The sequence below is a fragment of the Amborella trichopoda genome, chromosome 2, assembly GCF_054954075.1.
Source record: "Amborella trichopoda isolate Santa Cruz 75 chromosome 2, AtrichopodaSantaCruz75HAP2 v2.0, whole genome shotgun sequence".
Lineage (NCBI taxonomy): Eukaryota > Viridiplantae > Streptophyta > Magnoliopsida > Amborellales > Amborellaceae > Amborella > Amborella trichopoda.
In genome coordinates, this window is record NC_142337.1 from 57,708,613 (window position 1) to 57,830,508 (window position 121,896).

Genomic DNA, 121,896 nt, shown 5'->3' on the forward strand with positions numbered 1-121,896 from the left:
ATATATATATATATATATATATATATATATATATATATATATATATATATATTTCAAATAAAATAAAATGATCAAAATACCCCTGAAAGTGTCAAGGGGTATTTTGGTCATTATATTTTATCAAAAAATATTTTTTTATAGGTGCGTCATTATATTTTATCAAAAAATATTTTTAATATTTTTTCGACCCAATGAGAAGATGAACGTACCAAATTTCATATTCATACAATTGGTATATAAAAAAACTAAAAATAAAAGACTTTAAGACGTCAGATCTAAGATCAAACGGTGAATGACTCTCTTGATCAAAATTGGACGGCTGGATGGTAGGGAAAACATAGATCTTCTATGTTATAGGCGAAGTATAGAAACCTTTCCCAAAAAGTAAAACTAGGGAATCACTTGATCAGGCCTGAGTAGAAAAAAAGGATTCTCTGTCTATCTCCCTCCCTTCCCCTCTTTTTCCTTACTAACCCGATCTCTCTCCCTCTCTCTAAATTTCTTATATCTTTATTTCTTGTTTCTCCTCCACGTTCATGGAAATCACTATCTACTCTCATCTTGCTCTAGATATTTCCTTCCCTCTCTAACTCTACCATGTTTTCCTCTTCAGAGATTTCAAAGAATTCTTATGTCTTTGTTGGTTTTTAGTTGTTTGGGTATAATTTGATTTACCCTAACTATGCTTTAATATATTTTTGAGAAAACAACACTCTGTAACATGTTCTTGTTTGTTTACTTGGGTTACACATGATAGATAATGCATTAGGACTAAAGTGTCAAACTTGCATAAATTTGAGTTGATGCTTAGACACACTCATAAAGTACTGAGGATGACATCTAATATATGACCTTCTAGTTTGAATATAGTTCTCAAATGAGTATTATCTTGATTGGCCTATTACGAGACTCCAATAAATTTGCACCTATCATGAAACTCTTCGGTGACCCACATACCACTAATGCTCATGTGGATATGAAAAAAAATAAAAAACTAACTCCTATTCTTATATTCACACTTTTCAACGCATAAATCATCTATCATCAAAATTTATTATTGACAAAATACCCCAGATTGTTACTCGCATCTTCTAAAGCCTAGAGGTCTGAAGATTTGTGAGCTTATTCCGAAAGATTGCAAACATTATACCTGTCAAAAGGATAAACTTTTCATCCAAATCACTCCTGATATGAGACACTACATCTTTATAGAATGACGTGCAAGACCACGTGTCATCATCACAATCAGACACGAAGACTACTACATGCACTACATCGCAATTGCTGGACACGATTAAGAGCTACTAGTCGAAGTGTTTGATAACCATAAATAGCTTTAGCAAATGCAAAAAGACAAGGAAGAGAGATAGATCTATGGATAATATGCACACCAAGGTATTTGTGTGTATATCATTGTATATTTGTATGAACAAATTCATACGAGTAGGTATATCAGCAAGACTTGCTTACTAGTTCTTTCTTCTGCATTTCTTTCTCTCTCCGACGACTTCATTTGTGATTGATTAAACATAGGTATTTCACATCTCTGTTATATAATGCCATAAATGTAATTAACAAGGCGTCTATGGATACTTTGGACACGATTGAGAGCCACTAGTCAAAGTGTTTGATAACCATAAATAGCTTTAGCAAAGACAATAAGACAAGGAAGATAGATAGATCTAGGGATAACATGCACACCAAGGTATTTGTGTGTATATCATTGTATATTTGTATGAACAAATTCATACGAGTAGGTATAGCGGTAAGACTTACTTGCTAGTTCTTCCTTCTGCATTTCTTTCTCCCTCCGACAAATTCATTTGTGATTGATTAAATAAAGGTATTTCACATATCCATTATATAAGACCATGAATGTAATTAATAAGGCGTCTATAGATACTTTGGAACTGTCAATCCCCATAACCAAAATAAAACTTTGTTGACATATATAACTTGCTATAGTGATTTTTTGGAGTTCTTTTGAGTTTGTTTTGTGTACTTTTCACATTTCAACTTAAAATTATCCCAACACTAATATCTTTTTGTCTCTCCTCGTTTCAAAAGTCGCTTTAAATTTTCAGCTCTATTCATGTCCTTCTCTCTCTTCTATGTTTTCTTTTTTGAATATTCCCTGCATTTAATACCTTCAGGCTACAATGTATCTTCCAGCATCCAGATGTTATCTAGCAAAAACCCATTTTACAAGAAATATTTTTCGCAAAAGATATATTTCATAGGAAATAGTTTTTTTGCAAACAAATTTTTTTTTCCAAAGATCCAACCAAATGCTTAGATTTTATAGCGTTTATTTATTTTTAGATAATTCAATGAGTAAAAGTTCCCTGCCCATGACAGAAATGAAACTCAAGATGTAATGCTGTTATACCGCGCCATCCTGACCACTTTGCATTAGCCCTTTCCTAGGAGAGGGTTAGAAGTAGCAACTATTAGTCGTTTGGTCTTGGGCAGTATTATGAGGTAGCTGTCCACGTTGAACTAAGCCGATGAATGGTTGGCGCTAATCATGTATAACTCATTTGAAAGAGAGCACTGGTTCACATCATGATAGAAGGGCACAGCAAGGCGTGCCAAAAACTTTTATGGCTAAAATTGGGGTTTAGCTAGCACAATTAGTATGGGACGTTTTTAGTTCCATTCTCACTTACACCACCCCACTAACATTTTCAAAAGGCTAATTTCTGAACTATTTAAAAAAATGGGTAGGGGTATGTCTTCCCTACTGAATTGCCATAAAAAAATTTCTTAAAATTTTAGTTACATATACTAATGCGAAGTTATAGCCTCCTAGAATAATACATTTGGTCTAAACCCTCAAAACCTATATTATTAAAATCACTTCGCTTCGGCCAAAGCCTTCGAATTTTAAGCATAAGCCGAAGTGAAGAGAAGTGTGGTGATGCCACTTCGGATAGATTCGGACCGCTTCGGCTTGCTTTGGTTTGCTTTAGGTCTGCTTTGACCGAAGCTTCGAACTGCTTCGGTCATAAAATAAATATCTATATAAAAGTTTTTTAAAAAAAATAATTTTTTTTATTTTAAATTTTTTCATTATTTTATATATTATATATACAAATATCTAATTTATTTATGTTAAATTTTTAAAAAATCTGAAGTCTTCCCCCAAATTGGCCGAAGTTACAAATTGCTTCATTTTTCTCACTAAACCGAAGAAGACTTCGAAGCGAATCTGACAACATTGCTCAAAACTCTCATAAGACTAGTTTTTTGTTCTTGTAATCTTACTTTTATTTCAGTTAGACCAAGTATAGTAGCCAAGCTCGAATTATGGTTGATAGACCCTCTTAATTATGGTAGCGATTTGGTCTAGGGCTCTCAATGGGTCAAGTACGGGTTGGATCCGGCTGGACCTGGACCCATACCTGAATAATATTCAGGTCTAGGTTTTAAACCCGTACCCAACTCATCAGGTCCAAAAGTTGGACCCATACCTATACTCGTCGGGTCTCAAGTCTATCCCATCGAGTCCCGAGCATAATCGAATCCATTGCCACATTCACTATGAGCCTCTTCTTTTTTTTCTCTTACTCCTTTTTTACTATCATATACCCATATTATTAGCAACAAGGTCATAATCACCCGCCATTAGATTTCAAGTCATTTGATTTGTCATTTAATAACTAAAGATGGCTACAAGTTCTTATTGTATATGATCTTTAATACACCTAGACAAATAAGGCTTGAAGTATTTTGATTCAAGGCTTGAAGTATTTTGATTCAAGGCTTGAAGTATTTTATCTTCAACAGATACGGAAACAGACTGAGTCTGGTTAAGTCCAACCGAACCTGAATCTATACCTGAATAGTATTCAGATCTAGATTTTGGATTCGAACCGACCCATCAGGTCCAAATGTTGGAACCATACCCGGACTCATATCGGATATACCCAGCGGGTCCCCGGTCGGGTAAATCGCCAATTTCATATTAAAGTCGACGAGCTCTTTCAATTCTTCGAGACAGTACCCGATTATTTCGTCATGTCTTAGGCATATCTTGTGTAACTATGCAGTACCCGATTATTTCCTCATGTCCCCGGAAAAGCATGATGTACGTTCAAAAGAAAATGCAGAGAAGCATGACACGGGCTTGCTCTTATAATCATAGTTACCGAGACAATTAGACCAGTGGGACGACGGTGTTTTCTCTTGTAAAAATTGGGTTTAGCAAAAAAACTAGTCAAAATTATTGTTTAATCAGTTTTTTCGATCTGACTACTCAATTTCGATAAGTACGACCGGCCGAACCGACCAAACAAAATTAGGTAACAGTTTTTTTTAGTGTATTACATATGTTTAAAATATTATTCATGTTTTCTTTATTTTTAAAAAATAATCAACCAATTGGACGACAGTTGGATGGGTTTTGATTAGATGAGTACCCTCATTGGTTTAGTGACCACTCAACAAGGTACAAAGTCGAGACACCCACCTAAAATTACAAACCATCACCACTGTCCATTGAGAAAGGATGGCTCATGCCCCACCTGCATAGCATGGGTGTGGTTTCTATAAGGTTGCAACCTTAAACAATTCAATTAAGATGCACCTCTAAATTTTATCATAATATATAATTTTTGTCTAAAAATTTCTTAAGATTATCTAAAAATATTTTTTTATATCTAATTATAAAATTATAAACTTAAAAAATAGTTAAAATCAAGTAGATCTATATAAACATATGAAAATATTGAAAATGGATGGTTTAGATAAAATGTTGCGAGATGCACTATTTCAGGGACTCAAAATCTATTTTTTTTTTCATATTCATACATCTCAATGTTCAGATGATCGATTAGAGGGTTTTTCAACATTAAAAAAATACTTTTCGATAGATTTTTTATCTGCATCTGTAATTCTACATTTTAAAGTTGCATCATTATATAAACTTTTTCCTAGCATAAAAAGGTTGTATATGTTATGCTTTCCACTTTTAGTAAATAAACGTATAATTTTTATTGAAGGAAAAAAAAATTAAAAAAATAAATAAATAAATATATAAAAAAATAAAAATAAATAAATAAATAAATTAATAAATAAATATATATATATATATATAGCTGGGATTAGCCCACTGGCTCATATGAACATATGAGCCCAACAGCCCAGATTGAATCTAGGCCGATCTAACAATCATGACCTCATTTTATATTTTAATTTTAATTTCCTTTTCTACAAATCCAAATCACTTGAAAATTTAGGCGTGTATTCTTTTTATCAAGGTGCACCTAATAAAAATATTTTAAAAATAATTCGTAATAAATAAAATGACTAAAATACCCCCAAAGCTTTTTAGGGGTATTTTGGTCAATTTATCTAGTGTAAATTATTTTTTTGATATTTTTTTAAATTATTATATTTTTGAAAAACACACACCTAAAATTTCAAGTTATTTAGATTTGTTGAAAAAAAATTAAAATTAAAATACGAAATAAGATCGTGATCGTCAAATCAGTCCATAGTCAATTTGGCCGATTAGGCTCATATGAACTCATATATTCATACGAGCTAGTGGGCTAATCTCAGCATTTTTCTATATATATAAAGTTTTGTTAGGCTACCACTTGGTAGTGTAGACCCTTAAAGTGCTCAACATTTTTTGACACTAAAATACATTTGAATTGTAATACAAATTGTTTCAAATAGGGGCCTATTTTATCATTTAGAAGGGCAGAATGGATATTTTTATAAGAAAATAGAGACATTCTATTTGTAGTTAAAAACAATTAATGCATCTTGTAGGTGATGTCATTGTCCACTATTATTAATAAATGCTTTTATTTTTATTATAAATTTCTAGTTTACCCTTGACTAATTACTTAAAATACCCCTAAACAAAAAGTTACTATACTATAAGATAAAGGTATCTAAATGTCTAAAGATGTTGAGCACTTTAAAGGTATACACCGCAAGTGTAGCCTAACAAAACCCATATATATATATAGGGTGCAGTTGGTATACGGATGCATCCGTAGCTGTAGAGGTAAGGTGCACCTTCAAATTTTATCATGGTATATAATTTTCATATAAAATGTTCTTAGGATTATCTTAAAATCTATTTTTATATCTAATTATAAAATTTTAAATTTCAAAAATGGTTAAAATCAAGGAGATCTAGAACGATATGAAAATCCTGTAAATGGACGGTGCAGATAATATGTTATAACATACACTATTTCTGAGATTTAAAATCTTTTTATTTTTTATAGTCATAGCTCTCGATGTCTAGATAATCAATCACAAGGTTTTTCAACATTAAAAAAACCTTTTTTGATAGATTTTTGAGGTGCATCCGTAGCTCTACAAATAAGGTTGCAACCTTATATAAATTTTTCGCATATTGAATATTGACCGTTGGGCTCATATGTTCATATGAGCTAGTGGGCTAATCCCAGCTTTCACACACACACACACACACAGAAATTACTTTGGAAAAAATTTAGATAAGGACGCAACCTTATAATGTAGAACTACGGATGTACCTAAAAAAATCTATCGGAAAAGGTTTTTTAATTATTGAAAAACCCTGTGATTGATCATCTCAACATCGAGATGTATGACCATGACAAATAAAAAGATTTTAAGTCTAAAAAATAGTGCATTTTACAACATATTATCTACACCGTCCATTTTCAAGATTTTCATATGTTTATAGATATACTTGATTTTAACCCTTTTTAAATTTAAAATTTTATAATTAGATATAAAAATAGATTTTGAGATAATCCTAAGAACATTTTACATCAAAATTATATACCATCATAAAATTTGAAGATGCATCTTACCTCTACAGCTACATATGCATCTGTATACCAACTGCACCCATTTACTTTTCGCACAAGGTCACAATCACTATTGTCCATAAGATTTTTAAGTCAATAATTGTAAGTGTGACATTGACTTTTATAATAGTTGTCATTGACTACTATCATATTTTAATTTTAAGTGAGGCAGCTGTAAATGTGTACTAAACTCAAAACTTGAAAAAAAAAAAAAAAAAATCTAACTTCGTGACACAACCCATGCTATCTAATTTGAATTCTAATACCTATCTTAATATACAATTCCAATAAGTAATGGGCACATTGCGAGTTAAATGATGTGCAAAACTGGAACGAAGTGGAGGATATGGCGACTTTAATGATGGGACACTAACATTACCACCATGGCTAATACACTCACGTGGTAAATGACGACCAAGTCAGAATAATCAACAATGAGATTTAAGGAGGGTTGGGGGACACACGTGTGTGTACGCAAGTGAACGAGATGAGACAGGTGTCAAAAAACTCGGCGAGCCAAATCTGATCTAGGGATCATAAAAAATATTCAATGAATTTATAAAAAAAAAGCAAAAAAATAAGAAATTTATTTCTACTGTATTTTTTTATGTTTTCTATTGTTTTGGAAAATATTAGAAAGTAGTTTGACATGAATACTTATTTTTATATTATTTTTTTTTGAATTATTTTTAAAATACCCTCGTCACAAATTGATTTTTTTAAAATCTTTTTTTTAGTACTTTTTAAACCTCATTTAGATATGTCTAGTTTAGTTTTGTTTTAAATATATCCTTCCTTTTTTCTTTTTTTTTTGGATTTTTTATATTTTATAAATTTTTTTAACAATTTTTGCCTTGACGATACTCGAGCCAAACTCAGCCGAGTAACTCAGGCTCAGCGTACGTTACCTAGGGTCGTAGTTTTGCAATTGGATGAGAAAAGCAAAAAATAAATGCAGCAAAGGATCAAGGAATTTCAAAGCTACGCAAAACTAGTAACTACCATACCAAAACGAGCGAGAACAAATATATTTTCTACAAATAAGAGAATGGAGTAGGTTACAATTAAAGGGTTTTGTTTCTTAATCTTCTTGATACCCTTACTTCACATTCTTGTGAACTTTTAGCCTAGGGTATTTTAAATAATTTACTAAGGGTCAAGTAAAATATTTGATAAAAAAAGATTTATTAACTATGTTGATGAATGACATCACTCCTATGGGATATGACATCATCCACTTATTTTTTAAAAAATAATTAGAATTCAAGTAATTTTTTATAAATATATATATATATATGCTACCCCTTTTAATAACAAAAATGCCCTTGCTCCAAAAATTTGATATTAAAATAAAAAAGTAATGCGTGTTTTATAAATATTTAGTAGGTTAAGTGAATACTGTGTAGCCTAACAAAACCAAAAATTAAGACATCCAGGGCATTTACATAATCATCGGGCTGACTCATAACCGCCGGAAGCACATCAAGACCTTGTGGAACTTGTTCATCAGGAACAGCGCGATTTAAATCAAAGAAAGAAATTTTTTTTTGCCATAAAACTCTCAATTCATCATTCTCAATCTTTCTTCCTGTTTTATCCGCCAAAAAACACATAAAAATGTTAGTGTTTGAGCCCTTTTTCTCCGTATGCAATCATCTTTCCAATCAAAAACCAAAATAGAAGAGATTGGGAGTCCGCAGCTTGGAAGTTTATTTAAATTGTAATAGCAAATTTTCTCTTTCCATTCACCAATCTCGTCAAATTTGTTGTAATATGTTCTTATGACACTGATCTATAAAAGCCCCAACAAAATTATTCAAACAAGTCCAAAATTCTCTAAGATCAATTTTAGGTTTTATTTTCTGCAAATTCTTCAGTTCTCATGTGTTTTTTTATCCCTTTTATCTCATGAAAACACGATTTTAGTCTCATATTAGATGAAATCCATCGGGAAACATTCAGTATTTTTTTATTTTAAGCTCGATTTTTTATTCTGACTCAAATCTATATTTTTAAATTGAAGCTGTTTTTTGAAAGATTTGTTTTTTGATTTCTCAATTTCTTGTTTTTCAGTTTATTTCTTTTTTCTAGTCATTTACCCATCACCCGAAAATTTTATGTTTTTTCTCTCTTTTCTTTTTTAACACCTAGATCGTCGATTTGAATTTGAAATAGTGGGTGACAAAGTTCAACCCACCAATCTAATGTTTTAATTATTGGTATAGAGCCTATAAGCCATAATGACCAAATGCCATATTCTTTTTGGATCATACCATTTTTTTTAAGAATGGATATTTATGGTCATGTACCCCTAATTTTCCTTTATTTAAAAAATCTCCCCAAATTGTTGTATATTATGTTGACACAATTTTTTCAATTGTGTTTATTTGTTTAAAAAATTTCCTCATTTTAGACCTTTATTATCTGAAGTTATATGTGAAAACTTCAGATCTTGAAGATCCAAAGCAAATTTGTTTAAATTATGACTGCGGACCTTCAAATCCGAAGTCATCTCTTGGCTTTTAGCATTTAAGGTCCGAACCCATGAGTTATATTAGCCTTTGCTTCCAACCTTCATGGTCTGAAATCAATGACCTTAAAACATTTGAAGTACGTTCTAGTAGCTTGGCGAAGACTCTTTTTCTTTTTTGAAAAAAAATATGAAAAGAGGGTGACCTCGTCGAATATCAATAAAGAGTAATGATCCTATATGACCTTCCCTACCTTTATGAGTAGGATCCTAAAGGGTCACCATTAACGTTGGCACAGAACTTTAAAAAAATTATCATATTGATGTGAAACTTAACTTGTTTAGAGATTTATACTAACTTTAATGGTGATCCTGTAAGGTTCCTACATACATGGGTGGGAGAGGGTCCTATAGAATCATTTATCATCAATAAAAGGGTCAAAAGATAACATATTATACTTGACGGTATGGTTTTAAGTTTCTATATCATTCAGCTATCCTCAAGGGGATGAGTGCTATTTCTAAGGTGCACCTCTGAATTTTATCGAAAGATGCACTTTTGGTGTTCGGAATCTTTCATGACTTAAAAATTTGTGCTTAACCCTGATTATGAAATTCAAAATTTGAAAAATAGTGCAAATCAAATAGATCTATAAACACTTGAAAATCTTGAAAATATATAATCCACATCACTTGTTATAGGATGCATTATTTTTAAGACTTGAATATTTTTTCTTCTTTATGTCCATACATCTCGATGTTGAGATGATTAATTGGATGGTTTTTTAAAATCAGAATAATCTTTTCTATTGGATTTTAGAGTTGCACCTTACTTCTATAGTATAAGGTAGCAATTTTATATAAACTTTTTCCTTTCTAAAAAAGGATAAAGTTTCTATAGGGCCTGAAAATAAAATAAAGCCTCACCTCAAATCCTCATCCGGAAAGCACTTTCAGCATCGAAAATCTTCATGATGGTTCAAAAATTAACTTCCAACACTAGCAATAAAATTTGAAACTTAAAAAATGGTTTAGATCTTACGGATTTGTAAACACTTATTTTTAGAGTGAAATGGATGGTCTTGGATGATTTGTTGGAATATACATTATTTTTGGAATTTGAAATCCTAATTTTTTTGCACAACCATAATGTTTAAGCTGAGATGATCGATTTAAAGGTTTTTCAACACTTGAGCAGCAATTTTTGATGAGTAATGAGGTGAAGCTTTACTTATTTTGATAGGGCCGCAGCCCTATCAAACTATTTTCCTTCTAAAAATACCCTTCATTGTTATGAGAAAAGAACAGAAAAAAGTTACCATAAGGTAAAATATAATTTTGGCTTTCTATTGCTAAATAACTTGGGCTAAAATGGTCGCTTTGCTTAGACAAGTAGATCGAAAGAGAAAAGAAAAGGCCATCTTGGCCCTCAAAGTTCAGTATTAGAAATACAAGTGTATTTTTAAAGAAAGGGACATTGTATCATGTCTCTGAAATGGAACAACTAGGGGTAAAAAACATAAATTTGCTCAAGCGAAATTATTACACCCATTGTTAAGGTTTAGGAACTCTAAAAATGTATTCCACCTTCCTAATGCTGAACTATTGGGGGTAATTTGATCATTTGGCGCTAATGCCTTGTGAATGCCAAATAAAAGTATAGGTGTGGTTTGCATAAAGTTGCAACCTTAAATAATTAAAGTAAGGCATACCTTTAAATTTTATCATAAGATGCAATTTTTATCTCTAATTATAAAATTTTAGATTTCAAAAATGACTCAAATCAAATAGATCTACAAGTGCATAAAAATTGTAAAAATAGACGGTCTAGATAATGTGTTGCTAGATGTACTATTTTTGGGACTTGAAATCTTTTTCCTTTCTCATGTCTATACATCTATTTCCATGTATCTGGACATCAAAATGATCAATTGGATGGTTTTCCAACATCAAAATAACATTGTCCAAGAGATTTTTAAGATGCACATTGATTCTACAATATAAGGTGTCAACCTTGTATATACTTTTTAACAAAACTATCCATGAATGTTCTGCATTTCAAATACCAACGAAGGGCAATTTGAGAATGTTTTTTACCTTTTGTTTTTTTTTTTTTGAGAATTTACATTATTGATTTAGAAGCATAAAAGCATATACTCAAGTATAATTTGTTATCTTTTTACCCTTTCAGTAATATTGAAAAAGGTATCAACCTCTTCTTCCTTTTTTATTTTTTTGAAATCCTTGGTTCAGACGCCCATACTTGTTTTCCCTAAAGATAATAAGTCAGCTTCCGAAGCCAAGAGACAACTCAAAACTTGAAGGTCCAAAGTCATTAATTAAAAAGATTTACTTTAAATCTTCAAATATAATGTTATGAAATAATTTATGACTTCAAATCTTGAAAGCCCAAAGTATGAATAATTAAAATCCAAAAAAAAAAAATATTTCAAGAGAGTTTTGAACAACGGAAATGTAGGACGTGAGCATAAATTTCGCTTTTCGATAACTACATTGCACATTCTAACCCTGTAATACAAAATAGAAAAAGATTGAGCGGTTTTTATTTAAAAATTTAAAAGATTGAGCGGTTTTTATTTAAAAATTTAAAGATTGAGAGGTTTTTATTTAAAAATTTAAAAGATTGAGCGGTTTTTATTTAAAATTTTTTACTTCGGATATTAAGTATCAGGATCAGAAGTCATCACATGAGCTATAAATTTAAAGGTTCAAGGTCTGAAGTTGGGCATTTTAGATAAAAAGCGATATGAACCTAACATACAATGTTTTAGAGGGATTTTTGTTTTTTGGGTGAACTAGAGGAATTTTTTAATATCCTAAATTGATGAAGACACAAGCATAAATATCCCATTTGAAAAATCCAACTAAATTGCTCATCCTGACCATGCCAAACAAAATTAACAAAGATTCAGCAGTCTGGAAGTCAAATCATCAACGCATGGTCAGGCACAAAACAAATGTAGGGGAACTTTGATTTCAGGTCATCTTTAATCATTGCAAGATCAAATTCATAAAGAAATAAATGAACAATTTGACTAAAAATGCTTGAAACCATCCCCCTCAGGCAAAAGATCTAGGGTTTTGAAAGCTTCGGGTTCACAAGGTGAATCAAAAGTGTTCTGAAAATTATCATATGGAAGAGTCCACCTTTTATTGGGTACCAGCCAATTTGTTGGCGGTGGACTGCCAGACCACCTGATACACACCCATACAAAAGTCACAAGTTAACAGACCCATCCCATACACAAGCATGCTGGTATTTCCGTGGATGGCCAGATATAGATCAGAGGCACTATGGGAATTATGCAGAAATATATAAATAATTGATCGTACCATCTGCATGCGTATGTATAGATGCATTATACACAGATTATTTACTCAAACATATGATGACATATGGACATGGTTACCAAAATTCAACATTCATAAAAAAAAATATATAAGATATCTCGTGGAGTCTTAACTTGTTCATAATCAGAAACTATCAAGCGCTAAAGACTGCAAACATCAGGACCTTTGCTCTTTCAGCCTCAGGTACAACTTATCAATCTCTTCCTGCAAAAGAAAACATGAATCTGTTACTTGGGTAGTGAGTAGGAAGGCAAAGTAAAACCACATCTCATTGAATCATCAAGGAAATTAAAGATGATGGAGAGGAGTAAGACCCACCATTGGCGCCACACCCTGTTCTTGGGGTCCCCGCTCATCACCACCATCCATCATTCCATTAGAAATGATTACCCAACTAATTTTAGTTTATGTCCAATGCGTTCTAATATAGTAGACTTTCCCATAAGTATAGAAAAGCAACAAACTACCAGCATGTCATACGTCTTCATCATACTAGAACATATTTAATTCACTCTTAAGAGGGACAAGCATATAGACAAAAACAGTCCTCACTTGTATTAATAACCATCTAATGGGAAATGGTACCATGTACACAGGGTGATCCACTGCCAGTTTTGTCAAGGACAGTGGACACCAAGCAACTGTAGTTCCCAATGATAGACAGTCGTCAGAGTGCAGTTATAATCTCCAGTGTCCATTGTTAGGAAGGGGACGGAGGCATATGGTATAGTAGACACCAAACATGGTTGGTTAATGACACACTTTCTTACACCACACCAAAGTCCAAAGTTCAAAATCAATCAGACCCTCCAACCATTTAATAACATAAAATGATGCAAAAGAGACAGTAGATAACTTCCCAATGCTGCGATTTTGAGAGAAAGTATGTGGCCATTCCTTGGAGTCTTGATAACTTTTTGCCTAAATTTGAGTATCAAAAGATAATGTTGAAAGTATAGTCCACATAAGTAAGCCAACACGGGGGAAGGGTGCTAACCAAATATGTGTACAAAAAACTTTTGCTTATTGGGAGGTCAGGCCAATCATAACTTTGGATCCCTTCTTTTGGCAACTTGTTTTTATTTTTCTCAAAAGATTTATCACCACCAGAGACTAAAAACAAGCAAAACAAAATTCTGAACCACCAACTATGCACAATAAAGCAAGGGAATCTGGTAAGCCAGATTTCTAATGATATTAGATGTTTATCGCAGCATACCAAAGGATGCCACAAATGATTTCAAAAGCTAGGTAACCCGCAAAGTAGACGAGTTCATGCATACATGCATGTATTTATTTCTTAGAGTGCTTTGTAGATATGAACAAATTTAAGCATAGACTAAGTTAGGCAAGGGAAAAAGCAGACTAGTTCATACACACAAATGTGTTTATTTCTTATTAGTTTGTTCATATGCATGTAGGAATCTAAGTGTAGACTTGTTTCTTGTTCATATCTATAGACAGATTTATATCTTCATTTTATATGCGAGAAGTCTTGGCTCAGAAAAGTTTTAAAACATAGCTTCCTTCTCAACACACACACACAGAAGTTTACTTTGTAGTGTTTCAGAAATTGGCCCCTTTTCTTCTTCAGTGTAGGTGTCACCAGGTCCCTTTCTATATCAAATGGCAGAGGATCCAAGAAGACCGCCTTGATAAACTCAAATTTTCTCAGCTGAAAAAGCAGAAACAAGTATTTTGAGAACATTTACAATGCGTATAGGAGGAATCTTTACAGGGCATCATACAAAGAAATTTGTCACAGAGTAACATAAACATAAAAAAGAAGAGCAAGAAAAAAAAATGCATAAAGACAAACTTCAAGAAGGAAAATCACAAATCACACCTAAAGGGAATACTGAAAAAATCCGAACAGAAAAACTAATGCAAGAATGGGGGAAAACATCTTTTCCCTCAGCTTACAAAGGAGGAACTCTTAAGGCACCAGAATGCAAACCATCAATATGCTTGTTATATTCGAAAGGAAATAGAAAAGCACACTACCCAATGTACTATTATTTACTCATAAGTCATAATTCATCACGATCATCACTATCTAAGGAAATTAGACAAACGATAGGAAAAGCGGGACACACCAGGACCGGACATGTACCATTGGTGGGTCCCTCTCTTTTCGTATCCTAGTGAATCATTTTATTGGACGCAAATGGCCTCAAAGGATACTTGAGTAAACCATGATCCATTGGACCAGGGGACAGTTTCCCGAAGAAAAATCCTAAGATCCTAGTGTAAATCAAGGGAGTCTGTGACTTCAGAATGATTTAGCACTGAAATCAATGGGAAGCAAATAGAAATTCACAAAAGTAAAGAAGCCAATCTAACCAATTCACACACACAGCTTGCACATTGTGGAAAGTTACCTTGTTCTTCTCAGCAAGTGATCTAAGCTCAAGGAGAATATGATTTTGCAGTTGCTGAAGTGCACACAGCTCAGTTACGGACCCCTTTTGTCCATTGAGAGATGCCCATTTTTCAGCACTTTCTTTATGTGGTACAACTACTGCAACCAACATGGACTCGAAGCTATTTCCATAAACCCAAATCTACAGAAAAATAAAAAACAAAGGTGCATAGAAACTCAAAAAATAAATAACTAAAAATAAAAATTTAAAATTAAAATTTATGAGGGATAAGGTAGAAAAATACCCACATCTTCAATAATAGGTGCAGAGCAGTAGGTTTTCTCCAGATATTCAACTGCAATATACTCCCCTTGAGAAAGTTTGAATATATTTTTCTTCCTATCAATAATCTTCAAAATACCACTTGGCTGCAACTCCCCTATATCTCCTGGATGAACCAAATGAATCAGAGACGGACAAAATGGATCAATGAAATATATCTAAAATATGCATGAGTGTTTGTGTAGATTGATAGATGGATAGGCATGAAATTTTCAGTGTATAAGACACTTTTCCAGCATAAAAGGCACTTGCAAGACGTAGAATTCTCTCCAGAGAGAACCAACTAGAAGAGACATTGTTACAAAAATTATTGAACCTTTACCAAGAAAGCCATATAAGATTAAATAAAATCTAATACACAATCAAATCAATCTCTACATTCCCAAAATAAACCAATAAGATTATATGCTTCTAGGGGAAAAAATTGTACACTTAATCTCTTGGCTAAAATCCTGGACAAGGTAATTTTAGGACCGCAAATTTTGGGAATTTAAACCACTCAATCTACTACCATCATCATCATCTGAGCCTTATCCCAACTATTTGGGGCTAGCTACACAAATCATGTTTCATCATTCCACTCTATCAAGGGTCATACCCTCAGTCAGACCATAGGTCACCATATCTCTTCACACTACTTCCATCCATATCCTTTCGGACTTTCCCTTGCCTTTGTAGAGCCTTCCACTTGAACCAAATCACCCCCCCAACCAGTGTTCTAGGTTGACGTTGCACATAGTCAGACCATCTAAATCTATTTTCCCTCATTTTATCGCCTATTGGGACTATCCCTAAGTTCCTTCCGAGGTATTCATTCTGAATTTTATCCTTTCTTCTTTTGCCACTCATCCATCTCAATATCCTCACCTCAGCTGCACTCGTTCTACAGAGTATGAATATGTTATTTCTTGCAGCAAAACATTCTATCCCTTAAAGTATGGCCACCATATAGAACTTCCCCTTCAGTTTTATTGGTATGAGACGATCACATAATTCACATCTCCACTTCGTCCACCCAGCTGTAATTCTATATGCGACGTCTTCCTCGATCTCTCCATTCTCATTGATTCTTGACCCAAGATATCGAAAATAATCTTTTTTAAGTTCTTCTTGGCCATAGATCTTAACTAATTGTTCATTTTTACTACTATTATTACTAAGCTTGCATTCCGTATATTCTATCTTAGCCCAACTAATTTTAAAGCCTTTAGATTCTAGAGCGTCCTACAAAGTTCTAACTTTGCATTGACACCGTCTCTAGTCTCGTCAATCAAAGCTATGTCACCCGTAAACTACTCAATCTACCCACTAACCTAAATAAATAATAACTTGAAAAACGATTCAATACACACTCTAGAAGTGCCCCAAAGAAATCACATCATAGGATTAAACACAAACCATCCAATCGTTGGATGGTTAGATCTAGGTCTCCAAGAACTCAACAATTTCGTAATTTATAGTCATCTACTGATTCTAAAGTGGATCTCAAATTTTCAGAGGATCCTCCTTAATAGTTCTTTTGACCAAGGGAGCAAGCGTACAATATGCTCCTATTGGAACATACTATACAGCCATAAATAAATTCAAAACAAAGTTTTTTTTCAAGGCAATAAATCATACTAAGATACTGTTTTCATCAAGTGCTAACCAGATGTAGTTTGAAAGGTCAACAACCTAGTTATCGACAGTCTGGATTCTGGACTACCTGTATGGAACCAACCATCTCTGATGGCTTCTCTTGTAAGATCAGGATTTTTGTGGTATCCCGAAAAGAGTGTCTTCCCTCTAACACAAATCTCTCCACGTGCAGTTTCACCTAGAGGATAATACCCCATCTCAGGAACTTCCTCAAGACGTAGCTCAGTATAGACAGAGGGAACTCCCACAGTCCCCATCATGCTCATCTCGTCAGGGAAACAATGCGCCGATAATCCACATGTTTCAGTCAATCCTGAAAACAATTAGCTACGATAGTCACTCCAGAAATTTATTCACAAAGATGCAATCAGGATGGCAAATGGAAGAATATAGAAGTCCACAGAACTTTAAGTAGTTCCTAAAAGATACAATCAGGATCGTAAATGCAGAAATATATAAGTGCACAAAACTTTAAGTAGTTCCTTAAGGTGCAGAATCACATATCTCTCTTTCTCTCATATGCATGTGATTACCACAATGACAGGAACCCAGCATACACATGCAACTCACCCACACACACACGCGCGCGCACGCACATGAAGAGATTTACTAATGAGGCTGTATGACAAGGTATCTGATGAAGAGTAAAAAGGAATGGAAAAGTACAATAGATGCCTAAAGCTTTTTATGTTGTTTCCAATAAAGATAATCAAACACATTCCAATTCTCCCCTCTCCCAAGCAGCAAACAAATCTCATCCCCACACCCTCCCTGCCTAGGCAGGCAGTGGGAAATTTCTGGCATTCCAAAATCTTTCTTTCTAATGGTTGTTTCCACTTGTAAAATGACCAAATATCCATAACCTTCTAGAATACCAAACATCATCCCTAAGACATATATATGACAAACATCTTTCTGGTGCGCCTTCTATATTTCATTTTTAAAAACTGCTCCCCAAAATTTTTAGGGCTTTGATTTACAATTTTGTTCCCAGCTTTTATGTAGTGTATGTGCCGTTAAAATTTTTGTAAGCTAATTCACATTTATTTGCTTTTGGCAGAATTGTGGAATAGGAATCGTGTAGCCCACTCAAAATAGTTGGGATAAGATTTAGATGTTTATGATGATTCACATTTATTTGCTTTTGAATGGAGACATTTGTGTCTATATTAGGGATCAGCATTGAGCCTATACCTCTTGGTCTTAGTTATGGACGACTAAACTAAGCACCTACAAGATGAGGTATTGTGGTGTATGTTGTTCGCAGACGACATAGTTTTGATCGATAAGACCCGAAATGACGTTAACACAAAGTTAGAACTTTGAACGGATGCTCTAGAATCGAAAAGTTTTAAAATTAGCCAGAATAAGACAGGGTATATGAAATAAAAATTTAGTAATAATAGGAGTAGAGACGAGGAAGTTGTTTAGATTCACGGCCAAGAAATACCAGAAAGGCATTTTCGATATCTTGGATAAAAAATCCAAGAAACTTGAGAGATTGAGGAAGATGTCACACATAGAATTAAAGATGGGTAGATGAAATGAAAATGTGCAATTGGAGTTTTATGTAATCACCACATACCAATTAACCTTAAAGGCAAGTTCTATAGAACAATTGTAAGACCAGCTTTGCTTTATGGGGCAGAATGTTAGGCGTCAAGAAACAATATAGCCATAAAATAAGTGTAGCTGAAGAGGATATTGAAATGGATGAGTGGCAAGACAAGAAGGGCTAGAATTCAAAATAAATTCATTCAGAAGAATTTAGGTGTGACACCAATTGACGATAAAATAAGAGAAAGTAGACTTAGGTGAGTTGGCCATGTACAGCACAAACCCAATATAACAACTATTAGAAGGTGTTAGTTAGTTCAAGTGGAAGGCTCAAAAAGGGAAAAGGGTAGGCCCAAAAGGACATGGTTGGAAGTAGTGAGAAAAAATATAGGGATTTATGATGCCACTGAGGGTATGCCCTTAATAGAGCAGAATGACGAACCAAGATTCGTGTAGCCGACTCCAATTAGTTGGAAAAAGCCTCTGAGGATGATGGGTACATATGTGTATTCACAATCTCACACCAACAGTAGCACATGATGGCACCAAATTCAATCCAAAAAAGCTCAATTTTACCATAGCCTTGGAGCACAAAAGCACAACTCGCAACTCTTAAGAACTCCTCCACTTCTGTACTCAAAGGAGCACTTCCTGATGTTATCAAGCGAACACGACCTCCTAACCTTGCCTTGACCTATGACAGGAGCACAAAAAAAGAACAAGGTAACTCCAGAAACAGTCGACAGATATAACCATTACAAAGCACATAAGAAGCGCTCCAAGTCTGTCAATAAAACTGTAAAGAAAAACCTTTCTGAATGCAATCAAGTCTGCGAAGGGTGATGCTTCACTATGTTTATACCCTGATTTCATCCATCCAAGTTTGCTGCCACCCAATGAAGAGATACAATGTCAAAACCACCCTCTGCTCATAGAAAAATAAGAAACAGAAAACTGTAATAGAATGCATTTGCTCACTGTTTATAGAGCAAATTAAAGATCTTCTTCCTGAGTGGACCAACTTCTTCTATTGCCTTTGTTGCACCTGAAGTAAGAAGCCAAGAAAATTTTAGGACATCAACTAATCAGCTAATCTTAAAACTTGACGAGTAGGACATCAGAAGATATAAACAGCAGGGACATGGACTAGTACTTTCATATACTCTTTCAAACACCCTAGGAACACCAGTGAAGTAGGTCGGCTTCAACTCCATAAGATCATCCTTCAACGCTTCAATATCCTTCACAAGAAAGCAGAAGGTTACCATTATCTCAAGAGAGTGTTCCCAAGGTCTATAGGAATAGGATGTAAGCAATATGAGAAGTTGAAAATTTGGGGGTAAAATGGAAATATTCAGGATCTCTCTCTCTCTCTCTCTCTCTCTCTCTCTCTCTGATGATGATGATTAACAATAAATAAGACATAGGTGTACATACAAGTACACCTAAGGTGCATATAAACAAGACACAAAACAGTGGTTAATCCTCATTGATGTGAATCAATTTGAGGGCTAAATAACGAGTCCTAGCTATAGCTCCCACATCCTCAAAGCATGTCAAGTGAAAATAGAACTCCATCAAAGCATGTCAAGAATATTTTAAAAAATAAGCTATGCTCCACTGAAACAGTGTGTCCCAGCAAGCCTGCCTAATGGCATCAAGTGAGTGTTATACCACAAGCAGAGTAATGCAGAATGATCGACACTCTCATCCCTCTAGGGATCCCCAGGCATCAATTTTCTGAAGTATCACTTCACCCAGTGGGTCCCAAAAATGTTACTGACATACCCCTCAAATGGTTCCCGGTAGCACCACGATACCCCTTATGGTCCCACACTCCCACAAGAGCTACAATCTAAGTTGAGCTTTAGATGGCCTTAGCAGAGCTGGGCCCATCGAGCAATTATCGTGCTTGAGATTACACCCTCTTACATCAATCCCAGGTCGAAATTGTGCACCTAAACCTAAAAATTTTTGGAGCACAGAACCCAAGATACCACAGCATTTCAAACTCTCTCTAACTAGCACATGAATAAGTCTGAGAATAAACTATTACTACTCTCCTTCAAATACCCAAGAATGTATCCAGGGAATACATATTCCAGGCCCTTATTAGTGCTGACAGAGGAGAGCAACAACATAACAGTGCAGCCACTGAGGACTGCAATCACCCACAACATATCAAGTAGTGCTCCAACAAAACATAAGATGGATCTAAGGGGTGATGAAGGAGAATATACTTCGAGGACTCCTTAGCGACATAGGAGGCATATATTAGGAATTTGAATCCATGGTGCTGCAAGTGATCAATAATGAAGACCTCACCTAGTGCCCCAACAATCTAAGGAAGAACTTAAAGGGAGACCTAAACATCAAAAGTATTGAGGGATTGGCACGTTGAAAAGCGCTGCACCCCACATTAGAAGGATTTAATATAAAGAATGCCAACGCTATTATTCCTTTTCATATTATCATATCAATCCCTGAACAAGATAGAAATGGCCTCCAAAAAAAATACAAAAGAGTGAGCTTAATCCTACAACCTCATTGTCCTTTAGGCGTCTTCTAAACTCTAAAATAAGAGAGCCGCATATTGCCCCTTATCTCTCAAACTAGTCATGGAAGATGCCCCTAGATTAAAGATAGATACCCTCAGAAAACATGACAGAGAAAAATTAACACCATACCAAACATCTCACCATAGTTGCACGACTCCCCTCCTCCTGCCTACAGTCAAACCCCTTACACAACTATCAAGGTTATAGATACCACAACACCCTTCACACTCCTGACACCCTAGAATACCAACCAAGCTCTCTCAATTCCCATCGAGCCTGCTACTATTGTGCTTGTTCTAAATGATATGGGCCATGCCTCTTTTTTCTTCTGGGTCATAACTATAGGCCACATTCTACTTCTAGCTGGAACATACATTGAATGTCAATTTTCAAGCAGCACTGTGTTATCTCTTCTAAAGCACTTTTTTATGAGAAATCTTCTCAATCATATGACCCCTGCACCTCCCAATTCTTTAGGTTTGCAAACCTCTAAACATTTAAGTCATCAATCACCATTACCCTGGCAAAACCTTTTGAGGTTTCTCAATTTTTGAGCCACCAAAGCCAGAATCAGAGACATTTAATGAACTAGAATCTTGCTATGGTTACATCAATGAGGGCCACTCTCCAATGGAACAAGAGGAACAGGCTCTTTGATGGACCTAACTTCTTGGCTGCTTCAATAGTACTTCATAATCACTAGGTCTTATAGGTTCTTGTTAAAATTTCTCATGCACATTTCCCAACCCAAGCACTTGGGAGTGGCTCCATCTACATGAGCCTTGACAACAGCTCATATATCTAGCTTTGGGTCCATGCCGATACAAAGTTACATTGCATGGATACGGGCACTTTCCCAATGTCAAACTAGGTATGGGGCGACAGATTCCTCATGCCATGAAGAACAAGATTCAGTGACACAACTATATTATATAGAGACAAAAATTCAACATTATTCCTTATATTCCATCTCATCTAAATAGACAGGAAAAATCAAGAATGCCTTAGTAAGCTGAATTCGCACATATTCTCAAATTCATGTGTCTCTGCTCAAAGCAAAAAAGGAAGATCAAACCTCTAAAATGATGGAGTCAACGGTTAGAGAAGAGGAAGAATCATGAAGAACATGCCTTGATATGTGCGCAAATGCTGAAACAAGAGCAGGTGGGCACCTAGTCTAGCCACCTAGGCTCCCGCCCAGGAACAAGGGACCACTCTTCCCCAAACAAAAAGGACAAAAGGAGTTTTTAAGACAGGGCTTTAGGCCTTAGGGAGTTTTTAGAGCAATATTTGATCCACTAGGAGTCATTGTCAAAAAGACAATAATTAATTGAGTATCAATGTGAATCAGAATCACCTAATCAACAAACCTGAAAAATACATAAGATTAAAGTATTAGCTACTAACATAAGAAAAAAAATTAAATTTTTTATATTTTAAATGAAGATATAAAAAACATGCAGCTACATTAAAAAAGAAACTTTACAATGAGATGTAAAGACATGCATATAATCATATAACATAATATGAAACAACATGAAACAAAAAAAATAAAATAAAAATAAATAAATAAATAAATATAAATATATATATATATATATATATATATATATATATATATATATATATATATATATATATATATATATATATATATAAGAAAAAAAATTAATTTTTTTATGTTTTAAATGAAGATATAAAAAAAATGCAGCTACATTAAAAAAGAAACTTTACAATGAGATGTAAAGATATGCATATAATCATATAACATAATATGAAACAACATGAAACAAAAAAAATAAAATAAAAATAAATAAATAAATAAATATATATATATATATATATATAACAAAAATAACATAATATTAAACAATAAGTATATGATATCAATCTAAAAATAATAATCATACATAACTTCACATAAGAATTAAGATATAACACAATTATTAATTTATCAAAAAAAGTAAAACAAAAATAATAAAATATTAAAAGATGACACATTGTGCAAAAAAAGAAATCAGTTATTCATAAAAGAAATCGATATAGGCTCAATTTCATCGTCCAAATGAGGAAAAATTCAATTAATCACAAAAAGATTAAATCTTTCAACTACAAATATGTAAATATATCATAAAAAAAAAAGAGTAAAAGAAAAAAAAAATGATTCACAGCATAATCTGTTACAGAAAAAATAATCAAAACCCTAATTCAAATATGAGAATGCTCTAAAATATCAAAATCAAAACGATGTTGGCCTAAACTTCGTCTATTGGGTCGCAAAAGTCCTCAAAATTGACCACTAGAAGCTCCAAAAACTACCACGAACTATTATCTTTGATTTCGAAAGAAATCGAAAATATCAAAATTTATCGATCTTCCAATAATCACAGGTTCGAGGTTTTTAGGGAGTTTTTATCTCTCTAGAAGCCATGGATTAGGTAGTGGAGTTTAGGGGGGGAATTACCAAATCGACCTTAGCCGAGGGCATTTTTCCGCCCTCGGCAAGTTTTGTCAAGGCGACGCCTAGGCGGGTGCCTAGACGCAAGTCACCTAGGTGCCCCACCCAGATGCCACCTAGGAGCTTTCGCCACTCATCCGATTAGGCGGCCAAGTTATATAGTGTCCGACACGAGTACAGCACCCAAACAAAAGAATCAATGTAACACAGATAAAAGACTCATACACAAGTGGTCCCGACACCTCAAAGGACTTTTCTAAGCATCTTGCCACCTCTTCAATATCTAGTCAAAAGGATCTAACTTAGGTTTAAATATGTCGCATGGAGAGCGGATGATCCGAAGAAAACACAGTAGCGCTGATCATCTCAAAGTCTACTGGCCCTTCTTGGTGCCATTTAACCCTAGATTAGAACATCAACTAAATTTCTTTTGAAGAGTGATCTTGTGATAGTTCCTCTAAAGCTTCTTTTCACAGGGCCGATGTGAATCAGACAAAGTTCCTCCATCATGTCTAGTGTTGAAATATCCTAAAAGGCATGTCTTTCCTCTATTCTAAGCAGCCCAAGATGTTTCTATTCTACTCTTTCAACTTTCTCTTCATGGTTTGCAATAGGAATACTGAAGGACCTTGTTCCACAGATTAACACTACCAAACTAGCTTCCTCAGGGAAAGACTGCATGGACACACACAAATGCAAGCACACATGCATGAATGCGTACACAAAGAGTTGCTGGTGCTTCTTCACAACTGAGCATCATCAATTGTTGAAAGAGAGTGATTACGGATTTAAGGTATTAGGCAGGCTGATAATCTCGCAAAAGATTGATATTTCGGAAGTATCATAGTCGTTTTGAACAGTTTCAAAAGCCCGATACTGACTCCAACAGTGTTTTCTGAGTATGAATTTGTAACATCTTCCACAATCAATACCTAAAATCCAGAGAGAGAGAGAGAGCAAAGATGGTGGAAAGATTCAAGTTGCTTACCCCTTGCCAGAAGCCAACAGATGCACCTTTATGGAAAAAGTATTCCTCCATCATGCGGTCAAGGATGTGAGCAAGTGGAAGGAAAGATAAATATACATCATCTACAGTCATCTGTTTGCACAACCAACCGAATGCATGCCAATTGTGTCATACAAACGACAAAGTATGTGAAGGAGACAAATTCAAAAAGGAAAGATAAATATCCATCATCTACAGTCATCTGTTTGCACAACCAACTGAATGCATGCCAATTGTGTCATACAAACGACAAAGTATGTGAAGGAAGGCAAATTCAAAAAATTTCCAATATTCAATCGAGCAACATAAATAAAAATCCCAAGAAACTAACCTTATCTTCAAACTGCTCCATGAAAATGTCAAGTCCAGCTATATACATCACAAGACTCTCATGAGTCAAAACAACACCTTTTGGTTCTCCACTTGTTCCGCTTGTGTACATTAGAGTGCATACATCAAGAGGCCTCGGAGGTGAAAGTTCAGTTGGATGTTCTTTACCCTGAAAATTGCAAGACATCACTCTCACTGATGAACTATGGTACCCCTGACCTTCATGAGAACAAAAAGCTACCGTATGTTCTCCATAAAGCTGATTGCATCATGGTAAAGAAGAAACATCAGCAAAAGCTCTTCTTCAGGCACGTCACAAAATTGACCAGTGGAACCCAACGAGAGTGGATTCATGCAATGCTCTTCAGTCATATATGAATTGCATATGCATGTGTGTGAATTATGAAGGAATATTTATCTTTACACGTGTCAAGGTTCGAAGAAAGGACTTCTGGAACCACCCCAGGAGTGGACCGTTTGGAACCACCCCAGGAGTGGACCGTTTGCATTTCATATTGGTACTCGGCTACATATTTGGGATATAGGCGTTGATCCAAAAACATGGGAAAAAGGACATAAAGGGAAAAAAGGGGAAAGAAGACCAACATATTGAAAAACTTTTCAGAAAAATAGCAAAAATCACATGAATATTTCAAAGAGAAATTTATGCCCATGCCCACCCCCCTCCCCCCTCAAAATCCGTTATTATAGAAATCCACACATTTTTGTATTTTACACTCATACCCCCATTTCATCCATTTTTTTTTTTTCCCAAAATGCCCTCACTTCGGACCTTGAATGTTTGAAGTGGTAACAAATACTTGACTTTGGATCCTTGAGATCCAAAGTCAAGTTAAAAGTCTTAACCTCGGATCTTCAAGAGTGGAAGTCAAATCTTAGAAGTCCCGAGTTTGGATCGTCAAGGTCCAAAGTCAAGATCCAAAGTCAGCTTCAGAGTTTAGACCTTGAAGGTCCAAAATCAGAGTAGAAAAACTCCTGATGACTTTGATCCGAAATCGTGCTTTATGGGACTTCGGAATGAAGACATCTAACTGAGACTGAAAGGAAAGTTCTATAGGATGGCTGTAAGACCACCCATGTTTTATGAGACGAAATATTGGACGATTAAGTAACAACATATCCATAAGACGAGCGCAACTGAGATGAAATTGTTGAGATGGATGAGTAGCAATACAAGAAATGATAGAATTCGAAACGAATACATACTAGGGAACATAAGAGTGGTTTCAATAAGCGATAAGGGGAGGCAAAGTAGATTAGGTGGGCTAGCCATATGTGGCATAGGCCTAATACAGCACCAGTTAGGAGGTGCGATTTGGTTCAAGTGAAAGGCTCTAAAAGAGCAAGAGGAATTCCTAAAAAGACATGAAAAGAAGTAGTAGAAAAGATATGGTAACTTTTGGACTTAATAAATGTATGGCCCTTGATAGAGAAGAATGGAGAAACTTAATTGATGTAGCCGACCCCAAATATTTGGATAAGGCTTGGAAGAAGACGATGATGACTTTGATCCGAAGTTGTCATTTAAGATCTTTAAGGTTCAAAGTGGGGGCATTTTGGGAAACTAAAGAAGGATAAAAAGTAAATGGATAGTAAAAAAAAAATTTAATGGGAGCGGGGGCCTCTAAGAAGGGATTTTTTTGGGGGGGCTGGTGGGGGGTGTGGGTTGGGGTTGGTTAAATCTAGATTTTTTTTTAATTAACAATTAAAAGTCAATATCAGGGCTGATGCGGCAATAATTGTTTTTTTTTTTTAGTGTAAGGATTGTTTTATTGCCTAATCTACTAACCTATTATCTTTAAAAATCATGATTAGTGGGTGCCTTAGTAATAATATGCAGCCACTATTTTCATGTAACAGCCACACTTTTTGGCCCTGATGTGTGTGTGCAAGGGCATGTGTGCATGTTTTATACCTACTCGATATTTCTAGGGCCCATAATGCTCTTATTCATTCATTGGTACAACACAATTTTTCTCACAAGCATCTCATGTAATTTGCATGTAATTTGCATCGGTCGAGTTGAAACCACCAAAGGTACAATAAATCATAGGGAAAAAGATATATAAGCCCTTCAGATAATTATAATCCCAAATAAACCGGCAGGTCTATGAAAAGTCTATGAACTCCCTTCAAGTTAAAAGAAAAGAACGTTTGACTGCCTCCATAACTTTTTCATAGACCAAATAGCAATATTTATTTTTTTTTTTTTTTTCTTATCACCTAGACACCCAAACACTAGAAAAGCTCGCTTTCTCACCCCTCAAAATAGGTAAACATAACATCCCATATTCCGTTTGGATGATGGGGTCATTAGAAAGAAAAAGGATAAATATTATAATTTGGAAAATGAAAAGTTAGGAAGCAGTTAAATGTCGTTTTCTTTTAACTTTGAGGGGGTCCTTTTAATAGATCTAAGGGGTTATTTGGGATTGCAATTACAAAAAGGGAGTTATACATCGTTTTCCCTAAACAATATGCTATACCAGCTTGGGACATGACCCTTTTTTCAAGTTGCATTGATTATTATTCCAGTTTGCTTAGGTTCACAACTAACACAATTATTTTCGTGAGTTTGCTATGCAAGGAAGATGGTAATATTATTCCTCATCAAAAAAAATTGTTTTAAGGGAAATTTACCAAAATTCAAGCAGGGAATTAACTAATTAACATTTTAACCTTCTTTTTTTATTTTATTCCAAAAGGCACATACTTACTTTTAGAAATTCCATCAACAAACACTAATAATCAGTTGGAATTATAGGAGGGGCATTTTCCAATCTTGCCTCTCCTTCCAAAGTTAAAGCACTTGATAGTCAAAGATCTAATTGATTATGTCTTTATAATAAACAAATTTAAATGCAGGCCATTTTTTTATAATTTGACAAAAATAAAAAATAAAAAACACTAATATGCTCCGACAAGAGAAGGAAAAGCCATAGGTCCGTGCAACAAGTGGTTTTCTTGGGAATTAACTTTAGGAGGGGCAGAAAAGGAAAGTGCCTCTCTTAACTCATGATTATAGACCTTAGATGGAATTTCTCAAATTGAATATCGGCCTTTTAAAAAATTAAATAATGAACAGCATGTCAAGTAATTCATGTCTTGAGTGTATTTCGACAATTTCCCTTGTGTACATAACAGATCTAACCAAATAATTATACAAAGAAAAAAACATTGTACTCTTTTTATTTATTTGCACCAAATCAAATAAATTGCCTTATGAACTATAATTTAAACATAATATTTAAGTGATGTGACATCAAGAACTACAAAACTATTTACATTCTAAGTTTTTTATTTGACAGTACCAAATGGGTTTGCTAATTCCAGTCTATAAACTGGCATCAAACGTCAATGAATCAAAATTGCAGGTTTGGAAACCCACATTAGTCTATTCTGCGAATCAAATGTGGGAGTTCCACTAGAGGGGTTAGTTAGGTTCATATAATTTTCTGGACCCTTTCAAACTGAACCAAAACTCAGCTAGCTACAAACCAGTTGATTGTTCAGTGCACTAGAGTGTAAATTAGGTGGTCTACTGCTCTGAGCAATGTAAGAGTTGCTTACACAAATCAGTCATTTCCAAATTATTTTAGTCTGTTGAGAAGAAGAAGTGATATTTTCAACATGTTCACTGTGAGCTAATTCAGTATAGCAATCTAGAACAAAAGCTAAAATTCAATAGCCTAATATATAGTGGGTGTGCACATAGAGAATCAAACCATTTGAAGAAACTCATCCCAGGAATATGCTGCAATTTCATAGCTGGCCGCATTTTGTCTTTGCTGCTTTGTCAGGGTTGTAAAGCAAACTAGCACTGCAACCACAGAAAATCAACTCTCAGAGATGAGAACCAACAGCTATAAGCATTTCAAGATGGCAAAATGAATTTCTAGTATGCAATTAGCCAATGACTTACACTTTAGCCTTCTAGAATACTTTTTGTCATGTTTTAAAATCTGCATAGAGGATTAAGCTCATTTTCAGGATTGATCTGGCATCAACGGCACAAATTACAGGAACAATTCTTTAGAGCTCAGGCACCAATTTGTCACAAGAGGTCAACAGATCAATGCTTACTTCCGTTAGTTTCTTATCCTGAATAAAAACATAATCAATCTCCGCATGTTCAACGATGAAATCCACAGCATCTGGTCCTGTTCAAATGGCATATCGTACTGAGAGTTACAACAGGATTCATTGAAAACAATCAAAAGAATAACATAGGATTGATTGGAAGCAATCAAATAAACAATTTAGCAGAAGTGTTTTGAAGCATAAATGAATTGAGAAAATGATACCGCCAAAGTGCATAATACCAATAGATTTTCCAGAAACAAACAGTGACACATGATACGGAAAAGTTAAGGGCAGGAAATCACCAAGTGTATCATAAAGTGGGACACAAATGAAACTGTGGCCACTGCAAGCCTGCAAAAGCATCATTTCATCAGCATATTAATGCTGAACAGAAATTATTATATAATCCAATGGACTATAAAAAAAAACCATGGTCTATCAAGTCATCACCGGTCATTGCAATAATATGACCCAATGGTATGTTGCACACTCTCCATATCATTGGGCATCATATAAATGGACACTGATGACCCGTCGGACTGTGGTTTTGCGTAGTCGATTGGACTAAAAGAGTCATTTGGTAAGAAAAACTGATAAAGCATACGGTACCGCCATGGCTACTATCCACTGTGGGCAGTTCACTCCATATATTCCAACACAGGAACCCTGTCACAAAAGCAAAACTAGCATTGGGCTATCAATTATGTGCTATATATATATATATATATATATATGAAAAACTCTTTGTAAAGCCTATAGGGGCGAAAGTGTACAATAATTTCACCCCCGAACGGTTCTCATAGAGCCATTGCATTTCAAGGCGAAGACCCTTTGACCACCACAGACCTGTTATATCCATGACAGCATCGCACCAACCCTTTGACCGTGGGTGCAGTGCCACATCCCCGCTGTCCACCAAAAATGGACAGCAGCGAGCCTATAGGCGAAAAATCACTATACAATTTTGTCTATAAGCATTGTAAAGTGCTTTCCACTATATATATATATATAAGAAAAAACTAACAATAATTGTGCAGCTGTAATGAATAGTAATATAGGTGGAATCCCAACCGTCAAATCTTCATCATGTGGTTCAAAATGCATATCACTATATGAATTTTAATATTTTTTCTAGAAATTGGATCATAATGAAATTTTAGACGTGTATACTAAAATAGGGTGCATAATTACAAAATATATAAGAAATACCCCTAAAAAATGATGGGGGTAATTTGGTCATTTTAAATTATTGAAAATAATATTTTTATATTTTTATATGGTGCGCAATAGTGTAAGGTATATATATATATATGGGAAGCCATTATGCAATTATGGGTGAAAATGAGCAGTATTTTCACCCATAGGCTCGGCGCCGTCTGATTTTTTTGGATGGCGTGGATTAAAAGACCGCAACAGACATAGCATGTCCCTGGTGGTATTTTTTTACGCAAAAAATACGGAAAACCGTCACAGCTTTCGTAGATTCATGAAGGTTTTTATGGCAAAACCGCAAAGGACATTGCATAACCGTGGTAATATTTTTTCACGCAAAAAAACACGGGAAACGCCATGGCTCTCGTAGATCTGTGGCAGTTTTTAGGGCAAAACCGCAAAGGACATAGCATATCTGTGGAGGGGCAAAGCACTATTCAATTTTGCCTATAGACGTTTTTAAGAGTTTTCCATATATATATATATATGAGTAATGATCCTATAGGACCCTCCCCCACCCATGTATGTAGGACCCCAAAGGTTCACCATTAAAGTTGGTACAGATGTCTACAAAAATTATCAAATGGGTGTGAGACTTCACTTTTCTATTGATTCGTGTCAAATTTAATGGTGATCCTTTGGGGTCCTACCCACATGGATGGAGGAGGGTCCTATAAGATCATTTCTCATATATATATATATATATATATATATGGAAGATACTACTGTTAACCCAAGGACTAACAGAAAGATATGAGCCTAACGGCCCAGATTGAATCTGGGCCGATCTGATGGTCACGACTTCATTTCGTGTTTGAATTTTATTTTATTTTTTCTATTAATCCAAATCACTTGAAATTTTAGGTATGTGTTCTTCTCATCAATTCATACTCAATAAAAATATAAAAAAAATAATCCGTGAAAAATAAATTGACCAAAATACCCCTGAAACTTTACAGGGGTATTTTAGTCATTTTATTTCATATAAAATATTTTTTGAAGATTCATCTATTTTTTATGAACACAGGCTTAAAATTTCAAGTGATTTGTATTTGTAGAAAAAAAATTAAAATTCAAACACTATTGGGTATCCGTGATCGTCAGATCGGCCCAAATTCAATCTGGGCCGTTGGGTTCATATCTTCTTGTTAGCCTTTGGGCTAACAGAAATATATATATATATATATATATATATATATATATATATATATATATATATATATATATATATATATATATATATATATATATATATATATATATATATATTGCAGCATAAATATAAACATTAGAATAGGCCCCTTGCCTACCGGTCTGGCACCACTTGCCCACAAGGCAGCACCAACAAGCAGAACCTCGTCATAGATTTCTTTGTAGGTTTTCCAAATATATTTCCCTGCCTGTAAACCATATAACAATCCTCAAATTTTAAGTAAAAGACAATTTTATGTTTTGAATTTCCAAATAAACAATATCAAACCACTCAACTCAAATTTTCATTTTTCATCTCAAATTCCAGTACCAGAAAAATGAAATATTGAAATGAATCACCTTTCCACCATGAAATTCACGCCATCCAAGCATCTTATTTGAAGGATACTTCTCAACCGAGGACCTTCATCCCAAATTCCAGCCAAGAAACATATCAACACCTCTCTATGAATAATAGAAAGAAAAAAGACAAATAAAAGCCTTCATATTCCATCTATTCCATTTTGCAAGACCCTTCATCAAGTCTCATGCTTGGAGTTCTGAAGACAAACCCCAATCATTTCCCTTCTTTAATGCATCACCTACTCTCTTCCTCTTTTTTAACACCAAGAAATGAAGCACATGCTTACTCTCGCCCCATTGTAATTCGAATGCATTTAACAAATAGCAACAATTTAATTCAGGCTCCAAAATGAAAACCAAAAAGGCACATTTACAACTTTTAACACATTACTTTGTTCTTTTTCATTGGGTTTATGCATGAAGTGAGAAAACAGGGGAGAAGGCATCGTTTTGCCCTCCCTGTATACAACAAGAATGCAAAAGAATCTATCAACTCTTGAAACACACATCATCACTAACAAATGGATCAATTCTTCTTCCCAATGCATAAGTATGAAACAAAATGTCAAAATGTGACCAACTCCCTTACATAAGAACAGTCTCAAACAGTACTCTCAATGTCATTCGAAATTGGAAATAAATTATAACAAAAACCAATGAAGTCCTCCACATTTTTTTACACATTATTGCTGATATTAATTCAAAGAACAATACAATCTCAAACAAGAAGACCCACTCTTTTCTCCCTTAAAAAAGAACATTACTCAATTTTCAAACATATCTTGCTCAAACTAACTTACATGGAAAAAAAAAAAAACACAATTTCCAAAAAAAAAAATACAATCTATAGATAGAACCCAATTTCCTCATTATAATCTACTCTTACTACTAAGCATAAATTGAACACCTCAATGTTCTTCACCCATTAGTATGTCATGATAGGCAAAAATAACAATGTACTCTCACCTGAAAACATCCCAAGAGGTGTTCATATCAGGAATAGGTGGTGGAAACCCATCCTTTGATAATAAATTTCGGTAAACTGGACCAACAGCTGGCTTCCCATCCTTCCCCTCCTTCCCATCCTCCACAATAACAGCAAATTCCTTCATTATCTCCCTCTTCAGACCCTATAAAGAGCCCACAAAAACCATAGGCCACAGAAAACAGAAACCCTGAAAACATAGAGAGAGAAACAATAAAAACCTCGGCATAAAACGCAGGACAAGAGCACACCAGAGGAAATCTTCCATGAAGTAACACAAATAAAGAGGAACTCGAGAGAGAGAAAAAACACTAACCATGAAAACCACCGAGCCCAAGCCCTCCAGAAAGTGAAAAGACAGGAAGAAAGAATACCGTGAAACCTGAACAAACCCCAACACAAATGAGAAAAGCATGAACCACCATTAAAGCTGCTTAAAAGTTGCAGAACAATCAACAAATAAGTAGAGAGAGAGAGAGAGAGAGAGAGAGAGAGGAAAAAAAAGTGTCCTTACAATCCAAAATCCAAAGTTTGAGCTTAGAAGCGAAGAAGCCCAAGAAGCAGGGAGATTTATAGGCAAATACCATCAGCATTTCCACGGATTCCATCTAATGCGCAGAGAAAGGTAGAGAAGAGCAGTCAATTTTGGTAGTTGCAGCAGGCACACTGAGGAATTGAATGATTTTGCCTGATATGACCAGAAAATAGCCGTTAAAGCGAAACGGTCTCCTCCCCATCACCCGCGCTTTTTTCTCATCGCGCGGACATAAAACAGTAGGCGTGAAGAAATGCTGAGCTAAATGACGGAAACTACCCTCACTTCCAATCAAGTCTTGCACAGTTTCGAAATGGCAAAGTTCTCTCCTGGCCGTATCAACCTCTTCGACCGAAGCACATAATTGTTTGCTTTTTTTTAAAAAATACAACGTGCTTCGTTATGATTAGGAATCTTAGGCCCAAGTACAAAATTATTATTTTTATTAGTTTTTATTTTTAATTTATATATATTTTATTTTTTATATATTTTTTATTTATATTATATTTTAAAAAAAATTGATGTTTTTCTCCGAGCTGAAGCACCATATTGTTTTGTTTTTTCCACCAAATCGGATAAAGCTCCAAAGCATATCCGACAATATTGAACTTTACACTACCAAAGTGAGGTGCACTTTAAAAATCTATAAAAAAGAAAATTTTAATACTAAAAAACTTTTCAATTGATCATCTCAATCTCAAAATAAATTAATATTCGGGAAAAAAAAAAAAGAAGTAACTATAAGTATTAAAAAGAATGCATTTTATAACAAAGTATATGAACCATGCATTTTTTAGATTTTCAAGTATTTGTAAATTTGCTCAATTCACGTTATTTTTAAAGCTTTAAATTTCATGATTTAGGGTTTTCCGGGCCATTGCAAGAGTTTTCGACACCAAATCTGAATCTTCATGCAAAATCTGGAGATACCTATACTCTTATTGGTTTGAGTGAGCACCTTATTTACTTTTTGAAAGGGAAAATTGAAAACATCACTTTTCAAAGGTGGTATGAACACCTTATTTACTTCTATCCAGAAAAATAAAAATTAAATAAGAAAAAAAAAAGTAGGCACTAAAGACTGCACCTTTTAAGCAAGGGTGTAGTTGGCATACGGATGCATCCGTAGCTGTAGAGGTAAGGTGTACCTTCAAATTTTATCATGGTATATAATTTTAATGTAAGATGTTTTTAGGATTAACTCAAAATATGTTTTATATCTAATTATAAAATTTTAAATTTCAAAAATGGCTAAAATCAAGTATATCTATAAACATATGACAATCTTGAAAACGGACGGTGTAGATAATATGTTGTAAAATGCATTATTTCTGAGACTTGAAATCTTTGTATTTTTCATGATCATACATCTCGATATCGAGATGATCAATCAAAAGGTTTTTCAACATTAAAACTACCTTTTTCGATAGATTTTTTAGGTATCTGTAGTTCTACATTATAAAGTTGCATCCTTCTATAAACTTTAGAACCTATGTTCTGATGGGCTAGAACCTAGAATGAAACACACTTGGGGTTGAAGGTTTTGATCTCCCTTCTATTCTTACTGTGCTCCCAATATGGCTACGCAGCTTTGAACTTTTCCTGTAATGCCTTTTACGTCCTTTTTGGAGTCTCTCCCGCTTTGATGGCTTCTAGGGGGGACCAAAAAGGAAAAAAAAATGCCAAGTTTGTTTGGACTTCTTTTGGCCATATTTCAATAGTTCGAACTCTTGGGTTTGATTGGTTAGCCGTTGACATCAAGTAATATTACATCTCGAGTTCGATTCCTACCATTGAACAATCAACCTTCGCCACTAGTATCCATTCCATAGCTAAAGGAGCAAGAACACCCAAGTGCATTCCTACCATTGAACAATCAACCTTCGTCACTAGTATCCATTCACCTTCGTCACTAGTATCCATTACAAAGGTAAAGGAGCAGGAACACACTAATGCTGCACTTTATTAGTGAAATTTTTGGATGGTGGATGGGAATTTTTCACTATATTAGTGAAATTTGTGGATGGTGGATGGGAATATTTGGGGGGTGATAGTCACTGGCCTGGCTACAAACTATGGCCCAAAAGCTTGGCTAGGGCAAGTGTCAGTTCGGTTAGACCCAGCCCATCCCCCTCTTTTTTTTTTTTCTTTTTTCTTTTTTCTTATTTTTTTGCCCGACCTAGACCCGAACCGTTGCCACCCATGCGTTTTGTTCACCTCATACTAAATAAAGTATTATACTTTCCATATGTAAGATATAGAGTTTGTGGGAGTCACAGAATCACAAATCACTGTCGCATGTCTTCTACTTTGCACTAATTATTCGTACCCTTTTGGTTCTTCGATCGTGACTGATAACCAAGTGCCCACCAACTTGTAGAGAACACTATTATTATGATAAAGATGGTGCAAGACCAGGTGAGAGAGGGGGCCTCCTGAGAGGAGAGAGTAGGAGCTTCGCATGCAACCATCGTAGCAACACCGTCATTCCACCACCACCCAGAGCGAATCATGTTCGGGAGGAAGGCCAGCCTTCATCTACTGTAGTGGTTGTGTCATATCAAATCAGAGATGCGACTGTGCAGCGACAATTGATCCACACCAGTATCACCCAGACTGAATTATGTGCGGTAGCAAGGCCACAGTGGTGCGAACTGTGGCCGCATGGGCGGTTGGATGCACGCACGAGGTGCACCTGCATGCATAGGTCGAACAAGTTGGTGGACCTAAAAGATGAATTAATGAAGGAGATACATTGACAATGAGAGGTAGTTGGTTTCACGATAATTTATTGTGCTCTGCAAGGTATTCATATCAGGGGTTGCATTTTCTTTTAAAATATCTTTCAAATTCCCAAATTATTTTACAAGATTATTCAGGCTATGAAATTATCCCAGTACTATTGTAGTGCTGCTTTTTAAGTCTTCTGTAGGTACCTACCTTAGAACATGTTTTAAAGATGGGAAACGTTTATATAGAGCCTAGGATCTAAACAATCGAATTAGAGCCTGCTTCAAAATTTTCAATAGAAGATGTTTTTTTGATACCCAAATATCATCAAATTGATCATCTCGACATCAAGATGCATGGACATGAAAAAAAAATGGATTTCAAGTTTTGGAAATAGTACATCTTGGAACGCATTTTTGAACCATCAATTTTCAAGACTTTTAAGTTCTCGTAGATCTGCTTGATATATACTATTTTTTAAGCTTTAAATTTTATAATTAAAGATGAAAATATATTTTAAGGCTATCACAAAAATTTTCAGTATGGAAACCATATTTCTCGATACTATTTAAAGGTGAGCCCCAATTTGATTGTTTAGAGCCTCAGCTCTATACAAACCGTACCCTTTAAACATTACTATGTTTATTCGGGGCTCGAACCTATACATTCATGGATATTCGAGGGATTTAACCCAGTTCGAGCCAAATGATAACAATACTCCTAATTGTTTAGGCTTTTTTTTGAAGTAAATAAATAAACTAAACTCAGTGTTGAGGCTTAGCAACGCAAAGCTAGCAAACGATGATAATACTTTTGGTTGTTCATGGTCATCAACAGTGTTTAAAAAAACGTCGAGTCGAACCGGAATCGCCTTGTTCGACTCCGAAATCGCCCTGTTCGGATCGAATCGACGAAAAAAACGGGAATCGTTTGGTTCTAGAGAGAACTAGACGATTCTGTACAGTGACTCGCCGATTCACTGTACGGAATCGGCGAGTCCGTACAGTGAATCGGAGAGTCCCGTACGGTTTTTTTTTTTTTTTTTTTTTTTTGTTTGTTTGTTTGTAATCCATGATAGATTTTTTTGTAATACTTGATCGATTTTTTTGTAATCCATGATCGAATTGTTTTTTTTTTTTTGTAATCCATGATCGAATTTTTTGTTTTTTTTTTTTTTTGTAACCCATGATAGAATTTTTTGTAATCCATGATCGAATTTTTTGTAATCCATGATCGAAATGTTTGTTTTTTTTTCTTGTAATCCATGATCGAATTTTTTGTTTTTTTTTTTTTTTTTGTAACCCATGATAGAATTTTTTGTAATCCATGATCGAATGTTTTGTAATACATGATCGAAATGTTTGGTTTTTTTTTGTAATCCATGATCGAAATGTTTGTTTTTTTTTTTTGTAATCCATGATCGAATTTTTTGTTTTTTGCTTATTTTGTAACCCATGATAGAGTTTTTTGTAATCCATGATTGAATTTTTTGTAATCCATGATTGAATTGTTTTTTTCTTTTTTTGTAATCCACGATTGAATTTTTTATTTTTTTTTGTTTGTTTTTTTTTGTAATCCATGATCGAATTTATGTAATCCATGATCGAATTTTATGTAATCCATGATCGAATTTTATGTAATCCATGATCGAATTTTTTGTAATCCATGATTGAATTTTTTGAAAATTTGTGATTTTTTTTTTTTAATCCATGATCGAATTTTTTTTTGTAATCCATGATAGAATTTTTTGAAAATTGGTGATTTTTTTTTTTAATCCATGATCGATTTTTTTGAAAATTTGTTTTTTTTTTTTTAATCCATATTATTCAAAGAGAAAATGAGAGAGATGATGATTCTGAGGCCACCCTATCCCAGCCATATTCACATACGAGTCCCAACAGCAACAGTGTAGGGATGAGCACGACAGTGCAGGTGAGCATGAAGGATGGTCAATCTTCGGGGATTTTAGATTGGGAACACAACAAAACACTAACACTCAGGGATTTGGGAATAGTCAGACGCCTGCTAATATCGATGATTCGTTTTTAGATCGAATCAATGAATTGTTAAACGAATTCAATCAATGGCACCAGCGTGACCAAGAAGAACAATAACATCGTCTATCATTTTATTTTTAGATCATATGTTACTAATTTTATGCTTTATTATAGTCCATGTATGTTGATATACTTATTCCATGATAATTATATGTTTATCCTTTTGTGTGATGTAAATTAAATGATGAATGGCGGTTCATGCAGGGAAAGAACATATCAATATTCGCATATTCATTCAAAAACATGAAAATTCTTAATGGAGTACCCTCATTTCTTATTGAATTCCTAAAAAACAATATTTATAATGAATTTTAATAATTTTTTCGGATTTTTTTTCAGCTTTATTCTGACCGATTCACCCGATTCCCAATCCGGGTCGCCGATTCACCTATCCGAATCGGTTTTTTGGAAGCCCGATCTGGGTCACCGATCCGTTTTTTAAACCATTGGTCATCAATATGGAAGTCTCTTTTTTACTTGTTTTTCAACTCTAAACAGCTACCATTATTGTTTGTCATGTAGCATGTCCAACTCAAGTAAGGCCTAAACACTAAAATGCGCCTATTTTAGGCCTAGAATATGTGCAATTTGAAGTTTTTTAGAAACTTCTCTAGAAGGTATTTAAGTGAAATAGATATTAAAATCTAAAAAAGAAACATTCGAATGGTAAACAGGACCAAAGGAGTTACGGTCGTAGTGGTAATATCCCCAAGTTCATATCGCGGTATCCATTCTTACTGTCAATACCCGCAATTATTTTCAAAATGTAACTTCCCAATCTATTCAAAAAATGGATAGGGGCCAGTCTTCCCCACTCAATTACCCAAAAATAAATAAAATAGGATCAATCACCTCTTATAATAATATTAAAATATGTTTAGGGGCGCAGCTAGGCTTGGCCCTAGCCTGGCCTGGCCCTACTACTTACAGGGCAGCCCCTAGATGCTCATTAGGCCACATTTTGTAGCCCATCCCTAATTTTGTAGGATTGGGCGGGGACGATTGGGATGGGGCTGGGCCAGGCCAATTGATGGCTTGAAAATTTAAGTGACATTTTCCCTTTTCTCAAAATAGTTCATAGTGGGAAAAAAAAATATAATTCTGAATTAAGAAGTGGTTTTAAATAGAGATTCTCGTGATTTTAGAAAATTGAACTAGGGGTAGCAATGGGTAGGGGTCCAAATATTGGGCCCAGTGGGTCGGGTCCAGGTCCGGTCCATGTAGGCCCGACCCGGATAGTATTAATATTTAATATATAATATTATAATTATATTTAAATAAATATAACTATATAGTTTTAGTTATAATATTCAAAATAATATATGTATATATTTAATATAATATTTACTTTTAACAATAGCCAAGAAAATAAAGATTATATATATATATATATATATATATATATATATATATATATATATATATATATATATATATATATATATATAGTTTTAGTTATAATGCATGTATATATTTAATATAATATTTACCTTTAACAATAGCCAAGAAAATAAAGCTTATATATATATATATATATATATATATATATATATATATATATATATATATATATATATATATATATATATATAGTTTTAGTTATAATGCATGTATATATTTAATATAATATTTACCTTTAACAATAGCCAAGAAAATAAAGCTTATATATATATATATATATAGAGAGAGAGAGAGAGAGAGAGAGAGAGAAAAAATTGTTTCATGCGGGTTGGACCACATGACTACATATGTGGTCCAAAAAGTGTAAAGCATCCATCTTAAAGATGGATGCAAGTAGGTGTTCCATCTAAAAATAAAAAAATAATGGATACAAACAGTTCAAATGTTTTCTTAGTAGAATTATTATTTCTAATTTTTAAATTTATTTATTTTTTCATATTCATGATCTCCATGTTAGAGATTACATGTCCTTAAAAAATAAGTCTAAAATTTTTTCTCAAAAATAGATTTATTAATAGGCCCGCATTTCTACATATGCAGACTTGGCCGTATAGAATCCAGGTCCTATAATATCTATAGGAAGAAACTGCACAACGCCTATGGGTGAAAATGACTAGTTTTTTCTCCCATAGGCTCATCACCTTCAAAAAAAATTGGACGGCGTGTTTTTTTTTACAGCCACAAACATAGCATGTCCGTGGCGGTACCGTCACAGACATACTAGGTCCATGGTAGGCAAGTATGTGGTGGTAGCGAAACACTGTACCGTTTCACCTATAAGCATTTTTTAGGTTTATATATATATATATATATATATATATATATATATATATATATATATATATATATATATATATATATATATATATATATATATATATATATATATATATATATATATGTGTGTGTATTAGTTTTTTTGGGCAGTACAATATAAATTTTTACTATCTTGCAAAAGTACCTGAATGTTGAGATGTCATTTCCTATTTAAATGTCTAAAAATAATCTATATAGAAATTAAAATTGAAATTAAACAAAGTAAAAAAAAAAAGAGAGAAAAAGTAAGGGATGGATGGGACCATGTGAATAATTTTCCCTTTTGTGTTTTGAGTTCGTTTTCTTTTTTTCTTTTTCTTTTTTTAATGGAACGTTTCTTAAAGATGGATGTGCTGGTCCCTCTTAAAAGGACGAAAATCAATAGCAAAAAGTTACCATTTTAATTGTTGAAGTTTGTTTGTTTTTACACATCCATGATCCCCATGATAGAGATCACATCTTCTATATATATATAAAGCGCCACACCGTTCGGCAACCTGCACAATAAATGTAACAAGGATGCACATCACTTCCATCAAAATTAAGTTTCACCCAACCATGTGGCCGGCTCAACGAGTAGTAATTGAAGCGTATACGAGGCTTCGTAAAGATTAGAAGTTCTTGGAGGCTAGAGAACACAAATTCTATGGGGGAAGACAGCACCGGAAGAGATGCAAAAAACCACATGATGATAGGTCTCTGACACCAATACTGTGCAGTTGGCATACGGATGCATATGTAGTAAAGATAAGGTGTATTTTCAAATTTTATCAGGGTATATAATTTTGATGTAAAATATTTTTAGGATTACTTCAAAATTTATTTTTATATTTAATTATAAAATTTTAAATTTTAAAATTTGTTAAAATCAAACAGATCTATAAACATGTGAAAATCTTGAAAATAGACGGTGTAGATTATATGTTGTAAATTGCACTATTTTTTATACTTAAAATCTTTTTATTTTTCATGGTCATATATCTAGATATCGAGATGATCAATCAAAGGGTTTTTCAACATTAAAACTACTTTTTTCTCATGGATTTTTGAGGTACATTATAAAATGGCATCCTTATATAAACTTTTCCCTAATTCATAGTAGTTCCCTAAAAAGTACACGCTCCCTCTCGCAAAAAATTTATGTAGGTTTGTTAAAACCGATGGTTTAAAAAACGGATCGGTGATCCGGATCGGGCTTCCAAAAAACTGATCCGAGTCGGCGAATCGGCGATCCGGATCGGGAATCGGGTGAATCGGTCAGAATAAAGCTTAAAAAAAATTCGAAAAAATTATTAAAATTCATTATAAATATTTTTTTTTAGGAATTCAATAAAAAATGAGGGTACTCCATTAAGAATTTTCATGTTTTTGAATGAATATGCGAATATTGATATGTTCTTTCCCTGCATGAACCGTCATTTAGCATTTAATTTACAGTATTTCGTGCTCATCCCTACACTGTTGCTGTTGGGACTCGATATGTGAATAATATGGCTGGGATAGGGTGGCCTCAGAATCATCATCTCTCTCGTTTTCTCTTTGAATAATATGGATTAAAAAAAAAATAACAAATTTTCAAAAAAATCGATCATGGATTAAAAAAAAAATCACAAATTTTCAAAAAATTCTATCATGGATTACAAAAAAAAATTCGATCATGGATTAAACAAAAAAAATCACAAATTTTCAAAAAATTCAATCATGGATTACATAAAATTCGATCATGGATTACATAAAATTCGATCATGGATTACAAAAAAAAACAAACAAAAAAAACAAACAAAAAAAAACAAAAAATTCAATCGTGGATTACAAAAAAAGAAAAAAATAGTTCGATCATGGATTACAAAAAATTCAATCATGGATTACAAAAAACTCTATCATGGGTTACAAAAAAAGGAAAAAACAAAAAATTCAATCATGGATTACAAAAAAAAAAACAAACATTTCGATCATGGATTACAAAAAAAAAACAAACATTTCGATCATGTATTACAAAACATTCGATCATGGATTACAAAAAATTCTATCATGGGTTACAAAAAAAAAACAAAAAAACAAAAAAATCGATCATGGATTACAAGAAAAGAAAACAAACATTTCGATCATGGATTACAAAAAATTCTATTATGGGTTACAAAAAACCAAAAAATTCGATCATGGATTACAAAAAAACAAAAACAATTCGATCATGGATTACAAAAAAATCGATCAAGTATTACAAAAAAATCTATCATGGATTACAAAAAAAAAAAAAAAAAAAAAAAAAAAAACTGTACGGAATCGCCGATTCACTGTTCGGACTCGCCGATTCCGTACAGTGAATCGGCGATTCACTGTACAGAATCGTCCGATTCTCTCTAGAACCGGACGATTTCCGATTTTTTGGGCGATCCGGTCCCCTTTTCACGATTTCCGAGTCGAACCGGGCGAGTCCGGTTCGACTCGGCGTTTATTAAAACGCTTGTTAAAACACAATTTTTAACCCTTTTTTATTCCCAAAAAACTGCGCACATGCGTCATTTAAGGGTAGGCCGAAATTTCAGATCTGTATGATAGTATTAAATAATTTTTTTCCAAGGGATTAAGTGTATACTTTGTTCCTAAGGAAACACGTGAATAATATTTTAACCCCATTAGGACACGTATGTAGTAACAAATGCTGATAGTAAAAAGCAGAAGGAATGCCTTACGAAAAATTATCTTTTATTTTTCAAAGCAACCACTAAATATACTTACCTTTGTCATTTCAATTAAATGCTATAAATTTCAAAAACTATTAAAAGGATTACCTCACTTAAAAAATTTGAATTGTTCAGTGAAATAGATAGTGTTCAAAAATACTTTTACATACATACTACTTCTCAATAGTTGTTTTGAAAATTATAAGTTATATACAAAAGGTTAAAGTTTTGAAAATTTAAATCCTATTAATAATAATTTGTTGTTGTTACTATAGATTAAAAAATGTCAAAAAAATTAAATAGCCAATTATTAAATCTAATAAAATTCTATCTATGAGATAAATTTATAACTAAGTTATATATTATTGATTAATATACAAAATAGAATTTAAATTACAAATATTTTTATATAGTATTTTTTAAATGATTATGTAACATGGGTGCAGTTTGTATGGAGCCAACGCTCTAAACAATCAAAGAAGAGCACACCTTCAAATAGTGTCAACAAATATGGTTTCAATACTAGAAAATTGGTAATAGCCTTAAGATATATTTTCATCTCTAATTATAAAATTTAAACTTTCAAAAATAGTGTAGATGGAGCAGATCTATAAAAACTTGAAACTCTTGAAAATTGACGGTCCAAAAATGTGTTACAAGACGCACTATTTCCAAAACTTTTAATCCATTGTTTTCTCATGTATATGCATCTTGATGTCAAGATGATCAATTTGAGGATATTTGAGCATCAAAACAACCTCTTCTAGTGAAATTTTTGAGGTGTGTTCTAATTTGATTGTTTAGAGCCTCGACTTTATATAAATTTTTTCCATATTTAATATTTAGTTCAATTTTTTTTAAAAAAAAATATGTTTTGATATTAATTAAAATACTCCATATCGCATGAAAATTATGAATTTTATACATTAAAAATAAAATTGGTCATTATTTTCATTCTACTTTCAAAACTTAAGATTTCACTCAAAAGTTGAGATAAATTAAAATTTAAAATTTGGCGTTAATAAAAAATCTAAGTTCAATTTGAAAAAATATTTTTCAACTCACAATATTCAAGTCATGTTTTATAAACCACTTATGATTAGGAAAACTTTTCCTTTTCTTCGAAATAACATTATCGAACAATTACTTATAGGTAAACAATTTTTCTCAACTTTTTTAAAATAAAAGGTTTTGATGTCTATTTATCTATGCTTTATATATTAAACCCACAGATAAGGGTGGGGCACGTAATTGTTCATTTGGATAAGTACCTAATGAAACATACATAAAAGGATAGGTAACCCCCTTAATTTAAGGTGACAAAATGAGCCATTAATGCGGTTACCTCCTTATTAAAAAGAGTTAGGAAATAAGATTTTCAAATATGAAAAAGTTAGATAAGATTTCCAATTTAATATGCAATCTAAGAGGGGAGCATCTCTTTACTATTAGCTATAATGAGTTTGTAAAGAAGTTAGATTATCACCTTTTAATCTGGGCAATTGTAGGCCCATGAAGAATATATATGAATTTTTTTTTCCAGGCATAAAATGGTCCTCAAATTACTCTTAGATATCGTTATACCTAATGTAAACCTCATGGTTCATGGTTGGGGCGTTCTGATTTGGCTCATAGGAACAATTTAATTATTGAAATTTTTTTGTGATAAATTTTAAAATAGAAAACGGTACAATATGTCTATACATCTCCAAAGGCTTAACACAATCAATATTAACCAAGATTATACAATATAATTATTTATCATGTTAATTATATTATTTTAATTAAAATTATTTATTATGTTAATGTATTATTTCATGCTAATTAGAAAGAAATGAAAGGAAATCCATGGTGGGGTTTCATTGTTGTAGAGGAAGAAAGAAGAACAAAAAGAGTTCATGTTAATTATAAAGAAATGAAAGAAATTTCGTGGCCGGTTCATTAAGGTTTCATCATTGAAGAGGAATAAAGAAGAACAGACAGAGAGTATTTTTTAAAAGGGAAAGGGAAGTAGGATCTCAATTCCCTTTACATCCTGCGACTTATTAATTCACATTTAGAACTTCAATTTTGTATTATAAAACATCAAATATATGAAATGTTTATGTTAAAAATGCCAGACTTTTGTGCTTTTGATAGAGGACAAAATTTAAACAAAAAAATAGAACTATCAATATCTCCATAAGAACATTTTATTTTTTGGGTGGCTCAAAGATAGGCATCGGACTTCAGATGCAGGGTGGAACGTCAACAGCTAACCAAGCCCAAGCGCGCTTCTTCTTTAATAATAATTTTTTGGCTATATATTATTTCTATCTAAACAAATAACAAAAATACTTAGATTAGCCCATTAGCTCATATGAACATATGAGCTCAATGGTCCAGATAGAATCTGGACCGATCTGACGGTAACAATTTTATTTCGTGTTTTAATTTTAATTTTTTTTTATACAAATCCAAATAACTTTAGACATCCATTCTTCTTATGAAGATGCACCTAATAATAATATTTAAAAAATAATTCACAATAAATAAATTGATCAAAGTACCCCTGAAACCTTTCAAGGGTATTTTGGTTAATTGATTTCTTGTAAATTATTTTTTTGATATTTTTATTAGATTATCCTATTTTGAAGAACACACGCCTAAAATTTCAAGTTATTTGAATTTGTGAAAAAAATTAAAATTCAAATACGAAATGAGATCGTGACCGTCAAATAGGCCCTGATTCAATCTAAGCCATTGAACTCATATGTTCATATGAGCTAGCAAGCTAATCCCAACATTTTCCAATAAATATTATGCAAGTTAAAACGTGCTTTATTGCTAGTATAATTAAAAAACTAATTCCTTTGAAGTAGTTTTATTAGCAAGGGAAGCATATATACATATGAGTCCTAGGATTCATAAAAACTGTCTTTTTTTCTTTTAAGAGTACATTTGGTATACTTGTAAAAAAAACTCCCCCATGTGATTAGGTGTGGAAGTATTTTTATATCTACTAGCGGCCAATTGGTGTGAAAAGATGCATCGGGACTAATTAGTGTGAAAATACTTCTACACCTAATCACATGGGAGAGTGTTTTCTGTTGGGAAGTATTTTCATGTGTATCAAACATTTAAAAATTTATACAACTTTATGGCCCTAAACAATCAATTTAAGACGCACCTCAAAAACTCAATAGAAGAAGTTGTTTCGATGTCGAAAAACCCTCAAATCAATCATCTTGATCTTAAGATGTATAGACCTGAAAAAAAAAAAATTAGACTTCAAATTTGAAAAATAGTTCATCTTGTAATGCATTGTTTGGGTCATCAATATTTCAATATTTAAGTGTTTCCATATCTATCCGATCTACTCTATTTTTTAAACTTTAAATTTTATAATTACAAATAAAATAAATTTTCAAGCCATCACTCGCACTTTTGCTACTAAAACATCATCTTAGGATACTATTTAGAGGTATGCCTTTGATTATTTAGGGACCTCAACTTTACGCAAATCACAGCCGGTTTTAATAACAGGCAAATCCCCAAAAAGCCATTCAGGTAGGCGTCAATTGCTACTCAGACCGTAGATTGTGACATTGTACGCTTGGCATTAAAACTGTGGAATAAATGAGTGCCCAATATGGTAAGTAATTTCAGTTATTTCACGCTATCTACCCAAACTTAGCCAAATAAAATGGTGTACAAGTTAGAGGACGAGAGGGCCCACCTAATGTCGAACGGCCCAACTTAACGACCTTACTGCTCAAATTCAACTGCATTTGATTTGAAATGGAAATAAGTCACGCTACGGACGAAGCACTACATTATGGTTGTTCCTCCTCTTCCGGGGCTTTAAAGGCGTGTTTGTTTTTATGAAGGTATGTTTTCAGAATTTTAAAAAGTTTCACGTTTGTTTCACATTTTTTATCTAAAGTTTGGAAACTAAACACCCAAAATTGATTCCTCTTGAGTCTCGACCCAATGAAGAAGACCATAAAGAAAACGAAAAATGGAAAAAATAAAAATAAAGTGAAAAGTGGTTTTTTATCAAAACTTTGAATCTATTACAAGATAAGAATAATAATAAATAAGACCATTACAAGATGCATTATTTTCAAAACTTGAAATCTATTTTTTTTTTATGTCCATACATCTTGAAGTCGAGATTATCAATTTGAAGATTTTTGGACACCAAAACAACTTATTCTAATTTGATTGTTTAGAGCCTCGCACTTTTTTTACTTTTTCCTTCAAGGAATGCGAGTTGTCAATTTCACGAGTGGATCTAGTATTTTAAGAACTCAAAATCTACTTTACCCATTCACTTTCTAAAATTGTTTGGTGATATACTAAATTTGAGGTCAAACTGGTATTTCAAAATTCACAAGCTGGGATAAGGAATTGCTAATTCAGACTTGAAATCGGTCCGATTCAAATGTATTCATAAGAAAACGCGACAAGTCTATTAAGGAGCCAAACATTCCGGAGCGCCCAAATCGTCAATTTGCCACCCATTTTATTTTTTTATATTTATTTTTCAAACTTTACATGATTATTTAATTTTTTTGGGATGGATTCTCGTACATAAAAATCAATTCAGTTTATCAGTTCAGTTTTTTAAATGTCGGCTCAGGCATATCGCCCTGGAGCATTTCTTTTTAGAAAATGGAGAGCCAATATTTGTTATATTTCCTCTCTCCTGAAAAAAAAAAAAAGAAAAAGAAAAAGAAGAAAAAGCACCATCTTCTAAGGTTTTTTTTTCTCTTTGTAAAAGTATGTTTCATGATCATCTTTTTCAGGACTAAAGAATGTGTTTGAAGAACTTAGTCCAACCGCAAGCAAAAATTAGGTGATCAGGAGCCAAGTATTATACCTAAGTGCTCGTAATCATGTTTTATTTAGATGGGACCATCTTCATTACGCTCTTCTTTTCAAACAAATTTAGAGATGAATCACCAATTTGCATAGGTAAGCTGGAAAACCGCTAGAGTTGTCAAAAACAGTTTCATATCGCAAGTCCCAAACAAGGTGGAAGCTTGCAAAGTCCAAGCCGGAGACACAATCTCTCTCGAACAACTCGATTATCTCTTAGTGGGTTAGGTTTCTCCTCACAACTCAAAAGAGAACATGCCAAGACTCTTTCTCTCGAAGTGAATTGCCTCACTCTTAAATACCCAGATGTGTTTGTCTTAACCCTTTTATAGTGGCATGGCAGGAAGGCCATCCTTTGCTCTCATTCATATAGGCATAACCCTTCATGAATGAGCAATTATTAGAGTGTACGGTGCATGTCATTCACAGAGGGTAACTGTTTTGGGGGTCTTTTGTCAAATAGAATATCACCAAGCTCAAGAAGTGGCTACAGTGGGTAAAAATTAGTATCATGATAAATAAAAAGACGAAAGGCCTCTTTTATATGATTAAATAAAGTTCCTGGCACAAAATGAGAAAAATTCGAGTCCAATCGTGCCTGGAACAACAATCGGTCAATCTAAGAAGAGGCACAATCAAAATCTAGTCAAATTGGCCCAAAATGATAATCTAACCATTCAATCTTTAATCCTAGTTAATCTAAGGCTACCTTAAAAAAATAAGGCAAATTCAAAGCCGGATGACTAAGATATTGTCTGAAGAAGTTCAACTGTCCATTTCACAATGATATAAGGCCAAGTTACAAAGCTTTTTCAAGATATAAAAAGGTAAATGGCCAGACAACTTTATGGGAAGAAGGTATCAATATAAAAAGTGTATGGACCAAATTTGAGTCCAATTCCACATAGGATGAAGGAAAAATTACCTCTCGAATTTCTTGAACCGCAGGTAGGGTCTACCTAAATCGGTCCAACGTTATAAGAGGAATCCAAAAAATAAGTGGCCAATGAGCTTCAAATTTGACATGAAAATCATGACGAGAAAAGCCATTGATGAAAATTTCAGTCGAATTGAATATTCTGAAGTGTTTTTTCTAGCACCCCCTTTAATGCACCGCAAGAGGACCATGCAGAAAATAGGAACGGACCATGCATAAAACAGGAACGGACCATGCTGTACCTATGGTTCATCATCTTCATTGGAATTATAACAAGCAATGAAATGTTTGGCAAAAAGCCAACTCTCAATATATAAAGAGGTTCATTTGTTTTGCTCCGCTGATTTGCACATGACTCATCTGTTTGGAATAGAAATATCCCTTTTTGTAGCTGGTCAACCCCAAGGGTCCTCTTGGATATGGCAATTCTGCAAAAGACATGGATTTGGGGGGATGGAGGTAATCCAAGCTTTGTTGGATAAAGAAGGTGGTGAGTGGGGCCAGGTAGGTGGTTGAAGGAGATTGTGATGGAAATATGAGACCGTAAATTTCGATGAAGGAAAAGACTTTTCATATGATATAATCCTCATCTGCTACAGGGAGGTAGATTGACTGTGGTGTCGCGAAATCCGTAATTGCATGGTCTGGCAGGGCCCTTCTGAAATTTGGGCTCCATACCCTTGTGGAAGTGGACTTAAAGAGTGGAGGTGCCGATCCGTAAGTCAGTCCAAGACTTTTCTCTGATGGATCTCACCCTGAATTGAATATCGACTGAAAGTGCTTGAAGGTGGCAACTAAGGAACGCCACATCCCAGGAGGAACATCCATTTTGAAGTGCTGCTCGGCAACCAGGAGTAAGCTTCATAATGGTGTTTTGGTCGAACAACTTCCTGCAATAGGTGGTTCTCTTGAGCTGCGAAGCACCACCACCACCATTTTTTTTATTTAGCATGTTGACTTTGTATTAAGAGAAGTGAGTGTACATATATGCAAAAACAATGGCTACCCTACCCACAAGTTGGGAGCTCTATAGTAAAAACCACCTAGCCAGTGATGGGCAAAAAGCCATACAAGCACAATGGTCAAAAAACACCCCAGAAACAGAGGGCTTCTTAAAGGGCCGGTGGTAAATATTATCTTAATATACAATTCCAATGAATAATGGGCACATTGCCAGTTACATAATGTGCAAAACCGTAATAAGTGGAGGGTATGGCGACTCTAATGATGGGACACTAGCGTTACCACCATGGTTAATACAATCACGTGGTAAATGACGACCAAGTCAGAATAATCTACAATGAGATTTAAGGACCGTTGGCGCACACGTGTGTACGCAAGAAAAGGACATGAGAGAGGCGTCCAAAAACTCGGCGAGCCAAATATGATTTAGGGATCATAAAAAATATTCAAAAAATTTATAAAAAAAATTTTAAAATAAGAAATTTATTTCTACTGTATTTTTTTATGTTTTCTATTATTTTGGAAAACATTAGAAAGTAATTTGATATAAATACTTATTTTTATATTTTTCTTTTTTCGAATTATTTTTAAAATACCCTCATCACAATTTTTTTAAAATCTATTTTTCAATACTTTTTAAACCTCATTTAGATGTGTCTAGTTTAATTTTGTTTTAAATATATCTTTTTTTTTGTATTTTAATAATTTTTGTCTGGGCCATACTCAACCAAACCCAGCTTGTTGTTCTAACAGCATCTGTTGTTTTAGCAGCATTCAAGTGGTATAATCGTTCTACCTGAGTCGAGACTCTGGATGGATCGACATTCAAGTGGTAAGCACGTCTCCCCACAAACTCGGTTCAGACTTGGGAAGAAATGGGGCACTTGTTCTACAAGCGCTTCTATGAGGTCGAAAGAGAAGTTCAGGCTATCGAGCTTCTCACGATGAGCCAGATGAACCCGTCGATTAGTTCATTGCAAGGTGGAGAAATCTAGCTGCACACCAAGCTAAATCTCATGCTTGAAATCAATGCAGTCCAAACTTGCATACGCAACATGCGGCCAGAGATTTCATTGCATGTTGAGGCTTCGAATCCAACTTCTATGTCGGATCTGATCTCTAAATCAGTCTGTATATAGAGGCTCTTCAAGCACCAAGGTGGGCCCTAGGTGCAGTCGTTGAATGGGGGAAACAACCGTAGCAATACTGATTCAATGCCCGGGGCAATCAACGGAAAGGAGTGGTCAATGCCGCCGTCACTGTATCAAACCCCAAGAAGGCTTCCCCTCAAACTCTGGACTTCTCCAACGGGGTGAACCCAACTAATGCTCAAGCCACACCTCAAACAACGCAACAACAACCCCAGGCTTACAATAGCGTGCCTCCACCTCCGAACCTCTATGGGAAGGATTACTGCGTAGAGAAGAGGACCAAAGTTTATAGCTTCAATAAGGAGTGGGTCCCAGCCCTACTTCAGATGCCGCTAGAACAATAGATAATCGTAAGTTACCTAGAGCTGTGGTTTTGCAATTGTATGAAAAAAGTAAAAAATAAAGGGAAAAATTCATATATAACCCTAATTCCTCATAATATTTCATTGTAGACCCTCCTTTCTTTTTTCCTTCAAGTGGTATAATTAAAGATTTCACCGTACCCCCTCATCTCTTATCTCCCTCTTTCATTGATTTTTTACCAGAAAAATTAGCCCTAATAAATCTTTTTATACCATTTCAATCTAAAAGCTTTTTTAACTCTCTTTTTCCCTTTCCACCTGTTAAAAAAAATTTGGGTTGAAATGATATAAAAAGATTTTTTGAACTTAATTTTAACGATAAAAAATCAATAAAAAAAAGAGAGATAATAGATGAGAGGATATAGTGAAATCTTTAGGGGTTTCCTAAACGAAGGAGATAAGAGATGAGGGGGTATGGTGAAATCTTTCGGGGTTTATTTATGCCGTTTGAAAGAAAAATAGAAAAAGAGTCTACCATAAAATAACATAAGAAATTAGGGTTCTATGTAAAATTTTCCCAAAAATAAATACACCAAAGGATGAAGGAATTTCAAAGCTACGCAAAACTAGTAACTACCGTACCAAAATGAGGCAGAACAAATACATTTTCTAAAATATACGAGAATGGAGGAGGTTACACTTAAAGGGTTTTGTTAGGCGATTTTATTTCATAGAGTATTTTTTTAATCTACTCAATAATTGAACTCTTGATACCCTTACATCACATTATAGTGAACTTTTAGCCTAAGGAATTTTAAATAATTAACTAAGAGTCAAATAAAATATTTGATAAAATAAGATTTATAAACTATATTGGTGAATGACTCCTATGGGATATGGCATCATCTACTTACTTTTAAAAAATTAATTAGAATGCGGCTAATTTGTTATAAAAATATATATGTTACCTCTCTTAATGACAAAAAAATGCTCTTGCTCCAAAAATTTCATATTAAAAATCAAAAGCAATGATTGTTTTATGAATATTTAGTAGGTTAAGTGAATACTCTACGAGAGAAAGTAGCCAAACAAAACCAAAAATTAAGGCATCCTCCGCGAATGAACAAATGCAATTCTTTTTTTAGATAAACCGGCATTTACGTAATCATCGGACTGACTCATAACCGCCGGAGGCACGTCAATACCTATGTGGAACTTGTTCAAGTTCAGCAGAACAGCCCAACTTATATTAAAGGAATAAATCTTTTTTTTCATAAAACTCTCAATTCATCATTTTCAATCTTTCTTCCTCTTTTATCCGCTAAAAAACACATAAAAATGTTAGTGTTTGAGCCCTTTATTGGGAGCCCACAGCTTGGGAGTTTATTTAAACTGAAATAGCAAATTTTCTCTTTCATTCGGTCACCAATCTCGTCAAATTTGTTGTAATATGTTCTTATGACACTGATCTATAAAAGCCCTAACAAAATTATTCAAACAAGTCCAAAATTCTCTAAGATCAATTTTAGGTTTTATTTTCTGCAAATTCTTCAGTTCTCATATGTTTTTTATCCCTTTTATCTCAAGAAAACACAATTTTAATCTCATATTAGATGAAAATCCATTGGGAAACTTTCAGTATTTTTTCGTTTTAAGCTCGATTTTTTATTCTGACTCAAATCTATATTTTTAAATTGAAGCTATTTTTTGAAATATTTTTTTTTTCTTTTTGTTCTCAATTTTTTGTTTTTCAGTTTATTTCTTTTTTATGGTCATTTACTCATCACCTGAAAATTTTCTTTTTTTTCTCTCTTTTCTTTTTTAATTATTAGTATAGGGTCTATTGACCACCAAACAATGAATGGCCAAATGCCATATGCTTTTTGGATCGACCTTTTTTTTTAATAAGGGAAATTTATGGTCATGTACCCTTAAGTTTCCTTTATTTAAAAAAGGGAAAAGTTTATAGAGCCGAGGCTCTAAACAATCAAATTTGAGCCTACCTCAAAAATTTTACTAGAATAGGTTGTTTTGATGTCCAACTATCTTCAAATTGATCATCTCGACATCAAGATATATGGACATAAGAAAAAAAAATATTGCAAGTTTTGTAAATAGTGTATTATGTAAGGCATTTTTGGACTGTCAATTTTCAAGATTTTCAAGTTTTCATAGATCTCTCAATTTACATTATTTTTGAAGCTTTAAACTTTATAAATAAAGATGAAAATATGTTTTAGGGCTATCACAAAGATTTCCAGTGTTGATACCACATTTCTTGACATTATTTGAGGGTAGGCTCTAATTTGATTGTTTAGAGCCTAAGCTCTATACAAACCGCACCCTTTAAAAAATCTCCCCAAATTGTTGTATATTATGTTGACGCAGTTTGTTCAATTGTGTTTATTTTTTTCAAAAATTCCCTCACTTTAGGCTTTCATTATTTGAAGCTATATGTGAAGATTTCCGATCTTGAAGATCCAAGGCAAATCTGTTTAATTATGACTTTGGACTTTCAAGATCCAAAATCATCTTTTGACTTTAAGCATTCAAGGTCCAGACCCATGAGTTAAATTAGTCTTTGCATCTAACCTTCACGGTTTGAAATCAATGGCCTTAAAAAATTTGAAGTCCGTTCTAGTAGCTTGGCAAAAACTTTTTTCTTTTTGAAAAAATATCAAAAGGAGGACGACCTCTTCCAATATCAATAAAGGGGTCAAAAGATAATATATTATACTTGATGGTATGCTTTTAAGTTTTTATATCATTCAACGGGGTATTGGTGCTATTTCTAAAAGGTTGAGGTTTATATAAGGTGCTTGCTTTATACGATACAAGTAAGGTGCACCTCTAAATTTTATCAAAAGATGCAATTTTGGTGTTCGGAATCTTTCAATGACTTAAAAATATGTGTTTAACCATAATTATGAAATTCAAAATTTAAAAAACGGTGCAAATCGAATAGATCTATAAACACTTGAAAATATTGAAAATAGACAATCCATATCACTTGTTATAAAATGCATTATTTATAATACTTGAATTTTTTATTCTTTATATGCATACATCTCGATGCTGAGTTGGTCAATTGGATAGTTTTTTAAAATCGGAATAATCTTTTCTATTGGAGTTTAGGGTTCCTTACTTCTATAGTATATAAGGTAGAAATCTTATATAAACTTTTTCCTTTCTAAAAAGGATGAATTTCCATAGGGTCTAGGCTTTATGAAAATAAAATAAAGCCTCACGTCAAATCCTCATCCAGAAAGCACTTTCGGCATCGAAAATCTTCATGTGGTTCAAAAATTAACTTCCAACACTGACAACAAAATTTGAAACTTAAAAAATGGTTTAGATCTTACGAGTTTGTAAACACTTGTTTTTAGGGTGAAATGGATGGTCTTAGATGATTTGTTGGAATATACACTATCTTTAGAATTTGAAATCCTAATTTTTTTTGCACAACCATAATGTTTAAGCTGAGATGATAGATTTAAAGGTTTTTCAACACTTGAATAGCAATTTTTGATGAGTAATGAAGTGAAGCTTTACCTATTTTGATAAGGCTACAGCCCTATCAAACCATTTTCCTACTAAAAATACCCTTCGTTGTTCTGCTTGAGAAAAGAACAACAAAAAGTTTCCCTAAGGTAAAATATAATTTTGGCTTCCTACTGCTAAACAACTAGGGCTAAAATGATCGCTTTGACTAGATCGAAAGAGAAAAAATGCCATCTTGCCCCTCAAAGTTCAGTATTAGAAATAAAAGACATATTTTTAAAGAAAGGAACATTGTGTCATGTCTCTAAAATGGAACAACTAGGGGTTAAAAAAATAAGTTTGCTCAAGCGAAATAATTACCCCCATTTTTAAGGTTTAGGAACTCTAAAAATGTATTCCACCTTCCTAATGCTGAACTATTGGGGGTAATTTGATCATTTGGCGCTAATGCCTTGTGAATGCCAAATAAAAGTATAGGTGTGGTTTGCATAAAGTTGCAACCTTTAATGATTCAAGTAAGGCATACCTTTAAATTTTTATCATAAGATGCAATTTCTTAAGATGCCTTAAGAATCCATTTTTATCTCTAATTATAAAATTTTAAATTTTAAAAAGGGCTCAAATCAAATAGATCTACAAGCGCATGAAATTGTAAAAATGGATGGTCTAGATAATGTGTTGTTAGATGTACTATTTTTGGGAATTGAAATCTTTTCTTCCTCATGTCCATACATCTGGACATCAAGATGATCAATGAGATGGTTTTCCAACATCAAAATAACATTTTCCAAATGATTTTTAATATGCACCTTGATTCTACAATATAAGGTGTCAACCTTGTATATACTTTTTCAAAAAAATAGCCTTGAATGTTCTTCATTTCAAATACCAAAGAAGAGCAATTTGAGAATATTTTTTAACTTTTTTTTGAGGATTTACATTATTGATTTAGAAGCATAAAAGCATATCCTCAAGTATAATTTGTTGTCTTTTGATCCTTTGCAACCTCTTCTTTTTTACTATTTTTTATTTTTTTGAAATCATTGGTTCAAATGCCAATACTTGTTTTCCCAAAAGATAATCAGTCGCCTTCTGAAGCCAAGAGACAACCTAGAACTTGAAGGTCCAAAGTCATTAATTAAAAAGATTTACTTCAAATCTTCAAAATATAATGTCAAGAAATAATTTATAACTTCAAATCTTGAAGGCCCAAAGCAGGAATAATTAAAATCCAAAAAAAAAGAAAATATATATGAACATGAACAATGGAAATTTAAAAAGACGTGAGCATAAATTTTGCTTTTTGATAACCACATTGCACATTCTAACCGAGTAATACAAAATAGAAAAAGAATAAGCGGCTTTTATTTAAAAGTTTTTACTTCGAATACTAAGGATCAGGATCAAAAGTGTCACGCCCCAAGAATTTATAATACTGATATTCCTGAGATGTGACAGTCAAAACATATATACATCTCTTGATAGGACAAATTTACAGTGGCGAATTCTTATAAAGTAACAAAAGAAAGTTTAAGCACAACTACAATATCTTCCAGAGTTGATCCTGACGAGCACTCAAAATGAAACAGCAGTTATCCTGAAAAAATGTTTACCATAATTTGATGAGTTTGGCTACTCAGTAAGTGATCATCACAATCCTAAAAATAAGCATGGTTGAAAGATATCAATATTTTCAAAAAGGAGATCCATTAACAGAAATGCATCAACAGTTTCACTTTCAAAATGCATAATTAAGTATAATTCGAATAATTGAAATGCGTATAACAATTTAACGTCAGTGCATAATTCAAAAGATTTCACAAAATACCCAACTGACGTCCCAAGTAGGTCACCTATATACCCCATCAACGTCCTGATAGGTCCACTCAATCCCTATCGACGTCCCAGATAGGTTCACTTAATCCCTGCAGGTCCACTTATACCTCACAGGCGTACCAGATGAGTCCACTTAATCCCTACCGGCGTACCGGATAGGTCCACTTATACCTCACCGGCGAACCGGATGAGTTCACTTGCATACTTAAAGTATTTCTAAATCTCTTTAAACATTCGAAAGCAGCAATATCATGTACTCAACATATCACTGAAATTATTAATATGAATTTCACTGAAACCATTAATAACAGTCACTTTCAATAACATTTCAAAAATAACCAGTCAAATATTTTTGGCTCAGATTTAGAAAGGTAGCAGTTCGTAAAGACATTCTAGCATAATTGCCAATCTAATATGTATAGAAAAACTCTTATAGAAATTCAAGAATACGGAATTATCACAACTTATGGGATGTCAATTCGTAAATAAACATTTCACAGACAATGCTATAATCAATTGCAAAAATATCAGTTTTCAAATAATAAGGCAGTCATCTGCACATGAATTTTACAATGTCTAAATATTCAAAAACAGTAAAAAGAAATCTCACAATTTTACTAAAAGCAGAAATATCACATTTATTTCTAATAATTTTACAGTATCTAAAATTTTCAAACAATAGACAAGAAAAATAAATAAATTTATTTTTCGAAGAATTTACAGCATTTAAGATTTCTAACATAGATAAAATATCACAATTTTATTAAAAAGATTATTTTCTCAAAATAATGAGATCGCTTGCGCATAAAATTTATCGCGCTTAAAATTCATGATAATAAGCAGAAGTAATTATTTCATTTCATTTTTAAAAAAGAACAGATTATTTTTCAAGATAATGAAGTTACTAACCTAAATTATTTGAGAGGGAGCTTCCGATAAAAATTTGGCTAAAGAGAGAAAGAGCTCACTGCGTTTCAACTAGAGAGAGAAAGATCTCAAAAATTTTCTAAGGTGGGAGTTTTCGCCTCTCCTATATAAATTCTTAAGACACCTTATTATTTTATCTTATTAAGTTACACCTCATACATGAGGTGTAACAATTATATTACACTGGAACGTTTAAAGCCCACGTCCACTAAAGGACGTGGCAAAGCAGTAAAAACTTAAACCAAAAGCTTTTGTGTACCTGATTACTGAAAAAGATAGGGAAATTTTTCTCTGATATCGTCTTCTCGTTCCCAAGTCGACTCCTCTCTTGAATGGTACTGTCATAATATACGAACCAAGGGAATCTCCTTGTTGCGCAACACTTGTACCCTTCTATCAAGTATCAAAATTGGCTGCTCAATGAAGGATAAGTTCTTCCTGATCGGTAAAGGTTCATATTTCAAGATATGGGATGGGTCGGGCTGATATTTTCGTAGTGATGATACATGGAAGACATTATGGACGTTTGCCAATTCAGGCCGTAAGGCAAGTCTATAAGCGACACCTCCGATTCTTTCCAGAATTTCAAATGGTCCAATGTAACGTGGGCTCAGCTTTCATTTCTTGCTGAATCTCATAATGCCTTAAGTTGGTGAGATTTTTAGGAAAACTCGATCACCTTCCTCAAATTCAAGATCTCTCCATCGGTTATCGACATAACTCTTTTGCCGACTCTGAGCTGTCCTTAGCCTTTCTCAGACCCCAAAAGCTTTCTTTCACCAACCTCGTCCCAATAGATGGGTGACCTGCATTTCCTTCCATACAGGGCTTCATATGGTGCCATCTGAATACTGGCTTGGAAGCTATTATTATAAGCAAACTCAATCAGGGGTAAATGGTCATCCCAGCTTCCTATAAAGTCAATGACACAGGCCCTCAACATATCTTCCAAGGTTTGGATGGTCCTCTCCGATTGTCTATCAGTTTGGGGGTGAAAGGCAGTGCTAAAGGTGAGTCTCGTCCCCATGGTTGACTGTAGCCTAGCCCGAAATTTACAAGTAAACCGAGTATCCCTGTCTGATACAATACTAACCGAAACTCCATGCAACTGCACTATTTCCTTAATGTACAACTGGGCCAATCGATCTAAATTGTATGTCGTGTGAATCGGCAGAAAGTGGGCAACTTTGGTCAGCCGGTCCACAATGACCCAAATGCTATCATATCCTGAATTTGTTCTAGGCAAGCCAGAGACAAAATCCATAGAGATGTGCTCCCACTTCTACTCTAGCAAGGGTAAAGGCTGCAACAACCCAGCGGGCCTTTGATGTTCAGCTTTTACTTGCTGGCATGTTAGGCACTTAGACACAAATAGTGCTACCTCTTTTTTCATATTATTCCACCAGAAGGTTTTCTTCAGGTCCTGATATATTTTAATACTTTCGGGATGTATAGTATAACGAGAGTGATGTACTTCTTCTAAGATAGCTTTCTTCACACTCTCATCATTCGGGACACCAATCCGACCTTTGAATCTTAGCAAATCCTTACTACATAAAGAGAATTCGTCTCTCTTTCCCAGCTTCACCTCTTCTACAATTGTTATTAGCTGAGGGTCTTTCTTTTGTGCCGATCGAATCTGTTGGATTAATTGGGGTTCTGCCTTAATGTTGGCAATCATACTTACCACACCATTAATGGACAGAGCCGGATGTCAATCCACTATTTCTTCTAACAATCTCATTTCTTGGATCATTAGATGAGCTAAGACTCCCGTAGATTTTCTACTTAGAGTGTCAGCCACAACGTTAGCTTTTCCTTAATGATAATGGATTGTACAATCATAATCTTTTAAGAAATCCATCCATCTTATCTGCTGCATATTTAAATCCTTCTGAGAGAAGAGGTATTTCAAGCTCTTATGATCCGTGTATATTTCGAATTGCTCGCCATAGAGATAATGCCTCAACATTTTCAAAGCGAATACTAATGCAGCCAGCTCCAAGTCATGAATTGGATATTTTTTCTCATATTCTTTCAACTGTCTAGATGCATATGCCACTACTTTCCCATATTGCATTAATACACAGCCCAAGCCTTTATGTGAAGCATCACTATAAATCACAAATCCCCCACTCCCCTCAGGAATAGTTAAAATAGGTGTTGAACTTAATCGAACTTTTAGTTCTTGAAAACTCTCCTCACATTCACTTGTCCACTCAACTTTGACATTTTTCTGTGTCAATCTAGTCAATGGGGTTGCGATTCGAGAAAATCCTTCTACAAATTTTCTGTAATATCCTGCCAATCTCAAAAAACTTCGAACTTCAGTCACATTACTTGGTTGTTTCCAATTAACAACGGCTTCAACCTTTGAAGGATCAACTGATTGAGCTTCCTTTGATATGACATGTCCTAAAAATGTCACTTGTTCAAGCCAAAATTCACATTTACTAAGTTTGGCATATAATTTCTTTTCTCTTAATATTTGCAATACCACTCTTACATGCTGCTCATCTTCCTTCTGATTCTTGGAATAAATTAAAGTATCATCAATGAATACCACAATAAATTTATCCAAAAAGAGCTTAAAGACCCGATTCATCAAATCCATAAATGCAGCCGGTACATTGGTTAATCCAAAAGGCATGACTAAAAATTCATAATGGCCATACCTTGTTCTGAAAGCTGTCTTGGGAACATCTTCACTTTTAATCTTAAGCTGATGGTATCCAGATCTAATATCAATTTTTTAAAACACTTGTGATCCTTGTAATTGATCAAATAAACCATCAATTCTAGGTAATGGATACTTATTTTTCACTGTCACTTGGTTCAACTGTCTATAATCGATACACAATCTCATGGTCACATCTTTCTTTTTAACAAATAATATCGGAGCACCCCAAGGTGACACACTGGGCCTGATAAAACATTTATCTAATAATTCTTCCAATTGTTGTTTAAGTTCCTTAGGTTTTCCAAGTGCCTTAAAAATTGGGGCTGCCCCTGGCAATAATTCAATAGAGAATTCAATTTCCCTGTCAGGCGGTAATCCTGGCAATTCTTCAAGGAAAACGTCGAGAAATTCTTGGATAATCGGAGTGGTATCCAAATTTATCTCTTCCTTCATGTCTTCTTTGATATAGGCAAGAAAGCCTTGACACCCTTTTCGCATAAGGCGATTAGCTCGAATACTAGAGATTAAATATGATGGGGAGTCTTCTTTGATACCATTGAAGTAAAATACCGGTTGATTCGAAATACTAAAGGTAACCATTTTATTGTAACAATTAATACTTGCATGGTATGCAGAAAGCCAATCCATGCTTAATATTACATCAAAATCTTGAATTTCTAAGAATATTAAATCAACTAACATTTTCTTTTCTTCGATCTCTATTATACAGGATTTGTATACTATATTGGTGTCACTTGAATTTTCCATCGGTGTGGCTACCTCTAGAATATATTCTAATTGTTCTAGTTCTACCTTTAAGTGGCATGTAAAGTGTGGTGACACAAATGAATGAGTAGATCCAGGATCAATCAAACCATGAGCTACTATTTGGAAGATAATAAGAGTACCTTAGATCACTAATTTTGAGGCTTGAACGTTTTGCTGGGTGATCGTAAATACTATTCCCTTCATCTGAGGCTTTTGAGCTATTTCTCTCTGCTTTGGAAGCTGTTGCATTTATAAGCTAGGACATTCTCTAATCTGGTGCCCCAATTTTTCACATTTAAAACAGGCTCCAGTATTCCAATATCGAGGGCTCGATCCATGGTTTTTCTCACATTTTTTACATAGTTCTATTGGGCTTGCAAGTGGCAAGAACCTTGGCTTATTGTTTGCCCTTTCAAACTGTTGTCGATTTGATAGTGTGAGTCTAACTTGATTTTTCTGATTTTTTATCTTTTGGTAATCTTCGAAATCTTTTTAGACAATTTGAGCTCGATCCACTATTTCAGCATAAGTTCTCAATTTTAAGACTGATATTTTGCTTCTAATAGCTGGTTTGAGACCCCTTTCAAATTTTTTCACCTTTCGTGCCTCATTGTTAATCATGTAGTGCAAACCTGGCCAATTCAGTGAACTTAGCCTCGTACTGTGCTACTGTCCGATTTCCTTGGATTAATTCTAGAAATTCCATTTCTTTTTGGTCTCGAATAAAATCTAGGAAATATTTTTCATTAAATGCCTCTAAAAATATTTCCCAAGTCAAGGGTTTATTTTATTTGATCAATACTCCTTTTGCCGTTCGCCACCAATGTTGTGCTTCACCTTTTAACATAAAAACTGCCAAGGCTACTTTCCTATCATCAGGACATTCCATTACCTCGAATATTTTCTCCAATTGCATAATCCATCCCTCGGCTTCCAGTGGGTTTACAGCACCCTTAAAGGAAGGTGGTTTCAATTTCTTAAATTATTCGATATTACTCCCACCATTTCCCGTAACTGACTACATGGGTGAATTGTTGTTTTCCATCTGATGTTGCATTAGAGCAACTATATTTTCCAAGACTTTGTGAATTCCTTCCATATTAGCTTCAACTATTCTGGATATTGACTTCGTCCCAGTTTGTACACACAATAAATGTGATTTTAAGTACATTCTTTTTAAATTTCTTAAGAATCTTAAACCTATTGCTCTGATACCATAGCTTTCACGTATCAATAATTTACAATACTGATATTCCTGAGATGTGACAGTCAAAACATCTATACATCTCTTGATATGACAAATTTACGGTGGCGAATTCTTACAAAGTAACAAAAGAAAATTTAAGCACAACTACAATATCTTCCAGAGTTGATCCTGACGAGCACTCAAATTGAAACAGCAGTTATCCTGAAAAAATGTTTGCCATAATTTGATGAGTTTGACTACTCAGTAAGTGATCATCATAATCCTAAAAATAATCATGGTTGAAAGATATCAATATTTTCAAAAAGGAGATCTATTAACAAAAATGCATCAACAGTTTCGCTTTCAAAATGCATAATTAAGTATAATTCGAATAATTGAAATGCGTATAACAATTTAACGTCAGTGCATAATTCAAAAGATTTCACAAAATACCCTACTGACGTCCCAAGTAGGTCACCTATATACCCCATCAGCATCCTGATGAGTCCTCTTAATCCCTATCGACGTCCCAGATAAGTCCATTTAATCCTTGCAGGTCTACTTATACCTCACCAGCGTACCGGATGAGTCCACTTAATCCCTACCGGCGTACCGGATAGGTCCACTTATACCTCACCAGCGAACCGGATGAGTCCACTTGCATACTTAAAGTATTTCTAAATCTCTTTAAACATTCGAAAGCAGCAATATCATATACTCAACATATCACTGAAATTATTAATATGAATTTCACTGAAACCATTAATAACAGTCACTTTCAATAACATTTCAAAAATAATCAGTCAAATATTTTTGGCTCAGATTTAGAAAGGTAGCAATTCGTAAAGACATTCTAGCATAATTGCCAATCTAATATGTATAGAAAAACTCTTATAGAAATTCAAGAATACAGAATTATCACAATTTATGGGATGTCAATTCGTAAATAAACATTTCACAAACAATGCTATAATCAATTGCAAAAATATCAGTTTTCAAATAATAAAGCAGTCATTTGCACATGAATTTTATAATGTCTAAATATTCAAAAACAGTAAAAAGAAATCTCACAATTTTACTAAAAGCAGAAATATCACATTTATTTCTAATAATTTTACAGTATCTAAAATTTCCAAACAATAGACAAAAAAAATAAATAAACTTACCCCCACCCTAATCTTTTCTCATTTTTTCCCCCCAAACAACATTTCCTCGCAAATAACCCCCCAACCACCCTTGTTTGTTTTCACACGGCTTTCTCTCTCCTGTTTTCACACACGCTCCGACAGTACAAACACGCACTCTGGCATTCTGAATGTGCGCTCCAGCAATGTAGGTCTGAGCCACAACGTTCGGACATTATGAGAACTCACTCCGGTAGTGCAAAGACGCGCTCCAGCATTCCACTCCGTCAATAAAGTCTCTGGAGCCACAGCACTTCGACAATGGAGGACCGCGCTCCATCAATATAAACAAGCGCTCCGGCATTCTGAATGTGCGCTCCGGCAATGCAGGTCTAAGACAAGACGCTTCAACATTATGAGAACACGCTTCGACAATGCAAAGATGTGTTCCGACAGTGCAAAGACGTGCTCCGACAGTACGCTACTTAGGACCCGCGAATTGATTTGGTTTGTACAATAAGGGCATTTCCATCCAAAAAATAACAACTTTTTACCTTGGAGGGGTTTTTGCGAGGAAAGGTTGTTTTGGAGGAAAAAAGTGAGAAAAGATTGGAGGGGCGGAGGGGGGGGGGGGGGTGGGGGGAAGTTGCATAGATAGTCCATTTTAGGATTTTTTTTTGTAATTTTCCCTTTTTTTTTGGGTGAACTAGAGGAATTTTTTAATATCCTAAATTGATGAAGACACAAGCATAAATATCCCATTTGAAAAATCCAACTAAATTGCTAATCCTGACCATGCAATACAAAATAAACAAAGATTCAGCAGTCTGCAAGTCCAATCGTCAACACATGGTCAGGCACAAAACATATGTAGGGGAATTTTGATTTCAGGTCATCTTTAATCATTGCAAGATCAAATTCATAAAGAAATAAATGAACAATTTGACTCAAAAATGCTTGAAAGCATCTCCCTCAAACAAAAGATGTAGGCTTTCGAAAGCTTAAGGTTCACAAGGTGAATCAAAAGTGTTCTGAAAATTGTCATATAGAAGAGTCCACCTTATATTGGGTACCAGCCAATTTGTTGGCGGACTGCCAGACCACCTGATACACACCCATACAAAAATCACAAGCTAACAGACCCATCCCATACACAAGCATGCTGGTATTTCCGTGGATGGCCAGATATAGATCAGAGGCACTATGGGAATTATGCAGAAATATATAAATAATTGATCCTACTATCTGCATGGGTAATGTATAGATACATTATACACAGATTATTTACTCAAACATATGATGACATATGGACATGGTTACCAAAATTCAACATTCATAAAAAATATAGATAAGATATCTCGTGGAGTCTTAACTAGTTCATAATCAGAAACTATCAAGCACTAAAGACTGCAAACATCAGGACCTTTGCTCTTTCACCCTCAGGTACAACTTATCAATCTCTTCCTGCAAAAGAAAACATGAATCTGTTACTTGGGTAGTGAGTAGGAAGGCAAAGTAAAACCACATCCCATTGAATCATCAATGTCCATGGAAATTAAAGATGATGGAGAGGAGTGGGACCCACCATTGGCGCCACACCCTGTTCTTGGGGTCCCAATCATCACCACCATCCATCATTCCATTAGAAACGATTACCCAACTAATTTTAGTTTATATCCAATGCATTCTATTATAGTAGACTTTCCCATAAGTATACAAAAGCAACATACGACCAGCATGTCATACGTCTTAATCAAACTAGAACAACTTTAATTCACTCTTAAAAGGAACAAGCATATAGACAAAAACAGTCCTCACTTGTATTAATAACCATCTAATGGGAAATGGTACCATATACACAAGGTGATCCACTGCCAGTTTTGTCAAGGACAGTGGACACCAAGCAACTGTAGTTCCCAATGATGGACAGTCGTCAGAGTGCAGTTATAATCTCCAGTGTCCATTATTAGGAAGGGGACGGAAGCACATGGTCTAGTAGACACCAAACATGGTTGGTTAATGACACTTTCTTACACCATACCAAAGTTCAAACTTCAAAATCAATCAGACCGACCATTTAATAACATAAAATGATGCAAAAGAGACAGTGGATAACTTCCCAATGCTGCGATTTCGAGTGAAAGTATGTGGCCATTCCTTGGAGACTAGATAATTTTTTGCCTAAATTTGAGTATCAAACGATAATAGTCCACATAAGTAAGCCAACACAGTGGAAGGGCGCTAGCCAAATATGTGTACAAAAAAATTTTACTTATTGGGAAGTCTGGCTAACCATAACTTTGGATTCCTTTGGTTAGGTGCTTCGATCTCACCCTCCATATCTGGATAATCGGGCGGCACGCGTTTCGGGTTTCAAGGGAACCCGGGACTCTGAGATCGCTCTCTCGGGAACCTCTCTCAGGAGCGAAGGCAGGTGGACCAACTGATGAGAGGAATTTAAGGTGGGTTCGAGACTTACTCGAGCTGGTTCGCGTGGGCGCCCTCTTAGATCACGAAGAAAGCTCCCCAGTAGTAGAACTGGTTCGGAATCGCCTCCCTTAGCTTGTATTCTCATGTTTTTGCAATCACACACACATGACAAATGTTACAAGACAAGTGAGTCGAGGGACCCCACCTTGCCTTTGGGTGAACGTACACAGACGTGTTCAAAAAGGAGAAGAGAAGAATAGGCGAATTAAGATTGGGATGAGAAGAATTTAACCAGGCGGTGAGACCGACATAGTGACTAAACTAGTAGGTAATTGACCAGGCATGGAAGTAAATTGGGCTTGGTAACTCAGACCGGCTCAATAGAATTACTACTAGACGATAGTACCAATACCGACTAGCTTGATACAATGGCTAGTCTGTCGTGACAGTAAAGCAGGCACAGTAACTTTGACCGGCACAATGGCATTACTGTTAGACGACTGGACTACCATGGAGTGCTAGTCTCAACCCCCCTTTGATCAAACGAAAGAGTAAAAGAAAGAAAAGAGAACAGAAAGAGAGAGAGAAGAGAAGATGAAGAAGAGAAATAAGAAAGCAAAAGAAAAGGAACAGCGAGGTGAGAGAGAAATCAGTGAAAGAAGAAGAGAAGAATTGAAGGAAAGGGAGAGAGAGAGAAGAAGAAGAGCATGAGAGGAGATAGAGGGAAAAGACAGAGGAAGAGAAAGAAGGGAGGGAAAAACAAAGAGAAGAAGTAGAGAGAGAAGGAAGATGAAGGAAGACATAGACGGCAATGAGATGGGGCTCTCTCAGACGACGATGAGCTTCCGCCATCTGTGGGAGAAAGAAGAGCAGAGTGAGAACACAGTCGGCGATAGGCTTTTGCCAGCTATGACAAAATAAAGAGCAGAGAGAAAGAACACAGGTGGCGATAGGCTTCCGGCGGCTGTGATAGAAGGAAGAGTAAAGAGAAAAAATGCAGGCGGCGATAGGCTTCCGCCGGCTGTGACAAAAGGAAAAGAGAGAGAAAGCACAGACGGCGATAGACTTCCACCGTCTGTGACTAAAAGAAAAGGAGAGAAAACACAGGCAGCGATAGGCTTCCACCGGCTGTGATAGAAGAGAAGAAAGAGAGAGAAAACACAGGTGGCGATATGCTTCCACCGGCTGTGACATAAAGAAAAGAGAGAAAAAACACAAGCAACGATAGGTTTACGCCAGCTGTGACAGAAGGAAAAGAGTGAAAAAGCATAGGCAGCGATAGGTTTACGGCGGCTTTGACAAAAGAGACGAAAGAGAGAGAGAACACAGGCGGCGACATGCTTTCGCTGGCTGTGACAGAAGAGAAAAGGAAATTTTGACAGAGGCCCGGCCAGCCACTCAGGTTATGGCCCGACTCACTTTCATGTCTCAGAAGCAAGAAGACGTTGCACCAGACGATAGGTCCGTCATGCGTGAATAGAGAAAAGAGAGAAGCGTAGGGAAAGAGAAAAGTGATAACTAGAGGATGAAGAAAGAGAGTGATACAGATGAGGAAAGGAGAGGGAAAGAGAGAGAAAAAGAAGAGAGAGAGAGAGATAGAGATGGAAAGAGAGAACAAAGAAGAGAAAGAAAGAGATAAAGTAGAGAGAGAAAAAGAGAAAGATGAGAAAAGAAGAGCGAGAGAGAAATAGGGATGAGAACAGAGAGAGATAGAGATCAGAGAGAAAAGAGGAGAGAAAAAGTTACCTTGCTGAGGGGTACCGACCCTTTTCTTCTCTCTCCTCTCTCTCTCTCTCTCCAAGACGCACCCACGAACTTAAGCAAGAATTGAAATTTTATTGAATGATCGAAGGTTCTTTTACAATTAGGCTTTGTATATTTATATAGAATTGGGCACAAACATGGGTGTACACCCAAAAACTACCTAATTGATGATAATTACAATTTAATTGAATTAAAAGAAATTCTAAACTTGAGTGCAAAAGGACTGTTTTGCCCTTGCCCAACAATTTGTAAAATTTCAAAATAGTCCCTACTGCTGCCCGAGAACTTGCGTGATCTTTTATGACTGATCCGAGGTTGCTTTGAAGCTCGTTTGATCGAAAGATGATTGTTTTCTTGTAAGTCTCGGCATGGCGATCGATTTGATACCAACTTCGAGCCATGGATCGTGTTTTTCGGTCACGATCATGCGACTCGAAATTTAGATGAATCTTGCAAACTTCGGATCGATAGTGTGCTTGTTTCTTGATGTTTTTCTTTGATTTCTTCGCTGAATCACACTAAGCATGCCATCATGATCGCGTGGCAACAAATGCAGCTCAATTTCGTGTACGAACGAAAATTTTGTCGTCTTGAGTTTTTGGCCGGAATTTAAAGCAGCTTCGACGCCTCCATGTGTGAAATCCAACCGTTCATCATACGCGGGGTTCAAACCAGAGATAGCCTCGAACCTTACGCACATAATGCAATTGGTTTCACATCGATCGGGTACGCGAGCATCGTGATTTGGCCGCTCGAGTGAAGCTTGCTGCTGCTAAATGTTCTGCAACTATCTTCACGAATCATCACCTTCTCTCCAGTTTTTCTCCCAGCTCGGGTATCGTCACAGATCGTGCCAATCAAAACGCTCGTATTGATAAGACGAACACGCTCACCAGACTTGAGAGCGATCTGATTCAGGACGAGTGAGATACGGGCCTTTGAAGTTGCTGCTCGGGACTCTGCACATCAGCCTCCTTTAATGGAGATTGGTGTAGGGAGGCCGCATGGGAATAGCATGCGGCCTACCCCTTTTTGGTCTTTTACCCATAACTTTGTCCTGGAATGCTCGATTAAGCCGAAACTTGACCCATAGGGTTTTCGACCATGCTGGATCCAATGACGGTGGTCCTACAGCTGTTTGACGCACCGAGAATATCGCTCTAGTTACAGGGTCCGTTTCAAGGTGCTAGAGGCTGATTTTTTCGAAATTGTTTCTTTGTCTGCGATGCCATAGATATATCGGATTGTGATAAAACCTGGCAAGTGGCCTTTTGAAGTGCTTAGAAAGATTCTGACCCATTCTGCGGCAATTTTAAGACTGTCAGGAATTTCACTGTATGTTAAGGCTTTATTGACCTGCTTCGTCTTTATTCCGCATCAAGGACCAAAGTGCTGAAAAATATCTTCAAACAGCTTGCCCCACCGAACGTTGTACTTCAAGAGAAGCGAGAAGGACAACATTCGGAAAATTTCCTTCAACTATATTACTTTTTTCTTCCTAGCCACAGGATCACGAAAAAGTCGAGGAGATTCACGCAATGTTGCAACTAAGATGCTCAGACGTTTGGATGCAATGTACAGGTCCATCTGTGGAGACTTTAGGGGGAGAAGAGACTTTTTTTAGGGATCCTGTCGAAGTCCTCACCCTCAAGGGACTACTTGTGACTTTGAAGCTGAGGATTTTGTACGGGCCTCATTAGTTAGAATCAAGCCCGTCTGGCAGTCGAGTGCCATGTCGAAGGGCATTTTTCCCATTTGGTCTGGGTTTCTTTGTTTTGGATAGACAACAAAAGAGCCTTTGGTCGGCGTTCGTCTGCGTTGTGCACCAGATATTCCTTAGCGGGTAGGATCGAGGTGACCGGCTTTGGGTATAATCCCTACCCACTGTTAGCAGTTTCGCGTAACAGGTCCAAAGTAATGGCTGACTTAACTTTCTTGGGACGCCTTTGGTTTGTCGGAATGACTTCCTTGGTTGTTTGTTCTGGATGGTCTGCTGAAGGGCCTTTTGTCGACGTTCGTCTACATCATGCACCAGATATTCCTTGGTGGGTAGGGTACCTCAGTTTATCGAGGTGACCGGCTTTGGGTATAACCCCTACCCACTATTAGCAGTTTCGCATAACAAGTCCAAAGTCATGACTGACTTAGCCTTCTTAGGGCATCTCCGGCATCTTAGAGTGCGTTTAGTGGCCTCCTGAGAATGACGCTCTTCTTCATGAGACTTATCTTGCTTTCTTAGTGAATCTTCTGATCATTGAGTCCTTTTTACAAATGGACTCAAGCTGTTGGAATCTTTTCCTTGAAGCCCGTATTTTTTGATCCTGGTATTGTGATACCAGAGATTTTCCTTGTTTTTTTAATGCGGGCTGAAGCCGCCTATTGAGGTGAACGCTGCATCAACCTGTTATTGGTCCAAACTTCCTTTACGGATTTTCACTTGAACTTGGAAAGCGGTACCATAGAGACGACTTTCACCAACTTCCTTTTTATTTGGGGCTCTTTTACCCATGACCTTTCAGCCATGTCCACCTCTTTTTTTTTTTTTTTTTGCTTACGATGCCTTTTCGGGTTTTCACCATGCCCGGGTTTTTTATTTACGGAACTCTCTTACTCATGGTTTCGTGACCATGCCCGTCCGTCATTTTTACTTATGGCGTTCCCTTGTCCAGGTATACACCATGCATGTTATTTTTTCTCTCTTTTTTTTTTGTAAGGGCGTGTTTAAGGTCATGCTTCCAGGACCTGTGCGAAGCCTTTTATCGTCATGCGTCAGGACGTGTACTACAATTTAAGGTCATAAAGCTAGACCATGGTGATGATGAATGGCAGTCTTATGGAGGCCACAGAGTGAGTATGGTGGTGGTTTTAGCTCATTTTTGGGGAGATGGCACGAAGCTACCTATGAAAAGTGGATAATGTATGAATGGAAGGTGGAAAAGTGGTAACCCACTAACTGACGGTGAGTATAGATGGCGGAATGGCTCGCCGTTTTGTGAGCATGGGTAAGACTCACTGGGGAATGATGAAAAGCGATGAAGTAAATGGGCTTACTGGAGAGGTAATGAAGAAGGTGCGTGCACACGAATGGGTCGGTTAGGGAAGACGTGTGTGAAGATGCACGTAAAGGGCATGTGTGCACGTGTGAGGATGTGTTTAAGGTCATGCCTCCGAGACTTGTGCAAAGCAGTTTATCGTCATGCGGCCAGTACGTGCACTATGGTTTAAGGTCGTATAGCTTGGACCGGGGCTGTGCAGTTTAAAGTCATGCAGCCAGGACCATGCAGTTTAAGGTCATGCAACTAGACCTCCGCTACAGTTTAAGGTCATATAGTTCGAACCATGGTGCAGAGCCTTTTAACGTCATGCGGCTAATACGTGTACTATGGTGTAAGGTCATACAGCTGGACCATGGTGCTGAGCCTTTTAACATCATGCGGCTAAAACGTGTACTATGGTTTAAGGTCATATAGTTTGGACCATGCAATTTAAGGTCGTGCAGCTAGACCTCCACTACAGTTTATGGTCGTATAGCTTGGACTATGGAATTTAGGGTCGTGCACCTAGACCACCGCTACAGTTTTTAGGTCATATAGTTGGACCATGGAGTTTAAGGTCGTGCATCTAAACCAACGTTATAGTTTTTAGGTCATATAATGTAATAATCCTAATATTCAAAAAAAAAAAAAGGGAAAATAAACTTTTAATAAGTGATGGTCCATATGAGCATGATGGTCCTTAGGGACCATCACTATTTTCAAAACCTTTTGGCTTAAGCTTTTCTTTTCTTATGACGTGGCTTGTAGTTTCTCTTACGTGTTGGCCCTTGACAATCCACTATGACGTGTAAGTAAATTAAATGTGCCATCTTCCTATGGTATAACCATGAGATGTGTCTTTTTAACTGAAACTTTTATCACTGAGCTCTTGTGCATACTAATTCCATAAGATCTACTGTAAACGGGCGGCCTTTTAGTGCCCCAACCAACATACACCAAAAACATCAATTTTGTGAGTGATTAAATGTAAGTGACATCGTCTTCTTGAAAAATAGTATGTTTTTAATAAATAGTGATATTTCCGTCCAGGATCTTTATTTTATAAGTTTTGTGTGTAAGTGACCTCATTGTCTCGAAAAATAATCCACTCTTCTTAAAAATAAAATGAAATAATTATTTCTGCTTATTGTCATGATATTTAGGCCCGATAAATGTTATGCCCACACGACCTCATTATCTTGAAAAATAATCTTTTTAATAAAAATTGTGATATTTTATCAATGTTAAAAATTTTAAATGCTGTAAATTCTTAGAAAAATAAATTTATTTATTTTTCTTGTCTATTGTTAGAAAATTTTAGATACTATCAAATTATTAGAAATAAATGTGATATTTCTGCTTTTAGTAAAATTGTGAGATTTCTTTCTATTGTTTTAAAATATTTAGACATTGTGAATTTCATGTGCAAATGACTGCCTTAATATCTGAAAATTGATATTTTGCATTTGATTATAGTATTGTTGTGAAATGTTTAATTGCAAATTAACATCCCATAAATTGTGATAATTCCGTATTCTTTAATTTCTATAAGAGTTTTTCTATACATATTAGATTGGCAATTATGCTAGAATGTTTTTACGGACTGCTACCTTTCTAAATTTGAGCCCAAAATATTTGTTTGGTTGAAATGTTATTGAAAGTGACTGTTATTAATGGTGTCAGTGAGATTCATATTAATGATTTCGGTGATATGTTGAGTACATGATATTTGCTGCTTTCGAATGTTTAAAGAGATTTAGAAATACTTTAGGTATGCAAGTGGACTCATCCGGTTCGCCGGTGAGGTATAAGTGGACCTACCCGGGACGCCGGTAGGGATTAAGTGGACTCATCCGGTACGCCAGTGAGGTATAAGTGGACCTGCAGGGATTAAGTGGACCTATCTGGGACGCCGATAGGGATTAAGTGGACCCATCAGGACGCTGATGGGGTATATAAGTGACCTACTTGGGACGCCAGTAGGGTATTTTGTGAAATTCTTTGAATTATGCACTGCCGTTAAAGTGTCATGTGCATTTCAATTATTTGGGTTATACTTAATTATGCATTTATTGAAAGTGAAACTGTTGATGCATTTCTGTTAATAGATCTTCTTTTTGAAAATATTGATATCTTTCAACCATGATTATTTTTAGGATTATAATGATCACTTACTGAGTAGCCAAACTCATCAAACTATGGTAAATATTTTTTCAGGATAACTGCGGATTCATTTTGAGTGCTAGTCAAGATCAACCTTGGAAGATACTGTTGTTGTGCTAGCTTTCTTTATTTACTTTGTAAGACATCGTCACTGTAAATTTGTCCTATCAATAGATGTATATATATTTTGTCTGTCACATCTCAAGAATATCAGTATTGTAAATTCTTGGGGTGTGACAATTATGGTATCAGAGCAATAGGTTTAAGATTCTTAGGAATTTAAAAAAAATGTACTTAAAATCACATTTATTGTGTGTACAGACTAGGACAAAGTCAAGATTCAGAATAGCTGAGGCCAATATGGAAGGAATTCACAAAGCCTTGAAAAATATGGTTACTCTAATGCAACATCAGATGGAAAACAACAATCCACCTAGGCAGTTAGTTACAGGAAATGGTGGAAATAATATCAAACAATTTAAGAAATTGAACCCACCTTCTTTTAAGGGTGCTGTAAACCCACTGGAAGCCAAGGAATAGATTATGCAACTGGAGAAAATATTCGAGGTAATGGAATGTCCTGATGATAGGAAAGTGGCCTTGGCAATCTTTATGTTAGAAGGTGAGGCACAACACTGGTGGCGAATGGCACAAGGAGTATTGGTCAAAGAAAATAAACCCTTGACTTGGGAAGTATTTCTAGAGGCATTTAATGAAAAATATTTCCCAGATTTTATTCGAGACAAAAAAGAAATGGAATTTCTAGAATTAATCCAAAGAAATAGAATAGTAGCACAGTACGAGGCCAAGTTTACTTAATTGACCAGGTTTGCACCACATATGATTAACAATGAGGCAAGAAAGGTGAAAAAATTTGAAAGGGGTCTCAGGCCAGCTATCAGAAGCAGGATATTGGTCTTAAAATTGAGAACTTATGTTGAAATAGTGGATCGAGCCCAAATTGTCGAAAAAGATTGCGAAGATTACCAAAAGATGAAAAATCAGAAAAGTCATGTTAGACCTACATCATCTAATCAACAACAGTTTGAAAGGCCAAACAAGAAGCCAAGACCCTCGCCATTTCAAAGCCCAATAGAACCATGTAAAAAATGTGGGAAAAATCATGGATCAAGCCTTGTTATTGGAATACCGAAGCCTGTTTTAAATGTGGAAAATTGGGACAACAGATTAGACAATGTCCTAGCTTACAGACAACAACTTCCAAAGCAGGGAGAGATAGCTCCAAAGCCTCTGATGAAGGGAAGAGTATTTGCGATTACCTAGCAAGACGCTCAGGCCTCAAAATCAGTGATCCAAGTTACTCTTACTATCTTCCAAAAAGTAGCTCATGTTTTGATTGATCCTGGATCTACTCATTCATTTGTGTCACAACACTTTGCATGCCACTTAAAGGTAGAACCAGAACAATTAGAATACATTCTAGAGGTAGCCACACCGATGGGAAATTCAATTAACACCAATATAGTGTACAAATCATGTGTAATAAAGATAGAAGAAAAGGAACTGTTGGTTGATTTAATACTCCTGGAAATTCAAGATTTTGATGTAATATTAGGCATGGATTGGCTTTCTGCATACCATGCAAGTATTGATTGTTATAAGAAAATTGTTACCTTTAGTATTCCGAATCAACCAGTATTTTACTTCAATGGTGTCAAAGAAGACTCCCCATCATATTTAATCTCTTGTATTCGAGCTAATCGTCTCTTTCGAAAAGGGTGTCAAGGCTTTCTTGCCTATATCAAAGAAGATAGCAAGGAAGAAATAAATTTGGATACCACTCCGGTTATCCGAGAATTTCTCGACGTTTTTCCAAAAGAATTGCCAGGATTACCGCCTGACAGGGAAATTGAATTCTCTATTGAATTAGTGCCAGGGGTAGCACCAATTTCTAAGGCGCCTTACAGAATGGCACCTGCAGAACTGAAACAACAATTGGAAGAATTATTAGATAAAGGTTTTATCAGGCCCAGTGTGTCACCTGGGGGTGCTCCAGTACTGTTTGTCAAAAAGAAAGATGGGACTATGAGATTGTGTATTGATTATAGACAGTTGAACCAAGTGACAGTGAGAAATAAGTATCCATTACCTAGAATTGATGATTTATTTGATCAATTACAAGGATCACAAGTGTTTTCAAAAATTGATCTTAGATCTGGATACCATCAGCTTAAGATTAAAAGTGAAGATGTACCCAAGACAGCTTTCAGAATAAGGTATGGCCATTATGAATTTTTAGTCATGCCTTTTGGATTAACCAATGCACCGGCTGCATTTATGGATTTGATGAATCGAATCTTTAGGCCTTTTTTGGGTAAATTTATTGTGATATTCATCGATGATATTTTAATTTATTCCAAGAATCAGAAGGAACATGAGCAGCATGTAAGAATGGCATTGCAAATATTAAGAGAAAAAAAATTGTACGCCAAACTTAGTAAATGTGAATTTTGGCTTGAATAAGTGACATTTTTAGGACATGTTATATCAAAGGAAGGTCTATCAGTTGATCCTTCAAAGGTTGAAGCCGTTGTTAATTGGAAACAACCAAGTAATGTGACTGAAGTTTAAAGCTTTTTAGGATTGGCAGGATATTACAGAAAATTTGTAGAAGGATTTTCTCGAATCGCAACCCCATTGACTCGATTGACACAGAAAAATGTCAAATTTGAGTGGACAAGGGAATGTGAGGAGAGTTTTCAAGAACTAAAAGTTCGATTAACTTCAACACCTATTTTAACTCTTCCTGAGGGGAGTGAGGGATTTGTGATTTATAGTGATACTTCACATAAAGGTTTGGGCTGTGTATTAATGCAATATGGGAAAGTAGTGGCATATGCATCCAGACAGTTGAAACAATATGAGAAAAAATATCCAATTCATGACTTGGAGCTAGCAGCAATAGTATTCGCTTTGAAAATATGGAGGCATTATCTATATGGTGAGCAATTCGAAATATACACGAATCATAAGAGTTTGAAATACCTCTTCTCTCAGAAGGATTTAAATATGCGGCAGATAAAATGGATGGATTTTTAAAAGATTATGATTGTACAATCCATTATCATTCAGGAAAAGCTAACGTTGTGGCCGACGCTCTAAGTAGAAAATCTATGGGAGTCTTAACTCATCTAATGATCCAAGAAATGAGATTGTTAGAGGAAATAGTGGATTGGCATCCAACTCCGTCCATTAATGGTGTGGTAAGTATGATTGCCAACATTAAAGCGGAACCCCAATTAATCCAACAGATTCGATTGGTACAAAAGAAAGACCCTCAGCTTATAACAATTATAAAAGAGGTGAAGCAAGGAAAGAGAGTTTAAGGTCGTGCATCTAAACCAACGTTATAGTTTTTAGGTCATATAATGTAATAATCCTAATATTCAAAAAAAAAAAAAGAGAAAATAAACTTTTAATAAGTGATCGTCCATATGAGCATGATGGTCCTTAAGGACCATCACTATTTTCAAAACCTTTTGGCTTAAGCTTTTCTTTTCTTATGACGTGGCTTGTAGTTTCTCTTACGTGTTGGCCCTTAACAATCCACTATGACGTGTAAGTAAATTAAATGTGGCATCTTCCTATGGTATAACCATGAGATGTGTCTTTTTAACTGAAACTTTTATCACTGAGCTCTTGTGCATACTGATTCCATAAGATCTACTGTAAATGGGCGGCCTTTTAGTGCCCCAACCAACATACACCAAAAGCATCAATTTCGTGAGTGATTAAATGTAAGTGACATCGTCTTCTTGAAAAATAGTACGTTTGTAATAAGTAGTGATATTTCCGTCCAGGATCTTTATTTTATAAGTTTTGTGTGTAAGTGACCTCATTGTCTCAAAAAATAATCCATTCTTTTTAAAAATAAAATGAAATAATTATTTCTGCTTATTGTCATGATATTTAGGCACGATAAATTTTATGCCCACACGACCTCATTATCTTGAAAAATAATCTTTTTAATAAAAATTGTGATATTTTATCTATGTTAGAAATTTTAAATGCTGTAAATTCTTAGAAAAATAAATTTATTTATTTTTCTTGTCTATTGTTAGAAAATTTTAGATACTCTCAAATTATTAGAAATAAATGTAATATTTCTGCTTTTAGTAAAATTGTGAGATTTCTTTCTACTGTTTTAAAATATTTAGACATTGTGAATTTCATGTGCAAATGACTGCCTTAATATCTGAAAATTGATATTTTGCATTTGATTATAGTATTGTTGTGAAATGTTTAATTGCAAATTAACATCCCATAAATTGTGATAATTCCGTATTCTTTAATTTCTATAAGAGTTTTTCTATACATATTAGATTGGCAATTATGCTAGAATGTTTTTACGGACTGCTACCTTTCTAAATTTGAGCCCAAAATATTTGTTTGGTTGAAATGTTATTGAAAGTGACTGTTATTAATGGTGTCAGTGAGATTCATATTAATGATTTCGGTGATATGTTGAGTACATGATATTTGCTGCTTTCGAATGTTTAAAGAGATTTAGAAATACTTTAGGTATGCAAGTGGACTCATCCGGTTCGCCGGTGAGGTATAAGTGGACCTACCCGGGACGCCGATAGGGATTAAGTGGACTCATCCGGTACGTCGGTGAGATATAAGTGGACCTGCAGGGATTAAGTGGACCTATCTGGGACGCCGATAGGGATTAAGTGGACCCATCAGGACGCTGATGGGGTATATAGGTGACCTACTTGGGATGCCAGTAGGGTATTTTGTGAAATCCTTTGAATTATGTACTGCCGTTAAAGTGTTATGTGCATTTCAATTATTTGGATTATACTTAATTATGCATTTATTGAAAGTGAAACTGTTGATGCATTTCTGTTAATAGATCTTCTTTTTGAAAATATTGATATCTTTCAACCATGATTATTTTTAAGATTATGATGATCACTTACTGAGTAGCCAAACTCAACAAACTATGGTAAACATTTTTTCAGGATAACTGCGGATTCATTTTGAGTGCTAGTCAAGATCAACCTTGGAAGATACTGTTGTTGTGCTAGCTTTCTTTATGTACTTTGTAAGACATCGTCACTGTAAATTTGTCCTATCAATAGATGTATATATGTTTTGTCTATCACATCTCAGAAATATCAGTATTGTAAATTCTTGGAGTGTGACATATAATTTGGACCATGAAATTTAAGGTCGTACAGATAGACCAAGGCTGTGCAGTTTAAGGTCATACAGCACGGATCATGGCTGTGGGTCGCCATGTAGGTGAAGTTGCATTGGAACAGATCTTGTAGACTGCAATCTGACTCCCTGGGGATAAAATGGTCAAGACCAGCAAAGGGTTCAGATGGAAAGGCCGACTTTATTAGGGATTAGGGGACAAGTGTGGCTCCCTTAGAGGTGAAAAATGGTACTCAATAGAGAACAAATTCATTGAAGATGACCCAACTCCTAGAGGATAGGACAGTTAGGTGTGAAGCAGACCCACTGGGGGTTGCAGTGATAAGAATGACCCTCACTCCTTTGGGGATAAAGGACTACAACACGAGTATGACTCCTACTGGGGATGACAAGTCATGGCCTGGGTGAAACGAACTGGGTACCACTCCACTGGGGATAATAGGTCACGGTCAGGGTGCAACTCCGCTGGAGATAATAGTAGTAAAACACGCACAGCTTTAGCATGGCGGCGCGTGGCAACGAACTGCTGAGGACATAGCCGGCGTTAGACACAGCCAACATTATTTCTTGAACACTCAGCCAGCATTGAGGTTGTTAAAACCATAGCCGGTGTTGAGCACAACCAACATTATTTCTTGAACACTTGGACTACGCTGAGCTTTTGAAAAGGCAGCCGGCGCTAAGTTGTTTCGACAACATAGCCGGTGCTAGGTATGGGTTAGTGTTGGGGCCTTAACCCGAGCCCAACCCGGTCCCGATCTCTACTGCATAGGATTTCATAGGCAGCAATAAAATTCCGCTCGGGCCTCCGATTAAAGCCCAACCCGGTCCGGCCCATTGTCGTTTGGCCTTCTAAGACGCGGCTGGCATTCCCGATTTGTGAAGGACATTTGAGGGAAGTTTGGCCTATACAAAGGGGGGTAACCCCCATTTTCACTGTTTCACAAAAGATAAAAAAACTTGAGGTAAAAATTACTTTTACCAATGACGGTGAGGTTTTCCGGTGAGAGCTTTGGTGAGCACACAAGGTATCCCGGCAAGATTGGCCACAGTTTGCCGATAAGCAGGGACAGGTTCCGGCCGAGAAAAAAGAAAGCTAGGGGGGAAGACCGTGCCTTGCCGGAGTTGCAGGAGTTTGCAGTTGGAAGAGGGAGTTTCACCGGGGAAACAGGGAACTCCGGCTGTGGTTTGAGGGTTCTGAAGAAGGAAAGGTGCAGCAGTTGCAGCAGAGGGCTGCCCAAGGATTTCCGCTGGTTTTTGGCAGTTTTTCAGACGGGTGAAAGTGGTTTTCCAGCAATACGCAGGAAGGGTGAAGGTTTTCCAGTGGGTTGGAGAAAGATTGCAAAGGCTTTCCGGCTGTGGAAGGGAGTTTCCGGCGGGAACCGAAGGGCGCAGGGAGACGGACCATTGTTGGAGGTGACGGTTACAGGGAAAGCGAACGACCCTGAATCCACACGTGTGAGGACGTGTGTCAAGCCAGAACGTGGCGATAGTTTTCAGGCGACGTAACAGGGCTTGAGATGACACGTGCAAAATCTGTAGCACGTGTGGAAGATTTGAACCCAAGCGGCAATTGTCCTTTGAAAACACAGCCGGCGCTAAGCGTTAGCAAACACAGCTGGGGCTAAGCATTGAGTGTGCAACCGGCACTGGAACTCTTGAAGATACACCCAGCGCTGAGCCTTTGGAGACATAGTCGGCACTAGGCTTTTGGAGACACAGCCGGCACTAAGCTTCCGTAAATGCAGCCGGCGCTAGGTTTCTGAAGCTACAGCCGGTGTTGGGCCTCTAAAAACACAGCCGGCGTCAACTGAGGATACACAGCCAGTGCTAGTCCTCTGAAGACACAGTCGGTGCTTGACCAGTGTCTTAGTAATTTTCATTCGGCAATGAATCATTGAATCTTTTTAATAATGGTTGAGTCTTCTTGCAAAATTCCTGGCATAAAGAACCTTCCAAGGGAAGGAGAGGTCGGCACCAATGAATTTACTGGTGAGGCTCTATTAAGGGGCCAGCCCATTTGGCTGACAGAGCCTACATGCAAACCAGAGTGGCCTCTCAATGTCACTTTCATCACTGACCCAGTTTGTTTTGAAGTCCGAGAGGACAATGACGGCAATGTAAGTATTGAAGAAGGGATGGCGCTCCTGCACTGTATGCACAGGAACATAACTTCTGAGGAGAACTTGCCCACCCTAGGAAAGCGAATGGTGCAAACAAAGGGGCTAATGTGGTCAGGCAAATGCCTTCGAGTACAGGGGGAGCACCAATATTTAAAGGATACTCCTCCTGGACCACCGGGGTGTTGGTGTCGTACAGAAGCATTCTTGAACGTGCTTCTCTGCTAGCAGCTGTGCAGTGCTTGGCCAGCTACTATGATCGATGCTCCAATACTGTCAAGGTACTGCTCGAGACATGGAGCCACATTAGCAGCACCTGGCTTCTTGAGCATGGGGAACCACGAATCTCCTTATTAGATCTTCATTTCATCGGGGGCCTTCCACTGATCGGGGCCATGTACGACGAGTTCGTGCCCCAGAACTCAGTCATCTTTGGTGGTGCTAGCTTGACGGAAGAGGAGCCGCCTACTAGTCTTCAAAAGATTTTCGAGGTTTACCAATTGCTTCATGCCAAGTCTAGCAATGGTCAGGTAACTTTCACCGAATGGGTGAAATTCTTTTGTGGGGACTACCCTGAAGGGGGTCGAGGTACTCCAAGAGGGAAAGGGAAGGCAGTTGTAAAGGGGACGCCTCCCATCTATCAATTCGAGACCAGCGATGATTGCATCTTCTTGGCCGCATATTTGGCCTTATTTTTATGCAAGTTCGTGCTCCCTGGAGGGGCAGATGACATTCGTCCAGGCACATTCTATGTGGCCTGTGACATGGTAAGAGGGCGTGAGTATGCCCTTGCTCAACCAGTTTTGTGCAATATGTACCATGGATTGGGGGCCATCTCTCATGGAAAGACTTACAAAGGCAAAGAGGGAGGGAATGGCATTGTCGGAGGAAATGTGTTCCCTGGGGAATTTAAGACTCCATTCCCCATCCATTATGTATATGGGTGGCTAGGGGCCTATTTCTCTGCCACCTATGTCAGAAGCCAAGACAGGGGGGATAAACTGTGCCCCTTCTTGATGAGGATTGCTAGTCAAAAGGCTATCTTTCATAGCCTAGGGAAGCTCGAAGCTTGTTTGGGGATGACTCCTTAAATATGCGACGGGTCCCGTTTCCGATTGGGAGCTTCACCGACTGTGCTTTTATTGACGAACTGGGGAAGGAGCTAGATGGTGCTCCCACGACTATCAGGGAGATCATGTTCATCTTGAGTGTTAGAGGGGGAGTTTTACCCTATCGAACCCTACACAGTGCCAGATTGGAAGGGTATTTCCCTCATCGCTTCACCTGTCAGCATGGGCTTGATCAGAGCTGCCCCTTCTCTATGTTTTTCGAAAAGCGTCGGGGCAGAGGAAACATGGGTAAGACGGAAGAGCTGGGGACTCTTCGAGACTTCTGGTTGCTAGGACACATACGAATCGCTTGGTCCACATGTCTGGAGATGACAGAGATTAGCAAGTATGTGTTACCTCACTTCTGCAGAAGGGTCCGAGTGACCGAGGCCTATGCAAACTGGTGGAGAATTACCAGCCGAGGATACTGGGATGCTAATCACCCCTGGAAAGGGGAGAACGGCAACTGGCGTCAAGAGATTAGACAGAGGAGACTGGTGGATACTCCCGCTCTTGGCGAGGTCTTTGTCTTGAGATATCCTTTGAATTGGCAGGCTTCAGGGATTTCTCGAGAGATAGCGGCCGCTGACGCTTCGCCGCAATTTCTTGCGATGAAGAAGAAGATCGAGAGCATCTTTGATAAACTTAGTTCTGTCTTCAAATGGAGTGAGGGCCGAAAGGTCCTAGGTCCTGAGGGGCATCCCATTCAGGACTTGAACGCACTGATCGAGAGTGGTCCTCACAGTAAACTGGCTGCAGGTCCTTCTCAAGGATGGAGTTCTGAAGCGGCTACTCCTCGTCCGACAGGGGGAAAGAAAAGGAAACGCTTTATCCCAACCGACACTTGTGCACCGGCTCAGGTTGGTGGCCGTACTAGAAGACGTAGGGGTGCAAACCTTCTTGTGATCTTGGAATCAGGAGGTAGCTCTTCCTCATCTGATTCATTAGCTGCTTCCCCGGTGTCGCCTTCGGCGCTTTCTCCACCATCTTCTGTCTCTCCTGAATTGTTTTCTTCTTCTTCAGAGAATGAGGTGAATGACTCCAGCCCTTCTGAGCCTATTATTATCACTTCTGATCGGTGACTCCGGAACTTAGGGTGGTGTCTCCAGGTCTAAGGGGGATTCCTGAATCAGATGCGATTCCAATGGAGGCCAATGAGGCTGGAGACCCTAAAATCATTGCCCCAGGAGAGGATCCTATCGCTGACATGGTCTCTGACCCTCAGGAAATTACTGCCCCGACTGAGACAAGGGTCGCAATAATGGATAATGAGGGCCCGGGCAACTTTCTTGAGGAGGAGGCTATGTTTGTCGAGCATCAAGCGGCTACTATCCAAGAGGGCATAAGTCAGGGAGATGAAGGGATTGAGCTCTTTGTGGCAGCAGTGTTAGCTGTTGAGGATGCAGACCAGGCGAAAGAGGCCACGGCAGAGCCTGAGGTGATGACCTTAGAAGATGAAAGCCATAGGGTCAAGGTAACCCTTAAACTTGTCAAAACTGAAGAGACAGTTCAAGAGAGTGGGGAACAAGAAATAGATGTTGACCTTGAACTTGTTGAGGTCATAGCAGAGAGTGAGAGACGAGGGGAGGGGATTGCTTCTGAATCTGGGGTGCTTGAGGCTTCGGGATTCAATTGCTCTAGAAGAGCAACTGACTCACATGGTTGTCATTCCTTCGAGCCCAGCCTCGGAAATCGAAGTCCCTTCAACGGTGGTGCACCCGACAGTACCATCCAGACCTATTTTCAGTTCCATTTCTGGGATAATTGCGGGTATGCTCCATGCAGGTCTTCAAGGTCTAAGGGAGCTGCCTCTCACTAGGCTGGGCGAGGCAATAGTCAAACTGAGGGAGTTTACCACTGCGACCAGCATTTTGGGGGATGCATCAGAAGTCCTCTCTCATTTTCATGCTACTCTAGATGAGCTGGAGAGCTGGAGGTTGCATCATGAGGCTGAGACCAATAGACTGGCTTCCTTGGAGGCGTCAATCTCACGTCGTCGCGAGGAAATAGATGTCTGCACTCAGAAGAAGGCCACTATAGTGGCTCATCACTTTGACCTCAAGATGGAGGGGAGAACTTGTTTCAATCGGATGCTTAGAATAAGGAAGGAGATGAGAAAATTAAGAGAGGAATTCGGTGATCTTTCAAAGGAGATGATTCAGAGAAGCGCTTTGGATACTTCTTTGGCTGAGGATCTATGCGAACTCACTCGCACCATCGAATCATAAACCGCCTCCATGGAGCAGGAAACTCAAATGGTGGTCAAGTTGAAGGAGCGTATCCAGCATGTCGAGACTTCTTCCGCCACATCTAGAGCAGAGATCAATAAGACCATTGATCGTTTTTAAGAGTGTCCCTCCTTTGCTGCACCTCTTTTGCTCTTTTTGGGCTTGAATGCCTTCTCAAACTGTTTATTGTCTCAAGTGGCTAATACCCTAGGCCTTGTTTAGTCCTTTGACAAGCTGTTGTGGCTTCAATGACTTCGAATGCGGGAGCAACTGCTTTTTCTCCCTTTAACGTTTGATTGGTCAAGGGCTCGTAATTCATTTTTCTCATCATTTGACAAGCCTGCTCAGTATAAATGGTCCAATCAGGAAGGGCTTTGGCCTCCATTCGAGGTATATTCACTTCAAGCCCATCATAGCTTTTGGTCTCAGGCACGAACTCCTTCAGATGTTTTGAAGCGATACGCATAACCTCCAATTGACTCTGGAGACTGCGAACCTCGCTTCTTATCCCTGATAGGGAATCCTGCTCCTGGGGGCGAAGAGGCTGTCCTTCCTCAGACTGCTCTCCTCCCACCAAACCAGGGAAGTGCAAAACTTGGGGTTGACTACTAGTTTGAACTAGCCCTGTGGTGGGACGAGCAGCACCCTCTATGCTTATAGCAACTGGGTTTTCAAAAATCTTCCGCAGCGGTTGGCGTGCCACTTCTGCTTTCAAGAGTGCAATGGGGACATGCAGGACCTTTTGATGGTCCGGCGTGTAGGTGACCTTTGGAGCCGGGAATTCTATCCCCATGACTTGCTCAATCTCAGGAGTGACCTCTGGTTCATTTTCTTGCAAAGGTGGTTCAGGACTGGGAGCAGAAGGGGAAGCTTCATCCTTAAGCGAAGATGGAGCTTCTTCAGGGGTAGTGGGTAGCATGCTAGGATGAAGAGGAGTCAAAGGGAGAATTTTGCCTTGTCTTTCCTCTCTTTGAACATGTCCATCAGTGTTCGCCCGATGTCCTCAACATCCTCGTGGGACGAAGCTTCTGTCTTTCTTGCAGCCTTTGTAATCACCATCGCTTGGCTTTTGGGGTGATACTAAGTCTGTGAAGTAATACTTAGCATCAGCATAGTGAGCTTCGGCTACAAGAAACGGTCTTTTATCGGCATAGACTGTATGCTATCTCCCATCTCGACTATACTTGAAACACTGATGTAATGTGGACGGAACCACCCCCTAGTCATGGAGCCACGGGTGGCCAAGAAGGATCTTGTAGGAGGTGTCGGTGTCGATCACATGAAACTGAGCGTAGTCGTTTAATTCACCAATCTTGAGACAAAGGCGGACAGTACCAGTCTGCTTCTCTCCTGACTGGTTGAATCCCTAGACTGTGATATATGTCGGAGTAAGATCCTCATAACCTAATTCCAATCAAGTGAGGATTCTCCTTGGGATAAGGTTGACTGCCGACCCTCCATCCAACATAATTCGGTTGATGGGGGCACGCATGTAATTCACCAGTCACAACGAGAGGGCGATTGTGAAATTTTTCTCACAATTGTAGATCATCCTCTGAGAAGGTGACCGCCATACATCCACTCAAGATCGATGGGTCCACCTCGATGGGTTCCACTTCAGCCTCATACACCTCTGGATCAGAAAGAGCCTGGATCAGGGCCATACGATAGTCCTTTGAGAGCATAAGAGCATCATAGATGCTAGGAAGGGCCGGAAGTTTCCTTAAGTGCCCCATCACATCATATTTCACCTTTTCCTCATCAGCCTTTTGTGTTCCTGGCCCTGCCATTAGTTTAGGTTGAGGAGCAAGTTTAGGTGGAGGAGGTTTGTTTTGGCCTGTTGGCTGACTTGATTGCACAGCGGGCTTGGTTTGGGTGATGGAGGTTTGAAGTTCGGGCTTAAGAGGTGGCTGGGTATATGACCAGCAGCTTTTCAGGGAATTGGAGGACGAGTGGATTGTCCAGGGCACTTGGGTGAGGAAGAAACCTAGGGAGGTGTAGGATCGATCGATTGCTTGAAGTATTCAGGTGAGGGCGAAGTGGGGAACCAGGAAACGTCAAGATGCCTAACTTCTGAGGTGGAGGCTGCAGTGTTTTCCCCGATCTTAGGCTTATTTGCCCCATGCTAGGTGATGTCTATATCGTGTAGCAAGCTTCCTGAGAATAGAAGCTCTGCCCTCTTGATTCTCTCAGTCTCTGCTCAAAGTCAGGCTCAGGAGGCCACTGGAGTCTCTTTAGCTTTGACTTCTTATGCTTCTTAGTGGAGGAATGTCTTATCTCGAGCTGCCAAGGCGTCAGCAATTGTCAAGAATCCTACTGCCTGGGCCAGTATCTTTTTTAACTGCCTCCAATTTGTCCTGCTTATGTTGGTTCCTTCAAGTTCTCTGTCGAGAGCCTCGAAGTCTGGACATTTTAAGGTGGTACCTACAGGAGATGAAGGATGAGAAGCAGAAGAAGAAGAAGGATGAGAGTCAGAAAGTGAGGGACTTTTAAGGTCATTCCCCTCATCGGATCAATCTGGGCAGCTTTTTACGTCATCACTAGAGTTGGATGTGTGCAGAGAATCTTTTAGGTCTTTCCCTTGCTTAGACCGTTTGGGAGTGTTTTTAACGTCATTGCCCTCAATGGACGTATTCTGAGGAGAAGACGGCTCAGGGACATCCTCTTGATGGGAGGAGAAAGGAAGGAGGATCGTGCCAAGGATGAAAATCCAATAAAGTTGGCAATGGGGGAAGAGGCCTGAGAAATTCCTGCTCAATTGGCGGTCAAGCAATCTTATTTCTCCGGCGAGCAGCCCTTGGTGCTCATCTTCTTCTGGTTTTCATTGGCAGTGGTTGATCTATCTCGCTGGGTTTATGAACAACCCTAGCTTGACGAACTGCTTCTCGCCTTAATGACTTGAGTCTGTTCTGCCTATGGTGGACTATCTATGGCTGGGAAGTCGAGAGTTCAGCAGGATCTGAGTCATCTTTACCCAAGACTTGTGTTAGGAGGTCCTCTTGTTCTGGTGGAGCAGTGGTTTGAGGATCACTTTTTGGAACGCTACAAGACTCTTGGCCTTCCTATATTTTCTTTGCGATTATACCATGGAAACTGGAGGATTCACACATGTCGTGGCCCCATATCTGATGGTACGGGCAGGCACTAATGGTCCTCAGTCCCCTGAGCAAGGCGTCGGGGCTACCTTGCCGGTTTTTGTGCGATGAGGCCTTCTTGAAGCATTATAGCGAAAAAGGCACGAAGGAGACCAGGCGCTTCATCTTCCTCTTGGATTGTTACTGCGTGGGAGGCTTCAGCTGCCCCGAATGCCTTCTTTACCTCAAGTTTTATCTGATCCTTCTGGATTAGGGCTTCGATAATATCTTTCAGCGTGTAGCAGTCATCTGTGGGGTGGTTAATCCTTTGATGGTAAGCATAGTAATTCGCCTAAGTATCGAGTCCAATTTGATCAGGGAACTTGGTCTCTAGGAGCCCGATCATGTTTTGTTCGAGTAGCAGTCGGAGTAATGCAGGGACCCATTCCTTTTCAAAGGGGTACACCTTGTTTCTATGCTTAGTCCAATAATCATCTTGATTAAGGTTTGTAGGCGGGGGTACTCGGTTGTACGACTCTTATTGCTTGCCTGTTTGAGGCGCTTTCGTTGTGTTGACCCCTTTGAAGAGGTCCAAAGTTTGGGAGGGAGCCTTCTTTGGATCGCTGACTATGATGGCTGTGCTGATCACTCCCTTTGGTTGGTTGCCCCAGGTATTAGCCTAGAGCGCTACCATTGCCCCGTATTCCCTAAGATGGTGCTATCATGATGCGCGCAATGATGGAGAAGATTGATCGCGTAGATGCCGCACCACAGTCAACTAATTATGAGGCCGATTCCCATCACTCAGATGATGCAACTCCAAGGCAGCCTTAGGAGGTCGAGAATTGCGAGCAGGTGTTTGTAAGAGAACAGGTGGAAGCCTACCCTTTACAGGGTGCGCTAGTGTGTGTTGAGGAGGAGGACGAGGGGGTCGTCTTCCGTGTACTTGGGTTGACGCAACGATGGCGTTGCCCCTAGTGGTGGGATGCAAATGCGCAACGTGCGTAGGACCTGGTCTTGGGAGGCCTGATCCTAGACGTTGACTCAAGGTAACATAAAAGTTGCCCCTAGGTGTGACTCTAGTGGATGACCCACGAGCCTTATGGTGTGTGCAAGAGATGGAGGCCCCAGGGTCTCCGCCTCGATGTGTTGAGCCTCTGAGGGTAGAGACTCGTGGTGGTGCAGGAATGTGGGGAGAAGCCTTGCGAAGACCCACAAAAGCAACGGCAGTTTGCTTGCCTTTTGCAACAAGGGACTGGGCAGCCTTTCGCCGTACCCCGGCGATGCGACCGACAAGCGACTTGCAGGTGACAGGGTGCATGTTGTGAGTGGCAGCAGATGTGCAACCGATGCAGGGTGCCTTGGTGGAGGTTCCACCAGAGCTAGGAGATGGGGAGTTAGGGACCTTTAAATCCCTCCTCACGTCAATCCAGGTTAAGACTTGGGAGCTAGACCTGAGGTCATTGCTCAAAAAGAAGGTTGGGAACGAAGTTTGAGGAACTTGTCCCCTGGGGACATCACGAATGCCGGGATAAGAAAATCCCCAATCTGGATGAATGGGTTACAGAACCCTAAAGCCGTAAGTGTGTGAAAACAGAAAAACAAAGGAGAAACTAGCCAACCAAGAACGACCCGACGTAGGGGTAGTAAGTCCCCAGTGGAGTCGCCAAGCTAGTTAGGTGCCTAGGTGCCTCGATCTCGACCTCCGGATCTGGATGATCGGGCAGCACGCATCTCGGGTTTCAAGGGAACCCGAGACTTTGAGATCGCTCTCTCGAGAACCTCGCTCATGAGTGAGGGCCGGTCGACCAACCGACGAGAGAGGAATTTAAGGTGGGTTCGAGACTTACTCAGGCTAGCTCGCGTGAGTGCCCTCTTAGATCACGAAGAAAGCCCCTCAGTCGTAGAACTGGTTTGGAATCGCCTTTCTTAGCCTGTATTCTCCTGTTTCTGCAATCACACACACATGGCAAATGTCACAATACAAGTGGGTCAAGGGACCCCACCTTGCCTTTGGGTGAACGTATACAGACATTCACATTCAAAAAAGAGAAGAGAAGAATGAGAGAATTAAGATTGGGATGAGAAGAATTTAACCAGGCGATGAGACCGACACAGTGACTAAACTAGTAGGTAATTGACAAGGTGTGGCAGTAAAACGAGCTTGGAACTCAGATCGACTCAACAAAATTACTACTAGGCGACAGTACCAATACCGACTAGCTTGACACAATGGCTAGTCTGTCGTGACAATAAAGCAGGCACAGTAACTCTGACCGGCACAACGGCGGTACTGTTAGACGGCCGGACTACCATGGAGTGCTAGTCTCAACCCCCCCTTTGATCAAACGAAAGAGTTAAAAAAAGAAAATAGAACAGCAAGAGAGAGAGAAGAGAAGATGGAGAAGAGAAATAAGATAGGAAAAGAAAAAGGAAGAGCGAAGTGAGAGAGAAATCAGTGAAAGAAGAAGAGAAGAATAGAAGAAAAGGGAGAGAGAGAGAAAGAAGAGCATGAGAGGAGATAGAGGGAAAAGAAAGAGGAAGAGAAAGAAGAGAGGGAAAAGCAAAGAGAAGAAGTAGAGAGATAAGGAAGAGGAAGGAAGACATAAACGGCAATGAGACGGGGAGAGAGAAACTCAGACGGCGATGAGCTCCCACCGTTTGTGGGAGAAAGAAGAGCAGAGGGAGAACACAGGCAGCGATAGGCTTCCGCCAGCTATGACAGAATAAAGAGAAGAAAGAAAAAACACAGTCGGTGATAGGCTTCAGCCAGCTGTGACAGAAGGAAGAGGAGAGAGAAAGAACACAGGTGGCGATAGGCTTCCGCTAGCGGTGACAGAAGGAAAAGAGAGAGAAAGTACAAACGACAATAGACTTTCTCCATCTAAGACAGAAAGAAAATGAGAGAAAGCACAGGCCGCGATTGGTTTCTGCCTGCTATGATAGAAGAGAAGAAAGAGAGAAAAAACACAGGCGGCGATACGCTTCCGCTGACTGTGACAGAAAAAAAGAGAGAAAAAGCACAGCCGGCGATAGGTTTACACCGGCTGTAACAAAAGGAAAAGAGAGAAAAAGCACAGGCGGCGATAGGTTTACGCCGGCTGTGACAGAAGAGAGGAAAGAGAGAGAGAACACAGGCGACGATATGCTTCCGCCGATTGTGACTGAAGAGAAAAGGAAATTTTGATAGAGGCCCGGCCCGCCACTCAAGTTATGGCCCGACTCACTATTCATGCCTCAAAAGCAGGAAGACGTCACACCAAACGATAGGTCCGCCATGCGTGAATAGAGAAAAGAGAGAAGTGCAGGGAAAAAGAAAAGTGATAACCAAAGGATGAAGAGAGAGAGTGATAGAGATGAGGGAAGGAGAAGGAAAGAGAGAGATAGAGAAAGAAGAGAGAGAGACGGAAAGAGAAAAGAAAAAAGAGAAGGAAAGAGATAAAGACAAGAGAGAAAAAGAGATGAAGATGAGAAAAGAAGAGAGATAAAGATGAGAAAAGAAGAGAGAGAAAGAGAGATAGATGAGAAAAGAAAAGAGAGTAAGAGTGAGAGATGAGAGAGAAAAGAGGAGAGAGAAAGTTACCTTACCAAGGAATACCGTCTCTTTTCTTCTCTCTCCTCTTTCTCTCTCCAAGACTCACCCACGAACTTAAGCAAGAATTGAAATTTTATTAAATGATCAAAGGTTCTTTTACAATTAGGCTTTGCATATTTATATAGAATTGGGCCCAAACATAGGTCTGCGCCCAAAAACTACCTAAGTTGATGATAATTACAATTTAATTGAATTAAAAGAAATTCTAAAATTGGGTGCAAAAAGACTGTTTTGCCCCTGCCCAACAATGTGTGAAATTCCAAAACAGTCTCTACTGCTGCTCGAGAACTTGCGTGATCTTCTATGACTAATTCAGGGTTGCTTTGATGCTCGTTTGATCGAAAGATGATTGTTTTCTTGTAGGGCTCAGCATGGCGATCGATTTAATACCAACTTCGAATCATGGATCGTGTTCTTGGGTCACGATCATGCGACTCGAAATTTGAATGAATCTTGCAAACTTTGGATCGATAGTGTGCTTGTTTCTTGATGTTTTTCTTTGATTTCTTCATTGAATCACACTAAGCATGCCGTCACGATCGCGTAGCAACAAATGCAGCTCGATTTCGTGTCCGATCGAAAATTTTGTTGTCTTGAGTTTTTGGTCGGATTCTGGAAATTTGGAGGCCGGAATTTACAGCAGCTTTGACGGCTCCGTGTGTGAAATCCAACTGTTCATCATACGCGGGGTTCGGACTAGAGATAGCCTCGAACCTTACGCATATAATGCAATTGGTTTCACATCGATCGGGTACGCGAACGCCGTGATTTGGCTGCTCGAGCGAAGCTTGCTGCTGCTGAATTTTCTGCAACTATCTTCACGAATCATCAACTTCTCTCCAGTTTTTCTCCCTGCTTAAGTATCGTTACAGGTCATGCCACATATCAAAACGCTCGTCTTGATGAGACGAACACGCTCACCAGATTTGAGAGCGATCTGACTCAGTACAAGTGAGATATCGGCCTTTGAAGTTGCTGCTCGGGACTGTACACATCAGCCTCCTTTAATGGAGATTGGTGTAGGGAGGCCGCACGGGAATAGTGCGCAGCCTACCACTTTTTGGTCTTTTACCCATAACTTTGTCCTAAAATGCTCGATCAAGCTGAAACTTGACCCATAGAGGTTTTCGACCGTGCCGGATCCAATGGCGGTGGTCCCACAGCTGTTTGACACATCAAGAATATAGCTCTGGTTACGAGGTCTTTTTCCGGGTGCTAGTGGCTGATTTTTCCGAAATTGTTTCTTTGTCTGCGCTACCTTAGATATGTCGGATTGCGACGAAACCTAGCAGGTGGCTCTTTGAAGAACTTAGAAAGATTTTGACCCATTCTGGGGCAATTTTGAGACTGTCGAGAATTTCAGTATATATTAAGGCTTTATTGACATGCTTCCTCTTTATTCCGCGTCAAGGACCAAGGTACTGAAAAATGTCTTCAAGCACCCTTCTTTTGGCAACTTGTTTTTATTTTTCTCAAAAGATTTATCACCAGCAGAGACTAAAAACAAGCAAAACAAAAGTTTAAACCACCAACTAGGCACAATAAAGCAAGGGAATGTGGTAAGCCAGATTTCTAATGATAATAGAAGTTCATCGCAGCATACCAAAGGATGTCAAATGAATTCAAAAGCTAGGTAGCCCGCAAAGTAGAGGAGTTCATGTATACATGCATGTGTTTATTTCTTAGGGTGCTTGTAGATATGAACAAATTTAAGCATAGACTAAGTTAGGCAAGGGAAAAAGCAGACTAGTTCATGCACATAAATGTGTTTATTTCGTATTAGTGTGGTCATATGCATGTAGGAATCTAAGTGTAGACTTGTTTCTTGTTCATGTCTATAGACAGATTTATATCTTCAATTGATATGCGAGAAGTTTGGGCTCAGAAAAGATTAAAAACATAGCTTTCTTCTCGAGACACACACAGAGCAGTTTACCTTGTAGTGTTTCAGAAGTTGGCCCCTTTTCTTCTTCAGTGTAGGTGTCACCAGGTCCCTTTCAATATCAAATGGCTGAGGATCCAAGAAGACCGCTTTGATAAACTCAAATTTTCTCAGCTGAAAAAGCAGAAACACGTATTTTGAGAACATTTACAATGCATATAGGAGGAACCTATACAGGGTATCATACAAAGAAATTTGCCACGAAGTAACATAAACATAAAAAAGAAGAGCAAGAAAAAAAAATGCATAAAGACAAACCTCAAGAAGGAAAATCACAAATCACACCTAAAGGGAATACTGAAAAAATCCTAATAGATAAACTAATAATGCAAGAATGGGGGAAAACATCATTTCCCTTAGCTTGCAAAGGAGGAACTCTTAAGGCACGAGAATGCAAAGCATCAATATGCTTGTTATATTCCAAAGGAAATAGAAAAGCACACTACCCAATGAACTATTATGTACTCATCACTCATAATTCATTATGATCATCCCTATCTGAGGAAATTAGACAAACGATAGGGAAAGCGGGACACACTAAGACCGGACATGTCCCATTGGTGGGTCCCTCTCTTGACCTATCCTAGTGAATCATTTTATTGGATACAAATGACCTCAAAGGATAGTTGAGTAAACCATGATCCATCGGACTAGGGGACAGTTTCCCAAAGAAAAATCCTAAGATCCTAGCGTAAATCAAGGGAGTCTGTGACTTCAGAATGATTTAGCACTGAAATCAAGGGGAAGCAAAATAGAAATTCAAAAAAGTAAAGAAGCCAATCTAACCAATTCACACACAGAGCTTGCACATTGTGGAAAGTTACCTTGTTCTTCTCAGCAAGTGATCTAAGCTCAAGGAGAATATGATTTTGCAGTTGCTGAAGTGTGCACAGCTCAGTTAAGGACCCCTTTTGTCCATTGAGAGATGCCCATTTTTCAGCACTTTCTTTATGTGGTACAACTACTGCAACCAACATTGACTCGAAGCTATTTCCATATACCCAAATCTACAGAAAAAAAATAAATAACTAAAAATTAAAATTTAAAATTAAAATTTATGAGGGATAAAGTAGAAAAATACCCACATCTTCAATAATAGGTGCAGAGCAGTAGGTTTTCTCCAGATATTCAACTGCAATATACTCCCCTTGAGAAAGTTTGAATATATTTTTCTTCCTATCAATAATCTTCAAAATACCATTTGGCTGCAACTCCCCTATATCTCCTGGATGAACCAAATGCATTAGAGACAGACAAAATTGATCAATGAAATATATCTAAAATATGCATGAGTGTTTGTGTAGATTGATAGATAGATAGGCATGAAATTTTCAGTGTATAAGACACTTTTCCAGCATAACAGGCACTTGCAAGACATAGAATTCTCTCTAGAGAGAATCAACTAGAAGAGACATTGTAACAAAAATTATTGAACCTTTACCAAGAAAGCCATATACGATAAAATAAAATCTAATAAGCAATCAAATCAATCTCTACATTCCCAAAATAAACCAATAAGATTATATGCTCCCAAGGGAAAAAATTGTACACTTAATCCCTTTGCTAAAATCCTGGACAAGGTAATTTTAGGACCCCAAATTTTGGGAATTTAAACCACTCAATCTACTACCATCATCATCATCCGAGCCTTATCCCAACTATTTGGGGCTAGCTACACAAATCATATTTCATCATTCCACTCTATCAAGGGTCATACCCTCAGTCAGATTATAGGTCACCATATCTCTTCTCACTACTTCCATCCATGTCCTTTCGGACTTTCCCCTTGTGTTTGTAGAGCCTTCCACTTAAACCAAATCACCCCCCCAACCAGTGTTCTAGGTTGACGTTGAACATGGTCAGACCATCTAAGTCTATTTTTCCTCATTTTATCGCCTATTGGAACTATCCCTAAGTTCCTTCCGAGGTATTCATTCTGAATTTTATCCTTTCTTCTTTTACCACTCATCCATCTCAATATCCTCATCTCAGCCGCACTCATTCTACAGAGTATGAATATGTTATTTCTTGCAGCGCAACATTCTATCCCCTAAAGCATGGCCACCATATAGATCTTCCCCTTCAGTTTTATTGGTATGAGACGATCACATAATTCACATCTCCACTTCGTCTACCCAGCTCTAATTTTATATGCTCATTGATTCTTGACCCAAGATATCGAAAATAATCTTTTTTAGGTTCCTCTTGGCCATAGATCTTAACTAATTGTTCATTTTTACTACTATTATTACTAAGCTTCCATTCCTTATATTCTATCTTAGCCCTACTAATTTTAAATCCTTTAGATGCTAGAGCGTCCTACAAAGATCTAACTTTGCATTGACACCATCTCTAGTCTTGTCAATCAAAGCTATGTCACCCGTAAACTACTCAATCTACCCACTAACCTAAATAAATAATAACTTGAAAAAGATTCAATGCACACTCTAGAAGTGCCCAAACAAAATCACGTCATAGGATTAAACACAAACCATCCAATTGTTGGATGGTTAGATCTAGGTCTCCAAGAACTCAACAATTTATTCTAATCATCTATTGATTCTAAAGTGGATCTCAAATTTTCCGAGGATCCTTCTTAGTAGCTCTTTTGTCCAAGGGAGCAAGCGTACAATATGATCCTATTGGAACATACTATACAGCCATAAATAAATTCAAAACAAAGTTTTTTTTCAAGGCAATAAATCATACTAAGATACTGTTTTCATCAAGTGCTAACCAGATATAGTTTGAAAGGTCAACAACCTAGTTATCGACAGTCTGGATATTGGACTACCTGTATGGAACCAACCATCTCTGATGGCTTCTCTTATAAGATCAGGATTTTTGTGGTATCCCGAAAAGAGTGTCTTCCCTCTAACACAAACCTCTCCACGTGCAGTTTCGCCAAGAGGATAATACCCCATCTCTGGAACTTCCTCAAGACGTAGCTCAGTATACACAGAGGGAACTCCCACAGTCCCCATCATGCTCATCTCGTCAGGGAAACAATGCGCCGATAATCCACATGTTTCAGTCAATCCTGAAAACAATTAGCTATGATAGTCATTCCAGAAATTTATTCACAAAGATGCAATCAGGATGGCAAATGGAAAAATATAGAAGTCCACAGAACTTTAAGTAGTTCATAAAAGATACAATCAGGATCGCAAATGCAGAAATGTATAAGTGCACAGAACTTTAAGTAGTTCCTTAAGGTGCAGAATCACATCTCTCTCTCTCTCTCTCTCTCTCTCTCTCTCATATGCATGTGATTACCACAATGACAGGAACCCAGCATGCACATGCAAACTCACCCACACACACACGCGCGCGCACACACATGAAGAGATTTACTAATGAGGCTGTATGACAAGGTATCTGATGAAGAATGAAAAGGAATGGAAAAGTACAATAGATGCCCTAAAGCTTTTTATGTTGTTTCCAATAAAGATAATCAAACACATTCCAATTCTCCCCTCCCAAGCAGCAAACAAATCTCATCCCCACACCCTCCCTGCCCAGGCAGGCAGTGGGATTTCTGGCATTCGAAAATCTTTCTTTCTAATGGTTGTTTCCACTTATAAATTGACCAAATATCCATATCCTTCTAGAATACCAAACATCATACCTAAAACATATATATGATAAACATCTTTCTGGTGTGCCTTCTATATTTCATTTTTAAAACCTGCTCCCCAAAAATTTTAGGGCTTTGATTTACAATTTTGTTCTCAGCTTTTATGTAGTTCATGTGCCGTTAAAATTTTTGTAAGCTAATTCACATTTATTTGCTTTTGGCAGAATTGCGGGAATAGGAATCGTGTAGCCCACTCAAAATAGTTGGGATAAGACTTAGATGTTTATGATGATTCACATTTATTTGGTTTTGAATGGGGACGTTTGCGTCTATATTAGGGGTCAGCATTGAGCCCATACCTCTTTGTCTTAGTTATGGACGACTAAACTAAGCACCTACGAGATGAGGTATTGTAGCGTATATTGTTCGCAGACGACATAGTTTTGGTCGATAAGAGCCGAAATGGCGTTAACACAGAGTTAGAACTTTGAAAGGATGCTCTAGAATCGAAAAGTTTTAAAATTAGCCAGACTAAGAAAGAGTATATGAAATATAAATTTAGTAATAATAGGAGTAGAGACGAGGAAGTAGTTAAGATTCATGGCCAAAAAATACCAAAAAGGGCGCATTTTCGATATCTTGGATCGAAAATCCAAGAAAATTGAGAGATTGAAGAAGATGTCACACATGGAATTAGAGATGGGTAGATGAAGTGAAGATGTGCAACTGGAGTTTTATGTAATCGCCTCATACCAATTAAGCTAAAGGGCAAGTTCTATAGGACAACTGTAAGACCAGCTTTGCTTTATGGGGCAGAATTGCTTCAAGAAACAATATACGCATAGAATGAGTGTAGCTGAATGAAGATGTTGAGATGGATGAGTGGCAAGACAATAAGACCTAGAATTCAAAATAAATTCATACAGGAGAAATTAGGTGTGACACCAATTGGCGATAAGATGAGAGAAAGTAGACTTAGGTGAGTTGGCCATGTGCAGCACAAACCCAATATAACAACTATTAGGAGGTGCGAGTTAGTTCAAGTGGAAGGCTCAAAAAGGGAAGGGGGTAGGCCCAAAAGGACATGGTTGGAAGTAGTGAGAAAAGATATAGGGATTTATGACGCCACTGAGGGTATTCCCTTAATAGAGCAACATGGTAAACCAGGATTCTTGTAGCCGACCCCAATTAGTTAGAAAAAGGCTCTGATGATGATGATGATGATGGGTACATTTGTGTATTTACAATCTCACACCAACAATTGCATATGATGACAACAAATTCAATCCAATAAAGCTCAATTTTACCATAGCCTTGGAGAACAAAAGCACAACTCGCAACTCTTAAGAACTCCTCCACTTCTGTACTCAAAGGAGCACTTCCTGATGTTATTAAGCGAACACGGCCTCCTAACCTTGCCTTGACCTATTACCGGAGCACAAGAAAAAGAACAAGGTAACTCCAGAAACAGTCGACAGATATAACCATTACAAAGCACATAAGAAGCAATAAAACTGTAAAGAAAAAACCTTTCTGAATGCAATCAAGTCTGCGAAGGGTGATGCTTCACTATGTTTATACCCTGATTTCATCCATCCAAGTTTGCTGCCACCCAATGCAGAGATACAATGTCAAAACCACCTTTGCTCATAGAAAAATAAAAAACAGAAAACTGTAATAGAATGCATTTGCTCACTGTTTATAGAGAAAATTAAAGATCTTCTTCCTGAGTGGACCAACTTCTTCTATTGCCTTAGTTGCACCTGAAGTCAAGAAGACAAGAAACTGTTAGGACACATCAACTAATCAGCTAATCTTAAAACTTGACGAGTAGGACATCAGAAGATATAAACAGCAGGGACATAGACTAGTACTTTCATAAACTCTTTCAAACACCCTAGGAACACCAGTGAAGTACGTCGGCTTCAACTCCATAAGATCATCCTTCAACGCTTCAATATCCTTCACAAGAAAGCAGAAGGTTACCATTAGTGTTTCCCAAGGTCTACAGGAATAGGATGTAAGCAATATGAGAAGTTGAAAATTTGAGGGTAAAATGGAAATATTCAGGTTCTCTCTCTCTCTCTCTCTCTCTCTCTCTCTCTCATTAACAATAAATAAGACATAGGTGTACATACAAGTACACCTAAGGTGCATATAAACAAAGACACAAAACAGTGGTTAATCCTCATTGATGTGAATCAATGTGCGGGCTAAATAACGAGTCCTAGTTATAAGCTTCCGCATCCTCAAATAAAAGACACACAAACAGTCTGTCCCAGCAAGCCTACCTAATGGCATCAAGTGACTGCTATACCACAAGCAGAGTAATGGAGAATGATCGACACTCTCATCCCTCTAGAGATCCCCAGGCATCAATTTTCTGAAGTATCACTTCACCCAGTGGGTCCCAAAAATGTTACCGACATACCCCTCAAATGGTTCAGAACCATGATACCCCTTATGGTCCCACACTCCCACAAGAGCTACAATCTAAGTTGAGCTTTAGATGGCCTTAGCGGAGTAGGGCCCATCGAGCAATTATCGTGCTTGAGAGTACACCCTCTTACATCAAATCCCAGGTCGAAATTGTGTACCTAAACCTATAAATTTTTGGAGCACAGAACCCAAGATACCACAGCATTCCAAACTCTCTCTAACTAGCACATGAATAAGTCCCAGAATAAACTATTACTCCTCTCCTTCAAATACCCAAGAATGTATCCAGAGAACACATATTCCAGGCCCTTATTAGCGCTGACAGAGGAGAGCAACAACATAACAGTGCAGCCACTGAGGACTGCAATCACCCACAACATATCAAGCAGTGCTCCAAACAAAACATAAGATGGATCTAAGGGGTGATGTAGGAGAATATACTTCGAGGACTCCTTAGCGACATGGGAGGCATATATTAGGAATTTGAATCCATGGTGCTGCAAGTGATCAATAATGAAGGCCTCACCTAGTGCCCCAACAATCAAAGGAACTTAAATGGAGATCTAAACATCAAAAGCATTGAGGGATTGGCACGTTGAAAAGTGCTGCACCCCACATTAGAAGAATTTAATATAAAGAATGCAAACGCTATTATTCCTTTTTCATATAATCATATCAATCCCTGAACAAGATAGAAATGGCCTTCAAAAAAAATACAAAAGAGTGAGCTTAATCCTACAACCTCATTGTCCTTTAGGCGTCTTCTAAACTCTAAAATAAGAGCACCGCATATTGCCCCTTATCTCTCAAACTAGTCATGGACGACACACCTAGATTAAAGATAGATAGCCTTAGAAAACATGACTGAGAAAAATTAACACCATACCAAACATCTCACCACAGTTGCACGACTTCCCTCCTCCCTCCTACACTCAAACCCCTTACAAAACTATTAAGGCTATAGATACCACAACACCCTTCACACTCCTGACACCCTAGAATACCAACCAAGCTCTCTCAACCCCCATTGAGCCTGCTACTATTGTACTTGTTCTAAATGATATGGGCAATAGGCCACATTCTACTTCTATCTGGAACAAACATTGAATGTCAATTTTCAAGCAGCACCGTGTTATCTCTTCTAAAGCATTTTTGCTTTTATGAGAAATCTTCTCAATCATTTGACCCCTGCACCTCCCAAGTCTTTAGGCTTGTAAACCTCTAAACATTTAAGTCATCGATCACCATTACCCTGCCAAAACCTTTTGAGGTTTCTCACTTTTTGAGCCACCAAAGCCAGAATCTGTGACATTTAATCAACTAGAATCTTGCTATGGCTACTACATCAATGAGGGCTACCCTCCAATGGAACAAGAAGAACAGGGTCTTCGATGGACCTAACTTCTTGGTCACTTCAATAGTACTTCACAATCACTAGGTCCTATAGGTTCTTGTTAGAATTTCTCATGCACATTTCCCAACCCAAGCACTTACTTTGGAGTGGCTCCACCTCATCAGCCTTGACAACAGGTCATCTATCTAGCTTTTGGTCCATGCCGATACCAAGTTACATTGCACGGATACGGGCACTTTTCTCAATGTCAAAATAGGTATGGGGCGACAGATTCCTCATGCCATGAAGAACAAGATTCAGTGACACAACTATATTATATAGAGACAAAAGAAATACAACATTATTTCTTATATTCCATCTCATCTAAATAGACAAGAAAAATTAAAAATGCCTTAGTAAGCTGAATTCACACATAGTCTCAAAGTTCATGTATCTCTGCTCAAAGCAAAAAAGGAAGATCAAACCTCTAAAATGATGGAGTCAACGGTTAGAGAAGAAGAAGAATCACGAAGAATCTGCCTTGATATGTGCGCAAATGTTCAAAAAAGAGCAGGCGGGCACCTAGACTAGCCACCAAGGCGCCCGCCCAAGAACCACTCTCCCCCAAACAAAAAGGACAAAAGGGGTTTTTAGGACAGGACTTTAGGCCTAAGGGAGTTTTTAGAGCAATTTTTGATCCACTATAAGTCATTGTCACATAGACACAATAATTAATTGAGTATCAATGTGAATCAGAATCACCTAATCAACAAACCTGAAAAATACATAAGATTAAAGTATTAACTACTAACATAAGGAAAAAATTTAAATTTTTTAAGTTTTAAATTTAAATTTAAATTTAAAGTTCTAAGTTTTAAAAATTTATAAATATATATATATATATATATATATATATATATATATATATATATATATATATATATATATATATATATATATATATATATATATATATATATATATATATATAAAACAAAAATAGCTTAATATGAAACAATAAGTATATGATATCAATCTAAAAATAATAATCATACATAACTTCACATAAGAATTAAGATATAACACAATTATTAATTTATCAAAAAAAGTAAAACAAAAATAATAGAATATCAAAATATGACACATTGTACAAAAAAGAAATCAGTTATCCATGAAAGAAATCGATATAGGCCCAATTTCACGTCCAAATGACGAAAAATTCAATTAATCACAAAAAGATTCAATCTTTCAATTACAAATATGTAAATATATCATAAAACAAAAAGGTAAAAGAAAAGAAAAATGATCCACAACATAATATCGTATAGCAAAAATAATCAAAACCCTAATTCAAATATGATAATGCTCTAAAATATCAAAATCAAAACGATGTTGGCCTAAACTCCATCTAATAGGTCAAAATAGACCACTAGAAGCTCCAAAAACTACCACGAACAATTATCTTTGATTTCGAAAGAAATCAAAAAAATAAAAAATTTATCGATCTTTCAAAAATCACCTGTTCGAGGTTTTTGGGGAGTTTTTATCTCTCTAGAAGCCACAGATTAGGTTGTGGGGGTTTAGGGGGGCCATTACCAAATTGACCTTAGCCGAGGGCATTTTTCCGCCCTCGGCAAGTTTTGTCAAGGCGACGCCTAGGCGGGCACCTAGACGCAAGCCGCCTAGGTGCCCCACCCAGATGCCGCCTAGGCGCTTTCCCCATTCATCCGATTAGGCAGCCAAGTTTTGTAATGTCCTACACAAGTACGGCACCCAAACAAAAGAATCAATGTAACATAGATAAAAGACTCATACACAAGTGGTCCCAACACCTCAAAGGACTTTTCTAAGCATCTTGCCACCTCTTCAATATCCAGTCAAAAGGATCTAACTTAGGTTTAAATATGTCGCATGGAGAGCGAATGATCGGAAGAAAACACAGTAGCGCCAATCATCTCAAAGTCTACTGGCCCTTCTTGGTGCCATTTAACCCTAGATTAGAACATCAACTAAATTTGTTTTGAAGAGTGATCTTGTGATAGTTCCTCTAAAGCTTCTTTTCACAGGGCCAATGTGAATCAGACAATGTTCCTCCATCATGTCCAGCGTTGAAATATCCTAAAAGGCATGTCTTTCCTCTATTCTAAGCAACCAAAGATGTTTCTATTCTACTCTTTCAACTTTCTCTTCATGGTTTGCAATAGGAATACTGTATGACCTTGTTCCACAGATTAACACTACCAATCTAGCTTCCTAAGGGAAAGACTGCATGGACACACACAAATGCATGCACACATGCATGAATGCGTACACACAGAGTTGCTGGTGCTTCTTCACAACTGACCATCATCAATTGTTGAAAGAGAGTGATTACAGATTTAAGGTATTAGGCAGGCTGATAATTTTGCAAAAGATTAATATTTCAAAAGTATCATAGTCGTTTTGAACTTTGTCAAAAGCCCGAAACTGACTCCAACAGTGTTTTCTGAGTATGAATTTGTAACATCTTCCACAATCAAAATACCTAAAATCCAGAAAGAGAGAGAGAGAGCAAAGATAGTGGAAAGATTCAAGTTGCATACCCCTTGCCAGAAGCCAACAGATGCACCTTTATAGAAAAAGTATTCCTCCACCATGCGATCAAGGATGTGAGCAAGTGGAAGGAAAGATAAATATACATCATCTACAGTCATCTGTTTGCACAACCAACCGAATGCATGCCAATTGTGTCATACAAACGACAAAGTATGTGAAGGAAGGAAAATTCAAAAAATTGCCAATATTCAATCGAGCAACATATATAAAAATCCCAAGAAACTAACCTTATCTTCAAACTGCTCCATGAAAATGTCAAGTCCAGCTATATACATCACAAGACTCTCATGTGTCAAAATAACACCTTTTGGTTCTCCACTTGTTCCGCTTGTGTACATTATAGTGCATACATCAAGAGGCCTCGGAGGTGAAAGTTCAGTTGGATATTCTTTACCCTGAAATTTGCAACACGTCACTCTCACTGATGAACTATGGTACACCTGACCTTCATGAGAAACAAAAAGCTATCGTGTGTTCTCCATAAAGCTGTTTGCATCATGGTAAAGAAGAAACATCAGCAAAAGCTCTTCTTCAGGCACATCACAAAATTGACCAGTGGAACCCAACGAGAGTGGAATTCATGCAATGCTGTTCAGTCACATATGAATTGCATATGCATGTGTGTGAATTATGAAGGAATATTTATCTTTGCACATGTGTCAAGGTTCGAAGAAAGGACTTCTGGTATATGAATTGCATATGAGTGTGTGAATTATGAAGGAATATTTATCTTTGCACATGTGTCAAGGTTCGAAGAAAGGACTTCTAGAACCACCCCAAAAGTGGACCGTTTGCATTTCATATTGGTACTCGGCTACATATTTGGGATATAGGCATTAATCCAAAAACATGGGAAAAAGGACATAAAGGGAAAAAAGGGGAAAGAAGACCAAAATATTGAAAAAATTCTCAGAAAGATAGCAAAAATCACATGAATATTTCAAAGAGAAATTTACGCCCATGGTAACAAATACTTGACTTTAGATCCTTGAGATCCAAAGTCAAGTTAAAAGTCTTAACCTCGGATCTTCAAGAGTTGAAGTCAAATTTTAGAAGTCTTGAGTTTGGATCTTCAAGGTCGAAAGTCATAGTAGAAAAACTCCTGATGACTTTGATCCGAAATCATTCTTTATCGGACTTCGGAATTAATACATATAATTGAGACTGAAAGGAAAGTTCTATAGGACAGCTGTAAGACCAGCCATGCATTATGAGACGAAATATTGGGCGATCAAGTAACAACATATCCATACGACAAGCGCAGCTGAGATGAAAATGTTGAGATGGATGAGTAGCAATACAAGAAATGATAGAATTCCAAACAAATACATACTAGGGAACATAAGAGTGGCTTCAATAAGCGATAAGGGGAGGCAAAGTAGATTAGGTGGGCTAGCCATATGTAGCATAGACCTAATACAGCACCAGTTAGGAGGCGCGATTTGGTTCAAGTGAAAGGCTCTAAAAGAGTAAGAGGAATGCCCAAAAAGACATGAATAGAAGTAGTAGAAAAGATACAATAACTTTTGGTCTTACTAAATGTATGACCCTTTATAGAGAAGAATGGAGAAACATAATTGATGTAGCCGACCCCAAATATTTGGATAAGGCTTGGAAGAAAATGATGATGATGATGATGACTTTGATCCGAAGTCGTCACTTAAGATCTTTAAAGTCCAAAGTGAGGGCATTTTGGGAAACCAAAGAAGGATAAAAAATTTGGGTGTAAATGGATGGTACAAAAAAAAGTTAAATCTAAATTTTTTTTTTTAATTAACAATTAAAACTCAATATCAGGGCCGTTGCAGCAAGAATTTTATTTTATTTTTAGTGTAAGGATTGTTTTATTGCCTAACCTACTAACCTATTATCTTTAAAAATCATGATTGGTGGGTCCCTTAGTAATAATATGCAGCCACTATTTTCATGTAACAGCCACACTTTTTGCCCCTGATGTGTGTGTGCAAGGGCATGTGGGCATGTTTTATGCCTACTCGATATTTCTAGGGCCCATAATGCCCTTATTCATTCATTGGTACAAAGCAATTTTTCTCACGAGCATCTCATGTAATTTGCATCGATAGAGTTGACACCATTGATAAATGCCAAAGGTACAATAAATCATAGGGAAAAAGATATATAACCCCTTCAGATAATTATAATCCAAAATAAACCGGCAAGTCCATGAAAAGTCTATGAACTCCCTTCAAGCTAAAAGAAAAGAACGTTCGACTGCCTCCATACCTTTTTCATAGATCAAATGGCAATATTTATCTTCTTTTTTTTTCTAATAACCTAGTCACCCAAACATTAGAAAAGCTTTCTCTCTCTCACCCCTCAAAATAGTTAAACATAACATCCCAAATTCCATTTCGGTCATTAAAAATAAAAAGGATAAATATTGTAATTTGGAAAATGAAAGTTAAGAAGGCAGTTAAACATCTTTTTCTTTTAACTTTGAGGGGGTCCATGGGCTTTAATAGATCTAAGGGGTTATTTAGGATTGCAATTACAAAGAGGGAGTTATACATCTTTTTCCCTAAACTATATGCTATACCAGCTTGGGGCGTGACCCTTTTTTTAGGTTGCACTGATTATTATTCCAGTTCGCTCAGGTTCACAACTAACACAATTATTTTCCTCAGTTTGCTAGGCAAGTAAAATGGCAATATTATTCCGCATCTAAAAAAAAAAATTTAAGGGAAATTTACCAAAATTCAATCAGGGAATAATTAACTAATTGACATTTTAACCTTCTTTTTTTATTTTATTCCAAAAGGCCCATACTTAATTTTAGAAATTCCACCAACAAACACTGTGGGGCATTTTCCAATCTTGCCTCTCCTTCCAAAGTTAAGCACTTGATAGGCACAGATCTAATTGATTATGTCTTTATAATAAAACAATTATAAGTGGGCCTTTTTATTATAATTTGAAAAAAAACAAATAATAAAAAACACTAATATGCTCCCACAGAAGCAAAATGTAAAACTCTATTTAGGAGTATTTTTAGGACGCCATATTTTGGGGACATCACTTACTCAACCTAGAGAAAAGGAAAAAACCCTAGGCACACATTTTGGAACTACATGAAAAAAAGTACGCTCTCGGATTGGGGTGATTATGATGAAGTTCCAAATTTTAGTGCTTTTGGATAAATTTCGCTTTAAAAGAACATTCTTTTTGGCGCTCAAACACCTAGATTTAGAAGTCTATATGCACTCCTTGGGCATGATTTTTTAAATGGGTTCCAAAAAGTGTCGAATTCTTTTTATTTTCTAGGTCGGTTTCTAGGTTGAGTTGTATATCCCCAAAATTTTCTTGAATGTATATATTCTCAAAATTTGGGATACTAAAAATATTCTAGCTAGGGTTTCTTTGCCCATGGGATGCTCCCGTGGGAGAATACTAATCTTTTGAGTTTATAGAAGTACAAGCCATAGGTCCGTGCAACAAGTGGTTTTCTTGGGAATTAACTTTAGGAGGGGTAGAAAAGGAAAGTGCCTCTCTTAACTCATGATTATAGTCCTTAGATGGAATTTCTCAAATTGAATATCGGCCTTCTAAAATTAAAATTAAATAATGGACAGCATGTCAAGTAGTTCATGTCTTGAGTGTATTTCGACAATTTCCCTTGTGTACATAACAGATCTGACCAAATAATTCTACAAAGAAAAAAACATTGTACTCTTTTTATTTATTTGCAGCAAATCAAATAAATTGCCTTATGAACCATAATTTAAACATAATATTTAAGTGATGTGACATCAAGAACTACAAAACTATTTACATTCAAAGTTTGTTATTTGACAGTACCAAATGGGTTTCCTAATTCTAGTTTATAAACTGGCATCTAACGTCAATGAATCAGAATTGCAGTTTTGGAAACCCACATCGGTCTATTCTGCGAATCAAATATGGGAGTTCCACTAGAGGGGTTAGTTATGTTCATATAATTTTCTGGACCCTTTCAAACTGAACCAAAACTCAGCTAGCTACAAACCAGTTGACTGTTCAGTGCACTAGAGTGAAAACTACGTGGTCTCCTGCTCTGAGCAATGTACGAGTTGCTTACACAAATCAGTCATTTTACAAATTATTTTAGTCTGTTGAGAAGAAGAAATGATATTTTCAACACGTTCACTGTGAGCTAATTCAGTATAGCAATCTAGAATAAAAGCTAAATTCAATAGCCTAATATATAGTGGGTGTGCATATAGAGAATCAAACCATTTGAAGAAACTCATCCCAGGAATATGCTGCAATTTCATAGCCGGCCGCATTTTGTCTTTGCTGCTTTGTCAGGGTTGTGAAGCAAACCAGCACTGCAACCACAGATAATCAACTCTGAGAGATTAGAACCAACAGCTATAAGCATTTCAAGATGGCAAAATGAATTGGTAGTATGAAATGAGCCAATGACTTACACTTTAGCCTTCTAGAATACTTTTTGTCATGTTTTAATATCTGCATAGAAGATTAAGCTCATTTTCAGGATTAATCTGGCATCAAGGGCACAAATTACAGGAACAATTCTTAAGAGCTCAGGCACCAATTTGTCATAATCAATGCTTACTTCCGTTAATTTCTTATCCTGAATAAAAACATAATCAATCTCCGCATGTTCAACGATGAAATCCACAGCATCTGGTCCTGTTCAAATGGCATATCGTACTGAGAGTTACAACAGGATTCATTGAAAACAATCAAAAGAATAACATAGGATTGATTGAAAGCAATCAAATAAACAACCCAGCAGAAGTGATTTGAAGCATAAATGAATTGAGAAAATGATACCGCCACAGTGCATAATACCAATAGATTTTCCAGAAACAAACAGTGACACATGATACGGCAAAGTTAAGGGCAGGAACTCACCAAGTGTATCATAAAGTGGGACACAAATGAAACTGTGGCCATTGCAAGCCTGCAAAAGCATCATTTCATCAGCATAATAATGCTGAACAGAAATTATTACATAATCCAATGGACTACAAAAAAAAACCATGTTCTATCAAGTCATCACCGGTCATTGAAATAATATGACCCAATGGTATGTTGCACACTCTCCATATCATTGGGCATCATGTCAATGAACAGTTATGACCCGTCGAACTGTGGTTTTGCATAGACGATTGGACTAAAAGAGTCATTTGGTAAGAAAAACAGATAAAGCATACCATACCTCCAAGGCTAATATCCACTGTGGGCAGTTCACTCCATATATTCCAACACATGAACCCTGTCACAAAAGCAAAACTAGCATTGGGCTATCAATTATGTGCTATATATATATATATATATATATATATATATATATATATATATATATATATATATATATATATTTAAAGCCCATAGGGGCAAAAGTGTACAACAATTTTGCCCCCAAAAGGTTCTCATAGAGCCGCTGCGTTTCAAGGCGAAGACCCTTTGATTTCCACAGACCTGTTATATCCATGGTGCCTCCGCACCAACCCTTTGACCACCGGTGCAGTGCCACATCCCCGCCGTCCACCAAAAATGGATGGCAGTGATCCTATAGGCGAAATCACTATACAATTTTGTCACTGCCGGTGCAGTGCCACGTCCCCGCCATCCACCAAAAATGGACGCCAGTGATCCTATAGGCGAAATCTCTCTCTCTCTCTCTCTCTCTCTCTCTCTCTTATATATATATATATATATATACATATAGGGAAAAGATGTTGTGCGCTCAAGTGCGTACAGCTACAGTAAACACCCACAGTCCAGATCTGACAATAACAGAAGTCTGATAGTGTTTGAATTTTAATTTTTTTTTCTACAAATCCAAACCACTTGAAATTTTAGGCATATGTTCTTCAAAAATGGGAAAATCTATGAAAACTATCAAAAAAAAAATTACATGAAATAAATTGATCAAAATAACCCAGAAGTTTTTTTTGGGAGGTATTTTGGTCAATTGTTTTTTGTGAATTATTTTTTTATATTTTTATTAGGTGTGCCTTGATGAGAAGAACATATGCCCAAAATTTCAAGTGATTTGGATTTGTAGAAAAAAATTACAATTCAAACACTATCGAACATCCATAAGCATCAGATCGACCACAAGATGGCCCAGATTGAATCTGGGCCATTCGCATATAGGCATACAACAGTGACTCCCATATATATATATATATATATATATATATAGGAAAAAGCTAACAATAGCTGGGCAGCTATAATGAATAGTAATATAGGTGGAATATCAGCCGTCAAATTTTCATCATGTGGTTCAGAATGCATATCACTATATGAATTTTAATATTTTTTTTAAAAATCAAATCATAATGAAATTTTAGATGTGTATACTAAAAAAGGGGGCGCACAATTAAAAAATATATAAGAAATACCCCTGAAAAATAATGGGGGTAATTTGGTCATTTCAAATTATTGAAAATAATTTTTTTATATTTTTATATGATGCGCAATAGTGTTAGGTATATACTCCCAAAATTTCATCGTAATCAAATTTATTCAAAAAAATTAAAATTAAAATAGCGATATGTATTTTGAACCACTCGATTGGGATTCCACCTATATTACTATTCATTATAGGTGCCTAGCTATTGTAAGATTTATATATATATATATATATATATATATATATATATGAGAGTGGATTCTGTCAGCCCACGGGCTGACTGCTACAGTGTCAGCCAATGGCCCAGATTCAATCTGGGTTGATCTAACAGTTACAATCTCATTTCGCATTTGAATTTTCATTTTTTTTCTACAAATCCAAATCACTTGAAATTTTAGACATTCATTCTTCTCATCAAGGCGCACCAAATAAAAATATGAAAAAAAATAATTCATAATATAAATTGACCAAAATACCCCCAAAACATTTTGGGGGTATTTTGGTCAATTTATATTTTACGAATTATTGTTTTTATATTTTTATTAGATTCTTCTATTTTTAAAGAATAAAGACTTCAAAGGATTTGTAGAAAAAAAATAAAAATTCAAACATGAAATGAGGTCGTGACTGTCAGATCGGCCCAGATTCAATCTGAGCCATTGGCTAACACTGTAGCTGTCAGCCAAGATCTTTTCCCTGTATATATATATATAGGAAGCCACTATGCAATACCTCTGGGCGAAAATGAGCAGTGTTTTTGCCCATAGGCTCGATGTCGTCTGATTTTCTTGGACCGTGTGGATTAAAAGACCGCAACAGACAATGCATGTCCGTGGAGATAATATTTCAAGTAAAAACACACGGGAAACCACCACGGCTCCCGTAGATCCATTGAGGTTTTTATGGAAAAAGCACAAAAGATAGCATAATTGTGGCAGTATTTTTTCACGCAAAAAAACACGGGAAACCGTCATGGCTCGCGTAGATCTGTGGAGATTTTTAAGGCAAAACCGCAAAAGACAAAGCATGTATGTGGAGGGATGAAACACTATTCAATTTTACCTATAGGCGTTTTTAAGAGTTATATATATATATATATATATATATATATATACACACACACAAATATTGTAGCAGAAATATAAACATTAGAATGGGCCCCTTGCCTACCGGTCTGGCACCACTTGCCCTCAAGGCAGCACCAACAAGCAAAACGTCGTCATAGATTTCTTTGTAGGTTTTCCAAATATATTTCCCTGCCTGTAAACCATATAACAATCCTCAAATTTTAAGTAAAAGACAATTTTATGTTTTAAATTTCGAAAATAAACAATATCAAACCACTCAACTCAAATTTTCATTGTTCATCTTAAATACCGGTAATTTCAAATCTACATCAACCAGAAAAATGAAATATTGAAAGGAATCACCTTTCCACCATGAAATTCACGCCATCCAAGCATCTTATTTGAAGGATACTTCTCAATTGAGGCCCTTCAGCACCCAAATTCCAGCCAAGAAACACATTAACACCTCTCTATGAATAATACAAAGAAAAAAGACAAATAAAAGCCTTCATATTCCATCTATTCCATTTTTGCAAGACCCTTCATCAAGTCTCGTGCTTGGAGTTCTGAAGACAAACCCCAATCATTTCCCTTCTTTAACGCATCACCTACTCTCTTCCTCTTTTTTAACACCAAGAAATGAAGCACATGCTTACTCTCGTCACATTGTAATTCGAATGCATTTAACAAATAACAACAATTTAATTCAGGCTCCAAAATGAAAACCAAAAAGCACATTTGCAATTTTTAACACATGACTTTGTTCTTTTTCATTGGGTTTATGCATGAAGTGAGAAAACAGGGGAGAAGGCATTGTTTCGTTCAAGTAGAAAACACTTTTGTCGCGTAACTTACATAAATAAACTTTTTGCCCCTCCCTGAATACAAGAAGAATGCAAAAGAATCTATCAACTCTTGAAACACACATCATCACTAACAAATGGAACAATTCTTCTTCCCAATGCATAAGTATGAAACAAAATGTCAAAATGTGACCAACTCCCTTACATCTGAACAGTCTCAAACAGTACTCTCAATTGTCATTCAAAATTGGAAATAAATTATAACAAAAACCAATGAAGTCCTCAACATTTTTTTACACATTATTGCTGATATTACTTCAAAGCACAATACAACCTCAAACAAGAAGGCCCACTCTTTTCCTCCTTAAAAAAGTACATTACTCAATTTTCAAACATTTCTTGCTCAAATTAACTTACATGGGGAAAAAAAAACAGAATTTACAAAAAAAAATACAATCTATAGATAGAACCCAATTTCCTCCTCATTATAATCTACTCTTACTGCTAAGCATAAATTGAACACCTCGATGTTATTCACCCACTAGTATGTCATGATAGGCAAAAATAACATTGTACTCTCACCTGAAAACATCCCAAGAGGTGTTCATATCAGGAATAGGTGGTGGAAACCCATCCTTTGATAATACATTTCGGTAAACTGGACCAACAGCCGGCTTCCCATCCTTCCCCTCCTTCCCATCCTCCACAATAACAGCAAATTCCTTCATTATCTCCCTCTTCAAACCCTATAAAGATCCCACAAAAACCATAGGCTACAGAAAACAGAAACCCTGAAAACATAGAGAGAGAAACAATAAGAACCTCGGCATCAAAAAGAAGGACAAGAGCACGCCAGAGGAAATCTTCCACGAAGTAACAACAATAAAGAAGAACTCGAGAGAGAAAAAAAAACACTTACCATGAAAACCACCGACCCCAAGCCCTCCAGAAAGTGAAAAGACCTGAAGAAAGAATACCGTGAAACCTGAACAAACCCCAACACAAATGAGAAAAGCATGAACCACCATTAAAGCTGCTTAAAAGTTGCAGAACAATTGACAAATAAGTAGAGAAAGAGAGAGAGAGAAAAAAAGGGTCCTTACAATCCAAAATCCAAAGTTTGAGCTTAGATGAGAAGAACCCCATGAAGAAGGGGGATTTATAGGCAAATACCATCAGCATTTCCACGGATTCCATTTAATGCGCAGACGAAGGTAGAGAAGGAGTCATTAATTTTGGTAGTTGAAACCGGCACACTGAGGAATTGAATGATTTTGAGGAATTGAATGATTTTGCCTAATTTGACCAGAAGTAACCGTTAAAGCTCAGAAACAGACCCGCGCTTTTTTATCAAACGAGTCATCTTCTCAGATAAAACGCGCGAATATAAAACAGTAGGCGTGAAGAAACGCTGAGCCAAATGACGGAAACTACCCTCACTTCCAATCAAGTCTTGCACAGTTTCAAAATGGCAAGGTTCTCCCTGTTTTAGCATTATGCCCTCATATTAGATCAAATTGGAAATTCAGGAAAATAAGGGAAATTCATCAAAATATTAAATACCAAGGAGAGCAGAATAATTAAAAGATACCCGAAGCGAAGCAAAGCTCCGGTGCATCAGCTTCAACCTGCTTAAAATAATTGTTTTTCTTACATACAATTTTGTGCTTCGGTATTATTCATAATCTTTGGCCGAAGCACAAATTTTTTTTTTTTTTTTTTAATTATTTATTTTAAATTTTTTATTATATTTATATATTCTTTATTTATATTATATTTAAAAAAATTTGAAGTCTTCCTCCAAACCGAAGCACCGTATTGCTTCATTTTTTCCACCAAACTGAATAAGGCTCCACAGCAAATCTGACAGCACTAAAATTTACACTACAAAAGTGAGGTGCAACTAAAAAAATCTATACAAAAAGTTTTTTCTAATACTGAAAAACAAAAGTGAGGTGCAACTAAAAAAATCTATAAAAAAAAGTTTTTTCTAATACTGAAAAACCTTCCAATTGATCATCTCAATATCGAAATGAATTAATATTCGGAAAAAAAAAAAAGAAAAAAAAAATGTAACTATAAGTATTAAAAATAAGGGAAAATATCTCTATATCCCTTATTTTTAAGTTTAATGCTTGATAAACTCAAGGTTTCAAAATACATCTTCTAACTCCCTAGTAATTTTAAACTTATTTTTTAACCTAAGCAAATGTGAGAAAGATATATTATTTCTAAACCTAATTATTTATCTCTCTCCACTTATATACCCCAAACTTCTATTTTTATCTCTCTTCTGCATCTCTCTCACTCTCTCTCCTCCCATGTTTCTCCAAACACCTCTTTCTTTCCTCTCATGAACCTCTCACCTCCCAGAAACCCTTATCTTTCTCTAGAAGTTTAGGATGATGGCTTTTGGAAAAGATGTCTTTTTAGATTTGTTTGGCCTAAAAAAATAGGTTTAAATTAGTTAAGGAATTAGAAGAAATAAAATCTACAAGTTTTATGTCTCAAAATATATTTTAAAACTTTAGGTCTATTGTGAAATGACACCTAAAAATAGGAGGTATAGAGATATTTTCCCTAAAAATAATACATTTTATAACAAAGTATATAAACCATGCATTTTTAAGATTTTTAAATGTTTATAAATTTGCTCAATTCATGTTATTTTTAGAGTTTTAAATTTCATAATTTTGGGTGGAAAAATATTTTCAAGCCATTGCAAGAGTTTTCAATATCAAACCTGCATCTTCATGCAAAATCTGGAGATACCTATACTATTATTAGTTTGCGTGAGCACCTTATTTACTTTTTGAAATGGAAAATTGAAAACATCACTTTTTAAAGGTGGTGTGAGCACCTTATTTACTTCTCTCCAGAAAAATAAAAAATCAATAAGAAAAAAAAAAAGTACGCACTTAAGACTGCACCTTTTAAGCAATGGAACCCATGTTTGGATGGACTAGGACCTAGAATTAGGGTTGAAGGTTTTGATCTCTCTTCTATTCTTGACTGTGCTCCCAATGTAGCTACAAACTATGGCCCCAAAGCCTAGCTGTCGGTCCGGTTAGACCCAACCCATCCCCTCTTTTTTCTTTTTCTTTTATTTTTTCTTATTTTTTAGCCCGACCTAGACGCAAACCGTTGCCAGCATGTGTATTTTGTTCCACTCACGCAAGATAGAGAATTTGTGGGAGTCACAATCATTGTCGCGCGTCTTCTTCTTTGCTTCGATCGTGACTGATAACCCCACCAACTTGTAGATGACGTTATTTTTATGATAAAGATGGTGCATGACCAGATGAGAGAGGGGGGCTCCTGAGAGGAGAGAGGTAGAGGTCCACTCGGCATAGAGAGATTGTAAACTAAGTTGGGAGAGCGTAGGAGCTTTGCATGCAACCATCGTTACGACACCGTCACTCCACTACCGCCCCGAGCGAATCACGATCGGGAGGAAGGCCGGCCTTCATCTTGGGACATCTCAAATCAGAGATGCAACGGTGCAGTGACAAGCGATCCCCACCAGTATCACCAAGACTGAATTATGTGTGGTAGCAGGACCACAGTGGTGGTGCGAACTGCGGCCGCACGGTCGGTTGGATGCACGTACGAGTATCACCCAGACTGAATTATGTGTGGTAGTAGGGCCACCATGGTGGTACGAACTGAGGCCGCAAGGGCAGTTGGATGCACGTACGAGGCGCACCTGCATGCATAGCTCGAACAAGCTGTGGACCTAAAATATGAGTTGATGAAGGAGATACATTGACCATGAGAGGTATAGTTGGTTTCACGATAATTTATTGTGCTCTCCAAGGTATTCATATGATGGGTTGCATTTTCTTTTCTTAAAGGCAAAATATCTTTCAAATTCCCAAATTATTTTACAAGATTATTACGGCTATAAAATTATCCCAATACTATTCTAATATCTTCTTTTTAAGTTTTATGTCCGGTACAAACATGTTTTAAAGATGGGAAACCGGTACCTACCTAAAACATGCTTTAAAGAGGGGAAGGTTTATGGGAAATGACTTGAGACCCTCCCACACCCATGTATGTAGGACTCTAAAGTATATATCTCTAGAAAAGTCAAGTCTCACACACATGTGATAACTTTTCTAAAGATTTGTGTCAAATGTAATGGTGATCATTTGGGGTCCTACACACATGGGAGTGGGAGGGTCTCATAGGATCATTGCTCAAAGTTTATATAGAGTCTAGGATCTAAACAATCAAATTAGAGCCTACCTCAAATTTTCAATAGAAGATGTTGTTTTGATGCTCAAATATCATCAAATTGTTCATCTCGACATCAAAATGCATGTACATGAAAAAAAAATGGATTTCAAGTTTTGGAAATAGTGCATCTTGTAACACATTTTTTTGCTGTCAATTTTCAAGATTTTCAAGTTCTCATAAATCTTCTTGATATATACTATTTTTGAAGCTTTAAATTTTATAATTAAAGATGAAAATATATTTTAAGGCTATCACAAAAATTTTCAGTATGGAAACCATATTTCTCGATACTATTTGAAGGCGGGTTCTAATTTGATTGTTTAGAGCCTCGGCTCTATACAAACCGCACCCTTTAATGATTACTATGTTTATTCAGGGCTGGAACCTAAACATTCATGGATATTCGAGGAGTTTAACCCAGTTCGAACCAAATGATAATAATACTCCTGATTGTTTAGGCTTCTTCCGGGGGTAAATAAATATTAAAAAGAAGAAAAAAGAACAGACTTATTATTCAGACTTAGCAACGCAAAACTCTGCAAATACTTTTGGTTGTTCATGGTCATCAATATGGAGGTCTCTTTTTTATTTGTTTTTCAACTCTAAACAACTACCATTATTGTTTGTCATTTAGCATGTCCAACTCAAGTAAGGCCTGGATGCTAAAATGCCCCTCTTGTAGCCCTAGATTATGTGCAATTTGTGAATTTTTTTAGAAACTTCTCTAAAGGTACCTAAGTGAAATAGATATTAAAATCTAAAGAATAAACATTCGAATGGTAAATGGGACCAAAGGCTGCAGTCGTGGTGGTAGCATCTCCATACCCAATTACCACATTTGGTATCCATTCTTAGTGCTGACAGCCCCAATTACTTTCAAAATGAAACTCCCCAATCTATTGATAAAATGGCTAAGGGCTTGTCTTCCTCACTGAATTATCCAAAAATAAATAAAATAAAAGATCATTTACCTCTTATAATAATATTACAATATGCTTAGGGGTGCAGCTAGGCTTGGCCCTTACCTATATGGCTTGAAAATTTATGTGACATTTTCCCTTTTTTCAAAATATTTCTGTCACACCCCAAAAATTTACAATACTATTATTCCTGAGATGTGACGGACAAAACATATATACATCTATTGATAGGACAAATTTTCAGTGGCGAGGTCTTACATAGTAAATAAAGAAAGCTAGCACAACAACAGTATCTTCCAAGGTTGATCTTGACTAGCACTCAAAATGAATCCGTGGTTATCCTGAAAAATGTTTACCATAGTTTGATGAGTTTGGCTACTCAGTAAGTGATCATCATAATCCTAAAAATAATCATGATTGAAAGATATCAATATTTTCCAAAATGAGATCTATTAACAGAAATGCATCAACAGTTTCACTTTCAATAAATGCATAATTTAAGTATAATCCGAGTAATTGAAATGCTTATAACACTTTTAACGGCAATACATAATTCAAAGGATTCACAAAATACCCTACTGGCGTCCCAAGTAGGTCACCTATATACCCCATCAGCGTCCTGATGGGTCCACTTAATCCCTATCGGCGTCCCAGATAGGTCCACTTAATCCCTGCAGGTCCACTTATACCTCACCGGCGTACCGGATGAGTCCACTTAATCCCTGCCGGCGTCCCAGATAGGTCCACTTATACCTCACCGGCGAACCGGATGAGTCCACTTGCATACTTAAATTATTTCTAAATCTCTTTAAACATTCGAAAGCAGCAATATCATGTACTCAACATATCACTGAAACCATTAATATGAATTTCACTTAAACCATTAATAACAGTCACTCTCTATAATATTTCAAAAATAACAAATCAAATATTTTGGGCTCAAATTTAGAAAGGTAGCAGTTTGCAAAGGCATTCTAGCATAATTGCCAATTTAATATGTATAGAAAAACTCTTATAAAAATTCAAGAATACGGAATGATCACAATTTATGGAATATCAATTCACAAATAAAAATTTCACAACAATACTATAATCAATTGCAAAAATGTCAATTTTTAAATAATAAGGCAGTCATTTGCACATGAATTTTTACAATGTCTAAATATTCAAAACAGTAGAAAGAAATATCACAATTTTACTAAAAGCAGAAATATCACATTTATTTTTACCAATAGACAAGAAAAATAAATAAATTTATTTTTCTAATTTACAGCATTCAAAATTTCTAACATAGATAAAATATCACAATGTTTATTAAAAAGATTATTTTTTAAGATAATGAGGTCACGTGCGCATAAAATTTATCGCGCCTAAAATTCATGATAATAAGCAGAAATAATTATTTCATTTTATTTTTAAAAAGAATGGATTATTTTTCGAGACAATGAGGTCACTTACACACAAAACTGATAAAATAAAGATCCTAGACGGAAATATCACTATTTATTAAAAATAGACTATTTTTCAGAAAGACGATGTCACTTACCCACAATTATTTGAGAGGGAGCTTCCGATAAAAAAATTCGGTTCGAGAGATAAGTTCACTGTATTTCGACTAGAGAGAGAGAGATCTCAAAATTTTGTTTTAGGGTGGGAGTGCTCACATCCCCTATTTAAATTCTTATAACGTATTATTATATTGTTTTATTACGCTCTACCTCATACCTGAGGTGTCGCGTTAAAAGCAGACTTTTATCGTACGAAAACCACATCCGCTAAAGGACATTGCCAGCTGCAAGCAGGAAGCAAAAGCAAGCAAGCAAAACAGGCAAGCAAAAGTTAAACGAAGTAAAAGTTTTTGAAAATAGTGATGGTCCCCAAGGACCATCATACTCAAACAGACCATCACCTATTTAAAAGCATATTTTCTCCTCTCTTTTTTTTTTTTTTTTTTTTTTAATTTTTAGGATTGTTACATTCTTCCCCCCTTAAAGAAATTTAGTCCTCTAAATTTGTGTACCTGATTATTAAAAAAGATAGGGGTATTTTTCTCTGATTTCGTCTTCTCGTTCCCAAGTCGACTCTTCTCTTGAATGGTACTGTCATAATACATGGACTAAAGGAATCTCCTTGTTACGCAACACTTGCTCCCTTCTATCCAGTATCAAAATTGGCTGCTCAATGAAGGATAGGTCCTTCCTGATCGGTAAAGGTTCATATTTTAAGATATGGGATGGGTCGGGCTGATATTTTCGTAGTGAAGATACATGAAAGACATTATGGACATTTGCCAATGCGGGTGGTAAGGCAAGTCTATAAGCGACACTTCCAATTCTTTCCAGGATTTCAAATGGTCCGATGTAACGTGGGTTCAACTTTCCTTTCTTGCCGAATCTCATAATACCCTTTATTGGTGAGATTTTTAGGAAAACTCGATCACCTTCTTCAAATTCAAGATCTCTCCTTCGGTTATCGGCATAACTCTTTTGCCGACACTAAGCTGTCTTGAGCCTTTCACGAATTAATATTATTTTATCTGTGGTTACCTGGACAATTTCGGGCCCCAAAAGCTTTCTTTCACCAACCTCATCCCAACATATGGGTGACCTGCATTTCCTTCCATACAGGGCTTCATATGGTGCCATCTGAATATTGGCTTGGAAGCTATTATTATAAGCAAACTCAATTAGGGGTAAATGGTCATCCCAGCTTCCTGTAAGGTCAATAACACAAGCCCTCAGCATATCTTCCAAGGTTTGGATGGTCCTCTCCGATTGTCCATCAGTTTGGGGGTGAAAGGCAATACTAAAGGTGAGTCTTGTCCCCATCGCTGACTGTAGTCTAGCCCAAAATTTAGAAGTAAATCAAGTATCCCTGTCTGATACAATACTGACAGGAACTCCATGCAACCGCACTATTTCCTTAATGTACAGCTGAGCCAGTCGATCCAAAGTGTACGTCGTACGAATCGGTAGAAAGTGGGCAGCTTTGGTTAACCGGTCCACAATGACCCAAATGCTATCATGTCCTGAATTTGTTCTAGGCAAGCCAGAGACAAAATCCATAGAGATGTGCTCCCATTTCCATTCTGGCACCGGTAAAGGCTGCAACAACTCAGCGGGCCTTTGATGTTCAGCTTTTACTTGCCAGCATGTTAGGCATGTAGACACAAATAGTGCTACCTCTTTTTTCATATTATTCCACCAAAAGGTTTTCTTCAGGTCTTGATACATTTTAATACTTCCGGGATGTATCGTATAACGAGAATGATGTGCTTCTTCTAAGATAGCTTTCTTTACACTCTCATCATTCGGGACACAAACCCGATCTTTGAATCTTAGCAAATCCTCACTACATATAGAGAATTCATCTCTCTTTCCTTGCTTCACCTCTTCTATAATTGTTATAAGCTGAGGGTCTTTCTTTTGTGCCAATCGAATCTGTTGGATTAATTGGGGTTCCGCCTTAATATTGGCAATCATACATACCACACCATTAATGACGGAGTTGGATGCCAATCCACTATTTCCTCTAACAATCGCATTTCTTGGATTATTAGATGAGCTAAGACTCCCGTAGATTTTATACTTACAGCGTCGGCCACAACGTTAGCTTTTCCTGAATGATAATGGATTGTACAATCATAATCTTTTAAGAAATCCATCCATCTTATCTGCCGCATATTTAAATCCTTCTGAGAGAAAAGGTATTTCAAACTCTTATGATCCGTGTATATTACGAATTGCTCACCATATAGATAATGCCTCCATATTTTCAAAGCGAATACTATTGCAGCTAGCTCCAAATCATGAATTGGATATTTTTTCTCATATTCTTTCAACTGTCTGGATGCATATGCCACTACTTTCCCATATTGCATTAATACACAGCCCAAACCTTTATGTGAAGCATCACTATAAATCACAAATCCCCCACTCCCCTCAAGAATAGTTAAAATAGGTGCTGAAGTTAATCGAACTTTTAATTCTTGAAAACTCTCCTCACATTCACTTGTCCACTCAAATTTGACATTTTTCTGTGTCAATCGAGTCAATAGGATTGCGATTCGAGAAAATCCTTCTACAAATTTTCTGTAATATGCTGCCAATCCCAAAAAGCTTCGAACTTCAGTCACATTACTTGGTTGTTTCCAATTAACAACGGCTTCAACCTTTGAAGGATCAACTGATAGACCTTCCTTTGATATGACATACCCTAAAAATGTCATTTGTTCAAGCCAAAATTCACATTTACTAAGTTTGGCATACAATTTCTTTTCTCTTAATATTTGCAATACCATTCTTACATGCTGCTCATGTTCCTTCTGATTCTTGGAATAAATTAAAATATCATCGATGAATTCCACAATAAATTTATCCAAAAAGGGCTTAAAGATCCGATTCATTAAATCCATAAATGCAGCCGGTGCATTAGTTAATCCAAAAGGTATAACTAAAAATTCATAATGGCCATACCTTGTTCTGAAAGCCGTCTTGAGTGCATCTTCACTTTTAATCTTAAGCTGATGGTATCCAGATCTAAGATCAATTTTTGTAAACACTTGTGATCCTTGTAATTGATCAAATAAATCATCAATTCTAGGTAATGGATACTTATTTTTCACTGTCACTTGGTTCAACTGTCTATAATCAATACACAATCTCATAGTCCCATCTCTCTTTTTGACAAACAGTACTGGAGCACCCCAAGGTGACACACTGGGCCTGATAAAACCTTTATCTAATAATTCTTCCAATTGTTGTTTCAGTTCTTTAAGTTCTGCAGGAGCCATTCTGTAAGGTGCCTTAGGAATTGGTGCTACCCCTGACACTAATTCAATGGAGAATTCAATTTCCCTGTCAGGCGGTAATCCTGGCAATTCTTCAGGAAAAACGTCGGGAAATTCTCGGATAACCGGAGTGGTATCCAAATTTATTTCTTCCTTCCTATCTTCTTTGATATAGGCAAGAAAGCCTTGACACCCTTTTCGAAGGAGGCGATTAGCTCGAATACAAGAGATTAAATATGATGGGGAGTCTTCTTTGACACCATTGAAGTAAAATACTGGTTGATTCGGAATACTAAAGGTAACAATTTTCTTATAACAATCAATACTTGCATGGTATGCAGAAAGCCAATCCATGCCTAATATTACATCAAAATCTTGAATTTCCAGGAGTATTAAATCAACCAACAGTTCCTTTTCTTCTATCTTTATTACACATGATTTGTACACTATATTGGTATTAATTGACTCTCCCATCGGTGTGGCTACCTCTAGAATGTATTCTAATTGTTCTGGTTCTACCTTTAAGTGGCATGCAAAGTGTTGTGACACAAATGAATGAGTAGATCCAGGATCAATCAAAACATGAGCTACTTTTTGGAAGATAGTAAGAGTACATTGTATTACTGATTTTGAGGCCTGAGCGTCTTGCTCGGTAATCGCAAATACTCTTCCCTTCATCTGAGGCTTCGGAGCTATCTCTCCCTGCTTTGGAAGCTGTTGTGTCTGTAAGCTAGGACATTGTTTAATCTGGTATCCCAATTATCCACATTTAAAACAGGCTCCGGTATTCCAATAACAAGGGCTTGATCCATGATTTTTCCCACATTTTCTATATGGTTCTATTGGGTTTTGAAATGGCGAGGGCCTTGGCTTCTTGTTTGGCCTTTCAAACTGTTGTCGATTAGATGATGTAGGTCTAACATGACTGTTCTGATTTTTTGTCTTTTGGTAATCTTCAAAATCTTTTTCGACAATTTGGGCACGATTCACTATTTCAGCATAAGTTCTTAATTTCAAGACTGATATTCTGCTTCTAATAGCTGGCCTGAGACCCCTTTCAAATTTCTTCACCTTTCTTGCCTCATTATTAATCATATGTGGTGCAAACCTGGCCAATTCAATAAACTTGGCCTCGTACTGTGCTATTGTCTTATTTCCTTGGATTAATTCTAGAAATTCCATTTCTTTTTGATCTCGAATAAAATCTGGGAAATATTTTTCATTGAATGCCTCTAGAAATACTTCCCAAGTCAAGGTTTTATTTTCTTTGACCAAAACTCCTTTTGCCATTCGCCACCAGTGTTGTGCCTCACCTTCTACCATAAAAACTGCCAAGGCCACCTTCCTATCATCAGGACATTCCATAACCTCGAATATTTTTTCCAATTGCATAATCCATCCATCGGCTTCCAGTGGGTTTACAGCACCCTTAAAAGAAGGTATGTTTAATTTCTTAAATTGTTCGATATTGCTCCCACCATTTCCTGTAACTGACTGCTTGGGTGGATTGTTGTTTTCTATCTGATGTTGCATTAAAGCAACCATATTTTCCAAGGCTTTGTGAATTCCTTCCATATTGGCTTCAGCTATTCTGGATCTTGACTTTATCCCGGTCTGTACACACAATAAATGTGATTTTTAAGTATATTCTTTTTAAATTTCCTAAGGATCTTAAACCTATTGCTCTGATACCATAATTGTCACACCCCAAAAATTTACAATACTATTATTCATGACATGTGACGGACAAAACATATATACATCTATTGATAGGACAAATTTACAGTGGCGAGGTCTTACATAGT

The 121,896-nt window shown here is 36.7% G+C and overlaps 2 protein-coding genes and 1 long non-coding RNA gene across 30 annotated transcripts; 1 reads left to right on the forward strand and 2 right to left on the reverse strand.

The window, feature by feature from the left end:
- Window positions 1-12,605: 12,605 nt before the first annotated feature.
- On the reverse strand, window positions 12,606-33,133 carry LOC18431297 (long chain acyl-CoA synthetase 1). Of its 11 annotated transcripts, none has more exons than XM_088858834.1 (20): window positions 33,087-33,133; window positions 32,752-32,960; window positions 31,783-31,846; window positions 31,542-31,631; window positions 29,629-29,685; window positions 29,322-29,370; window positions 29,020-29,096; window positions 28,859-28,898; window positions 28,662-28,756; window positions 24,917-25,084; window positions 24,568-24,678; window positions 19,717-19,804; window positions 19,542-19,608; window positions 19,374-19,449; window positions 19,140-19,257; window positions 17,074-17,319; window positions 15,335-15,474; window positions 15,045-15,227; window positions 14,219-14,338; window positions 12,606-12,867 (listed from the first exon to the last, which is right to left on the reverse strand). In XM_088858834.1, exons 2-20 carry the CDS (start codon window positions 32,895-32,897, stop codon window positions 12,820-12,822), a joined length of 1,983 nt encoding a protein of 660 aa, XP_088714960.1. In that variant the 5' UTR covers window positions 32,898-32,960; window positions 33,087-33,133; the 3' UTR covers window positions 12,606-12,819. The 11 variants fall into 11 exon arrangements, with proteins under 11 accessions (XP_088714960.1, XP_088714959.1, XP_088714970.1 ...); XM_088858833.1 differs by having other exon boundaries at window positions 17,017-17,319; XM_088858844.1 differs by having other exon boundaries at window positions 24,568-24,787.
- Window positions 33,134-35,720: 2,587 nt separating this feature from the next.
- LOC148783380 (uncharacterized) lies at window positions 35,721-38,263 on the forward strand. The gene is made up of 2 exons (XR_016049767.1): window positions 35,721-36,073; window positions 37,911-38,263. It is a non-coding gene; the product is annotated as an uncharacterized LOC148783380 (long non-coding RNA).
- A 17,852-nt stretch (window positions 38,264-56,115) lies between these two features.
- Window positions 56,116-111,501, reverse strand: LOC18431294 (long chain acyl-CoA synthetase 1). Of its 18 annotated transcripts, none has more exons than XM_088858848.1 (22): window positions 111,244-111,501; window positions 111,060-111,125; window positions 110,723-110,931; window positions 109,701-109,764; window positions 109,441-109,530; window positions 107,068-107,124; window positions 106,761-106,809; window positions 106,459-106,535; window positions 106,310-106,349; window positions 106,113-106,207; window positions 102,110-102,277; window positions 101,870-101,980; window positions 97,390-97,477; window positions 97,212-97,278; window positions 97,045-97,120; window positions 96,823-96,940; window positions 94,733-94,978; window positions 93,024-93,163; window positions 92,763-92,945; window positions 91,933-92,052; window positions 64,715-64,755; window positions 56,116-56,367 (listed from the first exon to the last, which is right to left on the reverse strand). In XM_088858848.1, exons 3-22 carry the CDS (start codon window positions 110,866-110,868, stop codon window positions 56,346-56,348), a joined length of 1,998 nt encoding a protein of 665 aa, XP_088714974.1. In that variant the 5' UTR covers window positions 110,869-110,931; window positions 111,060-111,125; window positions 111,244-111,501; the 3' UTR covers window positions 56,116-56,345. The 18 variants fall into 18 exon arrangements, 12 of the variants coding, with proteins under 12 accessions (XP_088714974.1, XP_088714977.1, XP_088714973.1 ...); XM_088858851.1 differs by having other exon boundaries at window positions 64,665-64,755; XM_088858847.1 differs by lacking the exon at window positions 56,116-56,367 and adding an exon at window positions 62,163-62,389.
- Window positions 111,502-121,896: the final 10,395 nt, after the last annotated feature.

Bases quoted from the DNA above. Each gene is read 5' to 3' on its own strand.
- LOC18431297 (XM_088858833.1), bottom strand. From the start codon at position 32,897: ATGAAGGAATTTGCTGTTATTGTGGAGGATGGGAAGGAGGGGAAGGAT. The intron at 29,686-31,541 runs GTAGGCAAGGGG...CTTTTGTGACAG, and splicing joins GGGCAAGTGGTGCCAGACCG to GGTTCCTGTGTTGGAATATA. The intron at 15,475-17,016 runs GTTAGCACTTGA...TGGTTCATCCAG, and splicing joins GACCTTTCAAACTACATCTG to GAGATATAGGGGAGTTGCAG.
- LOC18431294 (XM_088858845.1), bottom strand. From the start codon at position 110,868: ATGAAGGAATTTGCTGTTATTGTGGAGGATGGGAAGGAGGGGAAGGAT. The intron at 106,536-106,760 runs GTGAGTTCCTGC...CCATTTGAACAG, and splicing joins CCCACTTTATGATACACTTG to GACCAGATGCTGTGGATTTC. The intron at 106,350-106,458 runs GTAAGCATTGAT...TCTTCTATGCAG, and splicing joins AGGATAAGAAATTAACGGAA to ATATTAAAACATGACAAAAA.